Genomic DNA, 134,370 nt, shown 5'->3' with positions numbered 1-134,370 from the left:
CCAGTTTCAAAGTGTAAGGAAATTGGGCAGATGTAAACGTGGCCTATTGGTACTTCCATGGTGTTAACAACTGTCTGATTTTAAAATAACATCTAGGGAGTTGGGTGGTAGCGCACCAGATTAAGCACAGGTGGCGCAAAGCACAAGAACCAGTGTAAGGATCCCTGTTCGAGCCCCAACTCCCCACCTGCAGGGGGGTCACTTCACAGGTGGTGAAGCAGGTCTGCAGGTGTCTCTCCTCTTCCTGTCTTGCCCTCCTTTCTCCATTTCTCGGTCCTATCAAACAACAACGACATCAATAACAACGATAATACCTACAACAATAAAACAACAAGGGCAACAAAAGGGGATAAATTTAAAAATATATATAAGGCCGATGTGTAGGAGAAGAATTAACAGGTACTTGTTAAACAGAGCTAAATACTCTTTAATATTTGTTTATCAGTAAGAGATAATAGAGCACTGTTGCAGTGCTTGTGATAGAAGTGAACAAAGTCAGGATCTCAAGCTTGAGAGAATACTTTTTTTTTCCTTTTTTAATTTATTTTCCTTTTTGTTGCCCTTTTTTTTGTTGTTGTAATTTTGTTGTTACTGATGTTGTCATTGTTAGATAGGACAGAGAGAAATGGACAGAGGAGGGGAAGATAGAGAGGGGGAGAGAAAGACACCTGCAGACCTGCTTCACCACCTGTGAAGTGACTCCCCTGCAGGTGGGGAGCCAGGGGCTCGCTTGAACCAGGATCCTTACTCTCCCTTGAGAGAATACTTTAAGATCAGCATAGTAGGGAGTCGGACGGTAGCACAGCGGGTTAAGTGCACATGGTGCAAAACGCAAGGACCGGAGCAAGGATCCCAGTTCGAGCCCCCGGCTCCCCACCTGCAGGGGAGTTACTTCACAAGCGGTGAAGCAGGTCTGCAGGTGTCTGTCTTTCTCTCCCCTTCTCTGTCTTCCCCTCCTCTCTCCATTTCTCTCTGTCCTATCCAACAATGATGACATCAATAACAATAACTACAACAGTGAAACAAGGGCAACCAAAGGGAATAAATAAATATTTTTAAAAATAATTTTAAAAAAAGATCAGCATAGTAACTTATTTGGTAGAGTGCTGTTTTGCCATGTGCACAACCCAGGTTTGAGCCTGGTCCCCACCATATTTCAAGTAAGCTTTGGTGCTATGGTCTCTCTACTTCTCTCTTTTTTTAAACTTTATTTTCCCTTTTGTTGCCCTTGTTTTTTTTATTGTTGTTGTAGTTGTTATTGATGTCATTGCTGTTGGATAGGACAGAGAGAAATGGAGAGAGATGGGGAAGACAGAGCAGGGGAGAAAGATAGACACCTGCAGACCTGCTTCACCGCCTGTGAAGTGACTCCCCTGCAGGTGGGGAGCCGGGGGCTCGAACCTGAATCCTTATGTTGGTCCTTGTGCTTTGCGCCACCTACGCTTACCCTGCTGCGCTACTACCCCCACTCCCTACTTGTTCTATATCCTTTTAGGGGGCGGGGGGAATCCAACTTATTATCTACTGCACCATCCCCTGTACTACGAATCCAATACTTTATAACATAAAGAACCATTTCAGGGTTGAGGTAGATAGCATAATGGTTATGCAAAGAGACTCATGCCTAAGGCTCCAAAGTTCAGGTTCAATTCCCTGCAACACCATAAACCAGAGCTGAGCAGTGCTCTAGTACAAAAAAAAAAAAAGCATAACAACCATTTCAGATTTCCTCAGTGGGAACAGTACCTCTGTCTTGATTGTTTAGTTTTTGTACAGTGATGGAAGCAATTTAAATAACCACAGTTTTAAGGCCATCTGTGTAAATTTTTTTTTTTTTTTTTTTACCAGACCTCTGTTCAGCTGTGCTGGAATTAAACTTTGGACTTTGGGTGCCTCAGGCTTGAAATTTTTTTTTTTTTTGACTACGAGTTATCACTGGACCTCCCTGCAGTTATTTATTATTGGACAGGACAGAGTGAAATTGAAAGAGAAGGTAGAGTTAGGGAGAGAGAAAGATAGAAACCTGCAGACCAACTTTATTACTTGTGATGCTTCCCACCCTGCAAGTGGGGAATAGAGACTTAATCCCAGGTCCTTGCACATGGTAGTGTGTGCTATCTCTTTTTTAATCTTATGTATTGGATAGAGACAGCCAAAAATTGAGAAGGAAGGGGGTGATAGGAAGAGAGACAGAGAGACACCTACAGCCATGCTTCATCACTCAGGAAGCTTTGCCCCTGCAGGTGGTGGGGAGGGGACTGGTGGTGGGGAGGGGACTGGGAGCTCAAACCTGGGTCTTGTGCACTGTAACATGCGCTCAACCAGGTGCACCACCACCTGGCCCTACCATTATGCTATCTCTAACCCAGAGTTTTGTTTTTTGTTTTTGTTTTTATCAGAGCACTGCTCAGCTCTAACTTGGGGGAGGAAGGAGGCTTTAACCTGGGACTTTGGAGCCTGAGGCATTAGATTTTGCCCTTTTCTTTCATGTTCCACTGTTCATGAAACTTCCTCCCTGCAGATAGGGACCAGGGGCTTAAACCAAGGTCCTTTTGCACACTGTAATGTGTGTATTTGCCAGAAATGCCAACAACTATCTCTGATTTTGTCCTTCTAAGCAATGTCTCAGGGCTTGGTGGTGGCACACCTAGTTAAGCAGACACATTATACTGCACAATGACCCAGGTTTAAGTCCCTGGTCCCCACCTTCATGGGGAAGGCTTTACTAGTGATGAAGCAGTGCTGCAGGTGTCTGTCTCCTTGTCTATCTCAGCCTCCTCTCTCAATTTCTCTGTCTATTCAGTCATAAATAAACAGGGTGTGTTTGTTGTTGTTTTGTTCTTTGGGTAATTTCAACTTCCTCTCTTTTTTTTTTTTTTTTTGCCTCCAGGATTGTCACTGGGACTCGGTGCCTGCACTATGAATCCACTGCTCCTGGAGGCTATTTTTTCCCTTTTGTTGTGCTTATTGTTTATTGTTGTTGTTATTGCTGTACTTGTTATTGGATAAGACAGAATGAAATCAAGAAAGGAGAAGAAGAGGGAGAGAAAGGCACCTGCAGACCTGCTTCAACGCTGTGATCTCCCTGCAGGTGGGGAGCTAGGGGCTTGAACTGGGATCCTTCAGCCAGTCCTTGAGCTTCGTGTCATTTAACCCACTGCGCCACCACCCAGCCCCCATCAATATAGTTTTTTAAAAAGAAATGTCGGGGGGCCGGGTGATGGTGCACCAGGTTAAGTGCACATAGTATGAAGCGCAAGGACCAAACAAGGATCCCAATTTCTAGCCGCTAGCCCCCCACCTGCTGGGGGGACGCTTCACAAGTGGTGAAGCGGATCTGCAGGTGTCTTTTTCTCCCCCTCTATATCCACTAAAATGGAAAAAAATGGCCACCACGACCAGTGGATTCATAGTGTCAGCAACAAGCCCCAGAAATAACCCTGGAGGCAAAAAACGAAAGAAATGTCTCAGGTCCTCCTGTGTGATTGCATCCAAAGTTCAATAACTGACACTGAACATGACCCAGATGGGAGCTAAGATGCCTTAAATATTAACTCACTTGCTTTTTACTAAATGTAGAGCTATAGAGTCAGAGTCTTGATTAATTTTAATCTAATTTAAGGTTTGGTTTACTTAACATTTGATCTGTTGAACTCTTGTGGATTGTGGAAGCTGTAATTCTCATGGAGGGCTCACAGATCATCTGGGTAAAGAAGTAAAACTTCTGAAAGTAAAAAACGTTTCTTTCCAACACTTCCAGCCAATGATTTGAACTTACATATTGGGAAGTAGAAGCTTTGGCCTTAAATTTCTTCCTAAGAGAACCCTGAGTATAAATGAAGCAAAAACTGATGGGACAGTTTAAACTACGGGAAGGGAAAGCACATCAGTATTAAAAAAGAGGAACTAACACAAGTCCATGTGTTTTAGGGTGGTTTTACTTTGGGGACTTGTGCAAATTTAACATATAGTATATTATATATATATATATATTTTTTTTATATATACTTGGATTTTATAAGAAAATTCTGAGAAGACTCTAGCCTGGTCTTTTTTACTAGCCTGACTTAAGTGCTTGAAAAATCCACTTTTGGGAGTCGGGTGGTAGCACAGCAGGTTAAACGCAGGTGGCACAAAGCACAAGGACCAGAGTAAGGATCCCGGTTTGAGCCCCCGGCTCCCCACCTGCAGGAGAGTCACTTCACAAGCGGTAAAACAGGTCTGCAGGTGTCTTATCTTTCTCCCTCTCTGTCTTCCCCTCCTCTCTCTGTTTCTCTCTGTCCTATCCAGCAATGATGACATCAATAACAATAATAACTACAACAGTAAAACAAGAAGGGCAACAAAAGGGAATAAATAAATAAAGAAAAATCCACTTTTGGGAGTCAGGCGATAGCACAGCACGTTAAACGCAGGTGGCACAAAGCACAAGGACCGGAGCAAGGATGCCGGTTTGTGCCCCCGGCTCCCCACCTGCAGGGGATTTGCTTCACAAACAGTGAAGCAGGTCTGCAGGTGTCTATCTTTCTCTCCCCCCTCTCTGTCTTCCCCTCCTCTCTCCATTTCTGTCTGTCCTATCCAACAATGATGACATCAATAATAACAACAATAATCACTACAACAATAAAACAAGGCAACAAAAATAAATAACTTGCGTAAAAAAAATCCACTTTTGTCATATGGTGTGTAGTAGTCTTACCTCTGAGTAGATAATGCATCTATTACCATGATAAATACAGCAAATAAGATAGAAAAATGAAAATCTTGAAGAAAGTCCTTCTAGGACCCCTAGGTATAGGGTCATCTGATTTTGTGTGTGTGCTTTAACAATCAGCTCATTCTCTTTTATCTTTTATTTTATTATTAGATATAGCAAAATTGAGAGGAGAGAGGAAGACAGAAAGGGAAAGAGACAGACAGCCCTATATTGTTTGTTTTTGGTATTTTGTCTTGTTTTGTTTTTAGCTTTGTTTTATTTGGTAATGAAAAGGAAGAGAGAGAGAATCAGTGCCATTGTGGCACATGTGATGCAGGGGATGGAACTCATAACCTTATGCCTACAAATCTAACATTTCATCCATTGAACTACCTCCCAAGCTGCCTGAAATTTTTTTGTTAAGATTTAAGATGGGTTTGGGTGATAGTGCAGGTGGCACAAAGCATAAGGATCCCGGTTCAAGCCCCTGGCTTCCCACTTACAGGGTAGCCACTTCACAAGCAGTGAAACAGGTCTGCAGATGTCTGTTTCTCTCTTTCTTTTTACCAGAGCACTGCTCAGCTCTGGCTTATGCTGGGGTGGGGGATTGAACCTGGGACTTTGGAGCCTTAGGCATGAGAGTTTCTTTGCATAACCATGGACCATCACCACCACCCCTCACCCTGCCACCCTCTGTTTCTCTCCCTCTCTATCTGTCCCTCCCCTCTCAACTTCTTTAAAACAAATTGTCCTACATTTATTTATTTACTCTGGATAGAGGCAGTAATTGATGGGAGAGGGAATGGAAAGGGAGAGACACCTACAGTACTGCTTCTCCCCTGAAGGTTGGGGCTGGCAGCTTTAACCTGGCCCTTGTGTAAGTTGATAGAATAGCAAGAAATTGAGAGAGAAGGGGAGGTAGGGAAAAAGAAACACCTGCAGCACTACTTAACCATTTGTTAGCTTGCCCCCTGCAGGTGGGGACAAGGGGCTTGAACCCAGCTCATGGTAACATGCAGTCTGATAGCCCCTTAAGCTTTGTTTTTAAACATGGAAACTGTCTTCAGATGGGATCTTTTATAAATTGCAATATGAGATACAGATATACTGAAGCTGTTCTGGTTACTGGAGTCAAGAGGAAGCAGGGGCTTTGAAAAAAAAAAGTCTTTTAGTTTCATTCTTACATAAGTATAAATGGAGAACAAGAAAAGAGGTGATTGTTGCCATGGTCACATGCTAGAGTGTTTGTATGTGTGGTGTTTTAGTTTCTGTTTCTTTTTTTTTTTTTTTACGAAAACTAAATAAACTCAGCTCTGGCTTATGGTGGTGTAGGGGATTGAACCTGGGACTTTGGAGCCTCAGGTATGAGAGTCTCTTTGCATAACCATTATGCTATGTACCCTCCTCTGAGCTCTGTTTTGTTTTGTCTTGTTTTGTTTTACCAGGGCATTGTTCAATCCTAGCTTGTGGTGGTCCTAGAGATTGAACCTGGAACCTAAAATCCTAAGGCATGAAAGTCTTTTTAAATAACCATTATGCTTTCTCCTCAGCCCAGAGTAGCATTCTTTTTGTTTGTTTGTTTGTTTTTTTAAAGAATTTATTTATTTGTTCATGAGAAAGATAGGAGGAGAGAAAGAACCAGCCATCACTCTGGTACATGTGCCTTCAGGGATTGAACTCAAGACTTCATGCTTAAGAGTCCAGTGCCCCAGCAACCGCGCCACCTCCCGGACCACAAATTATTATTTTTTTTTTTTTATTGGGTAGAGACAGCCAGAAATTGTGAGGAATGGGGAGATAGGGAGAGAGACAGAGAGACACCTGCAGCCCTGCTTCACCACTCATGAAGCTTTCCCTCTGCAGGTGCTTGAACCAGGGGCTTGAACCTAGGACCTTGAGCACTGTAATCTTCTTCTAGCGTTTGCCCTTCTTCCGTAGCCAGTCAACAGCGTCAGGTTGAGCCTGATGTAAAGTTTCGAGACCTCCTTTGAATCTGGAGAGGTGGCAGTCGTTGACTATGTGGGTCATAGTCTGTCTGGAGCCGCAGGGGCAGTTCGGGTCGTCTCTGGCTCCCCAGCGATGGAACATAGCGGCGCACCGGCCATGGCCTGTTCGATAGCGATTGAGGAGGGTCCAATCATAACGTGCTAGGTCAAAGCCGGGTTGACGCTTGCAGGGGTCTGTGATGAGGTGTTTGTTCTTTACCTCAGCTGACTGCCAAGAGACTGGAACAGAGAAGTTCAGTGTAGGCGTAGGGGACCAGATTGGGTGACGAGACGTCAAGCGTTGGACAGGGTGGGCGAAGATAGCCGCGTATATTGGCAGGTCCGGTCGAGCGTAGATGTGGGAAATGAACTTAGATGATGCCGCATCCCGACGAATATCTGGCGGGGCGATGTTGCTAAGAACTGGCAGCCATGGAACCGGGGTGGAACGGATGGTTCCAGAAATTATCCTCATGGAGGAATATAATTTGGAATCGACCAAGTGGACATGGGGGCTACGGAACCATACTGGGGCACAGTATTCTGCAGTGGAATAGCATAATGCCAGAGAGGATGATCGTAGTGTGGAAGCGCTCGCGCCCCATGAGGAGCTGGCCAGTCTTGCAATGATGTTATTCCTCGTGCCCACCTTTGCAGCACTGTAATATGTGTGCTTAACCAGGTGCACCACCACCCAGCCCAGAATAGCATTGTTAAGATTATTCTCTGGGGCGGGGGAGATAGCATAATGGTTATGCGAACAGATTCTCATACCTGAGGCTCCAAAGTCCCAGGTTCAGTCTCCTGCACCACCATAAGCCAGAGCTGAGCAGTGCTCTGGTGTTTCTCTCTCTCTCCCTCTGCATCTTTCTGAAAAATAAAATAAATAAAATATTTTTTAAAGGTTATTCTCTTTAGCATCTTTCTGTATCTCATTAAAATTAAATATTGAAATCATAATAACATATGTAAATTTAAGAAACATCTGGAAACAAAATCTAAATATATCTTAAAGGGGGTGGGGTGGGCTGGGTGGTGGCGCACCTGGTTGAACACATAAGTTAACAATACACAAGGACCCAGGTTCTAGCCCCTGGTCCCCACCTGCAGGGGCAAAGCTTCACAAGTGGTGAAACAGTGCTTAAGGCATCTCTCTGATTCTCCTCTCTGTCTCCCCATCCTCTCAATTTCTGGCTAGCTCTATCCAATAAAAAAGATAATTAAAATAAAATTTAAAAAAAAGGTTATTCTATCATGTCTCTTGATTATCCAGCTGAAAATGTGATTAGAGGGCATAGTATATAAAGTTCTTTCCATTTTGTATACTGCAGGGAAGATGTTCAGAGATTTCTTACTCTGGATCACACTTGATTAACTATAACAGTTCTGTGAGCTATCTAAGTCATGTGGAGTGTTGTCATGAACAACCTTGTCTGCTAATGCTCTCATGGGGTATTTCTTTACAACTCCTGCTGGGTATAGAGTTGGCATCTTATATTGTGCTCAATTTTTTTTTTTTTTTACTTTTAATTGCCCTTTAGTGTGGCTTTAGTATTTCCACCACTAGTATTTGAAAGTACTTGTTTCCTTATACCTTGCCAATGTATTGGTAGACTAGTTTTAGCTATCTGATAGGTAAAAAAAAAAAAAAAATTAAAAGTATCCCATTTTATTTTGTATTTCCTAGTTTACTAATGAGGTTGCTGGCCTTTTAAAATGTGTTTTTGGCTGTCTGGCTAATTGTGTAAATTGTACATTTGTTACCTCTTCTGAAGATTTTTTTTTATTATTATTTCAAGATGTTTTATAATCTAGACATCTTCCAGTAATTTATTTGTGGTGAGGGAGATGATATATATCTATGCCATGAGATAACTACTAGCCAGTATGATAAAGAAATTGAATCTGTATTTTAATTTTAATAGCCACCTGTGACAAGTGACTTTTTTTGACAAGTGACTTTTTATTATTATTATCTTTATTTATTTATTGGATAGAGACAGTCAGAAATCGAGAGGGAAGGAAGGGATGGAGAGGGTGAGGGACAGACAGCCCTGCTTCACCACTTGTGAAGCTTTCCCCCTACAGGTGGGGACCGGGGGCTGGAACCTGGATCCTTGCACATTGTAACCTGTGCGTTCAACCACAGGTGTGCCACCACCCGGCCCTGAGACTTTTTAAAAAATATTTATTTATTTATTCCCTTTTGTTGCCCTTGTTTTTTATTGTTGTAGTTATTATTGTTGTTGTTATTGATGTCGTTTTGTTGGATAGGACAGAGAGAAATGGAGAGAAGAGGGGAAAACAGAGAGGGAGAGAAAGATAGACACCTGCAGACCTGCTTCTCCACTTGTGAAGCAATCTCCTACAGGTGGGGAGCTGGGGCTCGAACCAGGATCCTTACGCTGGTCCTTGCGCTTTGTGCCACATGTGCTTAACCCACTATGTTACCACCCTCCTCCCTGACTTCTTTTTTTGTTTGTTTGACAAGTGACTTCTATTGGACAGCACAGACCTAGATATTAAGGCTTAGTTCTGTGTTTTTTTCTTAGTTCTTTATCTTTTTTAATTTTTCCCCTTTTTGTTGCCCTTATTGTTTATCATTGTTGTTATTATTGTTGTTGTTATTGCTGTCATTATTGTTGGATAGGACAGAGAGAAATCCAGAGAGGGGAGAGAAAGATAAATACCTAGGGAGTCGGGAGGTAGCGCAGCGGGTTAAGCGCATGGGGTGCAAAGCACAAGGACCTGAGTGAGGATCTTGGTTCGAGCCCCCGGCTTCCCACCTGCAGGGGAGTCACTTCACAAGCGGTGAAGCAGGTTTGCAGGTGTCTTTCTTTTCCCCTCTCTGTCTTCCCCTCCTCTCTCCATTTCTCTCTGTCCTATCCAACAACAACGACATCAATTACAAAAATAAAACAAGGGCAATAAAAGGGAATAAATAAATAAAATATTAAAAAAGAAAGATAGACACCTGTAGACCTGTTTCACTGCTTGTGAAGTGACTCCCCTGCAGGTGGGGAGCCAGGGGCTTGAACCAGGATCCTTACTCCAGTTCTTGCCCTTCTTGCCTTGTGTGCTTAACCCGCAGCACTACCACCTGGCTCCCATTAGTCCTTTATCTTTAGGTTGTTAAATAGTGCACACTTAATACTTATTTGTTATGTACCAACAAGAGGTAAAAGATGATCTCAACACTCAAATTCATCACATCCTAGTTTGGGAGATAAACAAGCAGTAATAATACAAGGAATGGGCACCTTTCTAGAAAAGTTAGGAGATGAGATTGAAAGGAGATGGTCCTCGAAGTAGAAGAGAAAAGGAGTATTCCTGGAACATTCTCAGTGTAAAGATCTGAGCAGGACAGAGCATAGCCTTTTTTTTTTTTCTGCATTGCTTTTTTAGAGATTTTATTTATTTATTCCCTTTTGTTGCCCTTGTTGTTTTATTGTTGTAGTTATTATTGTTGTTATTTATGTCATTTTTTAAAATCTTTATTTATTGGGTAGAGACAGCCAGATATGGAGAGGGAAGGGGATGATAGGTAGAGAGACAGATACCTGCAGCCCTGCTTCACCCATCACAAAGCTTTCCCTTTGCAGGTGGTGACCAGGGGCTCCAACCTGGGTCCTTGCACATTGTAACATGTGTGCTCAACCAGGTGCGCCACCACTCCAGCCCTCATTTCTATATTTTTGTCTTTGAAGAGTATATGATTATATTATTATATGATTATATAATATGATTATGATAATATGATTATATTATTATTATTATAGTATGCAACATTTCAAGATTACCTTCCAGCATAATTCTCTACTCAACCAAGCTGTTGTGAGCTTGTTCATTTTTATTTATTTCTAGCATTCTGTGGCATCACGTACTGCTGTAAATTAATCATTCCTCCACTGAAGAACATCTGGACTACTTCTACATTTTTAAATGTACTAACTTTATTGAGATATTAGATTAGTATGAGACAGTGAGACACCAGGCAGGGTGTCTGCACTGGCATCCATGTGACCCAGGTTTGAATAATCAAACTTCATGGGAGCAACTGGGAAGCTCTGGTGTGGTGGTCTCCCCCACCCTCTTTTTTTTTTTTTTTAACCAGAGCACCTTTCAGTTCTGGTTTATGGTGGTGGGGTTTGAAGCTGGTACTTTAATAGAGCCTCAGGCATGAAGGCTCTCTTTGCATAACTATCATGCTAACTACCCCCAACCCCAGCCCACCTTCTTCCTCCTCTTTCTGAATGAAAAAGTGGCCAGAGTTTGAGGCAATCCCCCCACCCCCTTCTCAACAAGAAGAGTTCACAGAGTAAAGTGACTAACTGCAATCTCCAAGGCTCAGATTCTCAACAAGAAGAGTTCACAGAGTAAGGTGACTAACTGCAATCTCCAAGGCTCAGATTAGATTAGGTACTGTGGTATTTCTCCTCCCCCACTCCCATTTTATGGGAAGCCCTAGCAGTGGGGGGGGGGGGAGAAAGAGAGAGAACTTATCATATACTTTGGGTTCAATTTTGAGCATTGACACCAACAAAAACTTAACAAGGTGGTTATGCAAAAAGATTCTCATACCTGAGGCTTCGAAGTCCCAAATACAATCTCTCACACCACCAGAGCTGAGCAGTGCTCTAGGAAAAAGAAAACAGAAAAAGAAAAAGGAAGAAATGGAAACTAATTTAGATACTTAGTGAAGGCACTCAGCCCCAGCAATAGTCCTGGTAGCAACTTAAAAAAGTGCTTCTACCAGGCCCTCTTACTCTTCTGTTCGTATTAAAATGTCCTTTCTTTGTATAAAAAAAAATAATCACTGAGTGGTCTGGGAGGTGGTGCAGTGGATAAAGCATCAGACTCTCAAGCATGAGGTCCTGAGTTCAATTCTCGGCAGCACATGTACCAGAGTGATGTCTGGCTCTTTCTCTCTCCTCCTATGTTTCTCATTAATAAATAAATAAATAAACATTTTTTTTAATCACTGAAATAAAGTTACGACCTAGCAAAGGTTTTCTCCTTCCCGCTAAAAAGAGAAAGCAGAATAAAGTTTCTGGTCCTTCCAACTTGCTTTCGAGATATGTGATGCATGGATTCCAGGGCCACAACGTGGCGGTGATGGAGGAGCAAACACCTGCAGCCTAGCCGAACAGTGGAGACAGTGAGAGACAGCCCTGGCTAGGTGGTTAGTATACAGAGACTATCATGAGCCTCGCGTTGGACAAAGGTGCGTCCCTCACTGTGCCAACCTGTGAATCCATTGCCCTCAAGTGACCCCAGCAGTGAGAAAGGGGGGAAAAAAAACAAAAATAAAAAACTGAGCGCTGAATACCACTGCCTAAACTAGACAGTAGGAAACCGAGAACCGAGCAGAAATCTTTGTCATTTTTGTTGGATAGGACAGAGAGAAATGGGGGGGGGGGGACAGAGAGGGGGAGAGAAAGATAGACACCTGCAGACCTGCTTCACCTCCTGTGAAGCAACTCCCCTGCAGGTGGGGAGCTGGGGGCTTAAACCGGTCCTTGTGCTTCGCACCACCTGCGCTTAATCTGCTACACTACCACCTGACTCCTTTATTTATTTATTAAAGACAAAGATAGGAGAGAAAGGAAGAACCAGGCATTACTCTGGTACACATGCTACCGAGGATTGACTCAGAAACTCATGCTTGAGAGTCCAATGTTTTGTTCACTGTGCCACCTCCCCTTACATGTGTTTTTGCCTTTTCTTATAATAATAAAATACTGCATTACAGCTCCTTCTAATGAGCTCATTTTAACTTATTTCCCTCTTTAAAGAACCTGTCTCCAAATACAGTCATATTTTGAAGTACTGAGATTTGGACTTCAAGTTCTCTGAATTCTGAAGGAACACAGTTGAACTAACCCATTAAAAAAGTGGTCCAGGAGGTGGCACAGTGAATAAAACATTGGATTTATAAGCCTGAAGTCCTGAGTTTAATCCCTAGCAGCACATGTACCAGAGTTCTCTTTCCTTTTTTTTTTTTTTTGGCCTCCAGGGTTATTGCTGGGCCTAGGTGCCAGCACTCACGAATCCACAGCTCCTGGTGGCCATTTTTTTTTTCTATTTTATTTTTATTTAACAGGTCAGAGAGAAATTGAGAAGGGAGGGAGATATAGAGAAGGAGAAAGTGGGCAGGGGTAGATAGCATAATGGCTATGCAAAGAGACAGAGAGACTCATACCTGAGGCTCCAAAGTCCCAGGTTCAATCCCTTACACCACCATGAGCCAGAGCTGAGCTGGGCAGTGCTCTGGTTGAGAGAGACAGAGAGAAAGAGAGAGAGAGAGAGAAAGATAGTCACCTACATCACTGTTTCACCACTGGATGTGGGGACTCAGGGTTTGAACCTAGGTCTTTGCACATAGCAATGTGTGCATTTTACTGGGTGCACTACTGCCTGGGCCATGCAGGGGCTTTTCTGACTCCCTAAGTTTCAGTGCTGAATTCTTGTGCAAATGTGCCATTTGTCTAACATGTGTCCACAGCATGCAGCTTATTCCCAGAGGAGTTCATGAACACAAACCCTCAACTCTGGAGGCTGGAGACTATGGTAGTAACAACTCAGGAGGAAGTTAAAATTATAAGTTGAATGGTAGAAATATTATAAGCATTAGTAAATGTGATTTGATATTCAATGGTATATAAAGAAAGTTGAAGCTGACTATAAGACTGCAAGTCTTACTGAGACATCCTAGAAACTTTGCTTGAATTGGTATTGGGGGAAAGTGGATTTTGCTTTTTTGGACCTCATTTGAATTTCATGGCAAATTATGTAATTTCCATGACTGTCAATAAAAAACACTGGTGATTTTTCCATAGCTCAGTAGATTCAATAAAGCTAACCTTCTGCTTAGTATGTCCTTGCTAACGTTTTCCTAAAAAGAAAGTCACAGAGCTGCAAAACTGACCAGCTGCTTCTCATTAGGAATGTGGTTAGCAGATGTGGATATTCGTAGTCATAATGCATGAGATAGTTAACCCATTTTTCTGAGTTTCAGCTGGATAGTGATTTATCTTGGCGGGATGAATTTTAAAACATGCTTGCATCATCTGAAGGAGTTGTGCACCATTCCCTCTTTCACTTTTTGTTTGTGCTGAAGGAGAAAAGTATATTTTGGGATATTTCTTCCAGGAGAAAAAATAGTTCTGGTCATTGAAAAAGACAATTCTATAGCATAAGAAACAGCATAGTGGTTATGAAAAAAGTCATGTATGAGTTTCAGATGCCCAAGGTTCAATCCCCATCACCTCTATAAGCGAGACTTGAGCAATGTTCTGGTTAAAAAAGAAAAGAAACAAAGGAGAGAAAATTTTAAAAAGGAGAGAGATACTTCTCTCACATTCTCCTTAGTGGGAAAGAGTTATGCACACAGATAATTTTTCAAAGTCAGATGTTAGTTATCTTACAAACTTATTTCTCCCTTTTGCCTCATTAGTATTAACTGAACAACTCTTGCCTTTTTTCCTCTGGAGTCAGGCGGCCTTTGTAGTGTGACCTTCAGGTTTGCTAAGGGCTGCAATTTTGCTTGGGGCCTTCCTTCCTTATGAAATTACACAACACTCAAACCTTGGAATCAGCCCCAGATCCACTAATTCTTTCCTTTGACTAATTCTTGGCACTATGTACTCCTTTTCAGCCCAAGTGTAGCTTTGCACAAGATATGTCTGACATAGATATTAATTTGCCCTTTTTAAGCTTGGAATCAAATGATATGGTAGACTCATCCCTAGATATAGTATAGACTCTCAGCTGGAGAGTTCCTTACAAAGTCTTTATTGTTGCTGCTAAAATTCAGCAGGTAATAACCGCAGGTACTCAGGCAATTTTAACATTATGCTGGTATTTTTAATTTTTTAAATTTTATTTATTTATTGGATAGAGACAGCCAGAAATCAAGAGGGAAGGGGAGACAGAGAGCGAGAGAGACACCTGCAGCCCTACTTCACCACTTGTGAAGCTTCCCACCTGCACGTGGAGACCAGGGGCTTGAACCTGGGACCTTGAGCACTTTTTTCTTTTTAAATGTTATTTATTTATTTATTATTGGATAGAGACTGAGAGAAATCGAGGAGGGGAGATAGAGAGGGAGACAGAGAGAGACACCTGCAGCTCTGCTTCACCACTCGTGAAGCTTTCCCTCTGGAGGTGGGAACCAGGGGTTTGAACCTGTGTCTTTACGCACTGTGATATGTGTGTTTAACCAGGTGTACCACCTGGCCCCAACCTTGAGCACGTTAATGTGTGCAGTTAACCATGTGCACTACCACCTGACCCCCTGTTAAGTATTTTCATGCATCTTCAACCCTTACAGGTAAAAGGTACTTGAATTTTTCTGAAGAATGGCATGACTTTAACTTCTTTTTTTGTTTGTTTTTTGTTTTTTTAATTTTTTAAAATATTTATTTATTTTACCTTTTGTTTTAGTTAGTATTGTTGTCGTTGTTGCTGGATAGGACAGAGAGAAATGGAGAGAGGAGGGGAAGACAGAGAGGGGGAGAGAAAGACAACTGCAGACATGCGTCACCACCTGTGAAACGACCCTCCTGCAGGTGGAGAGTCGGGGACTTGAACATGTATCTTTAGCCAGTCCTTGCGCTTTGCGCCATGTGCACTTAACCCGCTGCGCTACCGCCCGACTCCCTCAACCATATCCTTTTCAAAAGTTACATAAAGAGAGTCGAGCAGTAGCTCAGCGGGTTAAGCGCACGTGGCCCAAAACGCAAGGACCCGGCATAAGGATCCCAGTTCGAGCCCCCGGCTCCCAACCTGTAGGGGAGTTACTTCACAAGTGGTGAGGCAGGTCTGCAGTTGTCTATCTTTCTCTCCCCTTCTCTGTCTTCCCCTCCTCTCTCCATTTCTCTCTGTGCTATCCAACAACAACAACAACAGTAAAACAAAAAGAGCAACAAAGAGAATAAATAATAAATAAATATTTTTTTAAAAAGTAGATAAAATAAGTCTGTGGGTGGGGGTATAGCATAATGGTTATTCAAAGAGACTTTCATGCTTGAGGCTCTCAAGTCCCAGGTTCAATCCCCCACACCGCCATAAGCCAGAGCTGAGCAGTGCTCTGGTAAAATAATAATAATAATAATAAAAGAATAAATAAATAAATAAAAATAACAAGTCTGTAAAAAAAAAAAAACAAGCCTGTTCAAAGAGTTACATCAGGGGAGTCGGGCTGTAGTGCAGCAGGTTAAGCGCAGGTGGCGCAAAGCACAAGGACCAGCATAAGGATTCCGGTTCGAACCCTGGCTCCCCACCTGCAGGGGAGTCGCTTCACAGGCAGTGAAGCAGACCTGCAGGTGTCTATCTTTCTCTCCTCCTCTCTGTCTTCCCCTCCTCTCTCCATTTCTCTCTGTCCTATCCAACAATGACAACAACAATAATAACTACAACAATAAAACAACAAGGGCAACAAAAGGGAATAAATAAAATAAATTTTTTTTTTTAAAAAAGAGTTACATCAGATTGCTCCACTATTCCTTAGAAACTGTAGAAACCGGGAGTCAGGCTGTAGCACAGAGGGTTAAGTGCAGGTGGCACAAAGCACAAGGACCGGCATAAGGATCCCGGTTCAAGCCCCGGCTCCCCACCTGCAGGGGAGTGGCTTCACAAGCGGTGAAGCAGGTCTGCAGGTGTCTATCTTTCTCTCCCCCTCTCTGTCTTCCCCTCCTCTCTCCATTTCTCTCTGTCCTATCCAACAATAATGACAACAATAATAACTACAACAATAAAACAAGGGCAACAAAAGGGAATAAATAAATATTAAAAAAAAAAGAAAGAAAGAAACTGTAGAAACCAACAAGGGCAACAAAGGGAATAAATAAATAAATATTAAAAAAAAAAGAAACTGTAGAAACAGATATACACTCTTTTTATTTCAGATATTATCATCCACAGTTAGTAGATTTCCACTGACTACTTGAGATTTCCTAGATAGTAATTTTCACTCTTCAAGGAGCCAATAACTTTCATAGGGATTATCTGAAATGAACAGAGCAGGAGGCACTAAATTTCAATCAATCAAATCCTTAATAAGTTCCTTCTCTGCAGGCCAACAGTTTTGGAACAGAGAAAATAAAAAGAAGTCAATGGGTGGTTCCTGCCTATTGTATATTCTTTTTTTTTTTTGCCTCCAGGATTATTACTGGGGCTCCCCATGCCTACACTATGAATCCACTGCTTTTGGAGGCCGTTTTTGTTGCCCTTGTTGTTATTGTTATTGCTGTTTTTGTTGCCGGATAGGACAGGGAAAATTGAAAGAGGAAGGGAAGACAGACAGAGGGAGAAAGTTAGGCACCTGCAGACCTGCTTCACTGCTTGTGAAGCAACCCACCCTGCAGGTGGAGAACCGGGGTCTCGAGGAGAAGAGATCCTTTACACTGGTCCTTTTGCTTTCAACATGTGCACTTAACCCGCTTCATTTCTGCCCGGCCCCCCTGAATATTCTTTTTTTTTTTTTTTGCCTCCAGTGTTATTGCTAGGGCTCAGTGCCAACACTATGTATCCACTGCTCCTGGAGGCTATTTTTTCCCTTTTGTTGCCCTTGTTATGGTTGTTATTGTTGTTATAGCTGTTGTTGGATAGGACAGAGAGAAATCAAGAGAGGAGGGGAAGACAGAGAGGAGGAGAGAAGCGACCCCCCTGCAGGTGGGGACCCAGGGACTCAAACCGGTATCCTTGCACGGGTCCTTGTGCTTTGCACCATGTGTACTTAACCTTCTGCGCTACTGCCGGGCCCCCTGTATATTCATTTTAAAGATTTACTTATTACATTTGAGTTTCACATGAGCTAGAGAGAATTAAGTACATCACTCTAGCCAATGTGGTGTTTAGGATCAAACCAGGGACTTCAGGCTTCTAAACTCAATGTTCTGCCAGTTGAGCCATCTCCCTACCAAGAGTGCACACTTTTTTTTTTTTTGTAAGATTATCTATGTATCACTCTGGCACATGCAGTGTCAGGGATTGAACACAGGACCTCATGCTTGAGAGTTCAGTGCTTTATCCACTGCACTACCTCCTGAACCACTAGAATGCACACTTTATTATGCATGAGGACCAGGGTTAGAGCCACCAGTTACCACAGGGGGTGACCATGCAAAGCGAAATCATGAGTGATGAAATGGTGCTGTGGTTTCTCCATCTCTGTTTCTCTTTCCCTCTATCATCTTCAATCTGGACAAAAGAAAAAACAAATTCTAGGAAACAGTGAAATTGTGCAAGCACAGAGCCCCAATGAAGCCCTGGCAGGAGCAAAAATGTTCACCAGAAAAAACCCCAACAAAGGGGGTGTTTAGGGAAAACTGGGATGATATTTTGGCAGGGAGAACAATACACATCACGGGGCTATTTGGAAAGGATTCAGGAGGGAATGTATAAAGTGTCACTGGGCAATACTGACTGGATAAGCATGGTCAATTCTGAAAGTAGTGACTGAAGAGAAAGCTGAAACTTTATTTTAAAAAAAATTTATTCCCTTTTGTTGTCCTTCCTTGTTGTTTTATTGTAGTTATTATTGTTGTTATTGATGTCGTCATCCTCGGATAGGACAGAGAGAAATGGAGAGAGGAGGGGAAGACAGGGGGAGAGAAAGACACCTGCAGACCTGCTTCACCGCCTGTGAAGTGACTCCCCTGCAGGTGGGGAGCCAAGAGCTCAAATTGGGATCCTTACACCGGTCCTTGCGCTTTGTGCCACCTGTGCTTAACCTCCTGTGCTACCACCCAACTCCCTAGCTGAAACTTAATTTTGTAAATATTTATTCTGATAAAGAGTGAGAGAGAACATCAATAACAACAATAATAACTATAAAAAAAAGTGAGAGAGAATCAGAGTTCATCTTGATTCTAGCATAAGGTGTTCTAGGGATTCAACCTTTGGCATCTGGGGTCTCAGGCATTCAGACTGATACTCCAACAAAATGAGTTATTTCCCCAGCCTGAATGTGATGTTTTTTCTTAATTTTTAATTATCTTTATTTGTTGGATAGAGACAGTCAGAAATTGAGGTGGGGGGGGTGGCTGTGTGGTAGTGTACCGGGTTAAGTGCACATAGTGAGAAGCGCAAGTACCTGCTCAAAGATCCTGGTTTGAGTCCTCAGCTCCTCACTTTCAGGCAGTTGCTTTGCAAGTGGTGAAGGAGGTCTGCAGGTGTCTTTCTCTTCCCCTCTCTGTTTTCCCCTCCTCTCTCAGTTTCTCTCTTGTCCTATCCAACAACAGCAACAACAACAAACAAAAATAACAGCAACAACAATGGAAAAAAGATGGTCACCAGGAGCAGTGAATTTGTAGTGCAGGCACTGAACCCCAGTGATAACCCTGGAGGTTTCCCCCCTACAGGTGGAGACGGGGGATCAAACCTAGGTCCTTGTGCACTGTAAAGTGTTCACTCAACCAGTTGCACTACCACTGGCCCCTATAATTTTGGTTTCTGATGGATGACTTTATAAAAACAACTCAATAATTTGAGGATTTAAAAAATTTTGTTTTGGATTTATTTATTTTCCCTTTTATTGTCCTTGCTGTTTTTTATTGTTGTAGTTATTATTGTTGTTGTTATTTATATGGTCGTTGTTAGCTAGGACAGAGAGAAATGGAGAGAGGAGGGGAAGACAGAGAGGGGGAGAGAAAGACAGATACCTGCAGACCTGCTTCACCGCCTGTGAAGCAACTCCCCTGCAGGTGGGGAGCCAGGGTCTTGAACCAGTATGCTTACAGGTTCTTGCACTTTGCGCCATGTGCACTTAACCCATTGTGCTACTGCCCGACTCCCTGTTTGGAGATTTTTATGGATATATATTTAAAGTAATTTCACAAAAAAACAAAAAACAGGCCAGTCGGTGGTGCACCTGCTTAAGTGCACACATGACAGTGCACAGGACTGGAGTTCAAGCCCCTGGTCCCCACCTGCAGAGGGAAAGCTTCATGGTGAAGCAGGACTGCAGGTCTCTTTTTGTCTCTCTCCCTCTCTGTTTATTATTTATTTATTTATTTTTACCAGAGCACTGCTCAGCTCTGACTTATGATGGTGCAAGGAATTGAACCTGTGACTTGACAGAGCCTCAGGTATGAGAGTCTATTTGTATAACTATTGTTAGAAGAAGAACTATTGTGCTATCAACCCCCACCCTCTCTCTCCCTCTCTATCATCCCTTCCCCTCTTGATTTCTGGCTGTCTCTATCAAATAAATAAAGATAATAAATAAAAAATATAAAAAATATCTCCATTAAAAGAAGAAAAAGTAAAAGAAAAAAAAAAAAAACTCCATTACTTCTTCTCTCCTCAAGGTTAAATGATGTTATATAACTTACTGTCTTATGCAAGTGACCTCACTGTTTAGCTGGAAGATCTATGACTTCCTCAGACTCTATTGGCCAAAAGATTTTAATACACTTGGAAAGAATTTCCAGTACTTTTAATAATAAAATTGTCCTGCAATGCCCAACCCTTGAGTGATTAGGGATGTAAAAATGTACAAAATAGTGTTCATATGCAATCAGCTGGCTAGTGCTCTCTAATAAGCAGAAATTCACATAACTCAGGTCTCTGGGGGCTCATGCCTCAGCTGGAACAAAGCCAGAGATGTCTGTGTTTGCAGGTGCACTCAGGCACATTGGGACCTGCAGGAACAACAAGCTGACCTCATTGAAGTTGATTTAGGAGGGGGCTGGAGGTCTGAGTTTCTGCTGACATTTGCAACTTGGAAAAAATCTTGCTCCACTAATTCCAAAGAGGATTCTGTTGGAAGGAGGGAATGTGAAATACTTTTCTCATTTTCTTCATTTTTGAGTTCTGGGTGTTTACCAGACTTTTTTTTTTTTTTAAATGTATTCATCAACATGGGAGAGAACAGAACCAGAGCATCACTCTGGAACATGCTATGTTGAGGATCAAACTGTAGACTTTTTAAAAGAATTATTTTATTTTATATTTGTTTATTTTCCCTTTTGTTGCCCTTGTTTTTTTATTGTTGTTGTAGTTATTATTGTTATTGATGTCATCATTGTTAGATAGGACAGAGAGAAATAGAAAGAGGAGGGGAAAACAGAGAGGGGGAGAGAAAGATAGACACCCACAGACGTGCTTCACTGCCTGTGAAGCTACTCCCCTGAAGGTGGGGAGCTGGGGCTGGAACCTGGCTGGTCCTTGTACTTCGCGCCATGTGCGCTTAACTCGCTGTGCTACCGCTGGAGACTCCCTAAACTGTATACCTTTTACCTCTTGCTTTTAGTCAGTGTATCGCCCCCGTGGCGTGCCATTTTTATTGTGTTAACTCCTCAGACAGGAGACTGTTTTTGCCCTTACCTGAATGTGTGTTCATAGAGTCGTGCATGGATGTGATGTACGAGCTTCAACATGTGCTTCGTGAGCAAGTAGGCAGATGGCCCTTTTTACGGGAACTGGTGCACATTCCCTCTGCTTACAGCACCACCTGTCCCCACCCACAGCCTAGATGAAACATAATTATTTTGTTTACTGCTAAAACAAAATTGGAGGACATCTTGACCATGTTTTTGCTGAATTTTCACTCAGCAAAATACCTGTTATTTCTAGATTTTTTAAAAAATGTTTTTCTATATATATTTTCCCTTTTGTTGCCCTTGTTGTTTTTTATTGTTGTAGTTATTATTGTTGTTGTTATTGATGACATCGTTGTTAGATAGGACAGAGAGAAATGGAGAGAGGAGGGAAAGACACAGAGGGGGAGAGGAAGACAGATATATGCAGACCTGCTTCACTGCCTGTGAAGCGACTCCTCTGCAGGTAGGGAGCCTGGGGCTCAAACCCGAAGCCTTGTGCTTCACGCCACGCTGCGCTGTCACCTGACTCCCTATTTCTAGATTTTTCCCCCCCTTCTCCCCCTCCTTCTTCTCCATCTCTGGCAGTGCATGACCACAAACATGCACAATTCCACTGTTCTTAGGTCAACTTTCATTCTTTTAATTCTGTTAAGATATATGAATACCACACCACCATCTGTGGGCGTTCCCCTCGTGCCATCCATAGTGCTCCAATATGGTATCCTGGCACAAGTCTAGGTCCTTGAACATGATAAGGCTTGTGCTTTACCAGATGAACTATCTCCTGGTCCTAGATCCTCATTTTTGAGGTCTTAGTGCCCTTAATGTGGATCAACAATGGCAGAGAATGTTCCATTCTCAAGGGAGACTGGACAACATACTCTATGTTCCACCTGAGGAAGGTGGGTCTTGAAATTGGGGCAACTTGGAACGTTCCTACTCATGACCACAGAATGTGAGCTCAGATCTACAGGGATGCAGGCTCCTAAGCTGAATATGAGCCCCAGATCACATCAAATCAATGGGGTTTACAGACAACAATACTTATACACCTTTCCCATATTCGGGAGCTACTCTCTTCCCTGATCCAGATTTTTGGTCCTTTTTCCAGCCATGACATCATCTCACCAGACAATAAATGGAGCCACCTGCATATCAGATGTCAGGCTCAGGAAAAAACAAACAAAAAAAACCCCTAGTATAGTCATGGGCTCTTTGTAATATAACTAAAATAGGACTACTAACTATCTACAAAACGGAGACCCCCCCCCCAACTCTTCATATGAACTATTCCAGCCTTTAGATTCATGATTAGTCAACAATTTGTTTGGCTCTATATATTAACTCTTTTTTTCAGCCACCAGGTTCCAGATGCTAACATGATGCCAACCGGACTTCCCTGGGCAGATGACCCCACCAATGTGTCCTGGAGCCCCACTTCCCCAGAACCAGGAACAAGAGAGACAGGCTGGGAGTATGGACTGACCTGCCAAGCCATGTTCAGCGGGAAGCAATTACAGAAGCCAGACTTTCCACCCTCTGCACCCCATAATGATCCTGGGTCCATACTCCCAGAGGGATAAAGAATAGGAAAGCTATCAGGGGATGGGATGGGATACAGAGTTCTAGTGGTGGGAATTGTGTGGAGCTGTACTCCTCTTATCCTATGGTTCTTGTCTGTTTCCTTTTTATAAATAATTAAAAAAATATATTAAAAAAAAACATTCGGGGCCTGGGTGGTGGCGCACCTTGTTAAGTACACATTACCATGCTAGGACCAGGGTATAAGCCCCCCACTCCCCACTATCACTATCAGGGAAAGTTTCATGAATGGTGAGTGCTTCTTTCTTTATGTTTCTCTCTCTTTCTCCCTGTACCCCCCTTCCCTCTCAGTTTCTGTTCTCTATCCAATTAAACAAAATTAAAAAAAAATGAAAATAGACTTAACATGCCTGAGGCTCTGAGGTTTCGAGTTCAATCCCTAGCACCATCATAAGCCAGAGTTGAGCAATGCTCTGGCCTCTCTCATATTAAAGAATTTATTTATTCATGAGAAAGATGAGGAGAAGAGAGAAAAAGAACCAGACTTCACTGTGGCAACATGTGCTGCTGGGGATTGAACTCAGGACCTCATGGTTGAGAATCCAATGTATTATCCACTGTGCCACCCCCCCCCGTACCTCTCTCTCTATCTCTCATTAAAATAAATTTATAAGGGCTGGGAAGATAGCATTATGGTTCTGCAAAAAGACTTTTGTATCTGATACCTAGAAGTCCTAGATTCAATTTCTTTTTTTTTTATTCTTTTTTTATTTATTTTCCCTTTTGTTGCCCTTGTTGTCTTTTTTATTGTTGTTGTTGTTATTGTTGTCATTGTTGTTGGATAAGACAGAAATGGAGAGAGGAGGGGAAGACAGAGAGGGGGAGAGAAAGATAGACACCTGCAGACCTGCTTCACCGCCTGTGAAGCGACTCCCCTGCAGATGGGGAGCCGGGGGCTCGAACTGGGATCCTTATGCCGGTCCTTGTAGATTCAATTTCTGACAGCACCATAAGCCAAAGCTGAGTAGTATGCTCTGGCAGAAGAAGAAAACTTTTTCTTTTTCTTCCTTCTTCTTGTTCTCCTTTCTCCTTTTTTTAATTTAAAGCTATAGATTGGGAGACTTGGAGACCTGATTTTTCTCTGCTTTCTCTGGCCTAAAATCCAGTCTTTGGTCCTCTGCACCTCAGTTCCCTCAATTTTTCCAGTCCATGAAGTTGGAAGAAGCAAGGGGATGGTATCATTTCATATCATTAGACAAGAAGTCATTACAGATTCTGCAGTGTGCAATTTCTGGAGATGGCCACCTACCATTGCCCCCAAGACAAAACCATGACTTACGAGGAAAGAAAGTGATATTTGGGCTGGTGAGACAGCATAATGGATATGCAAGAGATTTTCCTGCCTGAGGCTCTGAGGCCCCAGATTCAATCCCCAGCACCACCTAAAGCCAGTACTGAGCAATGCTCTGGCCTCTCTGTATATCTCTTTTACTAAAATAGTAAACTATTTTAAAAATAAATGAAAGAATTTAAGAAAAGAGAGCTCTACAAAGCTAAATCAAAACTCACTGATATTTAATTATATGAAGTTTTTCACACAAATCTAATCACTTCCACTGACATAATGCTCTGTCCATATTATAATTCTGATATATTCCTAAGTACCCATCACTTTACAAGTACCTTTGAGGCCTACCTTTTGAGGCTACAGGGTGTGAAGAAGATATGATACCCTCCTGCATTACAGAGAAGTAAACTGGGAAGTACAAACAAGTATAGAAGTAATCACAAAGCTGAGTGACAAATGCTTGACAAATTGGTTTGCTTGACTTCCCTCTTTTCCGGCTAATCACTTCCTATTGTCACCTATGTAAACCCCATGCTCAGCCAAATGTTTCTTTACTCTGCTCTCAGGGCTTCTACATGACATTTAACCACAAAGTATCACACTAAGTTGGTTGGTTATCAGATTTCCTCTGCCACTCTTAGACCGCCAGCTCTCGGCTGTGGTACGTTTTATTCAGCTCATTTGCAGACCTCAAAAAGACCACTCAGTCAAGTCCAACCAATCGATGCAAGGGTGAATGTGCAATTCAGTTCTGCAGACTTGCAAAGTGCTTCTCCAAGCTAGTTATGCTTCCCGTGCCCGGGCAGCTCCGGAAAATCGCACGGTGGAAGCAGAGGTCAGAAGTTCAGAGGGCAACAGGAGCAGCAGGGACGGAAGGGGAATATGAGAGGTAGCCTTGCAGCGCTCAGGTTGCCCATGTCCGGTGAGCTACAGCAAGGGACGGGACGGCAGGCGGCTGGGGGGAGGGAAACTAGAAGCTCCCGGAAGCCGCCACGCCGGCCTCGCCCCGCCCCTCCCAGTGATGGGCGTGGCCGCTCATGAATAATAAACCTCCCGGGAGGAGGGGCCCGTCCCGCCCCCTCGGGCGGGAAGGGGGAAGCGCCCAGGCTGCTTGACTGGAATGAGGGGAGCGGCGGCGGCGGCGGCGGCGGCGGCGGCGGCGGGAGCGGGGCCGGCCATGGCTGTGTGGACGCGGGCCACCAAAGCGGGGCTGGTGGAGCTGCTCCTGCGGGAGCGCTGGGTCCGGGTGGTGGCCGAGCTGAGCGGCGAGAGCCTGAGCCTGACGGGCGACGCCGCAGCGGCTGACCCCGAGCCCTCGCTGAGTCCAGCGGCGGCCGCCTTCAACGGCCTCCCGAACGGCGGCGGTGGCGCCGGCGACTCGCTGCCCGGGAGCCCGAGCCGCGGCCTGGGGCCCCCGAGTCCGCCCGCGCCCGCGTCCCCGCTGGGCCCGACGGCTGAGGCGGGCGCATCGCCGCCCGTGCGCCGGGTGCGGGTGGTGAAGCAGGAGGCGGGCGGCCTGGGCATCAGCATCAAGGGCGGCCGCGAGAACCGGATGCCGATCCTCATCTCCAAGATCTTCCCGGGGCTGGCGGCCGACCAGAGCCGGGCGCTGCGGCTGGGCGACGCCATCCTGTCGGTGAACGGCACCGACCTGCGCCAGGCCACCCACGACCAGGCCGTGCAGGCGCTGAAGCGCGCGGGCAAGGAGGTGCTGCTGGAGGGTGAGCGCGGCGGCGGCGGGCGGGCGGGCGGGCGGCGCTCACTTTTGTTTCTGCCTCCTGACCCCCTGGGCCGGCCCGGCCCGGCCCGCTCCTTTCTCCTCGGGAGTCCTAACTCCCTTTCCTCTCCCCTGACCCGGTTTTGCTGGGATTTCGGGTGAAAGCTGGAATGGGGGGAAGGGAGGGGGCGGGGCGGGGAGCAACCCCACAAAAAATTTAAAAAAAAAATTTTTTTTTTTCAAAAGCTGATGCTCTTTGCAGGAAAAGTTGGGCAGCCGCCGAAGTGTGGCTTGCAGTCTCCCAAGGAAGACTCGGTGGAGATTTAGTAAAAAGTAGCCGCGCGTGCAGCCCCGCCCCTGCGCGACAAGCTGACACCGAGAACCCGGGCGGAGCGCGGCGCGGCGCAGGGCTCGCAGCTCGCTTCACTCACCCCTGGCTCCCTGGAGCGGGCGGGTCCATTAAAAAAAAAAAAAACAACCGCACCGATGCCAGCGGTATGCTTCGGCAAACCACTAAAGCGCTTGTTAATTTATGGGAATTTGACCCATCATTGGCTCTCAACAATACCCCAAAGAGATCATAGCACTTCATTGAAGCCAGGGAGCTGAAGCAGCAAGTTTGTGTGGTTAACGAGTCTCGGTTTAACAGTGGAGGTTCACATGGCTGAACCCCGGCTGCCAACTAGAGTTTTGTCTCTCTCCCCCCACCCCCCTTTATTTTTTTTTTTGCAAGAGTCTGGTGCCAGCTTCCTAGCACTCGCAGGCACTCAACTGAATTCAAGCCAAATTTGCGTTCTAGAAGAAATTTTAAAACGTTAAAGTTCAAGATATCTTGAATAGCCAGTTATCCTCCAAGCACAGAGGTGATTCTTATTTACCTGGGTCGTTTGTGGTGAATTTATGGAACTAACGGCAGAATTAAATCTCATCATCTGGAAAGATTCATGAATGTTTGAGTGTTGGAGATGGTAGAATATTGTATATGTGATAGGAAAAGTTAGTTGCTTATTCCGGATTTTTTTTTTTTTCCTTTAGCGATGGTGATTCAAGAGACCTTTTTTTTTTGATGACATTATGTAAAGAAGAGGACATTGAAAAGAATGGTGTCTATTTGGTTGTTGCTTGGGAAAACGATAGAAAATGCAAACTACTTACAAATTTCTGGTTGTGCAACGCATGTTGTGCATACATGCCAAGGAAATGCAGTTAGGAAGTAGTGAAATTTAAGTTTAGTCAGAGAAGACTTTAAGCAGCTAAATCTTGCCCAAATCTCCAAGGCAGTGCTGGACAGACAGGCAGAGAGATGAGTCAAGGCATTCTTGGCAGAGAACAGAAGGGAATGGGTGGGGAGTGGGGATAGATAGACACCAGTCATTAAACTGAGAGACCAAAAGGCCAAATTAATTGACGAAATGGTTTTCATTTTTTCCCCAAATCTGTAAAATTTTGGGAAAATGTTACTTTGCAAATAAATGGTTTAATATGTTCCAATGGTGAAATTCCAGTATTTCACCTTTATAGCATACTCTATTTATATAAATTTTATTTTTTATCTCATTTATAGAAAGAGCTAGACACTGCTCAGAAACTAGTGTTAGGGGAGTTAGGCGGTAATGCAGTGGGTGCAAAAGCACAAGGACTTGGGTCAAAGCACAAGGACCCATGTAAGGATCCCAGGTCAAGCCCCCAGCTCCCCACCTGCAAGGGAGTCGCTTTACAAGCAGTGAAGCAGGGCTACAGGTGTCTTTCTCTCCCCCTCTCTGTCTCCCCCTCCTCTCTCCATTTCTCTCTGTCCTATCCAACAATGAAGACATCAATAACAACAACAATAGTAATAACTAAAACAATAACAATAAAACAATAGGGCAAAAAAAGGGAAAATGAATATATATATATATATAAACTAGAGTTGGATTTGAGAAATAAATAATGGTTAAGCAAAAGATTACATGCCTGAGACTCTGAGGTTACAGGTTCAGCCCCTGGCACCACCAGCAGCCAGAGCTGAGCAGAGCTCTGGTTAAAAAAGAAGAAGAAGAAGAAAATGAAAGAAACTTGTGTTATTAAAGGAGTAAAATTGTACATTGTGGCTTGGGCTGTACATGTGTAAAACTGATTACTTTAAATATGTAGCTTAGTGGTCTGGGAGATGGCCTAGTGGATAAAGCATTGGACTCTCAAGTGTGAGGTCCTGAGTTCACTTCTCGGCAGCATATGTACCAGAGTGATGTTTGGTTCTTTCTCTTTCCCCTCCTTTCTTGTGAACAAATAAAATCTTTAAAAAATAAATATGTATCTTAAAGTTGGGTTTAGCTAAGCACTTGGTTATTAATTTTGGTCTGGAGAGATAGCATTGTGGTTATGCAAAAGACCATTATGCCTGAGGCTTCAAGGTGACAGGTTCAGTCCCCAGTACCACCATAAACCAGTGAGTGCTCTGGTCTTTGTCTCTGTGACTCTCAATCTTACTAAAATAACATTTTAGGGGGAGTAGAGTAGTAGCGCAGCAGGTTAAGCGCACGTGGCATGAAGCGCAAGGACCAGTATAAGGATCCTGGTTCAAGCCCCCAGCTCACCACTGGCAAGGGAGTCGCTTTACAAGCAGTGAAGCAGGTCTGCAGGTGTGTTTCGGAGTGTCTCCCCCTCTCTGTCTTCCCCTCCTCTCTCCATTTCTCTCTCTGTCCTATCCAACAATGACGACCGACATCAATAACAACAACAATAATAACTACAACAATAAAACAACAAGGGCAACAAAAGGGAAGATAAATAAATATAAAAAAAATAAAAAGAAAAAAACATTTTAAGAGGTCAGGTGGTAGCCCAGCGGGTTAAGTGCTCGTGGCACAAAGCACAAGGACCGGCGTAAGGATCCCGGTTTGAGCCCCAGGGTCCCCACCTGCAGGGGAGTCCCTTCATAGGTGGTGAAGCAGGTCTGCACGTGTCTCTCTTTCTCTCCCCCTCTCTGTCTTCCCCTCCTCTCTCCATTTCTCTCTGTCCTATCCAACAATGAACGACATCAATAATAACTAATAACCACAACAAGGCTACAACAAAGGCAACAAAAAGGGGGGAAAATGGCCTCCAGGAGCAGTGGATTCATGGTACAGGTACTGAGCCCCAGCAATAACCCTGGAGGCAAAAAAAAAATAACATTCTAGGGCCGGAGAGAGCATAATGGTTATGCAAACAGACTCCAGAGTCCCAGGTTCAATCCCCTGCACCACCATAAGCCAGAGTTGAGCAGTGCTCTGGTGTTTTTCTCTCTCTCCCTCGGCATATCTCAAAAATAAAATAAATAAAATATAAAAATAAAATAAAATAACATTTAAAAATTATTAGAGTCAAAATATCAAATGTAGTATTATTTACATAGTACTTGGTGGTAATACCAAACAGTACAACTTTTTACACCACTTTTTAAATTTTATTTGTTTATTTTTTACCAGAGCACTGATCAGCTCTGGTTTACGGTGGTGCAGGGGATTGAACCTGGGACTTCGAAGCCTCAGGCATGAGAGTCTGTTTGCATAACTGTTATGCTATCTACCCCTGCCCTTAAGTTTTATTAAAGATTTATTTATTAATGAGAGGAGTGTGTGTGTGTGTGAGTGATGGGGAAACCAGAGCATCACTCTAGCAAATACAGTGCTGGGGATGGAACTTTGGGGCTGAAGCTTGAGAACCTTAATGCCTTATCTGCTACAACATGTAGTTTCTATCCAGTTTTTGTTAGATATAATTTAAATCAAATTAAACAGAATTCATCTAGTAAATGCATTCTAGTATTCATTAGTCTGAAATAGGTCATGTGTACTTTTAGAAAGGAAATGATAGCATAATTTATTTATTGACTACCTTTTTACCTAGCACTGGTTCTACTGTACTTTCCTATTTTGTAAAAGACAGTCACTTTGTCCTTATGTGTGGGGAAGTATGAAATACCACTTTCAAGCCAAAGGATATAACAATAAATTTATTTAGACTATGCAGATTCTCTGAAAACAGTGGCTTAGTTGAATCAGTATTTAAAGTTGGAAATTAATGTCCCACCCAGGTAGGCCTCTTATAAAAGATAGGTTTTATGCTTAACTCTTTAAAAATTTGAGACTGGGGAACCAGTGCAGCAGGTTAAGCACACATGGCACGAAGCTCAAGGACTGGCATAAGGATTTGGGTTCGACCCCCTGGCTCCCCACCTGCAGGGGGGTTGCTTCACAAGTGGTGAAGCAGGTCTATCTTCTCCTCTCTCGATTTCTCTCTGTCCTATCCAACAACAACAACGACAGCAATAACAACAACAGTAACGACGATGATGATAAACAACAAGGACAAAAGGGGAAAAACATGTAAATAAACAAATATAATGATAGAAATTAAAAAAAATTGAAACAGATGTCATCATTAGATATCTCAAAACTTGATACACTGCCTTAACATAGCACAGTGGTGCTTTTTTCTAATGTGGGCAGGGAATTTCAGGCATGCTCTTGCCACCCCCAAGGAAAGAAAAACTTGTTGCCTGTGGTTAGAGATCTGAGCTAAAGGGTTCCTTTTTATCTCAGGGATTTGGAGGGATTATTCATCAATTCATTCATCATTTAGTCAACTCTTCCACTTGCAGAAGCACTTGAAGTTACCTCATGGCTACCCCTCAGGAAGTTTGGAGTTAAGATAAAAGAGATAAGAAATGAAGTAAAGGGCCAATTACACTGTTAACATAGAATCATGATGAGGGCACCTCACAGAAAGAGATCTAAAGAGATCTACGGAGATCCCTGGTGGGGATGACGGATTGAAGATCCACTGAAAAAAATGTTGATGAAGAAGTTGAAGCTTGAATTGAGCCTTTGAAGAACAAAGAGCTGACACTAGTAAAGAGACTCAGTGATGTTTAGAGGTTATTCCCCTGTGAGGGTACAAAAAAGGACTTTGTGGTCAGACAAGACAAGGGTTTGTTTTTGGCTAGTAGCCTGTAACTTCGAGGCAAGTTACTCAACCTTACTAAACTTAGTTTCCTCATCTGTAAAACTGGCATGGTAATAATACTTCCCTCAAAAGGGTTATAAAAAGTAAAGGTTATTCATTCAACAGTTTATATGTTGGGAGCTTTTTTGGGGGACTGGGAATATATAGTAGTGACAGCAACAAAAGCTGAATGAAGTTAGGACTGGGTGGTTAAAATATACTATAAGTTGGGATGTGGTGGTGGTGTACTTGGTTTAGCACTCACCTTGCAGTGCTCAAGGACCCAGTTTCAAGCCTCTGGCCCCCACCTGCAGGGAAAAAGCTACACGAGTGGTAAAACAGGGCTGCTGGTGTCTCTTTCTCTAGCTCCCCATTTCCTCTCAATTCCTCTCTGTCTCTATATCCAATAATAATAATAAAAAAAGATAAACAGAGTCGGGCGGTAATGCAGTGAGTTAAGAGCAGGTGGCACGAAGCGCAAGGACTGGTGTAAGGATCCCGGTTTGAGCTCCACTACAGGTGGTGAAGCAGGTCTGCAGATGTCTATCTTTCTCTCCCTCTGTCTTCCCCATCTCTCTCCATTTCTCTTTCTGCCCTATCTAACTACAACGACATCAATTATTATTGTTGTTACAATAATAATTAATTAATATTATTGTAATTATTGTTACAATAATAATTACAACAATAAAAAACAAGGACAACAAAAGGGAAAATAAATATATATATAAAAGAGACATACTATAAATTAACAAAAGCACTCTTTTTCTCCAAGTACTTTCAGACTGCTTTAATTTTTTAAAAATTTTATTAGTGATTTAGTATTGATTTACAAAATTAGGAAGTAGAGTTCTACAGTAGTTCTCCATGGGAAACTGCAGTAGTTCTTTCAAGACCACAGACATGGGTTGACTATTTCTTTTTTTCCCTTCAGGGTTATTGCTGGGCTCGGTGCCTGCACCATGAATCCACCGCTCCTGGAGGCCATTTTTCCCCCTTTTTGTTGCCCTAGTTGTTGCAGCCTCGTTGCGGTTATTATTGCCATTGTTGATGTTGCTTTGTTGTTGGATAGGACAGAGAGAAATGGAGAGAGGAGGGGAAGACAGAGAGAGAGGGGAGAGAAAGATAGACACCTGCAGACCTGCTACACGGCCTGTGAAGCGACTCCCCTGCAGGTGGGGAGCCGGGGGCTCGAACCGGGATTCTTATGCCGGTCCCTGCGCTTTGCGCCACGTGCGCTTAACCCACTGCGCCACCGCCCGACTCCCTTATTTTTCTTTTTTAATTGATTTAATAATGATCAACAAGACTGTAGGAAAAGAGGGGTACTTCCACACAATTCCCATTGCTAGAGTTCTGTATCCCATTCTCTCCATTGGAAGCTTTCCTAATTAATTAATTAATTTATGAGAAACATAGGAGGAGAGGGAAAGAGCCAGACATCACTCAGGGATTGAACTCAGGACTTCTGAGAGTCCGATGTTTCATCTACTATGCCACCTCCCGGACCACGCTTTCCTAATTCTTTATCCCTCTGGGGGTATGGACCCAGGATCATTATGGAGTGCAGAAGGTGGAAGGTCTGGCTTCTGTAATTACTTTTCTGCTGGACGATCATTATTTTTTAAAATAATCCCTTTTGTTGCCCTTTTTTTTATTGTTGTAGTTATTATTGCTGTTGTTATTGATGTCGTGCTTGTTGGATAGGATAGAGAGAAATGGAGAGGGGAGGGGGAAGAGAAAGACACCTGCAGTCCTGCTTCACCACTTGTGAAGCGACTCCCCTGCAGGTGGGGAGCCGGGGGCTCAAACTGGGATCCTTATGTGGGTCCTTGCACTTTGCGCCATGTGCGCTTAACCTACTGCGCTACTGCCCAAATCCTGACGATTATTCTATGGATATATATGCATTTTTCTTTTTTTAATATTTTTTATTATTGGGTAGAGAGAGAAATTGAGAGAGGATGAGGAGATAGAGAGGGAGACACCTGCAGCCCTGTTTCACCACTCTTGAAGCTTTCCTCCTGCAAGTGGGGACCAGTGTCCTTGAACCTGTGTCCTTGTGCATTGTGATATGTACACTTAACTAGGTGTGCCACTGCCTGACCCCTTAGTGCATGTTTTCTATGGTCCTGCCTTCCTTTCCAATTCATACCTATACCTATTGCTACTTCTGAATGTTCTTCCATCATAAGCCAGAGCTGAGCAGTGCAAAGGGAGGGGGGTCGGGTAGTAGCACAGGGGCTAAGCACACGTGGCTGAAAGCACAAGGACCAGCCTAAGGATCCTGATTCGAGCCCTCGGCTCTCAACCTGCAGGGGAGTAGCTTCACAAGTGAGCGGTGAAGCAACTCTGCAGGTGTCTATCTTTCTCTCCCCCTCTGTCTTCCCCTCTTCTCTTGATTTCTCTCTGTCCTATCCAATAACGACGGCATCAATAACAATAACAATAAAACAACAAGGGCAGCATAAGGGAATAAATAAATAGTAAAAATGTTTTTAAAAGGCGGAGGTGTGAAGCAGTGGATGGTAGCGCAGCTTGTTAAGTGCACATGGTGCAAAGTGCAAGGTCAGGTGGAAGAATCTCGGGAGATCCCGCCTCCCCACCTGCAGGGGAGTCACTTCACAAGTGGTGAAGCAGGTCAGCAGGTGTCTATCTTTCTCTCCCCCTCTTGTCTTCCCCTCCTCTCTTGATTTCTTTCTGATCTATCCAACAACAACAGTAATGGCAACAATAACTACAACAAGGGCAATAAAATGGGAAACATGGCCACCAGGAACCTACTGCAGGCACCGCCCCAGCAATAACCCTGGAGCAAACAACAACAACAACAACAACAACAAAGAACCTCAGTTGAGGAGTGGTGGATTCAAGCATATAAGTAAATAATTGTTTTAGGGTCCAGGTAGCGATGCACCTGTTTGAGCACACATGTTGCTATGTGCAAGGACCTGTGTTCAAGACCCTGGTCCCCGCCTGCGCGGAAAGTTTCTCAAGTGGTGAAGCAATACTACAGGTGTCTCCTTTCTCCCTATTTCCCCCTCCCCTCTCAACTTCTCTCTGTCCTATCAAATAAAAAGAAAGAAAAAATTCTAAAAAATAAGTAATTGTTGTAATTGGTGTGTGTTAAAGATGTCTAAGGTAGTCCCTGAAATGAAAGAATTTGGACTAGAATTAGGAGGAGTAAACCACCACGTAGAGAGAATATTTGTTAAAATGTGTAGTACTCTTAAGATTTCTCTGAAGGGAGTGAGTATGGAAGGTGGGAAGAGTTGAGTCTGACTTAATGAGGAAAGGATAATTGAACCTGAGACTTGAAGGATAGGTTGCTCCTCTGTAGCTAGAAGGCAGTCCAAGTTGAGTGGTTATCTGAGTAAAAGCCAAAATGAGTGTGACATGATAGTGAACAGACCAGGGGTGGACATGGAGGCATAAAATAAAAATGAGTAGATAAATTGGAGCCAGGCAATACAAAGTAAGCTTTAAAAGCAGGCCAGAAGGATTTTTGTAGTATTTCCATTTGGTCAGTTAACATTTATTAAGTGCTAACAAGGTGGTGTTGTGGCTGTTGGGAAACCAAAATTGGGAATAGTCCTTCCCTTTTGACTAGTTAGGAAAGTTATAGAGGTTGTGATAAGTGACTTTTTTTTTTTTTGTCCACCAGGGTTATTGCTGGCTCTCAATGCCTGCACTATGAATCCACTACTCCTAGAGGCTATTTTTTTCCTTTTGTTGCCCTTGTTCATCGTTGCTGTAGTTATTATTGCTGTTATTGGAGAGGACAGAGAAATTGAGAAAAGAGGAGAGAAAGACATCTGAAGACCTGCTTCACTGCTTGTGAAGCAACCTCCCTGCAGATGGGGAGTTGGGGGCTCAAATTGGGATTCTTATGCTGGTCCTTGCACTTTGCGCCACTTGCGCTTAACCGGCTGCGCCACCACCCGACCCCTGTGATAAGTGCTTTGAAAGTGGTGAGAACAAGGTGCTCTGCAAACAAAGTCTAAATGCTAAGAATATCAGAGGTAATAAAGTGATACTGGGGGGCCTGGTGGTGGTGCACCCTGTTAAGCGGACATATTACCAAGCGCAAGAACCTGGGTTCGAGCCCCTGCTCCCACCTGCAGGGAGTCCGCCTCATGAGTGGTGAAGCAGTCTGTCTTTCTCTCCCTCACTCTATATTACCATCCTCTCTCATTTTTTCTCTGTCCTAGCTAATAAAATGAAGGGGGGAAAAAAAGAAAAAGGCACTGCCAAGAGTGATGATTCGTATTGCTGACACTGAGCCCCAGTGACTGGAGGCAAAAAAAAAAAAAAAAAAAAAAAACAAATGATATTGAACTGGTGTGTTGAGAGAAGTAAAGCATGGTAAGGTACAGGGAATGTGGACATGGGGAGCAGACTGGGAAGATGGGCTGAAATGAGATCATCAAAGGACTTGGATGGAGTATCAGCCAGTGAGCTGTTTGTGGGGTTTGTTTTTTTTTTTCTTTTTTCTTTTTACCAGAGCACTGCTCAGCTGTGGCATGTGGTAGTGCTGAGAATTGGATCTGGGACTTAGGAGCCTCAGACCTGAAAGACTTTGTAAACAACAAGCGCAACAAAACGGGAAATAAATAAAAATTATTAAAAAAAAAAAAGACTCTTTGTATAACCATTATGCTACCCCTGTTTTTCATTTTTCAAGCTAAAAAAAAACCCTTATGTTTTATTAATACTTAATGTATAGATGCAGCTGATTCAGTCTTTTAACTTGGTTTTACCTCCAGGGTTATCGCTGGGGCTCGGTGCCAGCACTCATTTTTTCCACTTTTATTGGACAGGACAGAAAGAAATTGAGAGATGTAGGGGACGTAGAAAGGGAGAAAGAAAGACACCTGCAGGGGGCTGGGCAGTAGCGCAGTGGGTTAAGTGTATATGGCGCAAAGCACAAATGCTGGCATAAGGACCCCCAGCTCCCCGCCTGCAGGGGGTTGCTTCTTAAGCTTTGACAACAACAACTACAACAACAGCTACAACAAAATGGGAAAAATAGCCTCCAGGAGCCCCAGCAATAACCCTGGAGGCAAAAAGAAAGAAAAGACACTGACATGAAGCTTGTGAAGCAGCGCCCCCCCCCCCCAGGTGGGGAGCTGGGGGCTCCAACCTGGATCCTTGCATGGGTACTTGTGCTTAATACTATGTGCACTTAACCAGGTGCCTGGGCCCCACAGTCTTTTCAGATGGTCCCAACACATTTGGTATGTAAGTTGATGTCTTAAGATGAGAGAGAAATTGAAAGTAGTAATCTCTGCTATTATATTGTAATTTATTACAGTTTACTTGAGAGTTAAGTGGATTTATCTTGTATTACATACTTTTAAATGAATTAATCTTCATAAAATGAGCAAGTGGCTTCATACAAGGAAATCCTAGATTACAGATTGAACACTGCAAACAATAACAAAAATATAGAGCTGACATTTCTTTGAAGTAAGAAACTTTGTCATATTTCCTTCTTTCTACGTGACAGAGAAAAACTAAGAAGCAAAGAGGAGATAGAGAGAAAGAACTACTTGTAGCATTGCTTCACCCTGCAGGTGGGGACTGGGGGCTTGAACCTTGGCCTTTGCATATTGTAATGTGTGCACACAACCAGGTCATCCATCACTCAGCCCATTTGTCTCATTTCAAGGCAATCGCATCTGTCAAGAATTAAGTCTAAAAATGAAAGATGAATGTATGTACATTAATAATGAACTTTATGGGGGTCCGGGAGGTGGTGCAGTGGCTAAAGCACTAGACTCTCAAACATGAGATCCTGAGTTCAATCCCCGGCAGCACATGTTCCAGAGTGATGTCTGGTTCTTTCTCTCTCTCCTATCTTTCTCATTAATAAATAAATAAAATTAAAAAAATAATAATAATGAACTTTACCCTAAAAGTATACTACACTGAGTCATATAGTACCTAATGACATCTTCAGGGACTTGTTACTGTATTTGTTTAATTTTTATCTCATTCTTCCTTGATTTCTATTTTTGTATCTTTAAAGTGTGTCTTTAAAATATATATATTTCCCCCCCCACCACCACCAGAGTACTGCTCAGCTCTGGTTTATGGTGGGGGGGATTGAACCTGAGACTTTGAAGCCTCAGGCATGCAAGTCTTTTTGCATAAGCATTAAGCTATCTACAGCCCTTGGGGGGGGGAAGCATCACAAGTGGGGAAGCAGGGCTGAAAGTGTCTCTCTTTATCTCTCCCTTTCTTCTTTTTTAAATTTTTTATATTTATTTTCCCTTTTGTTGCCCTTGTTTTTTATTGTTGTTGTAGTTATTATTGTTGTTACTGATGTCATTGTTGTTGGATAGAACAGAGAGAAATGGAGAGAAGACAGAGAGGGCAAGACAAAGATAGACACCTGCAGACCTGTGAAGCGACTCCCCTGCAGGTGGGGAGCTGGGGGCTCAAACCAGGATCCTTACGCCTGTCCTTGGCTTTGCGCCACATGCGCTTAACCTGTAGCGCTACCACGCAATTCCCGGTCTCTCTCTCTTTCAACCCCCCCTCCCCCCCAGCAGTTTCTGGCTGTCTCTTATCCAATCAACAAATAAAGATATATTTTTTAATGAGAGCTAAAGCCATGCTTCACCACTTGTGAAGCTTTCCCCCTGCAGGAGGGGACCTGGGGCTTGAACCCCAGTCCTTGCACATTGTAATGTGCACTCAACCAGGTGTGCCACCATCCAGCCCCATGCTGTATTAATTTAAATATATAATATATATATGTGTACATATATATAGAGTGAGCCAGATATATGAGTGATTCCAGGAATTGTATTCAGGAAATGATGCTTTTAGCCCAAAGTTTTAGCCACTGCATCATTTCCGGGCCACTCACTACTTCAAATACAATGAGTGGTGTTTTAGGAAGTTCAGAGTGGCAGATGAAGTGTAGATGAAGGAAGACATGAAGTAAGGGAAAGCAATTAAGGAGGTTGTTGCGATACTATAAAGATAGGACAGTATGAAACTGAACAAGTTAAGGATATAGGGATAGTAGGTCCAGATGAATAGTTTAGGGGCTGAGTAAGAAAGAAAAATGGAGGAAAAGATTTATTGCTTGAGAAACTGGATAAATATGAAGTCTATGAATGAGAAAGGCATTAGCTTTTGTTGCCCTTGTTTTATTGTTGTAGTTATTATTGTTGTCGTCGTTAGATAGGACAGAGAGAAATGGAGAGAGGAGAGGAAAACAGGAGGAGAGAAAGACACCTGCAGACCTGCTTCACCTGCAGGCGGGGAACTGGGGGCTCAAACCAGGATCCTTAGGCCATTCCTTGCTCTTTGCGCCACCTGCACTTAACCCGCTGCACTACTGCCCGACTCCCACAAAGACTTTTTAAAACTCAGAAAAATAAAGAAAAGTAAAGAAGGTTAGTAACTAGAGTTGAAGGAAGAATCAAGGAAAGTTATGCTTTTGTGCTTGTTTGGCTTTTCATTTTTAGTTTTTTGATAAGATTTTGCTGGGAGATAGTTCACTTGGTAGTGTATATGCCTTAAAATGCAAGTGGGTCTTGCAGTGGTGCTGAGGTGTCTGTACTTCTCTCTCTCTAAATAAAAATATTTTGGTTCAGGAGGCTGCACAATGGTATAGCACATGTACAAGGCTGAGTTCATGTCCAAACAATAAATAAAATAATATGGTCTTTTAAACTTTTTAAGGGGGCCAGGTGGTGGCGTGTCAGGTTAAATGTACACATTACACTCCATAAGGATACAGGCTCAAGTCCCTGGTCCCCACCTGCATGAGGAAAGCTTCACAGTGAAGCAGGTCTGTAGGTGTCTGTCTGTCTCTATTCCTCTCTCTCTCTCTCCCCTCTCAATTTCTTTCTTTTTTGCCTTTTGTTGCCATTATTGTTTTATCATTGTTGTGGTTATTACTGTTATTGATGTTGTTGTTGTTGGATAGGACAGAGAAATGGAGAGAGGAAGAGAGAAAGATAGACACTTGCAGACCTGCTTCACCACTTGTGAGACAATCCTCCTGCAAGTGGGAAGCTGGGGGCTCGAACTGGGATCCTTACTCTGGTCCTTGAGCTTTGTGCCATATGCACTTAACCCGTTGCGCTACCGCCAGACCCCCACCCCCTCTCAGTTTCTATCTCTATTCAATAATAAATTAATTTTTAAAAATTTATTCCCTTTTGTTGCCCTTGTTGTTTTTTTATTGTTGTAGTTATTATTGTTGTTGTCGTTGTTGGATAGGACAGAGAGAAATGGAGAGAGGAGGGGAAGACAGAGGGGGGGAGAGAAAGATAGACACCTGCAGACCTGCTTCACCGCCTGTGAAGCGACTCCCCTGCAGGTGGGGAGCCGGGGTTCGAACTGGGATCCTTATGCTGGTCCTTGCGCTTTGCGCCACCTGCGCTTAACCCGCTGCGCTACAGCCCGACTCCCTATAAATTAATATTTAAAAAAAAATTTAAGAGGGGGTGGAGGGTAGATAGCATAATGGTTATGCAAACAGACTCTCATGCCTGAGGCTCCAAAGTCCCAGGTTCAATCCCCCGCACCACCATAAGCCAGAGTTGAACAGTGCTCTGGTTAAAAAAAAAAAAAAAAAAAATTAAGAGAGAGAGGAAGAGTCCATAGCACCAAATCTTTCTTTAGTGCTGTACGGCTGGGCTTGAAGCTGGGTCTCATGCATGACTAAACAGCACACAATCCACATAAACTATTTGTTGGCCCAAGGGGAAACTTTTTTTTTTCCTTTAAAAAAATTTTTTTTTATTATTCCCTTTTGGTGCCCTTGTTGTTTTATTGTTGTAGTTATTATTGATGTCATCGTTGTTGGACAGGACAGAGAAATGGAGAGAGGAGGGGGAAGAGAGAGGGGGGAGAGAAAGATAGACACCTGCAGACCTGCTTCACCACCTGTGAAGTGACTCCTCTGGATCCTTAAGCCTGTCCTTGCGCTTTGCAGCACGTGCGCTTAACCCACTGCACTACCGCCTGACTCCCTTTTTTTTTTTTTTACCAGAGCACTTTTCCGCTCTGGTTTATGGTGGTGCAGGGGATTGAACCTGGGACTTTGGAGCCTCAGGCATGAAAGTCTCTTTGCATAACCATTATGCTATCTACTCCTACCTAACTTTTTTTTTTTTTTAATTTAGACAAGACTCTTTATTGAGGGTCCTATACTCAATCCCCTGCACCACCAAAAGACAGTACTATTTTGCATTGAGAATCAAACCTGGGGCCACAGCCATGTAAGGAGTGGGCTCTATCCACTACCACCTTCTTAGCCAATTGTTTTATTTTAAATGGGAAAGAATTGGGGCATGTTTGTATAACTAAGAGAAAAGTCCAAGAGAATGGGGTGGGTTTAAAGGAATAGAAATAGTGGGGAACTGATGCAATCCATTTTTGAGCCAGGAAGTGACATGATGGGAACAGAATTTTGGGTTGGCAGCAGAGGATGCACTGGATGAAATGCAATGAGGAAAGGCCAAAGGTGAGAGAACGACAGCTGTTGTAGTGAAAAGCAACCAAAAATCAGAGGTGAGTCATTGAGAAACGAGGGGAATAGTGGAATTGGGAATAGAGAGAGAAGTTGGGGGAGTTGGGTAGTGGCCCACCCTGTTAAAACACAAATAGTACAAAGTGCAAGGACCTGCTCAGAGATTTCGGTTCGAGCCCCCAGCTCCCCACCTGCAGGGGGTCACTTCACAAGCAGTGAAGCAGGTCTGCAGGTGTCTGTCTTTCTCTCTCCCTCTCTGTCTTTTCCTCCTCTCTTGATTTCTTTCTGTTCTATCCAATAAAACGGAAAAAAAAAAAAAAAAGCCTCCAGGAGTAGTGGATTTGTAGTGCTAGCACCGTACCCCAGTGATCACCCTGGAAGCAAAAATAAACAATAAATAAAGAGATTTAAGAAACATTTATTTATTTATTGGATAGACACAGAGAAACTAAGAGGCAAGGGGAGATAGAAAGAGTATGGTCCGGGAGGTGGCACAGTAGATAAAATATTGTACTCTGAAACAGGAGTTCAGTCCCTGGCAGCACATGTATCAGAGTAATGTTTGATTCTTTCTCTCTTGCCTCCTATCTTTCTCATTAATAAATAAATAAAACCATACGGGGCGGGGGGAGACACACACACAACTGCAACACTGTTTTACTGCTCATGAAATTTGCCCCTGCAAGGGCAGGCTGGGTGATTGAACCTGGGTCCTTGCCTACTGTAATGTGTGCGCTCATCAACTAGATTCACCACCACCACTTGCCTCCTCTCAAGAAACATCTTTTTTTAAGAAATATTTATTTATTCCCTTTTGTTGCCCTTGTTGTTTTATTGTTGTAGTTATTGTTGTTATTGATGTCATTGTTGTTGGATAAGACATAGAGAAATGGAGAGAGGAGGGGAAGGCAAACAGGGAGAGAAAGACAGACACCTGCAGACCTGCTTCACCGCTTGTGAAGTGACTTGGAACCGGATCCTTACGCCTGTCCTTGCGCTTTGTGCCAACTGCGCTTAACCTGCTGCTGTACTGCCCAAGTCAATGAAGAAACATCTTTTTTTTTTTTTTTTTTTTTACCAGAGCACTGCTCAGCTCTGGCTTATGGTGGTGCAGGGGATTGAACCTGGGACTTTGGAGCCTCAGGCATGAGAATCTCTTTGCATAACCATTATGCTATCTACCCCTGCCCTGAAGAAACATCTTAAAGGGGGCTAGGTGATAGTGCACCGACTGAGCACATATGTTACAATATGTAAGGACTCTAGTTCAAGTCCCCAGCCCTTACCTGCAGGGAGAAAGCTTCATAAGTGGTGAAGCAGTGCTACAGGTGTCTTTCTGTCACTCTCTCCCTCTATTTCTCCTTTCCTCTCCATTTCTGGCTGTCTCTATCCAACAAATAATATAATAAAAAATAAAAAGGAAAAAAAAAACATTTTAAAGCAGGGTGTTTTCCAGAGGACAATATAATACCCTGGTAGCATTTCCCTACCTAGATAGCCTACTAACCCTTGCCCCCCAATTTATTTTTATTGATAGGGGGGTAAGGGTGGAGAGATAGAAAGAATCAGGGTGGGAGTTAGGCGGTAGCGCAGCGGGTTAAGTGCGCCACCGGCTCCCCACCTGCAGGGGGTCCCTTCACAGGGGGTCCCTTCACAGGTGGTGAAGCAGATCTGCAGGTGTCTATCTTTCTCTCCCCCTCTCTGTCTTCCCCTCCTCTCTCCATTTCTCTCTGTCCTATCCAACAACAAGAACAACTACAACAATAAAGCAACAAGGACAACAAAAGGGAATAAATAAGTATTTAAAAAAGAATCGGTATCACTCTGGCATATGTGGTGCCAGGAGTACAACTCTGGATCTTTTCTAAAAAGTCCAACACTTTATTCACTGTGCCACTTCCCAGGCTGCCAGCCAGCCAATTTTTCTTGTCTTTTTTTTAAATCAGAGCACTGCTCAGCTCTGTTTTATGGTGGTATGGGAGTTTGAACCTGAGACTTCAGAGTCTCCGGCATGAGAGTCTGTTTTTATAACCATTATGCTATCTATCCTGCCTGACAGCCAACATTTTTTTTTGTTTTTAAGATTTATTTATTGATTAATAAAAGAGAGCAATGGAAGATAGAGAAAACAAGACCATCACCCTGGCATACTTGATGCCTCTGATTGAACTTAGTACCTTGTGCTTGAGAGTCCAGTGCTTTACCTGTTATACTACCTCCACGCTACTGGACAGCCTACTATTGATAATCCATGCACCCAGAGACCTTGTATTTATAGAGAATCTCTGGCAGTGAGACTCTTAATACTAGCACAGGCATTTTATTTGATACTTCTGAGACATTGGGGTGCAAAAAAAGCTGCAGTAGAGGGTGGGGTAGATAGCATTCATGAGGCTCCAAAGTTCCAGGTTCAATACCCCCACACCACCATAAATCAGAGGTAAGCAGTGGTCTGGCCAAAACAAACAAAAAAACAGCTGTAGTAAAGAAATAAATGACAGCATGTGTAGGCAGATTGGATATATTGAATTAACCCTGAATTTTTTTTCTTTTTGTTTCCCCTTTTTGTTGCCCTTGTTTATTGTTGTTGTTGTTGTTATTGCTGTGGTTGTTGGATAGGACAGAGAAATCGAGAGAGGAGGGGAAGTCAGAATCACTTGTGAAGTGATTCTCCTGCAGGTGGGGAGCCGGGGCTCTACCCGGGATCCTTACGCAGGTCCTTGCGCTTTTCACCACCTGCGCTTAACCTGCTGCGCTACCAGAAAGAGAGTCTTTGCTGGGTCTGAGGTTACACAGTAAACCAAGCAGTAAACTCTCAATCATTAAGTCCCAAGTTCAACCCCCGCATGGAACTTACTTATTTAAATAAAGATGCATTTACTTATTTATCAGAGAACCACAACAAGATCTAGGGACTCAGTAGTTCTTAGTGGTCCATAAGAAGTTTAAAAAAAAAAAAAAGTCAGGCGGTAGCACAGCGGGTTAATGCAGGTGGCGCAAAGCGCAAGGACCCGCGTGAGGATCCCGGTTTGAGGCCCCGGCTCCCTACCTGCAGGGGAGTCGCTTCACAGGCGATGAAGCAGGTCTGCAGGTGTCTGTCTTTCTCTCCCCCTCTCTGTCTTCCACATCTCTCTCCATTTCTCTCTGTCCTATCCAACAACAATAAGATCAATAATAACTACAACAATAAAACAACAAGGGCAACAAAAAAGGGAATAGATGACTAAGTATTAAAAAAAAGTTCAGAAAACTGTAGATCCAGGGGCTGTATGGTGGTGCATCTGGTTGAGCATGCAAGTTACAGTGTGCAAGGACCTGGTACAAGCCCCAGTCCCTACCTGTAGGAGGAAAGCTTCACAAGTGGTGAAGCAGGGCTGCAGCTCGCTTTTTTTTTTTTCTTCCCTCTAGGTTTTATCGCAGGGGCTTGGTGCCTGCACTATGAATCCACTGTTCCTGGAGGATATTTCCCCCCCTTTTGTTGCCCTTGTTTATTGTTATCATTGTTGTTATTGTTATTGCTGTCATTGTTGTTGGATAGGCCAAAGAGAAATGGAGAGAGGAAAGGAAGACGGGGCGAGAAAGAAACCTGCAGATTTGCTTCACCGCTTATGAAGTGATCCCCCTGCAGCAGCAATGGCAACAATAATAACAAGGGCAACAAAATGGGAAGAATGGCCTCCAGGAGCAGTAGATTCTTAGTGTAGGCACTGAACTTCAGCAATAACCCTAGAGGCAATAATGATAATAATAATATAGTAATTATAACCTTTGGATTTTTGCCTTTTCTTTTCCATTGAAAATAGTTCTTGGAACCCTTTTCCTTCTCTTATTATGATAGGACTCAGTTGTTCAGAGCCTCCATTAGTATTATTGTCTTGTAACTTAGAGATTGAGGAGACCTGTCCTGATTTGCTTGCCATATGAGGAAATGGAAATGGATGGTGTTGCTATTCAGTTGCATTTGTTTCCATAGGATCACTAGAAGCACCAGAAATCTCCCAGTAGGCTCCAAGCTCATAGAACTTATTTCATGTATAGTTTTATTGATCCTCAAAAGAGAAAACAAGTTGAGAAAGTAGTTTCTAAGATGTCAGGATTTGCCACTACCTAAAAAGAGGCAGCAGCACCTCAGGCCTTTCCTAGCGTAGATTTAAAATTCCTTCAGGGGGTCGGGCGGTGGCGCAGTGGGTTAAGCGCATGTGGGTTAAGCGCATGTGGCGCAAAGCGCAGGAACCGGCATAAGGATCCCGGTTCGAGCCCCCGGCTCCCCACCTGCAGGGGAGTCGCTTCACAGGCGGTGGAGCGGGTCTGCAGGTGTCTATCTTTCTCTCCCCTTCTCTGTCTTCCCCTCCTCTCTCCATTTCTCTCTGTCCTATCCAACAACGAATTGCATCAACAAGGGCAATAATAATAACCACAACGAAGCTACAACAAGGGCAACAAAAGGGGGGGGGGGGATGGCCTCCAGGAGTGGTGGATTCATGGTGCAGGCACCCAGCCCAGCAATAACCTTGGAGGAGGAAAAAAAAAAAAAATTCCTTCAGAAGCAGAAGTTTTTCAGAGACAAATGATTCATTAATTTTGCTCTGTGAAAAGAAAGGTTTACTAATTAACGCATTACCCACAACCTAAATAAATTGACTGCAAATTTAAATTTCAGGAAACATAAAGCATACTTAAGAACATCCAGTTTTAAATTGAAGCAAAATATTTTCAGATGATTTACCAACATGTGGAAATTTGCAACATCAGCCCTTTCAATACTTCATCTCAAATGAATGGTCTGTGGCTTAAGCAAGTATTTTTCCACTCTGCAGTTTACCACATCATTCTTGGCATCAAGTTACCTTTCTACTTAATTCAAATTGTTAGTTTGACTGTTGGACTGAATTTAGTTCTGGAAATTGAAATAGGGATTGTTTATTTCCAGAAATTATGCTTCTCTGCTTGGCTAACATGTAATCATAGTATTTTTATACTGATGATCCTGATTTTGTCTTTCTAAAGTTATATACTTTGTTGACTATGTTAAACAAACTGGTACCCCTTAACAAGAGTGGATGGCCCTCATCTGTATGACCTGTATTTTCCACTTTATTCAAAAGTAGAAAAAATTGTAACACACTGTTGTATGTGACTGCTTTTGTTCAGCAAACGCGCAAATACAGTTTCTTGTTAATTTGTTTTAAATGTTTATTTATTCCCTTTTTTCCCTTTTTTATTGTTGTACTTATTATTATTGTTGGTATTTATGTTGTTGTTGGATAAGACAGAGAGAAATGGAGAGAGGAGGGGAAGACAGAGAGGGGGAGAGAAACACAGACACCTGTGGACCTGCTTTACCGCTTGTGAAGTGACTCCCCTGCAGGTCCAGGGAGTCGGGGCTCGTCCTTGCACCACCTGTGCTTAACCTGCTGTGCTACTGCCTGACTCCCTTGTTTCTTTTACCAGAGCATTGCTCAGCTCTGGTTTATGGTGGTGGTAGTGTGGTGGGGGGATTGAACCTGGGACCTGGGAGCCTTAGGCATTAGGTTTTCGTAACCATTATGCTGTCTCCCAGTCCACAAATATGGTGTTTTTTTTGTTTGTTTGTTTGTTTTTTAATGTTTTTTTTAAATTTATTTATTCCCTTTTGTTGCCCTTGTTGTTTTATTGTTGTAGTTATTATTATTGTTGTTGTCATTGTTGGATAGGACAGAGAGAAACGGAGAGAGGAGGGGAAGACAGAGAGGGGGAGAGAAAGATAGACACCTGCAGACCTGCTTCACCGCCTGTGAAGCGACTCCCCTGCAGGTGGGGAGCCACACAAATATGTTTTATTACACATGTGAGAGAGTTTCACATAAGACAGATAAGCCAGAGTACTACTCTGCTACATGCAGCTACAAGGATCCAACTAGGAACCTCAGGCATCCAATTCCAGTGAAAGAGAAAAAGAAAGAAAGAGGGGGCCAGGTGGTGGTGCACCTGGTTAAGCGCATACACTACAGTGCACAGGGACCCGGGTTCAAGCCCCTGCACCCCACCTGCAGCGGGGAAGCTTCACAAGTGGCGAAGCAGGGCTACAGGTGGCTCTCTCCATGTCTATCTTCCCCTCCTCTCAATTTCTCTTATGTCTCTATCCAATTAATTAAATAAAAAAAAAAGAGTGGTCTGGGAGGTGGCGCAGTGGATAAAACATTGGACTCTCAAGCATGAGGTCCTGAGTTCAATCCCCGGCAGCACATGTACCAGAGTGATGTCTGGTTCTTTCTCTCTCTCCTCCTATCTTTCTCATTAATAAATAAGTAAAATCTTAAAAAAAAAAAAAAAGAAAAGAAAACTATAAAAAAAAAAAAAAAGAGAGAGAACAAGAACACAGTGCCAAGGACTCCTCTCTGCCTCTGATTCTCAGAGTGGGCAGAATAGTGACTCAACTATTGATCCTTGGTTATTTTTTTAATCATCCTATTAGGGAAGTTATTTATTTATAAGGCTGTTATTGTCACATGAGTATAATTTCTTCTCTTCCCATCCTGATATATATATGTTTATATTATTTGAGAGACAGAGAAATAGAATGAGACCACAGCACTGAAGCTTATGCACATGGCTTTGTTATTTATTTATTTTCCCTCCAGGGTTATTGCTGGGCTCGGTGCCTGCACCATGAATCCACCGCTCCTGGAGGCCATTTTTCCCCCTTTTTGTTGCCCTAGTTGTTGCAGCCTCGTTGCGGTTATTATTGCCATTGTTGGTGTTGCTTTGTTGTTGGATAGGACAGAGAGAAATGGAGAGAGGAGGGGAAGACAGAGAGAGAGGGGAGAGAAAGATAGACACCTGCAGAATTTTTTTTTTTTTTTAAGATTTAATTATTATGGAAGACCAGAGCACTTTTCTGCTGTGGTGTAAGGTGATGCTGGAGCTTGAACCTGTCACTTCGGTGACTTCAGGCATGCATATTGGTGCTCTAACACTCTAAGTTATCTTCCTAGTTCTCCCTCACCCTGTTATTATTTTTAAGTCTGTACTAAAAGTGATTTATCACAGGATGGAAGGACTTTATTTTGTGCTTTTTAAATATGATACTGGTAATGTAATAATTAATGAAAAAATGTGACCTTCTATGGGAATAATAGCCAGCACCTGTGTTTTTCTCTGTTTCCTTTTTTCCCTTTGCTATACTTGTTTTCATTCATAAAGATATTATCATGTTAATCTTAGATAAGACCTGACTACATTTTTTTTTTTTTTTTGTAATCACAGCACTGATCAACTCTGGTTTATGGTGGTATAGGGTGGGATTGAACCTGGGAGTTTGGACCCTGAGAGTCTCTGCATAACCATCATGCTTTCTACCCTCCACCCACTACTTTAGTTTTTAACTCTAAAGGCCCAGTGAAAAAGCTTGTACCCTGATTCATTTGTACTAGCTGCTGAGTAATTTGTACAACTTTTTTTTTGTTTAGTTTGGTTTGGTCATGTGCTGACTCTTCTCCCTTAGTGAGAATTTTATGATGTCTTGATTCAAACATGACAGTTGAGTGATTATGTGCCCACAGCTGCCTGGTGCTAAATATCTGTGAGTGGACAAAAAACAGTTTGTTTTTGCTCTTCCTGTGTTTGTATATACATAATATTTTATGATTTTACATTGTTTGAAAAACCAAACTGAAAGTGAGGGATTGAGGAGACATTCATAGTAATTATGAAAAAGACTTGCATGCTTGAGGTTCCAGGTTCAATTCCCAGCACTACTATAAACCAGAGCTGAGCAGTGCTCTGATCTGTCTCATTCTGTGTCTTTCTCTCTGTAGCTCTCTTTCATTATCATAAATATAAAAAAGAAAGAAAAGAAAGATTTAAAAAAAATTGAAAATGAGGATGTATTCAGGAAAAGATGAAATTAGTCTTTTATTGATAACTTTTGCCATACACCGTCATTTGGGAGACATTTTCTGATTCCTTGGGCCTTAGCTTTCTTAGTCTTTTGATTGACATATCTTTAAAAATGGAAAGTATAGGGGGCCAGGCGGTGGCACATCTGGTTGGGGCACATGAAACAGGTCTGCAGGTGTCTATTTTTCTCTCTCCCTTTCTTTCTCTTTCTCCCCTCAATTTCTCTCTGTCTTATCAAAGTAGAAAGAGAGAGAGAGAGAGAAGGAAAGAAATTGGTTGCTAGAAGCTGAAAATTTATAGTGCTAGCATCAAGCCACTGCTATAATCCTGGTGGGAGAAAAAAACACACAAAAACAGAAGATAGTATTGACTGAACTGAGACATTACCAAGGTCTCCTTTAACTCTCTGGTTCTGTAAGTGATCTATTGTTATCATGATCTAAATTTAGAACTTGTTCACAGAACTCTAGATGGGTATCTGTAGTAGTTGAATACAATACTCTTGAAATTAATAGCTATTTTATTATTTTTTTCTAAATATGGCAACTTAGTCTACATTGAATATAGATTTGTAATTCATGTGTATTTACTCACTGTTGAATCTTCTTCCTTTCCCAGAATAATCTCCAAGAGGGAGAGAGAGAGAGAAGGATTTAGCATGCATGAAAATAAATATAATCTCAGGATAAGCAGTCTTAGTGACTACAAGAAGCTTATATTAACACAAGTTAGCTGCCAACTACAAGGTCAAACCTTCACATATGTAAAGGTGGTCTATAGTATAGCCGTAATATTATTTAATTGGAATATTTGTAATAAAATTATGCAGTTAAGTGTACAGGCCTCTGAAATGATAGTCTCCAATGGCTTTTTTTTTTCATTATTCTGATATCTCAGATTTACATTAGTTCATTAATAGCCAAGTAAAAGGAAGGTAGCTCATTTATAAAATATTTTTTCTTTTTCTTTTTGTTATTGGATAGAGACAGAAAGAAATTGAGAGGGGAGAGGGAGATGAGAGGGAGAGAGACAGAGATAACTACAACCTTGCTTCACCACTCATGAAGCTTTCCCCCTGTAGGTGGGGACTGGGGGCTTGAAGCTGGGTCCTTGCACATTGTAATGTGAGTGCTTAACCAGGTGTGCCACTGCCTGCCCCTAAAATTTTTTTTCTTCCCCCCCCCTTTTGTTGCTCTTGTTTTATTGTTATAGTTATTATTGTTGTTATTGATGTCGTCATTGTTGGATAGGATAGAGAGAAGAAATGGGGAAGACAGAGGGGGAGAGAAAGATAAACACCTGCAGACCTGCTTCACCTTGGGGGGGGGTCTCACCCAGATCTTTAAGCTGGTCCTTGCACTTTGCGCCATGTGTGCTTAACCCACTCCACCTCCGCCGGCTCATGGACATTTTTTTATTAAATTCTTACCAGAACACCACTCAGCTCTGGTTTATGGTGGTCCAAGGGATTGAATTTGAGATGTTGGGGCCTCAAGCATGAGGGTTTTTTTTTCGTAACCATTAAGCTATCTACCCCCGCCCTAGAGCTCACACTTTACCATGATTGAGATCCTAGGTTTAAGGTCTCAGACACCAAGTGGGAGAACCTACACAGGAAAAGCTTCATGAAAAGTTGAGTAGTTCTGTGATGTCACCCCTCTTGCGTCATTTCCACTCTGCCCCTCTGTATGTCAATATGAAATAAAAGTGGATGGGGAAAATTACATGGTATTGATCAAAGGGCATAAACTTCCAGTTATAAGGTGAAAAGAAAAAGTTCTTGTGTTCTGGGATATGGCTCAGTGGATAAAGCACTGAACTCTCAAGCATGAGGTCCTGAGTTCAAGCCCCAGCAGTACATGTGCAAAGGTGATATCTGGATCTTTCCCTCTCCTCCTAGCTTTCTCATTAATAAATAAAATCTTAAAAAAAAAGTTGGGGGCCGGGCAGTGGTGCAGTGGGTTGGGCCCCTGGCTCCCCACCTGCAGGGGAGTCACTTCACAGGCGGTGAAGCGGGTCTGCAGGTGTCTATCTTTCTCTCCCCTCTCTCTCTGTCTTCCCCTCCTCTCTCCATTTCTCTCTGTCCTATCCAACAATGAACAACATCAACAGTGGTAATAATAATAACCACAACGAGGCTACAACAACAGGGGCAACAAAAAAGGGGGAAAAGATGGCCTCCAGGAGTGGTGGATTCATGGTGCAGGCACCAAGCCCAGCAATAACCCTGGAGGAAAAAAAAAAAGTTCTTGGGATGGGTATGGGAGATGGTGCAGTAGATAAGGCATTGGATTCTCAAGCATGAGGTCACGAGTTCAGTCCTTGGCAGCACATGTATCAGACGGATGTCTGGTTCTTTCTGTCTTCTGTCTTTCTCATTGCTAAATAAATAAAGTCTTTAAAAAAAATTATGGAACCATATTCAGCATGATAAGTATACCTAGCTATACTGTTTTTTAAAAAAGAGTGTGAATATGTATTTATTTATATATTTATTTTACCAGGGCACTGCTCAGCTTGGCTTATGGTGGTGTTGGGGACTGAATCTGGGACTTCAGGCATGAGAGTCTATTTGCATCATCATTATGCTGTCTTCCCCCGGCCATACTTAAAAGTGTCTGAGAGTAAATCTTTTTTTTTCTTTTATTATAATGAAATGTCTTTTTAAAAGATATTTATTTTCCCTTTTGTTTGTTGTAGTTATTACTGTTGTTGTTATTGATGTTGTCATTGTTGGATAGGACAGAGAGAAATGGAGAGAGGCTGGGAAGACAGAGAGGGGAGCGAAAGATAGATACCTGCAGACCTGCTTCACCACATGTGAAGTGACTCCCCTACAGGTGGGGAGCCAAGGGCTCCAACCAGGATCCTTACCTGGGTCCTTGCACTTCAGGCCACATGTGCTACCGCCCGACTCCCGCTAGAGTAAATCTTAAATGTTCTCACCACACATGCAGAGATTAGTACACATGTTGTTATCTAGAGCATTACTTGACTATGACTTGTGGTATCACCAAGGATTGAACATGGGGCCTCTAGGGCCTCAGATATGAAAGCCTATTGTATAAACCAATATCCAGTTTCTTTCCCCCAAATCTGTAATCATATGAAGTGACAATTGTGTTAACTAACCATATTGTGGTAATTATGTCATAGTAGAAACCTGTGTCAAGTTATAGTGTACACCTTACATTCACACAGTGTTACATGGTAATTCTATCTCATTATTGCTTGATAAAATGCTAAAAACTGCTTTTTAAAAAAATTATTTATTAACACAACAGAGATTTAAAAACAAAAAACCAGAGCATCACTCACGTGGTTTCAGAGATTAAGAACCCCATTCTTTTAAGTCCACCGTTATATCCACTGTGCTACCTGTTTAAAAAAACTAAAGGATGCAGTAAACAAATTTCAGTTATCTTTAGAAAATGTGGTGCAACACTCCATGATATAAAGTTTATTTTAGGGGCCGGGTGGTAGCTCATTGGGTTAAGTGCACATGGCGCTTAGCACATGGACCAGCTTAAGGATCCTGGTTTGGGCCCCCAGCTCCCCACCTGCAGGGGGATTACTTCACAAGCTGTGAAGCAGGTCTGCAGATGTCTGTCTTTCTCTCCCCCTCTGTCTTCCCCTCCTCTCTCCATTTCTCTCTGTCCTATCCAACAAGGATAATAATAACAACATCAAGGGGAACAAAAATGGGGAGGAAAAATGGCCTCCAGGATCAGTGGATTTGTAGTACTGGTACTGAGCTCCAGCGATAACCCTAGAGGCAAAAAAAATAAAATAAAATAAAATTTATTCTATTATTTGTAATAAATTATTTTATGGTTATAGCTCCAGACTTGTCTTAAGTTACCTTGTGGAATAAATTTAAGGCAAGAAGACGGTAATGGGGAAAGTTGCTGGTTGTATCTGTTCTTTTTATCAATAAAAGCTTTTCTACATGACCCCCCCCAAAAAAAAAAAAAGTTTGGTTTGTACTTGCTGGTCTGAAGTGAGACGGTCACCAGTAATTAACTGCAAGGAAGGTTGGGGAGGTGAAAAAATTTTTCAGATTTGATAATACAGAAAAGAGAGAGAAGATTAAGAATGGCTGTTGAGGGAGTTTGGCAGTAGCATAGCAGGTTAAGTGCACGTGGCACAAAGCGTAAGGACAGGTGTAAGGAGCCGGGTTAGAGTCCCTGGCACCCCACTTACAGGGGGTCGCTTCACAGGCAGTGAAGCAGGTCTGCAGGTGACTGTCTTTCTCTCTGCCTCTCTGTCTTCCCCTTCTGTCTCCATTTCTCTCTGTCCTATCCAACAACAACAGAATCAGTAGCAACAACAATTATAATGACAACAAGGGTAACAACAGGGGCAACAAAATGGGAAAAAATGGCCTCCAGGAGCAGTGGATTTGTAGTGCAGGCACCTAGCCCCAGCAATAACCCTGGAGGGAAAAAAAAAAAAGAATGGCTGTTGATATTACAGCAAACTACTTGGGGGGGAGAAAGGGTTAGGGATTCAGTACACAGTGGTGGAGAAAGACATCTTAGGATGGGTGGTGGGAGTGGTGTGTAGACATTATCATGGGAAGGTGAGAAATATATATGTCAACAACAGTCTACTAAACAGTTACTTCCTTAATAAAATTATGTGAAAAAATAAATAATTGTTGAGGGAGAGGGAGATTGCATAGTGGTTATACAAAAGATTTTCTTTTCTTTTTTTTGCCTCCAGGGTTATTGCTGGGCTCGGTGCCTGCACCACAAATCCACTGCTCCTGGTGGCCATTTTTCCCATTTTGTTGCCCTTGTTGTTACCCTTATTGTTGTTATTATTATTGTTGTCATTGCTACTGTTGTTGTTGGATAGGACAGAGAGAAATTGAGAGAGGAGGGGAAGACAGGAGGAGAGAAAGGTAGACACCTGCAGACCTGCTTCACTGCTGGTAAAGCGACGCCCCTGCAGGTGGAGAGCCGGTGTCTCCAACTGGGATCTTTATTGCTGGTCTTTGCGCTTTGTGCCATGTGTGCTTCACCTGCTGTGCTACTGCCCCACCTCCACAAAAGATTTTCATAACTGAAGCTCCAAAGGTCTCAAGTTCAATGCCCAGCACAATTGTAAGCCTGAACTTAGTGTGCTCTAGTAAACATTAATAAACAAACAAATGGTTGTTGAGTTAGCCAGTCAAATATCTACTATAGACTTGTTGAGTCTGGTACCTACATGCATAAATTCCAGTTAATATTTTTTCATTTTTTATACGTAACTACCATATTATAAATCATGCAACTATGGTTGGTTAACTCTAGGAAGAGTTAAATGACTAAGGAAGATTATATCAGAACCATCAAGGGTCATCATGTACGAGTAGGGAATAGGGAGGTATTAGTTTATTGCTTGAATCACTGGGTATATATTTTAATTTACCTCTGGGATTATAGTGAGAGAATTATAATTCTCTTCCTCTACAGGCAGAGAATAGGTAGTATTTCACTATCATAATTTCTATTTAGTTTAGAATTTTTAAAAATAATTTCATTTGTTTATTTATTGGATACAAATAGAAATTGAGAGGAAAAGGGAAGATAGGGAGAGAGAAACCTGCAGCACTGCTTCACCAGTTGCGAAGCTTTCTTTTTTGTTTGTTTTGTTTTAATTATCTTTATTTATTGGATAGAGAGGGTAGGGGAAGATAGAGAGGGAGAGAGACACCTGCAACCCTGCTTGACCACTCATGAAGCTTTCCCCCTGCAGGTGGGGACCCGAGGCTAGAACCTGGGTCCTTGTACATTGTGCTCAACCAGGTGTGCCACCACCCAGCCCTGAAAATCTTTTTTTAAAAATATTTATTTATTTATTTATTCCCTTTTGTTGCTTTTGTTGTTTTATTGTTGTAGTTATTATAGTTGTCGTCGTTGTTGGATAGGACAGAGAGAAGTGGAGAGAGAGGGAAAGACACCTGTAGACCTGTTTCACCACTTGTGAAGCGACTCCCCTACAGGTGGGGATGTGGGGCTCGAACCGGGATTCTTGTGCCAGTCCTTGCGCTTTGTGCCACCTGCGCTTAACCGGCTGCGCTACCGCCCGACTCCCAGTCCTAAGGATTTTAAGAGCATGTGGTGGCAATGTAATAGTCATTGCTACATAGACAAGTGTAATACAAGCCAGAGATTAAGTATTTTGTAAAAGTCATTTTATTAGCTAGAGAATAGTCTAAAGGATAATTTTTGGCACCTGGATACAATTTGTTTCCCTGTGATAGGTGTCTACATACCACTCCCCATCATGCACTGGGTCTCTACCTCTTCCATCTCAGATACACTGCAGATGGGCCAAGTTTCATCCTGTGTTTCCTTATCTTTCCTGGTTTCTTAGGTTCCACCTATAAGTGAGATCATCCACTATTTGTACCTTCTCCTTTTGGCATATCTCTTAATGCCACTTGTGAGTCACTAATGGAGAGTGTTGGGTTGGCAATGATGAGCTCAGGTCACTGACCTAGTCAATAGTGTATTTCCTGTAAGGTTTGAAACGGTCTTCTTTGGTTGTAGATTGTTTAGTTATATAACATTTTGTATGCAAACAGTTACAAAGAAAAAATAATAAGAGGGAGTCGGGCAGTAGCACAGCGGGTTAAGCGCATGTGGCTCGAAGCGCAAGGATCCAGCACAGGATCCCTACGCCAGTCCTTGCGCTTTGTGCCACCTGCGATTAACCCACAGCGATACCACCTGACTCCCAGATATAATGTTTCTAACCTGAAGGTGTTCATAGATTATTTAAAATTCTTGGGAGTCGGGCGGTAGCGAAAGGGTTAAGCACACGGTTCGAGCCCCCGGCTCCCCACCTGCAGGGGAGTCGCTTCACAGGCGGTGAAGCCGGTCTACAGGTGTCTTTCTCTTCCCCTGTCTTCCCCATCTCTCTCTCCATTTCTCTCTGTCCTATCCAACAACATCAATAACAACAACAATAACTATAACAACAATAAAAAAAACCAAGGGCAACAAAAGGGAAAATAAATAATTTTTTAAAATTCTTGATAGTTTTATACAATATTTAGAAAATGTATTTTTCATCTCAAGAAAGATATGTTAAAGTCAGATGTACTGAGTTATAATTTCCATATGGTAAAGGCTATTCTATTTAGGTATTCAATTCTATTGATTCTGGTTGATGTGTATAGTCATTTAACTGTCACCACAATCAAGATGCCTAAAAATTTCATTACCCTTCAAGTTCCCCTCCTTTGTAAGTCAGTTTCTTTCTTCTTAGAAACCACTTAGAAACCACTCCTCTTAGCGAGGCCAGCCTAGCAGAGCACAGGGATTGCAGGGCCCGACACCAGAGAAACCACTTCTCTTTCTGTATTTATTTTTTCCAGATTGACATATTTGTGAAATCTTACAATGTGTAGTCTTTTTTCAGATTTAAAAAAAGTAAGATTTGAAGAACATTTACAAATACAATATGGCATTTCATATCTTGTGGGCATTTTAAGGTTTGTTTTTTTTTTAATATAAAGGCTTCAAACACAAAAATTAACTTTGCATTAGTAATAGTAACAGTTCACAGCTAGCGCATTACATTGCACTTGAAGTTTTTTGTTTTTTTTTTGCCTCCAGGGTTATTGCTGGGACTCGGTGCCGGCACTGCGAATCCACTGCTCTTGGAGGCTATTTTTTCCCCCATTTCTGTTGCCCTTGTTATTTTTTTATTATTTATTTATTTATTTATTCCCTTTTGTTTCCCTTGTTGTTTTATTGTTGTTATTGTTGTTGTCGTTGTTGGGTAGGACAGAGAGAAATGGAGAGAGGAGGGGAAGACAGAGAGGGGGAGAGAAAGATAGACACCTGCTGACCTGCTTCACCACCTGTGAAGCGACTCCCCTGCAGGTGGGGAGCAGGGGGCTCGAACCAGAATCCATATACTGGTCCTTGTGCTTTGTGCCATGTGCGCTTAACCTGCTGCGCTACCGCCTGACTCCCTGTTATCGATGTTATTGATGCAGTTGTTATTGGATAGGACAGAGAGAAATGGAGAGAGGAGGGGAAGACAGAGGGGGAGAGAAAGACACCTGCAGACGAATCGACTCCTCTGCAGGTGGGGAGCTGGGGGCTAGAACTGGGATCTTTACGCCAGTCCTTGCGCTTTGCGCCACCTGCACTTAACCCGCTCAGCTACCTCCCGACTCTCATATCTTATGTTCTATCATAAATACATTGAACTTACATATTTTTTAAGCAAGAATACAGCAAAAATGATATATGCTTTTTAGTGTATATAGGAGGGCAGGCATGGTGCATGATGTCAATGTCTTAATGCTGGTGATGTAATCTCTACCTGATTTCTCTTAATCACACAGAATATTAATTTTTTAAAAAGTTTAATTATATTAGTTTTTCTCTATATGTAATTAGTAAATATCTTGGGAGATATTTGAGACTGCAAATACCTTTTTTTTTTTTTTTTTCCAAAGCACTACTCAACTTTGGTTCATGGTGGTATTGGGGATTGAACCTGGAATTTGGAGCCTCAGGAATTTGGAGTCTCTTTGCATAACCATTACACTATCTACCCCTACTCCTTTTCCTCTTTAAATTTCCGTCCTTTACTCATTATACATTTCACTAGTTTGGCTGTTGCCTCTATAATTATTAACCTTACAGTCCTAGTGCTGTGCTTTTATTTCATTCCTTCAACACTTAAAAAGTTTCAGTTTTTTTAAAATAACTTTAAAATGTTTGTTTATTTAATGAAAGAGAGGGAGCCAGGTGGTGGTTCAACTGGTTGAGCGAACACATCACAATGCGCAGGGACCCAGGTTCAAGTCCCTGGTCTCCACCTGCAGGGGAAAAGCTTCACAAGTGGAAAAGCAGTGCTGTAGGTGTCTCTCCCTTCCCTCTAGATTTCTGGCTGTTTCTATCCTATAAATAATGATAATAAAAAAATAAAAAATAAAAAAATTAATGGAAGAGAGACCAGAGTACTGCTTCGACATAAATGGTGTCAGGAATCGAATCTGGATATCAAACATGCAAGCCAACATTCAACCTTATGAACTACTTTCCTAGCCATGGAAAAAAAATTTTTCACAAGAACTGTCCTTTCCTTCATTTACTTACTTGCTTATTTATATCAGTATATATTCACTGTATGTTTTGATACTCAGATTATTCCAGATTTTTTTTTTTTTTGCCTCCAGGGTTATAGCTGGGGCTAAGTGCCTACACCATGAATCCACTGCTCCTGGAGGCTATTTTTTTTTTAATTTTTAAAAAATTATCTTTATTTATTTATTGAATAGAGACAGTCAGAAATCGAGAGGGAAGGAGAGATAGAGAGGATGAGAGACACCTGCAGCCCTGCTTCACCACTTGTGAAGCTTTCCCCCTACAGGTGGAGACTGGGGGCTCGAACCTGGGTCCTTGTGCACTGTAATGTGTGCTCAACCAGGTGCGCCACCACCTAGTGCCCCCTGGAGGCTATTTTTTCTCTTTTGTTGCGCTTGTTGTTTATCTTTGCTATTGTTATTATTATTGTTGTTGTTAGTATTATTGTTGTTATTGTTGTTGGATAGGACAGAGAGAAATAGAGAGAGGAGGGAAAGACAGAGGGGGAGAGAAAGATAGACACCTACAGACCTGCATCACCGCCTATGAAGCGACTTCCCTATAGGTGGGGAGCCGGGGGCTCAAACCTGGTTCCTTAAGCCGGTCTGTTCACTTTGGGCCACGTGTGCTTAACCGCTGCACCACCGTCCGGCGCCCTATTGTTCCAGTTTTTATTTTCACTACTATTGCTGTTCATTTCATTTTGATTAAGAAATTGATAAAAACAAATGGTGAGTGAATATATTCATTTGATATATTTGCATCATAGCTTAGCATTTAATATAGAGTTCTACGAACTCTGACATTTCTCATTCTACTGTAGCTGAACTCCTGAGTCATTTTTTGTTTTGTTATTTTTTTTATGAGAACACTGCTTAACTCTAGTCTATGGTGATATGGGAGATTGAACCTGAGACCTTGGAGCCTCAGGCATTAGTCTGTTTGCATAACCACTATGCTACCTTTCCCACCCTCATGTGTTACATAAAATGAAGAGGGAAGGACACGAATACATCTCTGTGTTTTCTCCTCTTTAGTTAATCCTGCCAATTTGGTCAGAAAATCCCTAATGACAACAAAAGTTTGGCAGTTACTAGTCACAGTCCTTCTGGACAATTAAAAAAAATACATTACAGAATGTTTAAAGATATGGAAACTTGGATAGTATTCTAGTTCCCGGGCGGTGACTCTGATTTGATGTGCAGGATGGAGTGCTCACTGACCCCTTGAACACAGCTATTGTGCTGTGTTAATATTGTGTTTCCGTCTATAGTTTTATCACTTGGGGTGCTGATCTAAAACAAACCATCCGGTGTATTGACTTGGTCCAGGACACATCCACTTAGCAACAAAAATACAGGAGGATTTCCTTGTACATAAACTGCTAGAATTTTTTTATGTTGGTCTGTTTGATAGACATTTTTACTCAACATTTTTTGGCTATTTCACTTTGTTGCTGGCACATTAAATGATGTGTAACACTTTATTCATACTTATGACATATTTTTACCTTATTTATTTATTTATTTATTTATTCCCTTTTGTTGCCCTTGTTGTCTTATTGTTGTAGTTATCATTGTTGTTGTTGGATAGGACAGAGAGAAATGGAGAGAGGAGGGGAAGGCAAACAGGGAGAGAAAGACAGACACCTGCAGACCTGCTTCACCGCCTGTGAAGCGACTCCCCTGCAGGTGGGGAGCCGGGGTTCGAGCCGGGGTTCTTATGCCCGTCCTTGTGCTTTGCGCCACCTGCGCTTAACCCGCTGCGCTACAGCCCGACTCCCTTTACCTTTCATAATACCTACTTAATTGCTAGTCCTGATTTTGTAAGGATATTCCTTTTCTTTCTCAATTGAACAGATTAAGTAGAGTCTGTATAACAAACATTCTTTTTTTTTAAATTTCCTTATTGGGTGATTAATGTTACACATTCAACAGTAAAGACAATAGTTTGTACATGCATAACATCTCTCAGTTTTCCACATAACAGTACAACCCCCACTAGGTCCTCTGTCATTCCTTTCCAGGACCTGTATTCTCCCCCCCCACACACACCAGAGTCTTTTACATTGGTGCAATACACCTATAACAAACATTCTAAATATCTCCACATGCTTTCCTCATAGGAGAGAACTCTCTTTTTGAAAAGAAGGAAGCATTATATATATTTTAATTTTTTAAAATTATCTTTATTTATTGGATAGAGACAGCCAGAAACTGAGAGGGAAGGGAAAGATAGAGAGAGGGAGAGAGACAGAGAGACATCTGCAGCCCTGCTTCACCACTTGCGAAGCTTTCCCCCTGCAGGTGGGGACTGGGGGCTCGAACCTAGGTCCTTGCACATTGTCACCTGTGTGCTCAACCAGGTACACCACCACCTGGCCCCAGCATTATGTTTTTTAAATAATTTTTTATCTTTATTTATTTATTTTCTCTTTTGTTGCCCTTTTTAAAAATTTTTATTGTAGTTGACTCCCAGCATAGCTTTTTTAAAAAATATTTTATTCCCTTTTATTGCCCTTGTTTTATTGTTGTAGTTACTGATGTCATTGTTGAATAGGACAGAGAAATGGACAGAGGAGGGGAAGAGAGAGAGAGAGGAAAGAAAGACACCTGCAGACCTGCTTCACCGCTTGTGAGGCAACCCCCCTGCAGGTCGGGAGCCGGGGACTTGAACTGGGATCCTTATGCTGGTCCTTGCACTTTGTGCCACCTGTGCTTAACCTGCTGCGCTACCACCCGACCCCCTTAATTATTTTCTTATATCTTTATTTATTAAATAGAAACAGGTAGAAATGGAGATGGAAGGGGGTGATAGGGAGAAAAACAGAGACACCTGTATCACTGCTTCACCACTTTCAAAGCTTTTCCCCTGCAGGTGGGGGTCAAAAGCTTGAATCTGAGTTCTTGCACATTATAATGTGCATTCAACCAGGTGCTCCACCACCCGGCCCCTTGAGTTTTTATTCTTTCACTGTACTTCTGTCAAGTGGAAAAGATGGCTAAACAGAAGCTGTGGCATATGACACATGCCATAATAGTGATAGAGTGTTGGGAAAGTTGGAATGAGGCAGGCAAAAAAATCAGTTCTTTCAGCTACTATATGGTTTCACTCATATTGGAATCTAGAGAACTGATACACATCATGAACTTTAAAAAACAAACAAACAAAATCTAGAAGCAATCAAGCTGTTTCTAAGACTTGTAAGAACGGTGGTGGTTATTTTTGGATAGTGGGAGGGTGGAGACACAAAACTTTGGTAGTGGGGTCAGGTGGAACTGTACACTGTAATCTTACAACCACAAATTAAAAAGTTAGTCTTTTTATGAAAGAGGAGACAGCAGCTTGCTATCTTTCTGGAGATGTCTTAACCACCATCTCTCTATAGTCTTCAATGTTGCATAATAATCATAGTAGTCTGTTAATTACTTATGTTCCCTGTTTACTATCTTCCACTATCTCTTAAACAGTTTGTTTTTATCAGCTAGCCTTATTTCATCTTCTCAGTTGCTCAGTAAAGTTGATTCTAGGGGAAGGGGTAGATAGCATATTGGTTATGCAAAGAGACACTCATGCCTGAGGTCCCAAAATCCAGGCTCAATGGCTCAATCCCCATACAGAACTGAACAGTACTCTGGTAAAATATAATATAATATAATATAATATAATATAATATAATATAATATAATATAATATAATATAATAATATATATAATATAATATAATTAATATAATATAATATGGTTGTTTTTAGTGCTTTACTGGGTGAGCGGCTTTCTGGCTACTAAGTATCTTATTTATTTATTATTGAGTAGAGACAGAAATTGAGAGGGAAGGGGAAATAGGAAGAGAGACAGAGAGACACTTGCAGACCTGCCTCACCGCTTGTGAAGTGATCCCCCTGCAGGTGGGGCTCGAACCATGATCCTTACGCCAGTCCATGCACTTTGTGCTGTCCTTATTTTTTATACTATTTTGTTGAAGAAATGCTGGTTTAGAAGATTAGTAGTTAGGACGGGGGAGATAGCATAATGGTTATACAAGACTTTCATACCTGAGACTCTGAGGTCCTAGGTTCAATCCTTAATACCACCGTAAAGCACAGTTCAGTAATCTCTTCTTTCATATATTTTTAAAATTTCTCCTTCCTTCTCTCTTCCTTCCTCTCCTCTCCTCTCCTCCCCTTCTCTTCCCACTCCCTCTCCTCCCCTCCCCATTCCACCTCAGCCCTTCCTTCCTCTTCTTCTTCTTCTTCCTCTTCTTCTTCTTCTTCTTCTTCTTCTTCTTCTTCTTCTTCTTCTTCTTCTTCTTCTTCTTCTTCTTCTTTTTTTTTTTTTTTACCAGAACACTGTTCAGTTCTGGCTTATGGTGGTGCGGGGGATTGAACCTGGGATGTTGGAGCCTCAGGCATGAGAGTCTGTTTGCATAACCATTATGCTATCTACCCTCCGCCCTTCCTTCTTCTTTTATTTCTTTATCTTTCTTTCTTTCTTTTTAAAAATATTTAACTTATTTATTTATGAGAAAGATAGGAGGACAGAGAGAAAGAACCAGACATCCCTCTGGTATATGCGCTGCTGGGGATCGAATTCATGACCTCATGCTTGAGAGTCCAGTGCTTTATCCACTGCGCCACTTCCCAAACCACACTTTCCCCTCCCTCCCTCCCTTCCTTCCTTCCTTCCTTCCTTCCTTCCTTTCTTCTTTCTTTCCTTCCTTCCTCCCATCCTCCTCCATTCCTCCTTCCTTCCTTCCTTCTCTTTCTTTCTTTCTTTCTTTCTTTCTTTCTTTCTTTCTTTCTTTCTTTCTTTCCTTCCTTCCTTCCTTCCTTCCTTCCTTCCTTCCTTCCTTCTTTCTTTCTTTCTTTCTTTCTTTCTCTTCTTTTCTCAGTGCCAGGGCCTCATATACATACTTCCACTACTTCCAAGCCAGCTTTCTTTTCTTTTATTTCCAGATAGAGAGAAGGAGAGAAAGGGAGAGGAGCCGCAGTACTGCTCCATCTATGGAGCTTTCTCTGATACTTTGTTGCACCCATATGGGGCTGACACTCAGACTGGGGCCCTCATGCTTGATTGGATTAGTGCTCTACCTTATGAGCTATCTCTTCTTCTTCTTCTTCTTTTTTTAATATTTATTCCCTTTTGTTGTCCTTATTTTATTGTTGTAGTTATTATTTTTGTTGTTATTGATGTCACTGTTATTGGATAGTACAGATAGAAATGGAGAGAGGAGGGGAAGACAGAGAGGGGTAGAGAAAGACAGACACCTGCAGACCTGCTTCACCGCTTGTGAAGCAACTCCATTTCAGTAGGAGACCAAGAAACATTATAAATTATCCTAACCAGACTGTTTTTTTTCTTATTTTATTTAAAAAATAGTTTATTTATTTATGAGAAAGATAGGAGGAGAGAGAAAGAACCAGACATCACTCTGGCACATGTGCTGCTGGGGATTGAACTCGGGACCTCATGCTTAAGAGTCCAAAGCTTTACCGCTGCGCCCCCTCCCAGACCACTTTATTTTATTCTTATTATTTTTAATATTTATTTATTTTCCCTTTTGTTGCCCTTGTTTTTTTTTTTGTTGTTGTAGTTATTGATGTTGTTGTTGTTAGGACAGAGAGAAATGGAGAGAGGAGGGGAAGACAGAGAGGGGGAGAGAAAGACAGACACCTGCAAATCTGCTTCACTGTAGGTGGGGAGCCGGGGTTGGAACCAGGATCCTTAGAAAGGTCCTTGAGCTTCGCGCCACGTGCGCTTAACCTGCTGCACTACCACCTGACTCCCAGATTGTTTCTTTTTATGCACACTGGCTTTCTCATTGCCTCTAATTCAGTTAAAACGAAATTAAGTCGCCTTATTTTTCTTTCTTTTAAAATATTTATTTATTTATTTTTATTAATGAAAAAGATATATAGAGAAAAAGTGGTCCAGGAGGTGGAGCAGTGGATAAGGCTTTGGACTCTCAAGCATGAGGTCCCAAGTTCAATCCCTGGCAGCACATGTACCAGAGTGATGTCTGATTCTCTCTCTCATGAATAAATAAATAAAATCTTAAAAAGAAAGACATATAGAGAAAAAGAATCAGACATTTCTCTGGTACATGTGCTGCTGAGGATTGAACTTGGGACCTCATGTGAGAGAGTCTATTGCTTTATCCACTGCACCACCTCCCAGACTACTTTAATCTATTATTTATGTTGAATAGAGGAAGAGAAATTGGAAAAGGGGGGGGGCAGGTTGTGGTGCACCTGGTTAAGTTCATACACTACAGTGCACAAAGACCCAGGTTCAAGCCCTTGTTCCCCACCTGCATGTGGAGAGTTTTATGAGTGATTAATTAGAGCTGCAGATGTCTTTCTGTCTCTCTCTCTCCCTAGCCTCTCAATTGCTCTCTGTGTCTATCCAATAAATAAATAAAAGGGAAGAAAAGAAAAGAAGAGGTGGAGGGTAGATAGCATAATCATTATGCAAACAGATTCTCATGCCTGAGACTCCAAATTCTTAGGTTCAATTCCCCACAGCACCATATAAGCCAGAGGTGAACAGTGCTCTGGGAAAAAAGAAAAGAACAGAAGAGGAAAGAAAAGAAGAGAAGAGAAAAGGAGGGAGTCGGGCGGTAGCCCAGTGGGTTAAGCGCACGTGGTGCAAAGTTCAAGGACCGGCATAAGAATCCCGGTTCGAGCCTCCGGCTCCCCACCTGCAGGGGAGTCGCTTCACAGGCGGTGAAGCAGGTCTGCAGGTGTCTATCTTTCTCTCCCCTCTCTGTCTTCCCCTCCTCTCTCCATTTCTCTCTGTCCTACCCAACAACGACGACATCAATAACAATAACAATAATAACTACAACAATAATAAAAACAAGGGCAACAAAAAGGAAATAAATAAATATTAAAAAAAAAAAGAAAAAAGGAAAGAAAAGAAACAGTAATTAGAGAGAAAGAGAGAGATAGCTGCAGCCCTGCTTGTGAAGCTTCTACCCTCCTACAGGTAGGGATCAGGGACTTGATCCTGGGATCATGCTCACTGTAATGTGTGCCCTCAAACATGTGTGCCATCACTTGACACCCAATAACCTTATTTTCTTAATCCTATGCATTGTGAAGATAGTTCTACTGTTGCCAACTTTTCATCTGCTTTATGTGTTTTGAAATAAGCAGAAGGCTATGAAGCAGATCAGAACATTGTTTCATATAAAACAGTACTTCTTCCTACATAATAGAGAGTCCTAAGTGTGGAATTAATACAGAAACATATATAAATCTTAACACTTAAAGAAAATTTTAAAAAAGAAAATATTTGAAGTAATTGATACATTTTCTCCTAATTTTTGGCTTTGTAATGTAAAAGTTTTTAAATATAGACACTATATGGCAGTTTCCACAGGGAAATTTGCTTGTCTTCTTTATAAAAATATTTCAAAATGGTAAAAAAAAATTTTTTGCAATAGTTGAAAAGCTCCAATATTCTTTTGTAGTTTGAAGCAACATTCCAAAGAAAACTTGTTTCAAAATTCATTTTAAAACCTTTCTTACTTTATAAATGCTCCACAACTGGTTTTACTATATAAGATTAGTAGTTAAAGATGGCTAAGGTAAAATTATACAGTAAATAATGCAAAATTACAAAGTATTTCAGTTTAGCTTGTTTTTCTATCTTTGTATATATAAAAGAGTGAAGGGTAATACTTTTGGTAAAAGTAATAGATATTCATGCTAAAATTTGATTGAGGCCTACAAAATATCTTTACCAGTTTGCATAAATTTATTATCAAAACTTATAATTTAAATTTTTTAATTTCTGGGGATAAATTTCAGAGCAACTTCTGGTTTATTCAGATTTATTCCACTATAGGTCAGAGGCTTAAAAGGAGACTTGAGTAGCACTGGAGGTGGTGCAGTAGCTAGAACATTTGACTTAAAACAATGAGGTCCTGGGGCCAGGTGGTGGCGCACCTGGTTGAGGACACATGTTGCAATGCGCAAGGACCCAGGTTCGAGCCCCTGGCTCCCCACCTGCAGGGGGAAAGCTTTGTGAGTGGTAAAGCAGGGTTGCAGGTGTCTTTTTGTCTCTTTCCCTCTCTGTCTCTCCCTTCTGATCAATTTCTGACTGTCTCTGTCCAATAAATAAAGATTAAAAAAAAAAAAAGAATGAGCTCTTAAATTCAGTCCCTGGCATCGCATGTGCTAGAGTGCTAGAGTTCTCTCTCTCTGTGTCTCTGTCTCTCTCTCTCTCTCATATTAGTAAATTACTTAAAGGAAAAGAAAAGAAAACTATTCTTCTAATAGTAATTTCAGATTATAAAATATTTCTACTTTTATTGACTTGGACAGTCATTGTATTGATATGGAATGGCAATAAAGTGAATTTCAGGATTCACATAATAAACCAGTTATTTTTTAAATTGAGATGCAGTTTCCTTGTTATCAGTGGGACTTCACCTCTCTGGGCCAGGTTTTTGGGATAGAATGAGAGAAAGGCACCACAGTATTGAGGCTTCCTCCAGAGTGGTTGGGATTGGTCTTGAATCTGGCTCACATTCATGGCCAATCAGATACATTATCCAAATGAACCCCATGTAAAATTGATAATCTTACAACGAGTTTCTACTTCTGAAGATATGTGGGGTTCTTTATTGAGGACTTTTTCTCTTGATGATTAGTAGGAAGAAAGGAACTGACTTCACAGACTTTAAAAAGTAATGAGGCTGTGGTCCGGGGGGTGGCACAATGGATAAAGCATTGGACTCTCAAGCATGAGGTACTGAGTTCAATCCCCAGCAGCACATGTACCAGAGTGATGTCTGACTCCTCTCTCTCTCTCCTCCTATCTTTCTCATTAATAAATAAATAAAATTTAAAAAAAAGTAGTGAGGCAATGATGGGAAGTTATGACTTTGGAAATGGTAATCCAAAGAATCTTAACTCAAATTTGTGTTGGGTCAGAGGTGTCAGTAATTATCCTCTAGTTCCTTGCTGTTTAAACATCACAAATCACTTTCCTTTGTTTTCAGACAAAAAAAGTAGAAAGAGACCTTGGATTTTCTATTTATAAGGAGAAGAAAACAAAAATATCCCTGGGCAGGATTAGATAGTATAATGGTTATGCAAAGAGACTCTCATGCCTGAGGCTCCAAAGTCCCAGGTTCAATCCCCTGTACCACCATAAACCAGAGCTGAACAGTGCTTTGGTAAAATAAATAAATAAATAATGACATCATCCATTTGTTGAGATAGGTGCTCAAGATTGGGTGGACATAGACACATACAGTTTTTACCTATTAAAGTAACAAAGATTGGGGCAAAACTAAGTAAAACACACATTATCATACTCAAATGCCCAGATTAGAGCCCACTTTGGGGGGGGGAGCTTCACAAGTTGTGAAGCAGCGCTGCAAGTGTCTCTGTCTATCCACCTCTATCACCCCCCCCCCTTTTTTTTTTAACCAGAACACTACTCAGCTCTGTTTTATGGTGGTGTAGGTGGGCGGACTTTGGAGCATTTGGCTTAGAGTCTCTTGCAGAACCATTATGCTATGTACTTCCTCCCCTTCCCCCCTTTTTTAAAGACCTATTTATTTAGTTATCTTTTCCCTTTTTTTGCCCTTGTTTTTTTATTGTTGTTGTTGTTACTGATGTCAGCATTGTTAGGACAAAGAGAAATGGAGAGAGGAGGGGAAGACAGAGAGGGGAAGAGAAAGACAGGCACCTTCAGACCTGCTTCACTTGTGAAGCGACTCCCCTGCAGGTGGGGAGCCGGGGTTCGAACCAGGATCCTTATGCCAGTCCTTGTGCTTTGCGCCACCTGCGCTTAACCCGCTGCGCTACAGCCCGACTCCCTGACAAAGCTTGTTTTATACAAGATTATTTTGTGTTGACCACTGTACTGACATGAACTCTGCTGATGGCGCTGTAAAACGGTACAATTCTTTCCAGGAGCATTTGTACTATTTATCATAAACCTTAAATATCCTTTTGACTCTGTAGTTTCTCTTTTGAAAAATACATTTATTGTAGCATTATTTAAACTAGTGCCCAGTAAATGTCTAAATAAAGTATGATAAACACATAGTGGAATGCTATATAGCTATTTTTAAAAGATGCTTATGAGGAGTTTGTATAACATGGGAAGATGTATTTTATTGTGTTTAGTAAAGGACCAAAGGGGGCCGGGTGGTGGTGCACTTGGGTAAATGTATATAGTACGAAGCTCAAGGACTTGCACAAGGATCCCAGTTTGAGCCTCCAGCTTCCCACCTGCAGGGGGGCTGCTTCACAAGCTATGAAGCAGGTCTACAGGTGTCTCTTTCTTTCTCTATCTCTCCCTCCCTCCTCAATTTCTCACTGACCTATCCTAAAAAATGGCTTTCAGCAGCAGTGGATTCATAGTACTGGCCCCAGCCCCAGCAATAACCCTGGAGGGAAAAAAAAAAAAGACAAAGAAAAAAGATACTTTTCAAAGTGTGGAAGGATTTGGGGAACAAGGAAATAGTGCACCAGTAAAATACATTCTTTTACCACGTGTAAGGACCTGTAAGGTTCAAACTCCCACCACATGGGAGTATTATGCATGGCATATCATGAATGATAGAACAGTTTTATTGTGTCTTTCCTGTCTGTTTACACACACAGAATTTTCAGTATTTTTCATTTTAATTTTCTTGAGGGGAAATAATGAAGCTAGCAGAACATAATAGTGTTTTGGGGCAGGAAATAACTGTTTTATTGTGTAGTGTTTCATTTTGGGACAATGAAAAATTTCTGGAGGTGATGGTTGCACAACAGTGTGAAATTTTAATACCGGGAGTCGGGCGGTGGTGCAAAGCGCAAGGACTGGTGTAAGAATCCCGGTTCGAGCCCCGGCTCCCCACCTGCAGGGGAGTAGCTTCATAGGCGGTGAAGCAGGTCTGCAGGTGCCTATCTTTCTCTCCCCCTCTCTGTCTTCCCCTCCTCTCTCCATTTCTCTCTGTCCTATCCAACAACAGTGACATCGGTAACCACAACAATGTTAAACATCAAGGGCAACAAAAGGGAAAATAAATAAATAAATATAAAAAAACTTTAAAAATATTTAATACCACGTGGTGTGGAAGGTGATGCAGTGATAAAGCACTGAACTCTCAAGCATGAGGTCCTGAGTTTGATCCCCGGCAGCACATGTGCCAGAGTGATGTCTGGTTCTTTCTCCTCTTATCTTTCTCATAAATAAATAAATAAAATCTTTAAAAAAAATTAATACCAGGGACCGGTGGTAGCACAGTGGGTTAAGCGCACTAGGCGAGAAGTGCAAGTACCAGCGTAGGGATCCTGGTTCGAGCCCCCAGTTCCCCACCTGCAGGGGTTCGCTTCAGAATCAGTGAAAGCAGGTCTGCAGATGTCTTTCTCTCCCCCTCTCTGTCTTCCCTTCCTCTTTCGATTTCTCTCTGTCCTATCCAACAATGACAGCAATAACAACAACAATAATAACAATGATAAACATCAAGGGCAACAAAAGGAAAAAAAATGGCCTCCAGGATCAGTGGATTCGTAGTGCAGGCACTGAGCCCCAGCAATAACCCTGGAGGAAAAAAAAAAATTAATACCACTGAACTCTATATTTAAACAGTGGCTAAAGTGGCAGATTTTATGTATGTTTTACCAGTTTTTAAAATTTCTTTATTGAGAGATTAATGGTTTATAGTTGACAGTAAAATATAATAGTTTATACACATGTAACATTTCTTAGTTTTCCTTCACATTCAAACCCCCCATGTACTCCTCTGCCATCATGTTCCAGGACCTGAATCCTGTCCCCCTCCCCCTCACCCCAGAGTCTTTTACTTTGGTGCAATAACACAGTTATTTTTTTTAAGGTACTACACTGGAATCGAAGATCCAGATGAATGCTGGCAGTGGTAATTGAGTGGGTAGTAATAGATTACAGAAAAATTTCAGAGGCAGAATGACATGGTTTTTAGCACTTTATTATATGAGAATAAACCACATAGTGATTCTTTAAAAAAAAGTAGGGATTATTAGGCTTGACCCAGACTTCCTGTATTACTGGTTTAGTTATTGGTTGGCTAGAAAGATTCTTTTTTTTTATTAAGATTTTTTTTTATTTATTAATGAGAAAGATAGGAGGAGAGAGAGAGAAAGAACCAGACATCACTCTGGTACATGTGCTGCCAGGGATTGAACTCCGGACCTCCTGCTTGAGAGTCCAATGCTTTATCCACTGCGCCACCTCCTGGACAACAGCTAGAAATATTCTGATGCTAATGCTAATTAATCCAGAGGGAACGGAGATTAAAGATAATGAAGATTAGTTCACAATTGGAGATGCTGAGTTTGAAGGGTTGTAACAGCTCCCAAGAAGAAACTGGAGCCAAGAAGAGATATTGATTATAAAGTCAGTTAAATCTAAAGGTCTAGCACTGAATGTTGTTGGGGAATAGAGGATGAAATGAGAAGGTGCTTATTTTCCCAGACAATATTTTTAGTCCACCTCCATCTTAGCTGTCAAGCTCAAGCAAAAATTACTGATCATGGACCCCTAGGAACATTCCTAAAATAGACTTCCTAGGTTCTTTCCAACCTAAAATCCCTATTCTCATCTGTTCTATTTCTACTTTTGGTTTCTGTTTATTAAACATTTTGTCCTGCTTTATATCTTACTGCCTTTCAGCCACCAAATTCCAGATGCTACTGATTCTTTTTTATTATTATTATTATTTTCCCTTTTGTTGCCCTTGTTGTTGTAGTTATTCTTGTTACGTATGCCATTGTTAGATAGGACAGAGAGAAATGGAAAGAGGAGGGGAAGACAGAGAGGGGGAGAGAGAGATAGACACCTGCTGACCTGCTTCACCGCCTGTGAAGCAACTCCCCTGCAGGTGGGGAGCTGGGGGCTCGAACCAGGATCTTTACACGGGTCCTTGCGCTTTGCACCACGTGCGCTTAAGCCATTGTGCTACCGCCGGACTCCCTAGATGCTACTGATTCTATCCTGAACTCCCTAAGCAGACAACCTTACCTCTGCAGAGCCCTAGCTTACGAGAGAAAGAGAAACAGGCTAGGGGTATGGATAGACCTGCTGATGTCCATGTCCAATGAGAAGCAATTATTGAAGTCAAAACTCCTACCTTCTGCACCCCAAAAAGAATTTAGGTCCATACTCCCAGAGGATCCCAGAGGAGGCAGAAACGTTAAGGGAAGATGAACAGAGGGCTCTGAGCTCTAATTCCATCAGGACCCTGAGAGAAAATAGAAAAAAAAAGGGAAGGGGAAAGTCGGGTGGTAGCACAGTGGGTTAAGCACATGTGGGGCAAAGCGCAAGGACCAGCGAAAGGATCCGGGTTCGAGCCCCCACTCCCCACCTGCAGGGGAGTGGCTTCACAAGCAGTGAAGCAGGTCTGCAGGTGTCTCTTTCTCTGCCCCTTCTGTCTTCGCCTCCTCTCTCCATTTCTCTCTGTCCTAACAACAACATCAACAACAACAACAATAATAACTACAACAGCAATGAAAACAACAAGGGCAACAAAAGGGAAAATAAATTTTAAAAAAAGGAAGGAAGGACACTTAGAAGCATTAACGGGTGTAGGTATGACTTTAGAAAGGAAGAGAGAGCAGGACAGTAGAAAAAATGGGGGTGGGACAATATATATAATAATTAACCCATATTAGTGACCTTGGGAGAACTACTACTGTTTCCAGTGGAGGGAATGAGGACACAAAAATCTGGTCATGGGAACAGTATGGAATTATACTCCTGTTATGAAGATACTGAGTCTCAGTGATAACCCTAGTGACAAAACTAATTTTAGGGTGGGAGTAAATAGCATAATGGTTATACAAAGAAACTCTCATGCCTGAGGCTCCAAAGTCCCAGGTTCAATCCCAGCACCACCATAAACCAGAGCTGATCAGTGCTCTGTTTAAAAAAAAAATAATAATTGAAAAACAATTGATAAAGTACATTTTCAGATGTTGTAATGGTCAAGAATAAGAATTATACACTGACACATGAATGGATAAAGATATGGTATAGATATCCAGCTATAACAAGATGAAATCTTGCAGCTTACACAGTGGAGGAAGTGAGGCTCTGAATTCAGTTCCTGCTTTGCCTCCACTACGAGTGATTCTCTGGTTCTTTCCCATTCTCTTTCTCATAAAAAAAAGGAGGGAGGGATTTTGACATTTAATGACAAGGTGGACAGTCCTTGAAGGAGTCAAGCTATGTAAAATAAGCCAGAAGGACCCCTTCCTGAGGCTTGGAAGATAATGCACCTTCCAAGTACAGGGCCCTGGGTTCAACACCCGGTACCACTTGGGGCCACTATGGACATTGCAGCAGGAGCTACTTGGATGGTAGAGTGATGCTATGTTGTTTCTAGTCTTTATATGTCTTTCTCTCTTCTAATCTAATTTTAAAAAATGACCCAAAAATTTCATTTCAGGAAATTGCAAAGTGATATATTATGCATGTTTAAGGTTTGAGCCCATTCCTAGCAACATTAAAAAACAAAATAGATGAAACTTCTTCATTCATGTGTGAAATTTAAAGAAACAAAGCTAATGAACAACAGAACAGAATAAAAACAAGTTGACAATAGATTAGAGGTTAGATAGGAGATTAGATTAGAGAAGGGAGCTGGGCAGTAAGTGAAATGGTAAAGATGGTGTATGGGAACTAGACTTCTGTTTGATGATAATGCAGTACATACAGATGTTGAGCTATAATGCCATATTAAAACTTCTGTGTTGCTTCAATAAATTTTTTTTTTTATTTTTGCCTCCAGGGTTATTGCTGGGGCTCAGTGCCTGCACCACAAATCAACTGCTCCTGGAGGGATTCCCCCCCTTTTGTTGCCCTTGTTGTTTTGTTGTTGTGGTGGCTATTATTATTGTTGTTATTCAATAAAAAATTTTATTACTACAAAGGTAAATATTGAGAAAGATACATAATGTATCTCATAATTACAGAGGAGATACATAATGGTATTATGCCTGAGCCCCTGAAACCCCAGGTTCAATCCTCAGTACCACCATAAGTGAGAAGCTAGAGTTGAGCAGAGCTCTAGCTTAAAAATAAAAGTTTGGGGGGCTTAGGGGTCTGGCGGTAGCGCAGCTGGTTAAGTGCACCAGGCGCAAAGCGCAAGGACCCTTGTAAGGATCCCGGCCCCTGGCTCTCCCCACCTGCCGGGGAGTCGCTTCACAGGCGGTGAAGCAGGTCTGCAGGTGTCTTTCTCTCCCCGTCTCTATCTTCCCCTCCTCTTTCTATTTGTCTCTGTCCTAACGACATCAACAACAACAATAATAACCACAGCAAGGCTACAACAAGGGCAACAAAAGAGGGAAAATTGGCCTCCAGGAGCAGTGGATTCATGGTGCAGCCACTGAGCCCAGCAATAACCCTGGAGGCAAATAGATAGATAGATAGATAGATAGATAGATAGATAGATAGATAGATAGATAGATAGATAGATAAAAGTATTAGGGTGAGTCAGGCGGTAGCGCTGTGGGTTAAGCGCACGCTGCGCAAAGTGCAAGGACTGGCATAAGGATCTTGGTTGGAGCCCCTCGCTCCCCACCTGCAGGGGAGTCGCTTCACAGGTAGTGAAGCAGGTCTGCAGGTGTCTCTCTTTCTCGCCCCCTCTCTGTTTTCCCCACCTCTCTCCATTTCTCTCTGTCGTATCCAACAACAATGACGATATCAATAATTACAACAATAAAAAAACAACACGGGGGAGTCGGGCGGTAGCGCAGCGGGTTAAGCGCAGGTGGTACAAAGCGCAAGGACCGGAATAAGGATCCCGGTTCGAGCCCCCGTCTCCCCACCTGCAGGGGAGTCGCTTCACAGGTGGTGAAGTAGGTTTGCAGGTGTCTATCTTTCTCTCCCCTCTCTGTCTTCCCCTCCTCTCTCCATTTCTCTCTATCCTATCCAGCAACGACGACATCAATAACAACAATAAAAACTACAATAAAATAACAAGGGTGACAAAAGGGAATAAATAAATAAATATTAAAAAAACACAACAAAGGCAACAAAAAAGGGGATACATGTTTTTAAAAATCTTTTTAAAAAATTAATAAAAGTATTAGGGGCCACTTAAAAAATCTTTAAAAAAATAAAGTATTAGGGGCCGTGTGGTGTCACGTGTGGTTGAACACATATGTTACAATGTGAAAGAACTCGTATGATCCCCTAGTCCCTACCTGCAGGGGAAAGCTTTGTGAATGGTGAAGCAGGGCTGCAGGTGTCTCTGTCTCATTCCCTCTTGATCTCCCTCTCCCCTCTCAATTTTTGACTGTCTATCCAAGAAATAAAGATAATTTAAATAAAAGTATTAAAAAGAAAGAAAACATTAGTGACTCTTTAGAATGCAGTTTTCTTCAGAATAGATTGAGAAAAAAACACTTGAAACACTTGTTTGACAAGGAAAGAGAAGAGAGGAAATAGCTTAACTAGGTTAATAAGGTTAAAACAAGACTTTTCCAGTTTGGGTAAACCTGGAAATATTTTAGGGCATAATTTCTTTTCCGTTGATTTTTGTTAAGATTTACTGATTTGGGAGTCCGGCAGTAGCGCAGCGGGTTCTTCTTTTTCTAGCGTTTGCCCTTCTTCCGTAGCCAGTCAACAGGTCAGGTTGAAAGCTGTCAGGAGCTGCTTGTTGCTGGCTTTGAAAGTGACTGGGATCCATGTGGATTCAGTTGGCTAGGAAGGATAGTCAGTTTCCCCAATGAAGAGAGAAGGTCGATCCAATGCATCCCACAGGTGGCGCGAAGCACAAGGACTGGCGTTAGGATCCCGGTTAGAGCCCCCGGCTCCCCACCTGCAGGGGAGTTACTTCACAGGCGGTGAAGCAGGTCGGCTGGTGTCTATCTTTCTCTCCCCCTCTCTGTCTTCCCCTCCTCTCTCCATTTCTCTCTGTCCTATCCAACAATGACGATATCAATAACTACACAAATAAAACAACAAGGGCAAAAAAAGGAATAAATAAAAAAGAAAGCATTCTCCCAGGGGCACAGAATGTTAAAAAAAAAAAAAGGGAGGGGGAGTTGGCTGGTAGCGCAGCAGGTTAAGTGCATGTGACGCAAAGCTCAGGGACCAGTTAGGATCCCGGTTGGAGCCCCCAGCTTCCCACCTGCAGGAGTCGTTTAACAGGTGGTGAAGCAGGTCTGCAGGCATCTCTCTGTCTCTCTTCCTCGCTGTCTCCCCCTTCTCTCTCAGTTTCTCTCTGTCTCGATCCAATAACAAAAACAAAAAAAAAGACGTGTCATTTTTAAAAAAAGACTTACTGACTTGTTTTATGAGGAATAGACAGACCTGCGTCTTCTGTGGCGCCAGAAATTGAACCCAGGGCTTCACACATGTATTGCATGCACTATATCCATTGAACCACTTTCCTGGGCAGAATTTCTATGGCATACTTATCTCCTGGGTCTCCTGTTTCACTTCTGGGTCTCCTGTTCATTCTGGTCTCCCCAACCCTTTAATAATAAAATATCCTCTCCCTTCTCTGTTCTTATTATTTGGTGCTGGTGATGCTGCTGAGTTGAAGTTTCTATTTGCCTTTTTTAGGACGTTTCCTTTTTCTCTACTTTCCCAGGACACTGGCCCATAATGGCTGCCTCAGTAAACACTAGTCTTTGTTCAGTTTGGCCTGTGTGGATCCCTAACAGTACACTTGGAAAAAGGAGAGGAAAATAAGATTCAAGCATTCATCTCCTTAACTCCCAGTTGCATCTTTTTAGTCTGGCTGAATTGACCAAAAGTCATTGCTTCTCTACAAGATTCTCTTCTTGATCTGTCAACCACTCCTACTGTCTTCAGGCCTATGTGTAGAAACAGTTACCACACTCTGTTTTCCTTTGTTGGTTCCCAAACTCTTGCCCACATCTTTTTTTTTTTTTTTTTTTTTTTTTTATTTAAGAAAGGATTAATTAACAAAACCATAGGGTAGGAGGGGTACAACTCCACACAATTCCCACCGCCCAATCTCCATATCCCACCCCCTCCCCCGATAGCTTTCCCACTCTATCCCTCTGGGAGCATGGACCCAGTGTCATTGAGGGTTGCAGAAGGTAGAAGGTCTGGCTTCTGTAATTGCTTCCTCGCTGAACATGGGCGTTGACTGGTCGGTCCATACTCCCAGTCTGCCTCTCTCTTTCCCTAGTAGGATGGGTCTCTGGGGAAGCTGAGCTCCAGGACACATTGGTGGTGTCTTCAATCCAGGGAAGTCTGGCCGGCATCCTGATGACACCTGGAACCTGGTGACTGAAAAGAGAGTTAACATACAAAGCCAAACAAATTGTTGAGCAATCATGGACCCAAAGCTTGGAAAAGTGGAGAGGAAGTATTAGGGAGGTACTCACTGCAAACTCTAGTATACTTCTGCTTTCTTACTTTGGTGCCGTACTCCAAACTCAGTCAATTTCTGCTTTGCGTTTCTACTTCTTTTTTTTTTTTAACATGCATAACATTCCCCAGATTCCCATTTAGCAATACAACCCCCACTATTTCATTCATCATTTTTCATGGACCTGTATTCTCCCCACCCACCCACCCACCCCAGAGTCTTTTACTTTGGTGTAATACTCCAATTCCATTTCAGGTTCAACTTGTGTTTTCTTTTCTAATCTTGTTTTTCAACTTCGGCCTGAGAGTGAGATCATCCCATATTCATCCTTCTGTTTCTGACTTATTTCACTCAACATGATTTTTTCAAGGTCCATCCAAGATCGGCTGAAAACGGTGAAGTCACCATTTTTTACAGCTGAGTAGTATTCCATTGTGTATATATACCACAACTTGCTCAGCCACTCATCTGTTGTTGGACACCTGGGTTGCTTCCAGGTTTTGGCTATTACAAATTGTGCTGCCAAGAACATATGTGTACACAGATCTTTTTGGATGGATGTGTTGGGTTCCTTAGGATATATCCCCAGGAGGGGAATTGCAGGGTCATAGGGTAGGTCCATTTCTAGCCTTCTGAGAATTCTCCAGACTGTTCTCCACAGAGGTTGGACCAATTGACATTCCCACCAGCAGTGCAGGAGGGTTCCTTTGACCCCACACCCTCTCCAGCATTTGCTGCTGTTACCTTTTCTGATGTGTGACATTCTCACAGGAGTGAAGTGATATCTCATTGTTGTCTTGATTTGCATTTCTCTGACAATCAGAGACTTGGAGCATTTTTTCATGTGTTTCTCGGCCTTTTGGATCTCTTCTGTGGTGAATATTCTGTCCAATTCCTCCCCCCATTTTTGGATGGGGTTATTTGTTGTCTTGTTGTTGAGTCTGGTAAGCTCTTTATATATGTTGGTTATTAAACTCTTATCTGATGTATGGCATGTAAAGATCTTCTCCCATTCTGTGAGGGGTCTCTTGATTTGGGTAGTGGTTTCTTTTGCTGTGAAGCAGCTTTTTAATTTGATGTAGTCCCATAGGTTTATACTTGCCTTAGTCTTCCTTGTAATTGGATTTGTTTCATTGAAAATGTCTTTAAAATTTATGCGGAAAAAAGTTCTTCCAATATTTTCCTCTAAGTATCTGATAGTTTCTGGTCTAACATCCAAGTCCTTGATCCACTTGGAATTTACTTTTGTATTTGGTGAAATACAGTGATTCAGCTTCATTCTTCTGCATGTTTCAGCCCATTGTTTCCAACACCATTTGTTGAAGAGACTCTGCTTTCCCCATGTAATAGTCTGGGCCCCTTTGTCAAAGATTAGATGTCCATAGGTGTGGGGCCTCATTTCTGGGCTCTCAATTCTATTCCACTGGTCAGTGTGTCTGTTCATGTTCCAGTACCAAGCAGTTTTGATGACAATGGCCCTATAATATAGTTTGAGATCTGGCAGTGTGATGCCTCCGGTTCTGTTCTTTTTTCTCAAGATTGTTTTGGCAATTCTAGGTCTTTTCTGGTTCCAGATAAACATTTGTAGCATTTGTTCTATTCTCCTAAAAAATGTGCTTGGGATCTTGATGGGGATAGCATTAAATTTGTAGATGGCTCTGGGTAATATATTCATTTTGATGATGTTAATTCTTCCAACCCATGAGCATGGAATATCTTTCCACTTCTTTGTGTCTTTTTCAATTTCTTTGAGTAGCGACTCATAATTTTCAGTATACAAGTCCTTCACTTCTTTGGTTAGGTTTATTCCTAGATATTTTATTGTTTTTGTTGCTATAGAAAAAGGAACTGATTTCTGGATTTCAATTTCTTCTAACTTAGTGTTTGCATAGAGGAATGCCACTGACTTTTGAATGTTAATTTTATAGCCTGACACATTACTGTATTGCCTGATGATTTCCAAAAGCTTCTTGCTAGATTCCTTAGGTTTTTCCATGTATACTATCATGTCATCTTCTTGCCCACATCTTAATGAATTGTGCTTTTTGTTTCCTGCTGAGACCTTGAACTAGGTACACTAATCTTATCTGCCCGGTCTTGTACGTTTAAATATCAGTTTAGAGCCAGGCATCCATACATATAACTCTGGTACAGATCTGTCCCCTGACTTACAGACTCACCTGCTCTTACTGCTCACCTAACTTGATGATCCATGTCTCAACTTACCTATCCATTCTCTTAAAGTTACTAATCTCTAGTCTTCCAGTTGTTTTGGACAAAAATCTCAAAATCATCATTAATTGCTCTCATTTTCTCAACTACCCTTCCCAGTCTGTCAGGATATCTGATTCATTCTACCTTTAGTAAAGAATCTGACCACTTCCCACCATCTCCTCTCTTTTTTTTTAATTTTGTTATTATCTTTGTTTATTTATTGGATAGAGATAGCCAGAAATCTAGAGAAAGTGGGAGATAGAGGAGAGAAACAGAGAAAAACCTGTAGCCCTGCTTCACCCCTCATAAAGCTTCCCCCGGCAGGTAGGGGCTGGGAGCTTGAACCCAGGTCCTTCATTGTAACATACACTCACCAGGTGCCCTGCCACCCAGCCCCCATCTTTACTCTTTTTTAAAAAATATATATTTATTTTCCCTTTTGTTATCCTTTTTTTTTTTGTAGTTATTATTGTTGTTATTGATGTCGTCTTTGTTAGATAGGACAGAGAGAAATGGATAGAAGAGGGGAAGATAGAGAGGGGGAGGGAAAGATACCTGCAAATCTGCTTCACCACCTGTGAAGTGACTCCCCTTCAGGTTGGGAGCCGGGGGCTCGAACTGGGACATCCCCTGGTCCTTGTGCTTCACTCCACGTGAGCTTAACCAGCTGTGCTACTGCCCGACTCCCCCATCGTCACTCTTTTTTTTTTGTATTTATTTTCCCTTTTGTTGCCCTTGTTTTTATTGTTGTAGTTATTACTGTCGTTATTACTGATGTCGTCATTGTTAGGACAGAGAGAAATGGAGAGAGAAGGGAAAGACACCTAGACCTGCTTCACCGCCTGTGAAGCGACTCGACTCCCCTGTAGTTGGGGAACTGGGGGCTCGAACCAGGATCCTTACTCCGGTCCTTGCGCTTTGCACCAAGTGCGCTTAACTAACTGCTGCGCTACCGCTGGACGCCCCCATTTTCACTCTTAACAACAACTTTCTGCTTGGTGTTTTTCCTTCTGCCTTTACCCATTTTCACTCTATTTTCAACATAGTAATGAAAATAATGTTGCAAAATACAAGTTAGATCATGCCACCAATGGTTTCCTATTTCAGAATAAAAGTCAGAATCTTTGACATGCATGACATAAAATGCCCTACATGATCTGCTTCTCATCCCACTCTCTCTGTGAACAAATCAACTCTTTGTCTCTCAGCTACCTTGTTCTGCTCTCTCAGCATGGAATGCTTCTCTCATACCCACATACTCATGAGTTAATAAAACATAGTCTTTTTTTTTTTTCCTTCTTAGAGCACTCCTCAGCTCTGGCTTGTGGTGGTGGTAATGGTGGTACTGAACCTGGGACCTGGGGGCCTCAGACATATGAGTCTGTTTGCATAACCACTATGCTATTTCCCTACTTAAAGGTTCTTTCCTAACCACTGTGATATTAAAGAATCATTTAGAATGTCTTTAATACCATCCAGTTTTGTAGCTCAGTATCTGGTATACTGCCTTAAATGTTCAAAAAGCAAGTCTCTGCTATTTGCAGTGACTGGAAACTGTAGGAATTTCTGCCAATGTTTTCGTGATCTAATCTGCCCTTGAAAGTACAAGACTAAAGAATGTATTGAGATGCCTGAGTCAGCCACTGAAGGGATATGCTGGCTGCACCCTTCCTCATTTTTCTAGGGTGAAAAAATCTCCTTAGTGACCTGAAGCAACTAGGCTTTTTGTTTGTTTTCTTATTTTTTTATTAGATAGGATATAGAGAAATTAAAAGAGGAGGGGAAATATATATATATGTATATATGTATATATATATATATATTTCACTGCTCGTGAAGCATTTTTTCATACCTCTGATGGCATTTTGGTTCTTTTTTTGAAATACTTTCTTTTTTTATATTTATTTATTCCCTTTTGTTGCCCTTGTTTTATTGTTGTAGTTATTATTGTTGTCGTTGTTGTTGGATAGGACAGAGAGAAATGGAGAGAGGAGGGGAAGACAGAGAGGGGGAGAGAAAGACAGACACCTGCAGACCTGCTTCACTGCCTGTGAAGAGACTCCCTTGCAGGTGGGGAGCCGGGGCTTGAACTGGGATCCTTATGCTGGTCCTTGTGCTTTGTACCACGTGCGCTTAACCAGCTGCGCTACAGCCCGACTCCCTTTTTTTTTTTAAAGATTTTATTTATTTATTAATAAGAAAGACAGGAAGAGAGAGAAAGAACCATACATCACTCTGGTACATGTGCTGACAGGGATTGAACTCAGGACCTCACTCTTGAGAGTCCAGTGCTTTATCCACTGCCCCATCTCCCAGACCACCCTTTTGGTTCTTCTGTTCATATCCTCTCCCCACTTTTGGATAGGGTTATTTTTTCTTCATTTGTTTTGTTTTTGTTGTCGTTGCTAAGTTTGGTGAGCTGTTTATATATTTTATTTATTAGCCTTTTGTGTGATATATGGCATGTAAATATCTCCCATTCAATGTATCTGATTTTTCAAACAAGACCATGGTCATGTCTCACATGACAATAGTTGTAAGTCATGTCTTTTTTTTTTTTTTTTCCTCCTCCAGGGTTATTGCTGGGCTCGGTGCCTGCACCATGAATCCACCGCTCCTGGAGGCCATTTTTTTTTTCCCCTTTTGTTGCCCTTGTTGTAGCTTCGTTGTGGTTATTATTATTGCCCTTGTTGATGCAATTCGTTGTTGGATAGGACAGAGAGAAATGGAGAGAGGAGGGGAAGACAGAGAAGGGGAGAGAAAGATAGACACCTGCAGACAAGCTTCACCGCCTGTGAAGCGACTCCCCTGCAGGTGGGGAGCCGGGGGCTCGAACCGGGATCCTTACGCCGGTCCCTGCGCTTTGCGCCACATGCGCTTAACCCACTGCGCCACCGCCCGACCCCCAGTAAGTCATGTCTTAATAAATTAGTATTTTATATTGGTCGTAACATTGAACATAAGAAAGTTTCCTGACTGTTAAAATTACTTGGAGTAGGGGGATTACTTGTGTGTGTGTGGGAGGTGGCTATTGTTAATAGAAATACCTTATCTTGACTATGCTTTATTTTTGTACTTCTTTTATTAAGAGTGTAATGATCTGTTTACATAGCTGTTTTCTCTACCAGACTAGATTTTCATTGAGGGTAGGTCCATGCTTGACGTACCTTTGTGCATTCAGTAGGTAGTCTTACCCCTGACAGTTGGTAAATAGCTAATAAATGCCGATTGAGTTGAACTGAATTTAGCTAGAGACACTTAGTTTAATCTGGAGAAGAGGGAGATATATAATCTTGGTCTTCAATATTTGAACGATTCTCATGTGTTTGAGATTGTTTATTCTCTGTGGCTTCAGTAGATAGCCAACTAATGGGTAAAATTTTCAAAAAGTTCCTTAATGTTAGGAATCATCTAAAGCTAGATGGTGCTCTCAGGAGGTATTGAATCTATCACTGGTAGACTTATTTAAAAAAAAAAAAAATTGTATTTATTTATTTTCCCTTTTGTTGCACTTTTTTTTTATTATTGTAGTTATTATTGTCATTGTTGTTAGAAAGGACAGAGAGAAATGGAGAGAGGAGGGAAAGACAGAGAGGGGGAGAGAAAGACAGACACCTGCAGACCTGCTTCACCGCTGTGAAGCGACTCCCTGCAGGTGGGGAGACAGGGGCTAGAACAGCGATCCTTACACGGGTCCTTGTACTTTGAGCCATGTGCGCTTAACCTGTTGCACTACCACCCGACTCCAACTAGACTTATTAATGGCTGACCAACTTTAAGTCTTTAATTAATCCTTCACTCACTTACTTAGATTACTGAGCAGTACTGTTCATGGCCTTGGATGCCAAGATTGAATAAGTCATAATTACTGCTCTTAGGGACTCACAACAGCAAAATACTAGAAATACTGAAGAAGGATTTCAACCCTCAGTTCTAAGAGGTCATTATAAAACTGTAATGTTAACACCCTGGACACAGTACAGAAAAAGCTGTTGAGGTTCCTTCTTTCCATTCTTCTTTCCTTCCTTTCCCTCTTCATTTCTTTCTTTCTTTTTACCAGAACACTGCTCATCTCTTGCTTATGGTGGTACTGGGATTTTTGAGCCTCAGGCATGAGAGTCTTTTTTCTTTTTCTTTTTCTTTTGGAATATTTATTTTATTTATTTATTCCCTTTTGTTGCCCTTGTTTTATTGTTGTAGTTATTATTGTTGTTGTTGTTGTTTGATAGGACAGAGAGAAATGGAGAGAGGAGGGGAAGACAGAGAGGAGGAGAGAAAGATAGACACCTGCAGACCTGCTTCACCGCCTGTGAAGCGACTCCCCTGCAGGTGGGGAGCCGGGGTTCGAACCGGGATCCTTATGCCGGTCCTTGTGCTTTGCGCCACCTGCGCTTAACCCGCTGCGCTACAGCCCGACTCCCATGAGAGTCTTTTTGTGTAACCATATACTACCTACCCCCATCTGAGGAGGTAACTTTTTTTTTTTTTAAAGAGGTAACTCTTAAGTAGAGTTGACTACACAGACAATGGGAAAAGGAGTCAAAAGTGGAGGGAACAACACATACAAAAATACAGAAGTTAGAAATTTTAGAGTAAACCTAGAAATGAGATCATCCTTTTCTTTCTGGTTTATTTCACTTAACATGACTCCTTCAAGTTCCGTCCAAGATAATAGAAAAGGAGATTATCATTTCTTATAGCTTAGTATTGCTCCATATATGCCACAACCCTCTCAACCACTCACCTGTCAAAACTTAGACTTGGTGGAGTGTATTACAACAAAAGACTTTAGAATAGTGGAAAATGGGGCAAGAGGTCATCGATGATTCAGTATATAATGGTGAAGAGACTTGGGTTAGTGGCAGGAGTGTTGTGCTGACCCCACTCATGGGGAGATAAGAAATTATACCCAGGGCCCAGGCGATGGTGCACCTGGTTAATCACACAAATTACAATGCGCAAGGACCTGGGTTCAAGCCCCTGGTCCCCACCTGCAGGGGGAAAGCTTCACAAATGTTGAAGCAGGGCTGCAGGTGTCTATCTCCCTCTCTACCTCCTCCCCCTCTCAATTTCTCTCTGTCTCTGTCCAATAATAAATTTTAAAAATTAAAAATATTTTATTTATTTTCCTTTTTTGTTGCCCTTGTTTTTATAGGACAGAGAAATTGAGAGAAGGGAAAGACAGAGGGGGACAGAAAGATAGACACCTGCATACCTGCCTCACCGCTTGTGAAGCGACTCTCCTGCAGGTGGGGAGCCTGAGACTGGAACTGGGATCCTTATGCGGGTCCTCTAGTTTCTCGCCACGTGCACTAACCCACTGCGCTACAGCCCAACCCCCATAAATTAAAATTTTTTAAAAGAAAAAAATATATTTTTCTTAAAGAGAAATTATATAAAAGAAAGGAAGGGAGGCATCAACTACTGTCTTGTAAACCACTATTTCCCCAGTAAAATGATTTAAATTTTTGTATAGTAGTGATAATTTTTTAGTTGTCTTTGTTTATTGAATAGAGACAGCCATAAATTGAGAGGAAGGAGAGAGTAGAGAGGAAGAGAAACAGAGAGACACCTGCAGCATTGCTTCACCAATCACAAAGCTTTCCCCCTGCAGGTGGGGATTGATGGCTTGAATCCAGGTCCTTGCACATTTGTAACATGTGCTCTCAAGCAGGTGTGCCACCACCCAGCCCCTCATAGTGATAATTCTCATTTAGATCATATCCCCTTTAGTGACTCCCTAGTTGTAAGATTCTGTGTGCTAGCTCTTTAACAGAATATTTCTTCACGGGGGTCGGGCGGTGGCGCAGTGGGTTGAGCGCATGTGGTGCAAAGCACAAGGACCATCGTAAGGATCCCGGTTCGAGTCCCCGGCTCCCCACCTGCAGGGGCGTCGCTTGACAAGCGGTGAAGCAGGTCTGCAGGTGTCTATCTTTCTCTCCCCCTCTCTGTCTTCCCCTCCTCTCTCCATTTCTCTCTGTCCTATCCAACATGGAACAACATCAACAATGGCAATAATAGTAACCACAAGGAGGCTACAACAAAAGGGGGGGAAATGGCCTCCAGGAGCGGTGGATTCATGGTGCAGGCACTGAGTCCAGCAATAACCCTGGAGGAAATAAATAAATAAATAAAAGAATATTTCTTCACTTAAACCAGATTATTATATGTATATTGTGTGTTTTAGTTGTAGTTCATAAGAAGCAAAAATACTGATCTCCTTCTTTGATTTTTGTTTATAGTCAAGTTCATCCGAGAAGTAACACCATATATCAAGAAGCCATCATTAGTATCAGACCTGCCATGGGAAGGTGCAGCTCCCCAGTCACCAAGCTTTAGTGGCAGTGAGGACTCTGGCTCTCCAAAACACCAGAACAGCACTAAGGACAGGAAGGTCATCCCTCTCAAAATGTGTTTTGCTGCTAGAAACCTAAGTATGCCGGATCTGGAAAACAGGTGAGCTCTATCTAAATGAGGGGGAACAATTTACTTAGAGCTTTACAAATTTACAGACATGTTGCCATAGTACTTCTAGCTATAAGTGTGTATGACTCTGTAGACTAAAGCTTGAAAGGAGCACATCAATCTGAGATGAGAAAATGTCTTCGGAGTTTCATATATAAATTATTTCACACATGTATGTACATGTGTAGAAAAAAATTGTAAGTTTGGATAGATATACAAGCTTGTTCATAGCATCTGGGGAAATATCTCAGCTGGTGAAGAAACTTAAAATTCTCATGCCTATTCCTCCTGGTTCAATTTTCTTTTTTTTTTTTGCCTCCAGAGTTATTGCTGGGCCTCAGTGTGTGCACTACGAATCCACTGCTCTTGGAGGCCATTTTTTTTCCATTTTGTTGCCCTTGTTGCCATGGAGAGGAGGGGAAGGCAAAGAGGGGGAGAGAAAGATAGACACCTGCAGACCTGCTTCACCGATTGTGAAGCGATCCCCCTGCAGGTAGGGAGCTGGGGGCTGAACCTGGATCCTTCCTCTGGTCCTTGCACTTCACGCACTTAACCCAGTGCACCACTGCCCGGCCCCCTTAGCTCTGGTTTATGGTGGTGCAGGGGATTGAATCTGTGACTTCAGGGCCTCAGCCATGAGAGTCTCTTTGCATAACTATTAGGCTATCTAACCCTAACCCCCCTTGTTCAGTTTCTAGAGTCACATGTACTAGAGTGGTGCCTGACTTCTCACATATGAAACTAATAAGATGTAAATTTCTTTAAAAAAGAAGATTATCTTTGTTTATTAACACAAGACAGAATCAGAGCATCACTGTAGTATATGGAATACTGGGAATTGAATTTGGGACCTCAGCAGCCTACTCCCTGCGCCACCCCTCTAGCCCAAAATGAAAATTTCTTAGGAAGATAAAAGGAACTGACAAGATGATTTATTTGGATTGTGGGTTTGCTTTGTCATGGGCATGACCTAGGTTTAAGCCTCACTAATGCACTGAAGGATGCTTCAGTGTTGCAGGATCTTGCTGTCTGTCTCTCTCTTTTAAGATTTTGTTCTTTTTAAAAATCATTTATTTGTTTATTATTGGATAGACACAAAGAGAAATTGAGAGGGGAGAGAGGGGGAATAGAGAGAGGTAAAGAGGCAGTGAAACACCTGCAGGCCTGCTTCATCACTTGTGAAGCTTTCCTCTTGCTGGTGGGGACCAGGGGCTTGACCCTGGGTTCTTGCACACTGTAATGTGAGTGCTTAACCAGATATACCATTGCCTGGCCCCTCTCCTTTCTTTCTTCCCCTTTCTTTCTCCTCCTTTCTTTCTCTCTTTCTTTCTTTCTTTCTTTCTCTCTTCCTTTCTTTCTTCCTCCATTTCTCTCTTTTTCCCTTTCTCTCTTTCTTCCTCCCTCCCTTCTTTCCTTCCTTCCTTCATTTATTTCTATTTTATAAAGCAGAGAACATGATCAAGTACACTCTGCTGGGTAAGCTATCTCCCAACCACCTAAAAATCTTTTTTTTTTTCTATTTGCATCCAGGGTTATCTCTGGGGCTCTTTGCCAGCAATACAAATCTAAAACTCCTGATGGCCATTTTTTTCTTTTTTTGAATAGGTCAGACAGTTGAGAGGGAAGGGGGAGACAGAGAGGGAGAGAAAAAGACGCCTGCAGACCTGTGTCACTGCTTGTAAAGCATCCCCTCTGCAGATGGGGAGCTGCAGGTTCAAACCCAGATCCTTCTGGATCCTTGCACGGGTCATTGTGCTTCGTACTATGTGTGATTAACCAATTCTTATTACGTGTGTTTAACTGGGTGCACTACCACCGAACCTTCTTAAGATTAACCTTAGTTACTTATAATTAGGGGTTTGTATTCATGTTATGTAATCTAACATTTTATTGATTACTTTTCATTAAAGAAATTATAAAAAACAAGGGCAACAAAAGGGAAATAATAATAAAAAATAAATTAAAAGTTTAAAAAAATTTTAAAAAAATTATAAAATGAGAAGCTACTTTAATGACTATTTTTATTGTATTTATTTATTAATGGAAAAATAGTGAGAGAACCAGAGCACCACTGCAGTATATACTATGTCAAAACTGAACTCAAGACCTCAAGCTTCTAAGGCCAGTATTTTAGCCTCTGTGCAACCTCCTGGGCCACTAGTTTAATGACCATCTGAGTAGTTGCTCTGAAGAGAGCTATTAATTCATCAAAAGGATTATAACAGAGGTGATTCTACCTTTTTACAATTTTAATAGAATTTTTATGATTAAGTTAATATTGGTTTATAAGACTCTAGCTTTTAATGCAAAATTTTATTGTTTTATAGTGTAAGGTATGATTTTAACTCTCCCCATAAAATATATAGCTGATTTTCTGCTAAAGAATATAATAATATATGTTTATGCATATATATTATACAGATATAATCAGAACTACTTTTTTTTTAACTTAAGGCTTTCTTAATCCATTATTTTTATTCTCATTTTATTTATTTATTTATTTTTTATTTTGCCTCCAGTGTTATCGCTGGAGCTCGGTGCCTGCAATATGGATCCATTGCTCCTGGGGGCCATTTTTTTTTTCCATTTTTGTTGCCCTTGTTGTAGTGGTTATTGTTGTTTTTGAATAGGACAGAGAGAAATGGAGAGAGATGGGGAAGACAGAGAGGAGGAGAGAAAGATAGACACCTGCAGACCTGTGAAGCATCTCTCCCTGCAGGTGGGGAGCCAGGGGCTCAAACTGGGATCCTTATGCCAGTCCTTATGCTTTGTGACATATGCACTTAACCTGCTGCGCTACCGCCCGACTCCCTTGGGTAGAGTCTTATGACTGCTGTTTGTTAATACACAACTGCGAACAATCTGAATTTCAAAAAAAGCTTTAAGAATCAGCTATAAAATGTCTTTCTGCATAACCTTAATACTGTTTCCCCAGCCAAGCTAAAGTAGAATATATATTTATTTTTTACCAGAGCACTGTTCAGCTCTGCCTTATGGTAGTACAAGGGATTGAACCTGGGACTTTGGAGCTTCAGGCATGAATGTTTTTTGCATAACCATGATGCTATCTCCCATCATTTTTCTGAAGACAGTTTTTGCTGCCTTGAAATAATGTCATCAGCCCCTGCATCACCTATCAAAGAAAAACAATTTACAGGCATATGTATCTTGAAATAACTCTCATTTTTGCACCTTTTCAAAACACTTTACAATTTCAGGTATTATTGTCATACTAAATATGGCATATATTTAGTCTCATTTGAATTCTGGTCAGTCTGCCTTTTTTTTTTTAAAAGATTTTATTTATTCATGAAGACAGAAAGAGGGAGGGAGGGAGGGAGGAGAGAGAGAGAGAGAGAGAGAGAGAGAGAGAGAACCAGACATCACTCTGGTACATGTGCTGCCGGGTATTGAACTCTGGACTTCATGCTTGAGAATCTAATGCTTCATCCACTGTGCCACCTCCGGACATGCCTTTTTTTAAAAAAAATTTTTTAAATCTTTATCTGTTGGATAGAGACAGTCAGAAATTGAGAGGGAAGGGGGTGATAGAGAGGGAGAGAGACAGAGACACACCTGCAGCACTGTTTCACCACTTGTGAAGCTTTCCTCCTGTAGGGGGGGGGGGACCAGGGGCTCGAACCTGGGTCTTTACACACTGTAACATGTGTGCTCAACCAGGTGCGCCACCACCTGGCCCTGCCTTTTTTTTTTTTTTTTTGCCTCCAGGGTTATCACTGGGGCTTATTGTGGGCATTATGAATCCACCACTCCTGGCAGCCATTTTTCCTTCTTTTTCTTCTTCTTCTTCTTCTTCTTTTTTTTTTTTCTATTTTATTCAGTAGAACAGTAAGAAATTGAGAGAGGAGAGGTAGATAGAGATACAGAGAGAGAGACTTGCAGACCAGCTTCACTGCTTGTGCAGTGTCCCCTGCTGTAGGTGGGGGAAAGGGGGCTCAAACCAGGGTCCTTGTGCACTATTTCCACTACTGAGTGCACCACCACTTGGTGGGCACCCCCCACTTTTTTTCTTTCTTTTTTTTTAATCAGAGTACTGCTTAGCTCTAGGGTATCCTGGAACCTTGGAGTATCAGGTGTAAAAGTTGTTTGCATGTTCATTACGCTATCTCTCTGTCTTCGTCTATCTTTTCTCTTTTTTTTTAAAGATTTTTTTTTTTTTTTTTTACCAGAGCACTGCTCAGCTCTGGCTTATGGTGGTACAGGGGATTGAACCTGGGACTTTGGAATCTCAGGCATGAAAGTCTCTTTGCATAACCATTATGCTATCTACCCCTGCCCAGTCTATCTTTTCTATCATGCTCCTCACCACCCTACCAGGGTTGGGTTATCAATGAAACTGTGACTGCATGATGACTCCACTGTTTCCAGCATCCATTCTCTTTTCTTTTCTGAAGGAGAAAGAGAATGGAAAAGGGAGAGAAGAGAAGAGATACCTGTAGCTCTGCTCTGTCCCCTGCAGGTGAAGATTGGGGGTTTAAGTCCCAGTCCTCAAGCATGGTAAATGTGTGTGCTCTAACAGGTGCACCAAAGCCTGGATCCTAGTCTATCTTTTCTTTTTTTTAATCTTTTTTTTTTATTATTTTATTTATTTATTGGAGAGAGACAGCCAGAAATGGAGAGGGAAGGGGGAGATAGAGAGGGAGAGAGACAGAGAGACATCTGCAACCCTGCTTCACCACTTGTGAAGCTTTCCCCCTGCAGGTAAGGACCAGGGACTCAAACCCAGGTCCTTATGCACTGTAACATGTGCACTCAACCCGGCACCACCTGGCCCCCCAGTCTATCTTTTCATAAACACTTACTGATCACCTACTGTTATGCCAGACATTGTACAAGGCAGTGGAGTTGCAGCTACAGTGGTTTTTAAAAAAGAAAAGAAAAGAAAAAAGATAGAAAAGAAAGTCTTTGCTCATACTGAGCTTCTAGTCTAGTGGAGAGAGCAGAGGATTAACAATGAACCCAGGGGTTAAAGATATATCTCACAGGGTACTGCATGTATCTTACCATGTTTGTGGCCCAAGTTTAAGCTTTGGCACCATATAAGCTATTGCACCAGGGAAATTTCTGGTGCTATCATGTCTCTCCCCCTTTCTCTGAGTGAAAAAATTGGCCCAGGAGTGGTGATGTCATGCATACATAAGGCCATGGCTTCACAAAAAGAATATGAAATTACAGGTTAAGGGTCAGGTAGTAGCACACCCTGTTGAGCACATATGTTACCAAACACAAGGACCCGGGTTCCTGCCTCCACTCCCCACCTGCAGGGGAGATGCTGCATGAGCAGGGAAACAGATCTGCAGGTATCTGTCTTTCCTCCCCCTCCCCACCTTCTCCTCTACTCTCAATTTCTCTCTGGTATCTGTCTTTCCTCCCCTCCCCACCTTCCCCTCTACTCTCAATTTCTCGCTGTTCTATCAAAATAAAATAGAAAGAGGAAAAAAAAAAAGGCCTCTGGGAGTAGTGGATTCATGAGCTGGCACTGAGCCCCAGTGATAACCCTGGTGGCAATTAAAAACAAACAAAAAAAATTATAGGTTAAAATAAAAATGTAATGACTACCTTAAAATATACTCTTCAGGTGAGAATAGCAAAGGACTGAAAAAGAGGCTTCTGTACTTCTGGGTCACACATAGTATTATGATAAATTTATTGATCCTAGCTCTGTGGTACCTACTTACTCATTCAACAACCTGCCCTCCCTCTGGAGGCCTAGCCATTAGTTTATGGCTTCAAAGTTCTAGGGAAATAATCAAAAAGTTGTAGAAAACAGCCAAATTATAAGATTGGTGAACATCTCAAACACACAACACAAAATCCAAACCTGAAAGTTCTTATTATGAGGGAATCTTTTGATAACTAGTAATAAGCTATTTGTAAGTAACAGTTCTTTTTTAAATTTTATATTTATTTATCAATGATAAAGATAGGGGGAGAGAGAGAAAAACCAGACATCACTCTGGTACATGTGCTGTCGGGGAATTGAACTTGGCACCTCATGCTTGAGGGTCCAATGCTTTATCCACTGCGCCACCTCCTGGACCACAGTAACAGTTCTGATATTTTAAAACATTTATTTATAAGGAGAGAGAGAGAGAGAGAAAGAGAGAGAGAGATATCACAAACCAAGGCATTACTTTGTCTCATGTGATGCTAAGGATTAAACTCAAGACCTGTTTGAAAGTTCAAAGCTTTATCCACTTCCTGAGCAGCTCTGATAATTTTTTAATCATTTTATTGTTCTATAGTTTCTCACTTTTTTTTTTTTTTTTTACGTCCAGGGTTTTTGCTGGGGCTCAGTGCTGGCACTGCAGCAAATCCACTGCTTCCGGAGACCATTTTTTCCCCATTTTTGTTGCCCTTGTTGTTGTTATTATTGTTATTGTTGTTACTTATGTGATTGTTGTTAGATAGGACAGAGGAAAATTTAGAGAGGAGGGGAAGACAGAGGGGGAAAGAAAGACAGACACCTACAGACCTGCTTCACCACTTGTGAAGTGACTCCCCTGCAGGTGGGGAGCAGAGGTCTGGAACCTGGATCTTTGAACTGGCCCTTGCATTTCATGCCACGTGCGCTTAATCCACTGCACTACTGCCTGGCCCCTTATTTATTTATTTATTTTATTTTATTTATTTCTTTATTGGGGAATTAATGTATTACATTCAACAGTAAATACAATAGTTTGTACATGCATAACATTCCCCAGTTTCCCATTTAACAATACAACCCCCACTATGTCATTTATCATCCTTCATGGACCTGTATTCTCCCCTCCCACCCACCCCAGAGTCTTTTACTTTGGTGCATACGCCAATTCCATTTCAGGTTCTACTTGTGTTTTCTTTTCTGATCTTGCTTTTCAACTTCTGCCTGAGAGTGAGATCATCCCATATTCATCCTTCTGTTTCTGACTTATTTCACTCAACATGATTTTTTCAAGGTCCATCCAAGATCGGCTGAAAATGGTCATTTATTTATTTATTTATTTATTTATTGCCACTGGAGTTATAGCTGGGACTTGGTGCCTACACTGTGAATCCACTGCTCCTGGCAGCCAATTTTTTGTCTTCTTCTTTTAATTTGATAGCACAGAAAGAAACTGAGAAGAGATGGGTAGGCAGAGAGAGACAGACACCTGTACCCCCTGCTTCACTACTACTGACACTTCCTGCTGCAGGTAGGGACCAGGGGTTTGTGCATGGTAACATGTGTACTCAACCAAGTGCACCACTCCCTGGCCCTAAAGTTAAAGATCTTACAACGAACTATTTTTTTTACTTTATCTCAGGGTCTAATTGCATAATGTTTTTAAATTACTACAAACACACACACACACACACACACACACACACACACACACACACACACGCACTTTACTGGGGCAGGTTAATGGTTTACAGTACAGTTGTTGGCACATAGGTACAACTTCTCATCTCCTTGATAGGTGTCTAGGTATCTCCAAGACACCCCCAATCTACTTCCTTTTCCCCCCATCATACACCAGGACCCCAATGCCCCTCCCTCCTACCGTTTTCCCTACTTCCCCTAAGTACTTTGTTCTGGTGTAGTACTCCACAGCTAGTCCAAGTTTCTTTAAATATTTTAAAAATATTTATTCATGAGAGAGAGAGAACACTAAAGCATCACTCTGTTATGTGAGATTCCAGGGGTTGAATTTAAGACCTCTGTTTTTGAATTCAGCACTTTATCCACTATGCCATCTCCTAGGACTAGTCATTTAATGTTGTCCAGACACTAAGAAATAGATCAAAACTTTTTATAAAGAGTAATAATCTTTGGCTAATTTTTCTTTATTTCACACATTGGAAATTTTAGTTTGCTTTTTGCAAGTAATTTTCTTTACCTGGCAATACTTTATACTGGAATTTTCTTAGTGTTCTTTTAAAAATAATAATCCTTTTTACAAAGTATGTATGAGATTCAGAAGGTATGCTTTTCATTCTTTTACATGAAAATTAAAGCAAAGAGAAGTGTTCTGCTATAGACTATACAATATATTCCCTCATCTTAGATTGTTACATTAGCACAGTGGAAGAACAGACCCAGCAGTTAATCATTCTGATGATTATCTTTCCATATGTGATTTTCTTTGGAATTGGGCCCTAAGGAATAAAGAAAAAGTACTCTTATCCTAGAATGTGAAATTAGATTTGCAGTTTTGAGTATTAAACTCTTACAAATTTGATGTCTTCTGATCTATTTTTTCTCTCTCCCTCTCTCTTTTCCCACACAGATTGATAGAGCTACATTCTCCTGATAGCAGGAACACATTGATCCTCCGCTGCAAAGATACAGCCACAGCACACTCCTGGTTCGTAGCTATCCACACCAACATAATGGCTCTCCTCCCACAGGTGTTGGCCGAACTCAATACCATGCTTGGTGCAACTAGTACAGCAGGAGGCAGCAAGGAGGTAAAGCACATTGCCTGGCTGGCAGAACAGGTAAGCTAGGAGACAGACAGGATCTCACTCTTCATTGTTCTGAGTCAGGATAGTTCCTCCATCTCTTTATCTGTGATGTACTTATCATGTAGCCAGGTCCTGGATATCTACCTTACAGATCTTTTGTCAGTCTTTAGTTCTTAAAAGTACCACTTGGTTTTCTGTTGACTTTAACTTATTTGTTAGTAAGAAAGGAGTTGTAGGCAAGAAGCAGAACTCACTCTGGCACATATGATGCCAGGGACTCAATTTGGGGCCTCATGCTAAAGAGACCAATGCTTTCTGTACTACACCACCCCCAAGGGCAGCTCACTGAATTATTCATTGATAATTATCATCTCTATCAGAAGATCTGACTGCCATCATGCTCAGTATCACAATATAACTAAAAAAAGGTTCCTGTTATCATCACTGTCCTTAAAGACTGGATGATTTCCATGATTTTAGACCATGATTAGCATATGTTTTCTGCAAAGGGTTATTTAGTGTCACAACTATTTGACTCTACCATTACAGCAAGAAAACAGTCATAGACAGTAGACATAGTTAGTAGACATGACTGTGTCTTAGTGAAACTTTGTTAACAAGTTCAAGTTGTGGGCTACATTTGGCCCACAGGTTGTAATTTCACATCTCTATCCTAGTCTGTTGATAAAGAACTTCAAAGAAAGCCTGCTGTGGTTTATCCTGCTCTTCAGGAGAACATATGAAATATATAAAATATTTTATTGACCATTACACAAATGGACAATTGAAAAATAAAACCTAAGTAGATAGTAAAGGGATATAGTTGGTAAAGGAAAGAAAGGAAGAACTGACTTTAAATTTGACAAAAAAGAGACTTTAAGTTTTCTTTTCCTTTCTGTCCCTTCACTATCAGTTATACCAGAAGGGGTTAGAAATTAAAAGGTCTGCAGGGATAGATAGTATAATAGTTATGCAAACAAACTGTCATGCCTGAGGCTCCTAAGTCCCAGGTTCAATCCCCCGCACCACCGTAAACCAGAGCTGAGCAGTACTTTGGTTAATTAAAAAAAAAAAAAAAAAAGACTTTTTATAAAGAGTCATATTCTTTGGCTAATTTTTCTTTTCTTTATTTCACACATTGGAAATTTTAGTTTGCTTGAAGTTTTAGTTTGAAAAGAAATCAAAAGGTCTGCACTATGTTTCCATCTCAGTTGTATGTATGTACGTGTTATGTACTTATGTACATATGTACCAGAGCACCGACTTCTGTTGGTACCAGAGACTGAACTTGGGGCCTCAGAACCTTAGGCATGAAGGTTATAACTGCTATGCTATCTCCCCAGCTCTGATTTTATATATATTTGCAAGTTTCTTCTCTTTTTTGAATCATGATTTCCTTATGTGTGTACAGTGGGGCAGAGACTAGGTCACTATCAGTCCAGGAATCTCTAGTTCTTCTTTTTAATTTTTTTTTAATCATCTTTATTTATTGGATAGAGACAGCCAGAAATTGAGAGAGAAGGGGATGACAGAGAGGGAGAGAGAGACACTGCAACACTGCTTGGCCATTTACAAAGCTTTCAGCTCTCCCCCTGCAGGTGGAGACCAGGGGCTCGAACCCAGGTCCTTGTGCATTGTAACACGTGTGCTCAACCAGGTGCACCACCATCCATCCCCAATTTAGTTCTTTTGTTTTCTTCTAAATAAAGTTCCCCAGATCTGTTTCCTTCCCCCCCACCCCAGCCCAGCAGAGCTTCACTTTGGTAGTTCTGGTGGGGCCTGGCAATTTTGTTTTGTAGATTTCTAGGTAATTGTATTGTGGACCAATTTTGAACTCCACTCTAAACTTTTATGAACTTTTCAAATAATAATAAATTAGAATATAGAATTGGAACTGTGATCACTTTTATGAAGAAGCACAGTTAAAACAAGTGGGCTGGGGAGATAGCATTATGGTTATACAAAAGACTTTCATCTCTGTGGCTCTGAGGTCTCAGGTTTAATCGTCAGCACCACCATAAATCAGAACTGAGCAGTGCTCTGTGGCAATTAATATAGCTCACTTAGTATACTTGCTTTGCCATGGGGACAACCCAGGTTTAAGCCCTACCCCCAGCAAACTAAAGGAAGCTTTGGTGCTGTGGTGTCTTTGTATCTATCCATTTCTTTTTATTTGAAAAAGCTGACCTGGAGTGGTAAAGTCCTAGTTATGATTTAAAAAGGAGAGGGAGAAGGGAGAGGGAGAGGGAAAGGGAAAGGGGGAGAGAGAGAGAGAGAGAGAGAGAGACTGAGACCTAAGCACCAAAGCATCACTCCACCATCTATGGAGTTGCCTTGATGCTACTCATGGTGCTCCTGTGTGCTGAGGGTTGAACCTTCAACCTAATGCATGGAAGATATAATATCTACCTGTTGAGACTTTTTTTTTTTTTTTTTTACTAGAGCACTGCTTAGCTCTGGCTTATGGGGGTGGAGGGGGGTGGGACTTCGGAGCCTCAGGTGTGAGAATCTCTTTTTGCATAACTATGTGCTATCTACCCCCACCCACTGTTGAGACATCTACATACTAAAACAAGTTTTTTGTTTTTTTTTTAAGATTTTTTTGAGAGAGAAGAAGAAAGAGCAAAAAATCAGGCATGGCTCTGGCAGTTGTAATACTGGAGGTTGAACTCTGATTCTTGTGCTTGAGCTTCCAATAGTACTTTGTGTACTATGCCACCTCCCAGGTAGCCAAAGCAAGGTGTTTTTTTTTGTTTTTTTTTCCTCCAGGCTTATTGCTGGAGTTCAGTGCCTACACTATGAATCCACTGCTCTTGAAGGCTATTTTTTCCCTTTTTTTTTTTTTTTTTTTGTTGTTCCTGTTGTTGGATAGGACAGAGAGAAATTGAGAGAGGAGGGGAAGACATAGGAGAGGAAGAGAAAGACACCTGATGATGATCTGCTTTACTGCTTTTGAAGTGATCCAGCTGCAGGTGGGGAGCCGGGGGCTGGAACCAGGAGCCTCGCTGGAGGGTCCTTGTGCTTCGCACTATGTATGTTTAACCCAGTATGCTGCCGCCCGGCCCCCAAAGCAAATATTTTTAAGCATTTGAGTATTGATTAGAAAAACCAACCTAGCCAAAGAAAGATTTCTTTTCACAGTCTCTACTTTGTCCCTGATAGTCCCCAAAATGTTTAAATCAGGGTTAATAGGATGGTTTATTTTATTTTTCCTCTGTTTTCTATTGTAATAGTAAAATAAAGGATATGGTCTGGAACAATGGAAAGGGCATTGAAATCTCAAGCACAAGGTCCTGATTCTGAATCTCATATTGCACATATCAGTGATGTTCTGTTTTTCTCTCTCCTGTTTCTCATAAACAAATCTTAAAAAAGGAAAAAAATTGTGGTCTGGGAGGTGGCACAGTGGATAAAGCTCTGGACTCTTCCAAGCATGAGGTCCTGAGTTTGATCCTTGGCAGCACATGTACCAGAATGATGTCTGGTTTGTTCGTTCTCTCTCTCACTCTCCTTCTATCTTTCTCATTAATAAAATAATAATAATAATAATAATAAATAATAATAATAAATAAATAAAATCTTTTTTAAAAAAATCAATTTAGGAAATAAACAATGACTTTTTTCTTTCCTTTTTTTTTTTTTACCAGAGCACTGCTCAGCTCTGGTTTATGGTGGTATGGGGGATTGAACCTGGGACTTTTTGGAGCCTCAGGTGTGAGAGCCTTTTTGCATAACCATTATGCTCTTTACTATACCCCAACAATGACTTTTTTAGAACCAGTAAAGTAGCTTAGTAGTGGAACACATACCTGATATGCTAAGACCCAGCCTTCAATTTCCAGCACTACATTAGTAAGACAAACTGTTAGTTCTCTTTTCATTTTCTGTACTTTATGGGGGAGGGGAAGACTAGCAAAATTTGGAGAAGGCTGGTATTTTGCCAGGTATTTTGCATGTGTGGATGTTGAAACACAAGACAACTAAGGCCCTAACATTAGAATACCTTTATCTTTGGCCAAAACCTCAATAGCAGAGCCCCCAAGGCTACTTGCACTGATACCACAGCCGAAAACACATACTATATATAGCAGGCAGAATTTTAGCTCCAGTGAAAGCTAATAGTACCCTTGTAAGTTAAGGAAAGGAGGCAAACAGAAAGACTTAAATTGAGGTTTCATTTTTCTCTAGTAGTAAGTGGAAGAGGAGAAATACAGTCTTTAAGAAAAAATAAGGAGTTTAGATTTTAAAAGAATAAACAGTTTTAAAACATTTTTTGTGCTGGCAAACTAGCTTTCTTGTTATTGGGCTGCTTTGCCACATGCCTAACCCAGGTTTCAGACCAACCCCCTTTTCATTGAAGGAAACTTTGCTGCTATGGTCACTTTCTCTGTCTCTTTCTCTCTTTTGCTCTGCTTCTCTCCCTCTCTTTCTCTTTAAAAATAAAATAATTCTAGGAGTCCGGTGGTAGCGCAAAGGGTTAAGCACCCATGGCGTGAAGCACAAGGACTGGCGTAATCATCCTGGTTTGAGCCCCAGCTCCCCACCTGTAGGGGAGTCCCTTCACAGGTGGTGAAGCTGGTCTGCAGGTGTCTATCTTTCTCTCCCCGCCCCATGTCTTCCCCACCTCTCTCCATTTCTCTCTGTCCTATCCAACAACGACAGCAAAAACAACAACAATAATAACTACAACAATAAAAAACAAGGGCAACAAAAGGGAAAATTAAAAAAATAATAAAATAATTCTTTAAAAAACTCAAAATTGCATATTATTTTATTTTCATTAGCAATTTTCCTTTCATCTAATTTCTTCTTTAGGAAAAAAATGCATTTAACTTGGTTTTTTTCAAGTGCATACACTCTAATCATCAAAATCTCCCTCATAATTTAGGGGGGGAAACAATTTTTTTAACCTGAACACTGCTCAGCTCTGGCTTATGGGGGTGCAGGGGATTTAACTTGGGACTTTGGAGCCTCAGGCATGAGAGACTCTTTGCATAACCATTATGCTATCTACCTTCCCCTTTTAAAAAGAAAATCATTTGAGAGTCGGGCTGTAGTACAACGGGTTAAGGAGACATGGCACAAAGCACAAGGGCCGACTTAAGGATCCCGGTTCGAGCCCCCGGCTCCCCACCTGCAGGGTGGTTGCTTCACAGGCGGCGAAGCAGGTCTGTAGGTGTCTATCTTTCTCTCCCCCTCTCTGTCTTCCCCTCCTCTCTCCATTTCTCTCTGTCCTATCCAACAACGACAACAATAATAACAACAACAATAAAACAGCAAGGGCAACAAAAGGGAATAAATATTTAAAAAATAATAAATAAAACAAAGTCATTTTACAACGGGCAGCAAAAAAAAAAAATCAAATAATTTGTGCTGGAGAGGTAGCTCATAGGGTGGATTGTCTTCATCGCTCTATGTTTGGCCCAGGTTTGAGCCTGAGCACCACATAAGAGGTGCTGTGGTAATGGAGGATGCTTTGGTACTGTGGTGTCTTTCCCTCTCTCTGTCTCCATCAAAATAAAAGTGACTCAGAATTGTGAATCATGCTTGCATGAGGCCCTGGTTCCACACATACACAAAAATTATTATTTTAACCCTCTGCAAGGACAGGTTTTATATTTTGCACTATTTCATTATTGGAATATTATTCTTGGGCTAGAGTGGTACTCTATTCTCTCTGTCTTTCTTCCTTTCTCAATCTCTCTCAAATTTTACTTATTAATGAGAGAAGAGGAGAGAAAGAGAAAGAAAAAACAAAAACATTAGGGGCTTGGTGGTGGCGTACCTGGTTGAGTACAAATGTTACAATGCACAAGGACCCAGGTTCGAGCCCCCAGTCCCTACCTACAAAGGGGAATGCTTTGCGAGTGGTGAGGCAGTGCTGCAGGTGTCTCTCTGTCTCTCTTCCTCTTTATCACACCCTTCCCTCTCTGTTTCTGACTGTCTCTATAAAATAAATAAAGATAATAAGAAAAAAGAAAAACAAACAAAAAAACCCAGATCATCACTCAGGTATATATACCTCTGGACCCCATACTGCCCAGCCCATTGCTTTATCCACTGCACCATCTCTCAGGTGCAGATATATAAATATCTGTCTTAGGGGCCTGAGATGTAGCTCATCAATTAGGTTTTGTGCCTTGCCTTGCCCACAGATCAGGTTTGAGCCCTTGTGTCACATGGGAGGTGCTGGAGGAAAGTTTGATATTTTTTCTCTCTGTCTCTTTCTCTGTCTGAATGAAAAATCAGTCTGGATAAGTAAAATTGTGCATGTGTGAGGCCTGCTCCACAGTAAAAGAGAGGTAGATCTTATGATGTGTAAATTACACCAGTAAGTTCTCTTTTAATTAAAAATAAAATTGGAACTTGGAGGATAACACAACAGACCTTCATGCCTGAAGCTCAGAATTCCCAGCTTCCAACTGGAATCTTGAACCAGGATCCTTGTGCTGGTCCTTTTACTTCGCATTATGTGTGTACACTTAATTCGGTGCATTACCTCTGGCCCCTAGATTACTATGTTTTTAATTAGATTAGTTATGATTAGTTATTCTGGAACAGTAAGAAAACTGTCCAGTCACTAGCTAATGCCTATGATTCATTCAGGGAGAGTCTTTTCAAACTATAAAGTCCTACTCATACCTCTCAGTAGATACTTTTTCCAGTTATAAGGATCCTGAGGGGATGTCTCCTATATTAAGGCTAGTAAGATGAGCGGGGTAAATGGAAACCTATTATATTAGTCATCAGTGAGGGAACTTTTATAATTCCTTATCTTTATAGTTAGCTCTGTTTTTTGGATTTCACCACTATAACAGGCAAAACTAGATGGTGGAAGACAACAGTGGAGACCAGTCCTCATGGCTGTGACTGAGAAGGATTTGCTGCTTTATGACTGTATGCCATGGACAAGGGATGCCTGGGCATCACCATGTCACAGCTACCCTCTTATTGCTACAAGGTAAGACTTAAGACAAAAGTAGGAATTTAACCATTTCTTTCTCTGTTTTCTGGAGTTTTGTTTGTTTTCTTTTGTTTTAGTTATGGGGCTTTTGCTGCTCAAGGCCAACTTTTTTCAGATGGGAAGAGACAGAGAGAAAGATACTACAGGGCCAAAACTTTTTTCTGTATAGTGGGACCAGGCTAGAACCTGGTTTGGGCACATGCCAAAGCAAGTACTATGTTCTCTTTTATTCTCTCTGTCTCTACCTAGAAAAAAAGAAAAGAAGTTGTAAAGTACTTTTATAAGTCAGTATTAAAAGCATAAGTTACACAATTTATAGAGAAAGTAGGTGCTACACACCAGGTTGAGCTTTCCTGTTGTAATGCGCAAGGATCTGGGTTTGAGCCCCCTGTCTCCACTTGCAGGGGGAAAGCTTTGCAAGTGATGAGGCAGTGCTGCAGGTGTCTCTTTGTCTCTCCCTCTTTATCACCCCTTCCCTCTCAATTTCTGGCAGTCTCTATCCAATAAATAAATAAAGATAATTTTAAAAAATCTTAAAAAGGAAAGTTTGCTTGTATTTAAAAAATAGGGAAAGATTCTAAATAGCTGTATCCAAAAGAGAAGCATATGGCCAATAAGCACAGTCAGTAAGAGGCTAAATATAAATAGCCACCAGGGGAATGCAAATCAGAACCACTTTCTACCCAGTAGGATAACTATAATTAAAAAGACAGACAGTAGCAAATGTAGACATGGAAGTGGAACTCTGTTACACTGCTAGTGGGAACATAAAATGGGATGTTAATGAGGAAGAGTCTGGCAGTTACTCAAAAGTTTAAGAATATAATCATTATATTAAACAACAATTCCACTCCTAGATTTTATATCCAAGAAAAATGAAAAGATACAAGGGGCCAGGCAGTGGTACATGCACCCATTAAAGTGCACATAGTACTAAGCACAGAGTTCAAGCCCCACTCCCCACATGCAGGCGTGATGCTTCACAAGGGCAAAACAGGTCTACAGGTTTCTCTCTCATCTCTATCTCTCCCTCACCTCTCAATTTCTCTCTATCCTATCCAGTAAAATGGAAAAAAATGGCTGCTAGGAGCAGCGGATTTATAGTGCCAGCACTAAGCTCCAGCAATAATCCTGGAGGCAAATATATATATATATTCACATAGAAACTTGTATATAAATGTTTATTATATGTTTTTTATAGCATTATTCAAAATCTATAGCATGAGAGTATGCTGCTTTGCCATGTGCATGATCCAGGTTTGAGCCCAGTCCCCGCCAAATTAAAGGAAGGTTTAGTGCTATGGTCTTTTTCACTTTCTCCATCCCTTGTCTCTTTCTTAAAAAAAAAAAAAAAAAAAAAAAAAAGCATTATTTGGGAGTCGGGTGGTAGAGCAGCAGGTTAAGCACACAAAGCGCAAGGACTGGTTGAAGGATCCTGGTTTGAGCCCCCCGGCTCCCCACCTGCAGCGGGGTTGCTTCACAGGCAGTGAAGCAGGTCTGCAGGTGTCTTTCTCTTCCCCTCTGTCTTCCCCTCCTCTCTCCATTTCTCTCTGTCTTATCCAACAACAACGACATCAATAACAATAATAATAACTACAACAACAATAAAAAACAAGAGCAACAAAAGGGAAAATAAATAAATAAAATATTTTTTAAAAAAGTTTTCTAAAAAAGCATTACTCACAGCACCTAAACAGCAATGGAAACAAACCATGTGTCCATCAATTGATGAATAAACAAACATGGCAAGTGTATACAGTGGAATATTATTTAGCAGCATAAAAGAATGAATGAGCATAGAGAATATTAGACTAAATGAAAGAAGCCAGACACAAAAGGTGTCATGTTTTATGATTTCATTGACAAGAAATATCCAAGGGTGGGGGAATAGCATAATGGTTATGCAAAGAGACTTTCATGTCTGAGGCTCTCAAGTTCCAGGTTCAATCCCCCACACCGCCATAAGCCAGAGCTGAGCAGTACTCTGGTAAGAAAGAATTAAAAGAAAGAAAGAAAGAAAGAAAGATCCAAAATAGTAGACAGGAATAGAGTGATTGTTGTCATAGAAGTAATATGGACAGGTCAGGAGAAAGAAAGAGTAACTGCTCATGGATAAAGTATTTGTAGTAGATAAAATACTGAAAATAACATGGTAATGGTTGTACAATTTTGAATAGAGTTCAAAATTGTATTCTTTAAATGGGTAAAATATCCACTTAAATACTTTCATGTATGGTATATGAATTGTACCTAAAACTTGTTATAATTTAAACAAAATCAAGAATGTATAATAGAAGGGACTAAAACCAATCCTTGACTCAGCTGAAATCCCTGTTCCATCTCCTAGAAAGTAAGCGGGAACAAGTTACTTATACTTGTGATTATCTTCCCCATAATGCCATGCATTTTTTCATTTGTTAAATGGGCCCTAATGAAATGAAAAGCCTGTATTAAGTAAGTTAGTACTTTAAGATGCCTACAACAGTACTTGCCACATTTTCTTAGCTGCTTTAATTACTATTCATTAAGTGAAAATATGTCAAGGAAGTATAATTAGTTTAATTTGCTCATTGTGAACAGAGAAGCCTAGCTTAATCCTGAAGATTTTATAAGTAGTGAAAGCTTTAATATGAGGCATTCAGATATATTGTTTGGGTCAACTTAGACAATTTGAACTTGACCATTAAATGGGTGGGACTTGTAGCTCTCTACACAGGTTTCTTAATAAAATTAGTTAGTATAACAACAGGAATTCTTTACTTCTTGTTCTAGAAGTACCAGTGGATTAAGAAGAAAAATGAGGCCTGGTGGTGGTGTACCAGGTAGAGTGTACACATCACCAGTGTAAGGACCTGGGTTCAAATCCCTGGTCCCCACTTTCAAGGAGGGGTGGAGGAGAAAACAGAAATAAAAATGATAAATAAATGAGAGGTCTAGTTTGTCCATGTAGCTGTGTCAGCCTAGAGAAACTAGTTTGTTTTTTTCGAGAAATCAGTTTTGTTTTTAATATTTTATTTTAATTAGAAGAGATACGGAAAGAGATATCAAAGCACTGTTCAGCAGTGGTTTATGGTGGTACTAGGGATTGAACATGGGACTTCAGAGCCTCAGGTATGAGAGGGTTTTTTGCATAACCATTATGTTATCTTCCCATCCCCTAGTGAAATCAGTTGAAGACACTGCATGGTAGAATTAAATGGGGTTTAGTCAACTCCTGCCTCCCAGATCGGGTAGCGTATGACCACTGAAAGAAACCAGAGGATGGGGCCAGACCAGAAGTTGCCCACAAGAGAAAATCGAAGCCAGAAAGTTAGGGGCCTTATGTCTTTCTAGTGGGGAAAAACAGTTTGAAGCTTAAGTAAATAATGAGAAAGTGCTGAACATTCACTCTCACTAATTCTGTTTCTTGTATTTTGGAATATGTCTTTTTGAGTGGTGAGATAAAAACAAAAAGATAATATAAACACAAAAAAGGAAAAGAAATTCAGGACATTCAATATCTGCAGAAGCAGATAGTCCCTGATAAGTTAAGAATTAATTTAGTTTAAAAAAAAAAATTCCTCCAGGGTTATTGCTGGGGCTTGGTGCGTACACTAGGAGTCCACTGCTCCTGCAGGCTATTTTTTCCCTTTTGTTGCCTTTGTTATCATTGTTGTGGTTATTATTATTGTTGTTATTGCTGTCATTGTTGTTGGATAGGACAGAGAGAAATCGAGAGAGATGGGGAAGACAGTGAGAGGGAGAGAAAGATAAGACACCTGCAGACCTGCTTCACTGCCTGTGAAGCGACTTCCCTGCAGGTGGGGAACGGGGGGCTCAAACCGGGATCCTTACATTGGTCCATGCACTTTGTGCCATGTGTGCTTAACCTGCTGCGCTACCACCAGACACCCCAGAACACTTTTTTTTAAAAAAATTTATTTATAAAAAGGAGACATTGACAAAACCATAGGATAAGAGGGGTACAACTCCACAAAATTCCCACCACCAGGCCTCTGTATCCCATCCCCTCCCCTAATAGCTTTCCTATTCTTTACCCCTCTGGGAGTATGGACCCAAGATCATTGTGGGATGCAGAAGGTGGAAAGTCTGGCTTCTGTAATTGCTTCCCCGCTAAACATGGGCGTTGACAGGTCGATCCATACTCCCAACCTGTCTCTCTCTTTCCCTAGTCGGGTAGGGCTGTGGGGAAGTAGAGCTCCAAGGCACATTGGTGGGGTTATCTGTCCAGGGAAGTCTGGTCATCCTGCTAGCATCTAGAACCTGGTGACTGAAAAGAGAGTTAACATACAAAGCCAAACAAAGTGTTGAACAATCATGGACCTAAAGGCTGGAATAGTGCAGATGAAGTGTTGGGGGGGGTCCTCCATTTTGTCGATAGCTAGTAGGCATATTTTAGTTATATTTCAAAGGGCCTGTAGCTATACTAGTGTTTTTTGTTTGCTTAGTTGGTTGTTTTTTTGTTTTTGTTTTTGCCTGAGCCTAAAATCTGATATGCAGGTAGATCCAAGTTATTGTCTGGAGAGATGATGTCATGGCTGGGAAAAGGACCAGAAAGCTGGATCAGGGAAGAGAGTAGCTCCCTAATATGGGAAAGGGGTATAAATATTGTTGACTGTAAACCCCATCGATTTGATCTGGGGCCCATAATTAGCTTAGGAGCCTGTGTGAACTCTGCATCCCTCTAGCTCTGAGCCTACATTCTGTGGTCATGAGTAGGAACATTCCATGCTACCCCAGTATAGACCCATCTTCCTCAGGTGTAGCATAGAGTATGTTGTCCATCCTCCCTTTGGAGTATGGAACATCCTCTACCGTTGTTGATCCAAGTTGAGGGCAAGGTCCTGTGAGGGCCCCACAAAGGGGTTTATTTTGTTGTTCTTGTTGTTCACAGAACACTTTTTAAACATCTTTTTATTACCTTTTTTTCTTTATTATATAGAGACAGAAATTGAGAGGAAAGGGGAGATAGAGAGGGAAAGAGACAGAGAGACGCCTGCAGCCCTGCTTCACTACTCACAAAGCTTTCTCCCTGCAGGTGGGGACTGGGACTTGAACCCAGGTCCTTACGCATGTGCACTCAACCAGTTGCACCACCACCCAGCCTCCAGAAGCCATTTTTAAGGCAATATACATCAACATTTATATTGACATGTACATTTATAGATTCCTGGAAACTAAAGCTTTGGGGGTAGGGTTGTTTACTTAATTGTATTTTAGACTGATGAAGAGTTAAGCATCTGGTAAATAAAGAAGATTTTAAGAAGTGTATTTTATTTTAATGATAAAGAAATACAGAGAAGGATAGAGAACATTTCTCAGCTCCAGCTTATGGTGATGCTGATGATTGAACCTGGGACCTGGGAACTTCAGACATGAAAGTCTTTTGCATAACCATACTATATCTCCCCAGCCCTAAATGAAGAGGATCATAATAATAATTTTTCATTTTACACATTTTTTGAGATTTATGATATGAGTAGAAGAACACACGTTAAGGGCGCCATGAACTTTTCAGGGTATGTGCTGTGTAGTTTAATTTTTTTATTAATATTATATTTATTTATTAATAAGAAAGATAAGAGGAGAGAGAGAAAGAACCAGACATCACTCTGGTACATGCGCTGCCGGATATCAAACTCCAGACCTCATGCTTGAGAGTCCAATGCTTTATCCACTGCACCATCTCCCAGACCACTGTTGTGTAGTTTTACATATGTACTTTCTTTGGAGGAGAGAATGACCCAAAGAAAGTGTGGCTACTTTACAATGTAGAAAGTGGAATGGTGGTATGGAATCTTACAGAGTTAACGCTTCTAAAATGCCTTTTCATGAGTTCATCTGACCATCTCACTATAGGGGGTCTTCTGGCAGTGTGTTCTGCTGCTCAGCAAGAATCCCACAGCTGGTTTGAATTAGATTCCTTCTGCCAAATATGTCACACTAAAATCTGTAGGAAAGGTTCTCTTAGATTATGTATTTTTAAATACCTGACTTGAGATTAGTAGTCAAGCTAAATATGACCAGGGTATGTCCTTTTCTATCTTTCTTGGATCATAGATGGAATAATTTTGAAATTTACTTAATTCTTTTAGGAATAGCTAATGTTTGTTGGTTTTCTGCAACTTAGCTCCGTGAGGTGATTCTCAAAGTACACTTTCTTTATTATATATATTTATTCCCCTTGTGTTGCCCTTGTTTTATTGTTGTAGTTATTATTGTTATTGATGTCGTCATTGTTGGATAGGACAGAGAAATGGAGAGAGAAAGGGAAGACAGAGAGGGGGAGAGAAAGACACCTGCAGATCTGCTTCACCTCCTGTGAAGCGATTCCCCTAGAGATGGGGAGCCTGGGCCTCAAAATGGGGATCCTTACACCCTTCCTTGCACTTTGCGCCACATGTGCTTAACCTTCTGCATTACAACCCAACTCCCTCAAAGTACACTTTCTTGAACCTTTGAACATCTCCTTTTCAGGGAACTGTGATTTAAAACTATTATGAAAACTGTTTTCTGGAGCCGGGCGGTAGCGCAGCGGGTTAAGCGCACGTGGCGCAAAGCGCAAGGACAGGCTTAGGGAACCCGGTTCGCGCCCCGGCTCCCCACCTGCAGGGGAGTCGCTTCACAGGCGGTGAAGCAGGTCTGCAGGTGTCTCTCTTTCTCTCTTCCTCTCTGAATCTTCCCCTCCTCTCTCCATTTCTCTCTGTCCTATCTATCAACGACGACATCAATAACAATAACTACAACAACAATAAAAGAGACAACAAGGGCAACAAAAGGGAAAATAAATAAAATTTAAGAAAATAAATAAATGTCTTGGAGTTCCGCTTCCCCAAAGACCCACCCTACTAGGGAAAGAAAGAGGCAGACTGGGAGTATGGATGACCAGTCAACGCCCATGTTCAGCGGGGAAGCAATTACAGAAGCCAGACCTTCCACCTTCTGCAACCCACAACGACCCTGGGTCCATGCTCCCAGAGGGATAGAGAATGGGAAAGCTATCAGGGGAGGGGGTGGGATATGGAGATTGGATGGTGGGAATTTTGTGGAGTTGTACCCCTCCTACCCTATGGTTTTGTTAATTTATCCTTTCTTACATAAAAAATAAATTAAAAAAAAGAAAATAAATAAAAAATATTGAAAAAAAACTATTTTCACTATGAAAATAGTACCCCCCAACCCCTATTATGTTGACATTCACACTATGGGTAAGTAAAATTACTGGTGCCGTCACATGGATCAAGGCAGGTGTCATCTAACTGTATTGATTACAGGATGCAACCATTTAGCCTACAAATATCTTTAAGACATAAAGAACTCTTTTTTTTTTATTGTCTTAAGCATTAAGATATTACTGCTTTCATTGAATGAATTGAGTAGTATTCACTTTTTCAGTTCTTTTGGAAATTTATATAGAATTAATAATAATAACCAATATTATTAATAGTTATTATTATTTACTAATATGATACTGGAGAATGAACCCAGGGTGTCATGTACTCACTCCACCATTTTATTTTTTTGCAAGGGAGATACCAAAGCACCATCCCACCACCCACAGAGTGTTTTTCTATTTTTCTACTTCTTTTGTCTTTGTTGTTCTTACATGGTGTTAGGGGTCAAATCTAGACCGTTACTTGTGCAAGTTGTGTTTAAGCTTCCTCCTCAACCCTTAATTCTATAAATTTGATTCATCAGCAAAGACATTGGCATTTTTTAATCTTTATTTTTATTCATTTATTATTGCATAGAGACAGTGAAATTGAGACAGAAAGGGACAGAGAGATAGAGATACCTGCAGTCCTGTTTCACCACTCGTAAAGCTTTGCCCCTGCAGGTGGGGACCAGGGGCTTGAACGTGGGTCCTTATGCATTGTAATGTGAGTGCTTAACTCAGTGTGCCACTGCCTGGCCCCATTTTTATTTGTTTATTGGGTAGAGATAGCCATAAATTGAGAGGGAAGGGGGTGATAGCAAGAGAGACAGAGAGATGCCTGCCATCCTGCTTCACCACTCACAAAGCTTTCCCCCTGTAGGTGAGTATCAGTGTCTTAAACCTGGGTCCTTGCACTTGAAGCATGTGCACTCAACCAGGTATGCCACCACCAGGGCCCAAGACATTTGGTCTTGAGGTTTTTCTTTGTGGGAATGTTTTCTCATGGTCAAAAAAAGCTTTATAATTTACCGCAAGCAAACATTTCATTATTATCTTCATTTCTTTAATCATTTTGAATATTTTTATTTTATTTTGGTTAGAGATAGAAATTGAGGGGGGGGGTCAGGCAGTAGCACAGCAGACTAAGCACAGGTGGCTGCAAAGCACAAGGACCGGCATAAGGATCCCGGTTCTAGCCCCCAGCACCCCACCTGCAGGGGAGTCGCTTCACAAGCGGTGAAGCAGGTCTGCAGGTGTCTATCTTTCTCTCCCCCTCTCTGTCTTCTCCTCTCTCCATTGCTCTCTGTCCTATCTAATAATGACGACATCAGTAACAACAATAAAAAAGGGCAACAAAAGGGAAAATAAATATTTTTTTTTAATTTTAATATATTCAGAAAAAAAAAGAAGTTGAGAGGGGGAAAGGAAAATAGGAAGAGAGAGATATTTGCAGCACTGCTTCACCACTCTTGAAACTTTTCCCCTGTGGGTGGGGACCCAGATCCTTGCTCATGATAATTAATGTTTGCACACTATGCCCAGCTCTTAATTGTCTTCATTTCATTTGTCATATAAATCTCTATAATGTACAGACATAGACCTTGATCTGCTACATAATTCCTACCACTTGATTGTCATTGGAACAATCTAAAATTGGTAGGAATACTACCTTCTTCAGAAAGTAGATTGTGGGGTTGGGCTAGATAGGATAATGGTTATGCAAAGAGTCTTTCATGCCTGAGGGTCTAAATTCCCAAGTTCAGTTCCATGAAGCACCACTATAAGCCAGAGTTGAACAGTGCTCTGGTAAAAGAAAAAGGGGGGGAGGGCGGTTGGACGGTAGCATAGCGGGTTAAGCACACATGGTGCAAAGTCCAAGGACCAGCCTAAGGATCCTGGTTTGAGCCCCCAGCTCCCCACTTGCAGGGGGGGGAGTCACTTCACAAGTGGTCAAGCAGGTCTGCAAGTGTCTATCTTCCCCCCTCTGTCTTCCCCTCCTCTCTCCATATCTCTCTGTCCTATCCAACAACAATGACAACAATAATAACAACAACAACAGTAAATAACAAGGGCAACAAAAGGGGGGAAATAGCCTTGAGGAGCAGTGGACTCATAGTGCAGGCACTGAACCCCAGCAATAACCCTGGAGGATCCTTCGCTGGTCCTTGCACTTTGTGCCACATGCACTTAACCCGCTACACTACCGACCAACCTTTCTCTCCCCCTCTCTGTCTTCCCCTCCTCTCTCCATTTCTCTCTATCCTATCCAACATCAACAACAATAATAACTACAATAAAAAACAAGGACATATATAAATAAATATTTAAAATAACAATAATAACTGTGGAGGAAAAAAAGTAAATTATTTAGCACCTTTTGTTTAAAGAACTCAAGGTACTTTGGCATACACTGTTAGCATCTTTTTGTTATCTCTAGATAGGGCAAGTGTCAAAAATTATTAAAAGTGCCTATCGACAGAAAACAAAACCCAAGTACAGAAAAATAAAAAATATCAAGGAGGGGCGCTGGGAGATGGCAGGCCTGGTTAAGTGTGTTTGTTACCATGCACAAGGACCTGTGTTCAAGCCCTTGCAGGATCCATTTCCTTTCTGTATGAGATATCCCTATCCTCAAAGCACAGTTTTTTCCACTTAGGTATGCACTTTGACTTTTTACAATAAATCTTTCAACATTAAAAAAAAATAATAAAAATTGGAATATGTTTATCAACACTGGTACTTTCTTAGACAATACTATGCTCTTTCTCTTGTATTTAAAAATAGATTTTTTGGTGAATGCATTGTTCAGGCACCAAGTCCCAGCAATAATTTTGGTGAAAAATAAAAATAAAATAAATTCCACTTTTAAAAAAATAATAAATAAATAAAAGTAGATTTTAGCTCATGAATGTTTGATTTGTTATCTTTATCCTTGAAACTGCCCTCTTACAGGGCAAGATTTATAGGGACTATGATAGAAACTCTTAAAGATTCTTTCTTGCTTATAAGTTTCTTTGATTTTTTTTCCCCCTGCTTTGTAATAAAACTGCCCTGCAGTTCATTTGAACCTTCTCCACAAAATAACTAGGTCAGCATAACTGATAGCATAGCAGTTTATGCAACAGACTTTCATGCTTGAGAGTTGAGTTCCCAGGTTCAGTTCACACCAACATAAGAAAGAACTGATCAGTGCTCAGGTCAAAAGAGGTTTTAAAACATTTTTTTTAGTTCAAGCTTTCATTTTTGTTGTTGCTAAAAATATTTCAAGGAACATTACAACCTGTATCCTCCCCCTGAAGAGAGGAAGGAATTAATTTTTTAAAGTAGAATTCATAATGCATCATTTTAAAAATTCATTTATAAGAGCAAAGATAAGAGAGAACCACAGTATCACTCTAGCATATATAGTACTGGCAGTTGAACTCAGGACCTCATGCTTAAGAGTCCAACACTTTATTCACTGTACCTCCTCCCCAGGCTTCAGCATACCTTTTTTTTTTTTTTTGTAGTAGAATAGTATATTTCCATTGAAGGCAGGGGTAGATAACATAATGGTTATGCAAAGAGTCTCTCATGCATGAGGCTCCAAAGTCCCAGGTTCAATCCCCTGCACCACCATAAGCCAGAGCTGAACAGTGCTCTGGTTACTATATACATAAAATGTTATATAGTACAGCCATTTTGGAAGGACATTTGCTATTTTCCTGCAAACATTCTTACTATATGACCCAGCAATCCTGCTCTTTAGTTTACCCAAAGGAGTTGAGAACTTAAGTCTGTTCCAGAAACCAACACAGAGATTTATAGAAGCTTTTTAATTTACATTTATCAGAACTTTAAAGTATATTCCTTAGTAGGTGAATGTATAGATTTTTTTTTAAAAAGGATAGATAGAATGTATAGATTTTTAAAAAATGTAGATGAATGTATAGATAAACTGTGGTCATTTCTGACAAAATATTTAGCACTGAAAAGAAATGAGTTATGAAACCATGGAAGGACAAGAAGGAACCTTAACTGCTTACAGTCATGCATTGATTAGCAACAGAGATATATTCTGAGACTAATTCTATTAGACAATGCTGTCATTGTACAAACATTATAGACTGCAAACACATAAACTTAGGTGATTACAGCCAACTATACAACTAGACTTCATCGTATATAACTTACTGGGACCACTGTTTCTATGTGTTCTTTCTTTTTTTAAATTTTTTAAAATATTTATTATTTATTCCCTTTTATTGCTCTTGTTGTTTTATTGTTGTAGTTATGAATGATGTTGTTGTTATTGTATAGGACAGAGAGAGATGGAGAGAGGAGGGGAAGACAGAGGCGGAGAGAAAGACACCTGCAGACCTGCTTCACCGCTTGTAAAGCAACTCCCCTGCAGGTGGAGAGCCAGGGGCTTGAACCGGGATCCTTAGGCTGGTTCTTGCACTTTGCGCCACCTGCACTTAACCCGCTGCGCTACCGCCCAACTCCCTATGTGTTCTTTCATTGACCAAGGTGTTAAGTGATGCATAACTTGTCCTGCTAAATGACTGAAGCTTGTGTGGAAAGGTTTTATACTATATGATTCCAACTACGTGTTATTCTGGAAAAGAAAAGAAATGTGGAGACAATGGAAAATATCAACAGTTGCCAGGAAGAGGTGGATGGATAGACAGTGCAAAGAACATTTAAGACAGTGAAAATACTCTGTGTGATATTCTTTTTTTTAACCAGAGCACCGCTCAGCTCTGGCTTATGGTGGTGCAGGGGATTCTGTGTGATATTCTAATGAGAAATATATATCATTATATATCTACCTAAAACTGCAGAATGTACAAGCTCAAGAATGAACACTACAGTAAACCATGCTATTTAATTTAGGTGGTTGTGTAGTGTGAATATAGGTTCATACTTGATTTTTTTTAATAACTATCAAAAATATATTCATTTATTTATTCCCTTTTGTTGCCCTTGTTGTTTTATTGTTATAGCTACTGATGTCGTTGTGGTTGGATAGGACTGAGAGAAATGGAGAGAGGAGGGGAAGACAGAGAGGGGGAGAGAAAGATAGACACCTGCAGACCTGCTTCACCACATGTGAAGTGACTCCCCTACAGGTGGGGAGCTGGGGGCTCGAACCGGGATCCTTATGCCGGTCCTTGTGCTTTGCAACACTTAACCCGGTGAGTTACAGCCTGACTCCCGATACTTGATTTTTTTAAAAAAAAGTATTATTCTAGTGAATGATATTGGTAATGGCTTTGCATATGTGGGGACTTACTATTTTCTAATTAAATGTGTATCCACTTGGGGATATGAAAGAGTCCATGGGAAGTTGGAACTTTGACACAACCAGTCCAGTATTCTGCCTAGGGCACCAGAGGTCATTTTATGGGGAAAATAAAAACCTTTCTGCTTCAACAATTATAGTCTCACTATAAAATGCACTTCTCCAAAAACTGCTTATAGTTGTTACAATATTTTACTTATTAATCAACATAAATTATTGACCTTTTTCTTTGATAACGCATTAATTACTCTTACCTTTGTTCTGCTTGTGATCCTAGGTTGGTTCATTCTGGCTCCGGATGTCGATCACCTTCACTTGGCTCTGACCTTACATTTGCTACCAGGACAGGCTCTCGGCAGGGCATTGAGATGCACCTCTTCAGGGTAGAGACACATCGGGATCTATCAACCTGGACCAGGGTACTTGTGCAGGGTTGTCATGGTGCTGCTGAGCTTATCAAGGAAGTCTCTTTAGGTATAGATCCTGACATTTCATTTATTTTTATTTATTTTTGTTAAACCAAATTTACTTTATTTGAAAATTTTCACATTCCTGACATTTCATTTCTTTAAAAAAAGATTTATTTTATTTTTATATTTATTATCAGATAGAGAATGACAGAAATTGAGAGGGAAAGAGACAGAGAGACACCAGCAGCTCTGCTTCACCATTCATGAAGCTTTCCCCCTGCAGGTGGGGACCAGGGGCTTGAACCTAGGAGCTTGCACAGTGTAATATGTGCACTTAATCAAGTGTGCCACCACCTGGGCCCGAAAAGATTTATTCATTTATTAGTATGAGAGGGAGAAAAGAAAAGCTTCACTTTGTCACATATGATCCTGGGGACTGAAGCTGAGACTTCATGCTTAAAAGTCAAGTGCTCCACCTGCTATACCACCTTCCTGGCTAACTGGCATTTTGTTTCAAACAATAATTATATGGAACTGTATCTTTTAAAGGTCTTATTTATTATTAATAAGAGAGGAGAGCAAAAGAAAACCAGACATCCCTCCAGTACATGCACTCCCGGGGGTTGAACAGAGGACTTCATGCTTGAGAGTCCAACACTTTATCCACTATGACACCTCCTGAACCACTGGAACTGTATTTTAAAACAAACCATTATTCCAGGCTTTAAAATGCTCTAAAATATGGCAACTTAAATTGACTGTAATGGAAAGGAGCCTTGTTTTTCTGTGTCACTACCAGTGTTTTCATAAGCCTTGCACACAGCTCTGAACACATAATACATATACAATATGGCCATTTTACATGATCATTTTAATAAAGTATTTTTTTAAATTTATTTATGAGAAAGATAGGAGGAGAGAGAAAGAACCAGATATCACTGGCACATGTGCTGGTGGGAATGGAACTCGTGACCTCATGCTTGAGAGTTCAAAGCTTTACCACTGTGCCACCTCCCAGACCACACATGATCATTTTAATATGCATTTAATTGTGCAAGAAATAAGTGCTAGAGCATTGACTATCTAGTTAAGGTTTAGAGTCTTAAGATACAGAAAGACTACCACCCAGGAAATGTGCTCTAGTCGACAAGCATGAGGTACTGAGTTTGATCATTGTCAATGTATATGCCTCTGGCTTCTCTCAATTTCTCAATCTACCTATCTTGTGAAATAACTCATTAATCTTTTTTAATAAAAAAAGATATAGAAACACTTAATATATGAACATCTGACAGAGTTTATAGCAACAACAAAATAAAGGGTTTGAGATTATTATTTTTGTTTTTCTCTTCAAATGTTTGGAAATGTGTTCCCAACAGTGAAGTAAGTCTGTAGGGGTCAAGAACATACTTAATGATTATGCAAAAGACTTCCATGCACAAGGCTCCTAGGTCCCTGGTTCAGCCTCTACCACCACCATATGCCAGAGCTGAATAGTACTCTGGTATTTAAAAAAAAAAAAAAAAAGAAAGAAATAAACAAGGAGTCAGGCGATAGCGCAGCGGGTTAAGCAAAGGTGGCGCAAAGCGCAATGACCCGGGTAAGGGTCCCAGTTTGAGCCTCCAGCTCCCCACCTGCAGGGGAGTCGCTTCACAGGCGTTGAAGCAGATCTGCGGGTGTCTTATCTTTTTCTCCCCCTTTCTGTCTTCCCCTCCTTTCTCCATTTCTCTCTGTCCTATCCAACAACGATGACATAAAAAGCTACAACAGTAAAACAACAAGAGCAACAAAAGGGAATAAATAAATAATAAAATTTATTAAAAAGTTCTAAGGACAATAGAACAATGGCTATATAGAAATATTTTTATGCTTGAGGTGCTAAAGGTCCCAGGTTCAATTTCCAGCACTACCAGAAGCTGGAGATTAGCAGAGCCCTGCTATTTAAACAAACAAACTCTAAAAGAAACTAGTAGCCTAAATGTCTTTTTCTTTCGTTGAAGCGCCCTCTTGTGACCAGCGTAGATGGATTTGGATTATAGTTTTATATTTGTGTTTATGTATAAGTACATATACATATTGATATCTTCAGATATTTTATTTGATAAAAATAAATATTATCACAAATGAAAATACTATTAGTTTCTAAAGTGGATTATTATTATTTTTAATTCCCTTTTGTTGCCCTTGTTGTTTTATTGTTGTAGTTATTGTTGTTGATGTCATTGTTGTTGGATATTATTATTATTATTATTATTTTACATCATACATGCATGATTTCCACTCCAGAACACTTTTTCCCCCTTTTGTTGCCCTTGTTGCTTTTTATTGTTGTATTTATTATTGTTGTTGATGATGTCATCATTGTTGGATAAGACAGAGAAATAGAGAGAGGAGGGGAAGACAGAGAGGGCGAGAGAAAGATAGACACCTGCAGACCTACTTCACCACCTGCGAAGTGACTCCCCTGCAGGTGGGGAGCCAGGGGCTCGAACTGGGATCCTTTTGCCAGTCCAGAACACTTTAAGAGTAGACAGCCTCTGGATCAATCAGAGCAGGACTTTCCCTGGGTAAGAGTTGAGTAGGGTGTTTTGTTTGAGGGGGTTGTTTTTTTACCACCAGGGTTATTACTGGGACTTGGTGCCCACATGACTACTGTTTCTGGTGGACTTTTTTTTTTTTTTTTTTAAACAGAAAACAGAGAGGAGAGACATCTGTAGCATTGCTCCACTGCTGGTGAAATTTGTACTTGGTAAGTGAGGACCAAGAGCCTGAACCTAGGTCCTCATACATAGTAATGTGTGTGCTCTACCCAGTGCACCACTGCTGACCCCATGGCCTTTGTTTTGGTGAGAGAGAATTAAACATTTAAAAAGTTAATGGGATTGATTTGATTTAGAGGGAGATTTTGTTGAAAATGCAGGAGGAAGAAGAAATGATCTTGTATAATTTCTGGTTGTGAGTGAGATCCAAAGCACTAATAAAAGGGTTGGTCTTATCCCAGAAGAGAAAGTGATAGGAAGAAGAGGATATTGAGGCTGTCTATATACATTTTAGCTGTTGAGAACTAAAATTGCCTTTCTTCCTGAGTAGCTTATGCCACAGACTGCTGACTTTTCTTTTTTTTTAAATATTTTATTTTCTTTATTTATTGGATAGAGACAGCCAGAAATCAAGAGGGTAGGGGGAGATAGAGAGGGAGAGAGACAGAGAGACACCTGCAGCCCAGCTTCACCAATTGCAAAGCTTCTCCCATGCAGGTGGGGGCCAGGGCTTTGAACCTGGGTCCTTGCACATTGTAACATGGGTACTCAACCAGGTGCGCCCAGACTACTGACTTTTCTATACCTTACTTCAAGTGCAATTATAGGTAATATTTATGTTTTCTGAATTTAAAGTTATATCATACACATAGAACAGGGAAAACAATAATTTTGTTTAGTGCATAAAGAACTGTTAGTCCTATACAATAAAACCATCACTGAAAGAATTCTGTGATATAATATTTCTGAGAAACTGAGAGAAGTACTATACTTTTAGTTTGGGAGTTCCCTGTGAGGTTTAGGACTCAAAATAAATGGATTGTATTGAGCTTCAGTTTTGGCCCTCTTACCCTATTCCAAGATGTGTGTGTGCACACCCTTTTTTTTTTTTTTCTTTCCTTAATGTTTTGTTTATTGGATAAAGATGAAGGGAAATAGAGAGGGGGAGAGAGAAAAAGAGACATCTATAGCACTGCTTCACTGCTCTTGAAGCATCCCCATCAGGTGGGGGACTAGTGGCTTGAACCTGAATCCTTAAATAAATAAAATGTCGTGGTCCAGGAGATGGCGTAGTGGATTGGACTCTCAAGCATGAGGTCCTGAGTTCAATCCCTGGCAGCACATGTACCAGAGTTATGTCTGGTTCTTTCTCTCTCCTCCTATCTTTCTCATTAATAAATAAATAAAATCTTTTAAAAAAAAATAAAACGTCGTAAATGGTAGAAAAGTATCTTGGCCTCTCTCTCCCATTAATAATAACAGTAAAGATAGTAATAATAGTTGAGGTAGACAGGAGATAGCTAACTTGGTAAAGCATACTCCTTAACATGCACAAGACCCTTAGTTTGAGCTCTCGAACCACATGGGAGCATTGTGGAAAACAATGGGAGGAATTCCATGAACCATGGACAGTGCTTTGGTATCTGTCCTCCCTGTCTTTCCCGTTGTCTCCTACCCTCTATCTGGAGGGGAGGAAAGGAGGAGGAGAAGGGAAAGGGGAGAGGCGATAGCATAATGGTTATGCAAAGAGATTTTCATGCCTGAGGCTCTAAGGTCCCAAGTTCAGTCCCCAGCACCACCATAAACCAGAGCTGAGCAGTGCCCTAGTTTCTCTGTATCTTAATGTCTGTCTCTCCTTAAAATAAAAATAAAATGCAGGTGGTCCGGGAGGTGGCGCAGCAATAAAGCTTTGGACTCTCAAGCATGAGGTCCCAAGTTCGATCCCCGGCAGCACATGTACCAGAGTAATGTCTGGTTCTTTCACTCTCTCCTGTCTTTCTCATAAATAAATAAAATATTTTTAAAAATTTAAATAAATAAAATTAAAAAAAAATAAAATGCAGGAGGGAGTTTGGCGGCAGTGCAGCGGGTTAAGTGCACATGGCATGAACCACAAGGACCAGCCTAAGGATCCCGGTTCGAGCCCCGGCTTCCCACCTGCAGGGGGGTCACTTCACAAACGGTGAAGCAGGTCTGCAGGTGTCTATCTTTTTCTTCACCTCTCTGTCTTCCCCTCCTTTCTCTATTTCTCTCTGTCCTATCCAACAATGACGATATCAATAACTACAACAATAAAACAACAAGGGCAACAAAAGGGAATAAATAATTTTTTTAAATTGTTATTTTTAGGGAAGGGGTAGATAGCATAATGGTCATGCAAAGAGACTCTCATGCCTGAGGCTCAAAGTCCCAGGTTCAATCCCCTGCACCAACATAAGCCAAAGCTGAGCAGTGCTCTGCTAAAATAAATAAATAAATAAAATTGTTATTGTTTTATCAGAGTACTCACTGCTCAGTTCTTGCTTATGGTGGTGCTGGGGATTGAACCTGGAATCTTTGGTATCACAGGCATGAAAGTCTTTTTGCATAAGCATTGTGCTATCTCCCCAACCATATATATGGGGAAGGGGCAGGGAGAGTGAGAGAAGAGACAGAATCAGAGCCTCTTCCTGGCACATGACATCCTTGTCCATGATTTGACCCTTACATAGTTAGAGATTTGAAGTTTCTGTCTTTTCATTTCTGAGGCCCTTGAGAGCAGGGCCTGTGCTTCTTCTTAACATGCACAGTTTGTTGCCTGCACCACATGTTCAGTTGATGCTCACTGAATCAAACCGAACCAGGTGTCAAGAGGAGTTATGGTAATTTCTTCTTTATCTTAATCAAGACAACTTCAGTGATCAAAATAAAACTCTCTTTAAGAAGTTCCAGGGAGTCAGGTGGTAGCACAGTGGATTAAGCACATGTGGCGCAAAGCACAAGGATCGGCGTAAGGACCCCAGTTCGAGCCCCTGGCTCCCCACCTGCAGGGGAGTCGCTTCACAGGCGGTGAAGCAGGTATGCAGGTGTCTTTCTCTCCTCCTCTCTGTCCCTTCCTCTCTCCTTTTCTCTCTGTCCTATCCAACAACGATGACATCAATAATAACTACAACAATAAAACAACAAGGACAACAAAAGGGAATAAATAAATATTAAAAAATAAAAAAATAATAATAATAAAAAAGAAGTTCCAAATAGGGAGTCGGGCAGTAGCACAGCGGGTTAAGCGCACGTGGCGCAAAGCGCAAGGACTGGAGTAAGAATCCGGGTTCAAGCCCCGACTCCCCACCTGCAGGGGAGTCCCTTCACAGGCGGTGAAGCAGGTCTGCAGGTGTCTATCTTTCTCTCCTCCTCTCTGTCTTCCCCTCCTCTCTCCATTTCTCTCTGTCCTATCCAACAACAATAAATAAACAAGGGCAACAAAAGGGAAAATAACTAATTTTTAAAAATTAAAAAAAAAAGTTTCAAATAGTAGTTCAGGCAGTGGCACAGTGATAAGGCTTTGGACTCTCAAGCATGAGATCGCGAGTTCGATCCCTGGCAGCACATGTGCCAGAGTGATGTCTGGTTCTTTCTCTCTCCTCCTATCTTTCTCATTAATAAATAAAATAGTTTTTTAAAAAGAAGAAGTTTCAAATAGGGGGAGTCGGGCGGTAGCTCAGCAGGTTAAGCACAGGTGACACAAAGCGCAAGGACGAGTGTAAGGATCCCGGTTGGAGCCCCTGCTCCCCACCTGCAGGGGAGTCCCTTCACAGACGGTGAAGCAGGTCTGCAGGTGTCTATCTTTCTCTCCTCCTCTCTGAGTCTTCCCCTCCTCTCTCCATTTCTCTCTGTCCTATCTAACAATGACGACATCCATAACAACAATAACTACAACAATAAAAAAACAACAAGGGCAACAAAAGGGAATAAGTAAATAAGTCCCCAAATCTGTAGTCTGGGCAGTGGGTTAGTAAATAAAGCATTGGACTGTCAACTGATAGGCCCTGAACTTATGAGAACTCAGAACAGCCCCTTCATAAGCATAGCCAATAAATCTTGCTACCCCCAAAAAAAAGATCATTTCCCCCTTTTTTTGTGGTCAGAAGATCTTTTTCACTTGAAAAAGGAACTTTATTAGTGATGACTATTGCTTATCTTCAACAGGTTGTACATTAAATGGTCAAGAAGTAAGACTCACTGTCCACTATGAAAATGGTTTCAGTATCTCCAGAGAAAACGGAGGCTCCAGCAGCATGTTGTACCGCTACCCCTTTGAAAGGCTAAAAATGTCTGCTGATGATGGCATCAGAAATCTGTATTTGGATTTTGGAGGTCCTGAGGGAGAACTGGTAAGGGTGTTTTTGAAAAATGTGTATTATAGGCAGGGGTAAATAGCATAATGGTCTTGTAAAGAGACTCTCATACCTGAGGCTCCCAAATCCCGGGTTCAATCCCCTGCATTACCATAAGCCAGAGCTGAGCAGTGCTCTGATAATAAATAAAAGAAAGAAAGAAAGAAAAATGTGTATTACAACAGGTATACTTTGTTTCATCACTTATCAGCTCTCCATATAAAAAATTAAGGACTGGGGTCAGGCGGTGGCACACCCAGTTGAACACATGTTACCATGTGCAGGGGCCTGGGTTCAAACCTTAAGCAAGCTTCGTTAAGTAGTAAAGCAGTGCTTTATATGTCTGTCTCCCTCTTGGTGAAGCAGTGCTATAGGTGTCTCTCCGTTTCTCTCTCTATCTCCCTCTTCCCTCTCAATTTCTCTGTCTATATCCAGTAAATAAATTAAAATATTGAGAAAAAAGAAAATTAAGGGGCAAGGGTAGATAGCATAATAGTTATGCAAAGATACACTTGTGCTTGAGGCTTCAAAGTCTCAGGTTCAGTCCCCTGCACCACCATAAGCCAAAGCTGAGCAGTGCTCTAGTTAAAATAAATAAATAAATAAATAAATAAAATTAAAATTAAAGGGGTCGGGCGGTAGTGCAGTGGGTTAAGCACACATTACGCAAAGTGCAGGGACCAGCATAAGGATCTCGGTTTGAGCCCCTGGCTTCCTGTCCTATCCAACAATGACATCAACAATAACAACTACAACAACAATAAAACAACAAGGGCAACAAAAGGGGAAATAAATAATAAAAAATTAAAAATAAATATAAATAACAAAATAAAAAGAATTATTGAGATTTCATTTGGAATCTGGAAATTATTCTTTAGTTTTTAGGATGCATTAGGTTTGGATTTTTCTTTTCCTCATATTGGAAAATCATTCTTCTCCTCCTCCTTCTTTTAAGTTATATTTAGGTATTATAAAAAGGGCCAAAGACAGAGTTCACCAAGTAGAGCAAGTGGCTTTCAATGCACATGGCCCAGGCTCAAGCCCCAGCAGGCACCACCTGAGAGGTGCCGCTATGTTAAAGAAGGCTACAACAACAAGGGCAACAAAAGGGGGAAAAATGGCCTCCAGGAGCAGTGGATTCATGGTGCAGGCACGAGCCCAGCAATAACCCTGGAGGAAAAAATAGAAAAGAAAAGAAAAAGGAGGAAAGAAAGAACCAGACATCATTCTGGTACATGTGCTACTGGGGATTGAACTAGGGACCTCATGCTTGAGAGTCCAACAATTTATCCACTGTGCCACCTCCCGGACCACACCATTGCCTTCAGAACATAATTTCCCCAAATGTTCAGTCCCCAGCACCATATGGGAGTACCAAGGATAACACCAAGAGAACTTCATGGATGGTAAAGTGGTACTTCGTTCGGTGTCTCCTCTTTTGCAAAAACAGAATAAGTGTAATCTGGGAAGTGGTGCAGTTGATAAAGTATTGGACCTTCAAGCATGAGGTCCAGAGTTTGATCCCCATATTAGCATGCTTGTAGATCCAGGTTTGAGCCTCCAGCCACCATGTGAGAGTGCCTATAGTGGGTAAGCTTGGTAAACTGGTGTAAGACAGGGAAGAAGGCACAGGAGGTGGGGGAGTAGATAGCATAATGATTATGCAAAGAGACTCTCATGCCTGAGGCTCCAAAGTTCAAGGTTTAAACAAAACACCACCACCACCACCATCACCAAAAGCCAGAGCTGAGCTGTGCTCTGGTTAAAAAAAAAAAAAAAAAAAAAAAAGGGAGTTGGGCGGTAGCGCACCAGGTTAAGCGCAGGTGGCGCAAAGCTCAAGGACCACCAGCATAAGGATCCTGGCTGGAGCCAACTCCCCACCTGCAGGGGAATCACTTCACACTTCACAGGTGAAGCAGGTCTGCAGGTCTGCAGGTGTCTGTCTTTCTCTCCCCCCTCTGTCTTCTCTTCCTCTCTCCATTTCTCTCTGTCCTATCTAACAACGACACCAATAACAACAACAATAATAACTACAACAACAATGAAAAACAAGGGCAACAAAAGGGAAAATAAATAATTATAAAAAAATTTAATAAAGAAAAGATGAAGGTAAAGTACAAACAGGAGCAGTAGTCTTGCATGTGCTGAGCCACAAGAACCCTAGGAGCAAAAAAATAAAGAAAAAAAATATCTGGGAGGCACTTCAGCATCATCATACATGTGTGAGGCCCTGGGTTCATTCCTCAGTACCCCATTAAAAGAAAAGTAGAGCAGCAAAGTGAAAGACTCTGGAGTGTGGGATGTGAGAGGGGTGTAGGGCGGGAATGGAGGACCCAATGCATAATGGGAAAAAGCACTTAAATTAATGGTGGGGGTGGTGTACAGATAACTGTCATGGGGAGATAAGAAACTACCCATGTGTCGTCATCCTATAAACTATTATTATCCCAATAAAAATATTTAAGAAAAAATAGAATTTCACATCCAACTTTAATTTGCATGCCCATTTATTACAGATCTGTATGTTGTAGTGACAATGCCTTTTCTCCACAGACCATGGATCTGCACTCTTGTCCAAAGCCGATTGTATTTGTGTTGCACACATTCTTGTCGGCCAAAGTCACTCGCATGGGACTGCTTGTATGAGCAGCAAAAGATCAAAAAGGAACCTTGAATGTCACAAGAAGTATTTCCACCTAAAAAAGAAAAAGATTAAAAAAAGCACAAAAACAAAGCTCTTTGCTCTCTCCTCCTCCAGCACAGTGCCTTGACAAGGACCTGCAAATCACTGCTGAACAATTTCAAGAAGAGCCTGCCTTTCACAAGTTACTTTGGTCAGAAATCCTAGGACTCTAATAAGCTCCACAATGAAGTTGGTGATTTATTGTCTAATTTACTAATGTAGTTATAAGTAATTAGGTTTATTTGCTCTATTAAAGAAAGGGTGGCTCCCCCACTTTTTTTTTTAACATAATCATATATCCAAGTTGTTTTCTTTTGCTTCTTCCATTAGCATTGTTGTTTCAGGCTCTCTTGCTTAGGATGACAATCTATTCCCAGGTGCTAGTTCACAGCAGCCACGCTTCATGAACATTCCAGACAGGTCCCAGATTTTGTTGGAGCTTACCATCCTTACTTGCTCCTTTCTCCCTGGGAAGTCCTTGAGTTGCATCACCAAAGTATTTTTCCCTCTGTCCTGGCTCTTGCTACACCTCACTCTGGCCATTACTCCCGACAACATCACAAGCTTTACCACTTGTAAGTGTTCACTTTAGGACTTAGAACTTGGAAACTGAGTTATCTTACCTCCTTCTCCTTTTCTAGTGGTGACCAAGTTGAAAAGTTGGGAACCACTGCTTTGAATGTTTTACTTGTTTTAGCTTTTTCTGATTTTCTCTTTAGTAGGAGCCAGGAAGGGGGTGGGGTGGGGGACTATTACAAGATTTATTTTAAAAGAAAATCCTCATTTTAGCCTAAGCCATTTTTTATTGCTTACCAAACGTGCCTTTGGTTAGGGTTAGTGGAGCTTTATTAGTCACTATTTGAATAACTGGATATCACTGCCATTCTAGGGGGATCATCTATCTTATTTTTGAGGAACAATCTGCAAGTGAGTTTCCTTAAAATATATATATATATATATATATATATTTGGGGGGGGTTGTCCAGATCTCTTTGAGGAAGATAAATTCTAGAAAGCCAGCTTGTTCAAAGAGTAGGCTTAGTGAGTAAAGCCAGCCCTTAAGTACAAACATCGTATCTATTTGCTTTGGGTGTGATCTTGTCCCAGACTGCTATTCTTTTAACAGCTTTATGAAATGTCAAGACTCAACAGCCCCTGGGTCCAAAAGACAAGGTAATGCTGATTTGAATGTTTTCTGTGCTCTCTGAAGAAAAGTCTAGGAATAGTTCTCATTTACTAGGTCTGGTGGACATGTCAAGAGAATGTGAGCACAGTGGAGAGCAGGCATGAGTGATACTGGCAGGGGAGAGATGAGAGGGGCAACCGATCTTTGCAAAACATGAGCTCTTTGGTTTGAGTGCAGATAGATGGGACATGTGAAAAAGCAGACACATAAGCAAGAGATTTCTGGTTAGATTTGACAAGCCCACCTTCCCTCTTCCCATAAATCTGCCCTCATTATACAGCAGGTTTAGCCAGCTGCAGAGACTGGGGAAAGATGCTTGTGCTTACTTCCCTCAGATTCAGTCCCTACAATGAATTATCTGATCCCTTTAAAATTGACAGTTGAAATATAGATTAGATATGACTTTCAAGAGATTTTTATAATTTTGAAAATTCCAGTTAGTCTCCATCTGGGTAAGTTTACAAGTCAGGAAAAAAAAAATCTATATGTCTTGAAAGTCCAACCATGATTTCTAGAAGCAGAGTGTCAACATAACTTTTCCAGACAGTGGAGTTTGGACACTCTTTTCAGTGAGAGTGTTACTAATATGCAAAATTGAATGATGCAGTTATAGAATTCTGCAGCAAAGCCATCTGGTTCAGGTTTTCTGTGTTAGTATGAAAAGCTATGCCACTAAGAAGATTTACAGGGGGCTCATCTTGCTCCTCATTCATTATACTAAAAGAAGTTTTTGTTTGTTGTTATTGTTTTCTTATTTGTTTTAGGTGATTAAAGTATGGACAGTAAAGGCATGTATGCATTGGGCCCATTTTCTGAAGCTTAAACTGTCATGTATACATGTAGGTCCATGGAGGTTTTTTAATATCTTTTTAGCTTTAATGTGAATGGCAGATTTCCTCAGACCTTTCAGACCACAAATAAAGTGCTTTTTTTTGTAAAAGGGGATAGCCTTGGTAAATATGTATTCCATAGTTAGATGTCAATATTATTTTCAAATAGGCATTTCTTAGATTTCACATCTTTTCTAGAATAGTCGACTTCTCATTTCTGTTTAATTTTGAATCAAGGAAAGTATTGAGAATGTTGTGGGATTCCCACATGTAGACTGGAAAGAAAACTTCAGAGGTCTATTTTTCCTAGGAACCACTTCCTATGCCTCTTAGATCTAGGGCATAAACATCTTCTCCATATTCCACACAGAGGCCTAATAGCAAGCACTTGAAGTGTGAAAATTCGTCTTTCCCTAAATGTCCTTCCCTTCCAAGGTGGGGGGGGAGAAAAAGAACAAAGGGAAAAGGCTTTTTTTTTTTTTTCCTGAAAAAGGTTAAGTCCTTTCCTGAAGTCATCCAATGAACCTTACCTGGAAATTAGTATCTAATATCTTATATGAAGAAATGCTTTAATGTATGTTTATACAGTATTTATTTCATAGTTGTAACTGTAAGCTCATCTACTTAGTAGATAAGAGTTTCAGACTAAATACTGGGGCATGTACAGGCAATCAAAAGTATTATTTTAAATGTCATTCACTTATTTTAAAATTGTGTTTTAGCACTTTTAAGGCTAGGTGTGGTCTCAGTGCCTGTTTTTATCATCTATACTCTCATGAACTTGGTTATTGAAAATTATTGCATGGCAGGAGATACTGAATTATTTATTATGTTTTTATGAGTGGAAAAATCTCTGTAACCAACAAGTGATTAAACTTGCTACTGATTATCTTCCTAGCTTATTCTAAGTAGAATGATAACAAAGCTTTTTTCAGCTGATTAAATGCACTTAGCTAATAAACCAAAATTTATTCTGTGTAGAATCTGGACAAAATTCTGTTTTACCCAGAAATACAGGTTTCACTATAAATGGTTTTGATAGACAAAAGTGTAACCACTTTTGAGAAAAAGATTTTTTTATAATTTTGTTTGGATTTCCAGGTCTTCTTGTTTAATTTATATGCATGTGGATATACTTGTATGTCTTCAGAAAAGTGAAAGAATCTCTTCTTATCTTAATGCAAATTATCTTGTAAGCTGCTATGCAAATTCTATTAAAAGCCCTACCTACTTAGAGTTAGACATTTTTTAAATTTTCAGGGGAGACCTGTAGACATAAGCACTTTCTCTGCTTTTTGTATCTTGGACATCTACTTCTGAATTGTGTTCTTATTATTTCACTGGCTATAAGCTATCGATTGTACATTTTAACTATTTAAACTATCCAAATATCATGTGTCTAAGGTCAGCACCCTGCTCACTGTGCCACCTCCCAAGCCCTAACTATTCAAATGTCCAACAAATATTTCCATGTTATTGTCATCCACTATTGACACCATGAATGAAATGGCTGTTTAGAAAGCCATAGGTTTTTGTTTTTTAATTTTTTCAATCCCTAGTGAAGAAGAAAATGCCAGATCTCTTTTCATCTCAAAGCATATTGCTTTGGCCAGATCTAAATGTATAAGGACATTCATTTGTTTTGGGGATTCTGCTTAGACTTCAAGTTGCATTTAATTTTAGTCATGTTCATTTTCTATATCTTTATAACATATGTGCCAGGTGGTAGTACATCCTACCTGAGCTTAAAATCTCTTCTGATAAAATCTGAATTGTCAAAATAGCTTTTTTCCCCCTCAAGATGAAAGCAGAGGAATCTGCCATCTTCTTTTCTCTGGCTTCATTGCCTGGTAACATAGAATTGTTTTTACTTTCTACATACTATCTTTAAAAACTGGCAGCAGTGGGAGTCAGGCAGTAGCGCAGTGGGTTAAGCGCACGTGGCGCAAAGCGCAAGGACCAGCATAAGGCGTCTGGTTCGAGTCCCCGGCTCCCCACCTGCAGGGGAGTTAGTTGCCTCACAGGCGGTGAAGCAGGTCTGCAGGTGTCTCTCTTTCTCTCCCCCACTTCTGTCTTCCCCTCCTCTCTCCATTTCTCTCTGTCCTATCCAACAACAACAACAACAATAATAATAATAACTACAACAATAAAGCAACAAGGGCAGCAAAAGGAAATAAATAAATAAATAAAAATTAAAAAACAGGTTAAAAAAAACTGACAGCAGTAATCCCTCCTTTTAAAATTATGTATCATATATTCTGCTATTCTGGCTACATAGATCCTCAAATATGTAATGATAGTGTTAAAATATTCTGTATACCAGATTATATATTTCTGAGCTATATAGCTATCCCTGTGGTACAGTAATATTAAGCTGAATTTATTTTACACTAGCAATGGATCATTTGAATAATTTGAAACACTATCTCTTTAAGAAAGTAAAACTATATCAGTGATAAAAATTTATTCTATTTCAAGTTAAGGCAAGATACAGTAAATAGGCACATAAAGCACATCTCTTTTCTTCTCTCTTCCTGACACAAACTAATCTGCCAAATGGAAGAATAGTTTTTCTATATTAACTCAAAATATATTTTAGAAAAATTTCTTCTTGTTTCAAAATAGATAAACTTGATCTTAATCTCTTGCCTCTTCTTACTCTTCCTTCACCTCAGGTGACTGAACCAAAGCACATTTTAGTTACAAAACTGTATTTATATCTGATGTATAAATATGCCATTTGCAAATATTGCTTGTACTTCAAGGAACATTTTATTATGTTCAACAACAATCTGCCAGATAAACAATTATCCTTGAATTGCCCCTATATGGATGGGTTGAAACTAAAAAGCTAGAGACACGATGCCTTGTTCTGTTGTGGGTTCCTGGTAGTTGTTAATTTCTGAGTTCTGTGAATACCTTGCTCAGTTTTGTAGTTATTTCTGCCATTTACTTTACTGAATCCCTCTTTATCATAGTCACATAAACACTCTTGGAACCTGATTCTTCTACCACCTCTTCCAAAGTGATGCAAGTCTCTTAAGAATGGACAAAAGGTCATTTGGGACCTGGAGAAATTTTGAAGCAGTAAGGCTAGTTAATGATATATTAATTCATGTATTCTTTTCTCTAATAAGCATTTACTAGTGTTACAGTTCTTTACAGGCACTCTGACAGACTCAAACTAAAGTTCCTGCCCTCAAGCAATACATATTCCATTACTTCTTAATCATACCATGCCATCTATTTATAAATTGGTGGTTAAGAGGATATTTGGTCTTTGGTCCATGCCAGGCATGAACTCCAGGCACATTTAAGAAGGTTGGTGTTTTCATCCCACATACTTTTTTCTAGTACAAAATTAGATTTTAGTTTAGGAAGAATATTAGTAAGAGAAATAACAGCAACAGAAACAAAATTCATCTCTGTTGCCCAAAGTGGATCAAGTCATTATTAAGTCATTAGGAAGAAATACTTCTTTTAAATATAGGTAGCAAAAGTTAACTGTATATTTCACTTACCACCTCTTTTTAAATTGCACTGCTTTACCCATTTCCACAGTTATACTCTTTAAATACCTCATTTGCTTGTCGTAAGCCCTTATATACAGTAGATGGAGTAATTTTCCACGGTAGATTAAACTGAAGATGTTTTAAATTTTGCAAAATTTCACTTCTTCTAGAACATATTATTCAAATCAAAGGCCACCTAATGAAAATAAAGTTGAGTAAATTTTCCCAGTTTTCATAATTTTCCCAGTTTTCCATTTCTTCTCGATCACCTTCCTTGTATCACAAGGCTCAGTCTTTGGGTAACATCCTTTCATCATGACTAGGAAGTTACCTGCACTATATGTGATTGGCGTGGCATAGGGAACATAGTCACAGGATCTCCTTCCCCTTTGTTTTCAAGTGTCCTGGAGTTATGTATACAAATTAGGTCATGCCTCTAGTGTCTTGGTCTTTATTTTAACTTACCTGTTGAGAATCAGGTGCTAATGATGTTATATTATTGGAACCAGCACTTAAGTATTGTACAAATGTCTGTTCCTTTTGCATTGAGAGATGTGCTTTTCTTCTTTCTCACTCTTATTTAAATGGGTGTTAGGTTTTTTGTTTTGTTTTTTCTTTTTTATATCTCTGTTCTATGAATTCACAGAATTGAAAGGAAATGATTCAAACTAAGTTTTTGGTTTTGCAAAATCAATCAGCTTTGCTGATATTCTTCCAACCTAGCAAATAGGCCTTTAATATAAGATGCAATTTCAGATGTTTTTCTCCAGTATAAAACTCCAGTGTTAATGTTTACAATGTGTTGGAGGGGGTCATTGTGACAATACCTTGGTGCCCAAAGAATCTACTTCCCTTTTGGTACCAGACCTAAGGTGTTTTATGAATAGAATGTGGTAAACCACTACCTGTGAAGGCCTATTTTGGCTAATCTGTGCAGACTTTAATTATACACACTTGTATGTATTTTGTCCCACACAACTGTCATTATTGTTAAGTACCAAGACTTATAAAGCCAGAATAATATTTTTACAAAGAATTAAAGGTATGTGATATTCTGAGTTTTTCTTCTTTCTAGAATGCTGTGTTTAAACAAGACTTTTTTCTTTGTGTTTTAAATTTAAGTCCCAAATCTGGTACCACCAGACTACCAAATCAAAACTCCCAGGACATAACAGGACAGTATTTGTGTTCTTAATAATTGAAATCCTTTATTGTACTCTAAAATGCATTAGACAACACTTTCCCTTGAGTTGCACATTAACATAAAACATTGTACATTACAATAAAAAATTGTAATTTAGGGGCATATTATATATAAATATATACATATATACCTTTGTAACCTTTATACTGTAAATAAAAATTGCTTTTAGACTTGTATTTTTTTTATCTTTAATGTTGAAGTAGTTTCAGTTCCACAAGAATATTTTTCACAGAATATTATCCCACAAGAATATATTTCAAGAATATTATTACACAAGAATATATTTGAAGAACAATATAAAAATATACATCTCCGGGGGCCGGGCGTTAGTGCTGCGGGTTAAGTGCACGTAGCTGAAGGGCGAGCACTGGCGTAAGGTTCCCGGTTCGACCCCCGGCTCCCCACCTGCAGGGGAGTCGCTTCACAAGTGGTGAAGAAGATCTGCAGGTGTCTACCTTTCTCTCCCCCTTTCTGATTTCCCCCCCTCCTTTTCTCTCTGTCTTATCCAACAACAACAATAGCAATAATAATAACAACAGCGATAAACAAGGGCAACAAAAGGGGGAAAATAACCTCCAGGAACAGTGGATTGGTAGTGTAGGCACCGAGCCCCAGCAATAACCGTGGAGGCAAAAAAAAAATTAAATAAATAAAAAAAATATATATATATATATATAGCACCTGGTTAAGTGCTCACATTACAGTGCACAAGGACCCAGGTTCAAGCCCCTTGTCCCCACCTGCAGGGGGAAAGCTTCAAAAGTGGTGACGCGGGAGTCGGGCGGTGGCGCAGTGGGTTAAGCGCATGTGGGTTAAGCGCATGTGGCACAAAGCGCAAGGACAGGCGTAATGATCCCTGTTCGAGCTCCCGGCTCCCCACCTGCAGGGGAGTCGCTTCACGGGCGGTGAAGCAGGTCTGCAGGTGTCTATTTTTCTCTCCTCCTCTCTGTCTTCCCCTCCTCTGTCCATTTCTCTATGTCCTATCCAACAACGAACAACATCAACAATGGCAATAATAACCACAATGAGGCTACAATAACAAGGGCAACAAAAGGGGGAAAAATGGCCTCCAGGAGCGGTGGATTCATGGTGTAGGCACCGAGCCCAGCAACAACCCTGGAGGGGGAAAAAAAAAAAGTGAAGCAGAGCTACAGGTGTCCTCTGCCTCTCCCTCTCTCTTCCCCTCCCCTTTCAATTTCTCTCTGTCTGTATCCAATAATAAAAAATATATATTGTAAAAATATACATCTCTTTCACCCAGAATACCCAGTTAATATTTCACCACTGGGGGCGGGGGGCCTGGCCTGCGGCAGCTCTACCCTGCAGATATGCCTCTGCCCCAGAGGAGCTGCCCAGCCAGCCACCTGGCCCCCTGGCCCCCCAGCAACACCTGATGGGCAAAGGCATGGCTGGGTGCATGGGCAACACACCCTCCCGGCATGCTTCCCGGCATGGCATCAGTGCTGAATGACCCGGAGCTGAGCGACGTGATCCGGCCCACCCCTACGGGAATCCCCGAATTTGACTTGTCAAGGATCATCCCCTCTGAGAAGCCAAGCAGCACCCTTCAGTACTTCCCCAAGAGCGAGAATCAGCCCCCCAAGGCCCAGCCCCCAAACCTGCATCTCAGGAACCTACAAAACATGATGGCGGAGCAGACCCCCTCAGGGCCCCCCAACCTCCCGGGCCAGCAGGGAGTCCAGCGGGGGCTCAACGTGTCCATGTGCCACCCCGGACAGATGTCCTTGATGGGCAGGACAGGTGTGCCCCACAGCAGGGCATGGTGCCCCACGGTCTGCACCAGGGTGTCATGTCCCCTCCATAAGGCCTCATGACCCAGCAGAATTTCATGCTGATGAAGCAGCGGGGTATGGGGGGTGAGGTGTACAGTAGGCCCCCCCACACACATGCTCTCCCTTCAGGGCTCCCTCATGGGCCCCCCAGGACCCCAAGCAGAACCTCATGGTGTCTCACCCGATGCGGCAGTGCAGCGTGTCTCTGGACAGCCAGATGGGCTACCTCCCGACGCCAGGCAGTATGGCCAACCTGCCCTTCTAGTGGCCCGTTAGGGGCTGGAGCTGGGGCAATATTGCAAATACAATAACCTTAAAACAAAAACAAAAAATGAACTGAAATCAGGGCCGGGTGGTGGTGCACCTGGCTGAGCGCACATGTTACAACGTAAAAGGACCCAAGTTCAAGCCCCCAGTCTCTGCCTGCAGAGAGAAAGCTTTGCCACTGGTGAAGCAGGGCTACAGGTGTTTCTCCCTCTCTATCACCCTCTTTTCTCTCGATTACTGGCTGTCTCTATCCAATAAATTAAATCTTAAATCAAAACTTCAAAAAAATATTTCACCACATTTGTCTCATTATCTTCTCTAGTCATTTCTCTTTTAAATTAATTAATTATCTAATTAATTTATTGGCTAGAGACAAAGAAATCAGAAAGATATCTGCAGCACTACTTCACTGCTAGTGAATATTCCCCACTGCAGGTGGGGACGGAGGCAACAAAAAACACCTGAAAACTGAACAAAATATGACAAGAATTTCTTCAGAAACTCACCAATACCCGGAGGAGTAGACATGGGACAGAAGAGGTGAGGGAGAGATTCTCGGGACCTACTCAGGAATGGCTGTCATCAAACTGGAAGCCTGGCAGCTGAGGTGCACCACTTCTGGGTCTGAGTTAGAGAAACAACGGTTAAAAAAAAAAGAAAAAGAAAATCACCAGGCAGGGGAGGTTGCATAATGGTTATGCAAAGAGACTTGTCCCTGAGGCTTCAAACATACAGGTTCAATCCCCCGCACCACTATAAGACAGCTGAGCAGTGCTCTGATAAAAAAAGAAAGAAAAGCCACACATGAGTACAGACACATGAGGCTTGAAGACCAAAAGGGAATGAGGGAGCCATTCCCAGGGCTAAAAAGTGGTACTCAGGGACAGCTGGCACCAGATTATGTGATTGTTTGCTGAGGGGCATCATTTCTGGTCTTAGTTTAAGCAACAACAACAACAATAAAAATTTAAAATAAAAAAAAAATTAAAAAGAAATAAATTACCTAAAAACTTAGCAGTTTATTGCTGTGACTTGACTTTCCAATGTTATTGTCTCATAGAGGCTGGGACAGCAGCAGGGTGGCCCTATTTTGACAAAAAGGTCACTGATGTGGCCTTGTGACTCAGTATAAAATCTCCCATTCGCCACCAAGATATATAAATAGGTAAATCAAAAGCCTTAGCCATAGCGCCTCCTGCTGGCACAATGGAACCTGTGCTAAATGCAGAAACATGAAATATACAGATAGCTATGACAGAAACTACAAATGTCCAGACAGGCACAGATCTAGAAAAAAAATAGAGTTCAGAAAGCTCATTATGAAATTAATTCAAGAAACTAAAGTTAAGATCCAAAAACTCAGTGATCATTTTACCAAAGAAACTACAGAACTAAAAAATCCAAATGGGCAGGGGTGGATAGCGTAATGGTTATGCAAACAGACTCATGCCTGAGGCTCTTAAGTCCCAGGTTCAGTCCCTCGCACCACCATAAACCAGAACTGAGCAGTGGTAAAAAAAAAAAAAAAGAAAAAGAGAAAGAAAAATCCAAAATGTTACGCATGTACAAACTATTGTATTTACTGTTGAATGTAAAACATTAATTCCCCAATAAAGAAAAAAAAATCAAAACTACTGCAGAGCCTAAAAGGCACTTTAAATACAGTTCAGGTTGAGGTTAGAAGCCTCGGAAGTATACTTAATCAGGTGGAAGAGAAAATATCAACCACCACGCTCTGAATTTAAAACTCTTGGAGAGGAAAGTTTAAGAAAAATGAAGCACTTCTTAGGGCCAGGCAGTGGTGCACCTAGTTAAGCGCACACATTACAGTGTACAAGGACCTGAATCCTTACACCGGTAGTTGCACTTTACACCATGTGCTCTTAACCCGCTGTGCCCGACTCCCTCTTTCTTTCTTTCTTTCTTTCTTTCTTTTTTTAAATTTATTTCTTTATTGGGTTATTAATGTTTTACATTCAACAGTAAATACAATAGTTTGTACATGCATAACATTCCCCAGTTTCCCATTTAACAATACAACCCCCACTATGTCATTCATCATCCTTCATGGACCTGTATTCTACCCACCCACCCACCCCAGAGTCTTTTACTTTGGTGCAGTACTCCAATTCCATTTCAGGTTCTACTTGTGTTTTCTTTTCTGATCTTGTTTTTCAACTTCTGCCTAAGAGTGATATCATCCCATATTCATCCTTCTGTTTCTGACTTATTTCACTCAACATGATTTTTTCAAGGTCCATGCAAGATCGGCTGAAAACAGTGAAGTCACCATTTTTTACAGCTGAGTAGTATTCCATTGTGTATATATACCACAACTTGCTCAGCCACTCATCTGTTGTTGGACATCTGGGTTGTTTCCAGGTTTTGGCTATTACAAATTGTGCTGCCAAAAAATATGTGTACACAGATCTTTTTGGATGGATGTGTTGGGTTCCTTAGGATATATCCCCAGGAGAGGAATTGCAGGATCATAGGGTAGGTCCATTTCTAGCCTTCTGAGAGTTCTCCAGACTGTTCTCCACAGAGGTTGGACCAATTTGCATTCCCACCAGCAGTGTAGGAGGGTTCCTTTGACCCCACACCCTCTCCAGCATTTGCTGCTGTTACCTTTTCTGATGTATGACATTTTCACAGGAGTGAAGTGATATCTCATTGTTGTCTTTATTTGCATTTCTCTGACAATCAGAGACTTGGAGCATTTTTTCATGTGTTTCTCAGCCTTTTGGATCTCTTCTGTGGTGAATATTCTGTCCAAGTCCTCCCCCCATTTTTGGATGGGGTTATTTGTTGTCTTGTTGTTGAGTCTGGCAAGCTCTTTATATATGTTGGTTATTAAACTCTTGTCTGATGTATGGCATGTAAAGATCTTCTCCCATTCTGTGAGGGGTCTCTTGGTTTGGGTAGTGATTTCTTTTGCTGTGAAGAAGCTTTTTAATTTGATGTAGTCCCATAGGTTTATACTTGCCTTAGTCTTCTTTGTAATTGGATTTGTTTCATTGAAAATGTCTTTAAAATTTATGCGGAAAAGAGTTATGCCAATATTTTCCTCTAAGTATTTGATAGTTTGTAGTCTAACATCCAAGTCCTTGATCCACTTGGAATTTACTTTTGTATTTGGTGAAATATAGTGATTCAGTTTCATTCTTCTGCATGTTTCAACCCATTGTTTCCAACACCATTTGTTGAAGAGACTCTGCTTTCCCCGTGTAATAGTCTGGGCCCCTTTGTCAAAGATTAGATGTCCATAGGTGTGGGGGCTAATTTTGGGCTCTCAATTCTATTCCACTGGTCAGTGTTCATGTTTCAGTACCAAGCAGTTTTGATGACAATGGCCCTATAATACAGTTTGAGATCTGGGAGTGTGATGCCTCCAGTTCTGTTCTTTTTTCTCAAGATTGTTTTGGCAATTCTAGGTCTTTTCTGGTTCCAGATAAACATTTGTAGCATTTTTTCTATTCTCCTAAAAAATGTGCTTGGGATCTTGATGGGGATAGCATTAAATTTGTAGATGGCTCTGGGTAATATATTCATTTTGATGATGTTAATTCTTCCAACCCATGAACATGGAATATCTTTCCACTTCTTTGTGTCTTTTTCAATTTCTTTGAGTAGTGACT

At 41.3% G+C, this 134,370-nt stretch overlaps 1 protein-coding gene and 1 pseudogene across 2 annotated transcripts; both read left to right on the top strand.

The window, feature by feature from the left end:
• Positions 1-25,003: 25,003 nt before the first annotated feature.
• On the top strand, positions 25,004-128,848 carry SNTB2 (syntrophin beta 2). Of its 2 annotated transcripts, none has more exons than XM_060185277.1 (7): positions 25,004-25,619; positions 83,857-84,070; positions 92,353-92,563; positions 99,349-99,491; positions 112,212-112,408; positions 119,070-119,254; positions 121,811-128,848. In XM_060185277.1, exons 1-7 carry the CDS (start codon positions 25,019-25,021, stop codon positions 121,901-121,903), a joined length of 1,644 nt encoding a protein of 547 aa, XP_060041260.1. In that variant the 5' UTR covers positions 25,004-25,018; the 3' UTR covers positions 121,904-128,848. The 2 variants fall into 2 exon arrangements, with proteins under 2 accessions (XP_060041260.1, XP_060041261.1); XM_060185278.1 differs by having other exon boundaries at positions 92,353-92,533; positions 121,811-124,939.
• Positions 128,849-129,958: 1,110 nt separating this feature from the next.
• On the top strand, positions 129,959-130,730 carry LOC103114878 (B-cell CLL/lymphoma 9-like protein; annotated as a pseudogene).
• The last annotated feature ends 3,640 nt before the right edge of the window (positions 130,731-134,370 follow it).

This window comes from Erinaceus europaeus, chromosome 2, assembly GCF_950295315.1.
Source record: "Erinaceus europaeus chromosome 2, mEriEur2.1, whole genome shotgun sequence".
Classification (NCBI taxonomy): domain Eukaryota; kingdom Metazoa; phylum Chordata; class Mammalia; order Eulipotyphla; family Erinaceidae; genus Erinaceus; species Erinaceus europaeus.
This window is presented reverse-complemented; position numbering and strand designations above follow the sequence as displayed.

Bases quoted from the DNA above. Each gene is read 5' to 3' on its own strand.
- SNTB2 (XM_060185277.1), top strand. From the start codon at position 25,019: ATGAGGGGAGCGGCGGCGGCGGCGGCGGCGGCGGCGGCGGCGGGAGCG. The intron at 92,564-99,348 runs GTAAGCTAGGAG...CCACTATAACAG, and splicing joins TTGCCTGGCTGGCAGAACAG to GCAAAACTAGATGGTGGAAG. The intron at 119,255-121,810 runs GTAAGGGTGTTT...TTTTCTCCACAG, and splicing joins GAGGTCCTGAGGGAGAACTG to ACCATGGATCTGCACTCTTG.